The sequence below is a fragment of the Mustela erminea genome, chromosome 20 (assembly GCF_009829155.1).
Source record: "Mustela erminea isolate mMusErm1 chromosome 20, mMusErm1.Pri, whole genome shotgun sequence".
Lineage (NCBI taxonomy): Eukaryota > Metazoa > Chordata > Mammalia > Carnivora > Mustelidae > Mustela > Mustela erminea.
Window position 1 is genome coordinate 34,472,992 of NC_045633.1, and position 121,896 is coordinate 34,594,887.

General features: G+C 59.0%; 2 protein-coding genes and 1 long non-coding RNA gene across 7 annotated transcripts; 2 read left to right on the top strand and 1 right to left on the bottom strand.

The window, feature by feature from the left end:
* The first annotated feature begins 56,793 nt into the window (after positions 1-56,793).
* ELN (elastin) lies at positions 56,794-86,500 on the top strand. Of its 2 annotated transcripts, XM_032327407.1 has the most exons (37): positions 56,795-57,117; positions 63,107-63,157; positions 64,225-64,254; positions 64,714-64,746; positions 66,844-66,873; positions 68,051-68,086; positions 68,446-68,538; positions 68,784-68,870; positions 68,955-69,023; positions 69,717-69,764; positions 70,625-70,696; positions 71,013-71,042; positions 71,552-71,623; positions 72,146-72,187; positions 72,564-72,623; positions 72,906-72,953; positions 74,261-74,350; positions 74,435-74,488; positions 75,027-75,188; positions 76,238-76,291; positions 76,841-76,957; positions 77,204-77,254; positions 77,630-77,716; positions 78,567-78,623; positions 79,494-79,601; positions 79,695-79,754; positions 80,189-80,293; positions 80,972-81,010; positions 82,415-82,468; positions 82,564-82,623; positions 82,868-82,945; positions 83,531-83,569; positions 83,776-83,829; positions 84,221-84,265; positions 84,675-84,704; positions 85,270-85,320; positions 86,372-86,500. In XM_032327407.1, the coding sequence occupies exons 1-37, from the start codon at positions 57,036-57,038 to the stop codon at positions 86,413-86,415; spliced, it is 2,322 nt and encodes a 773-aa protein (XP_032183298.1). In that variant the 5' UTR covers positions 56,795-57,035; the 3' UTR covers positions 86,416-86,500. The 2 variants fall into 2 exon arrangements, with proteins under 2 accessions (XP_032183299.1, XP_032183298.1); XM_032327408.1 differs by lacking the exons at positions 78,567-78,623; positions 79,494-79,601 and having other exon boundaries at positions 56,794-57,117.
* A 5,078-nt stretch (positions 86,501-91,578) lies between these two features.
* Positions 91,579-95,783, bottom strand: LOC116581161. The gene is made up of 3 exons (XR_004281933.1): positions 95,447-95,783; positions 94,481-94,663; positions 91,579-91,691 (listed from the first exon to the last, which is right to left on the bottom strand). It is a non-coding gene; the product is annotated as an uncharacterized LOC116581161 (long non-coding RNA).
* Positions 95,784-96,027: 244 nt separating this feature from the next.
* On the top strand, positions 96,028-121,298 carry LIMK1 (LIM domain kinase 1). 4 transcript variants are annotated; one of them, XM_032326854.1, is made up of 16 exons: positions 96,028-96,158; positions 97,914-98,010; positions 104,516-104,654; positions 104,875-104,984; positions 106,052-106,258; positions 110,604-110,709; positions 110,807-110,973; positions 111,978-112,161; positions 112,916-113,002; positions 113,304-113,435; positions 114,798-114,857; positions 115,123-115,188; positions 117,899-118,088; positions 119,383-119,489; positions 119,731-119,888; positions 119,993-121,298. In XM_032326854.1, the coding sequence occupies exons 1-16, from the start codon at positions 96,104-96,106 to the stop codon at positions 120,153-120,155; spliced, it is 2,028 nt and encodes a 675-aa protein (XP_032182745.1). In that variant the 5' UTR covers positions 96,028-96,103; the 3' UTR covers positions 120,156-121,298. The 4 variants fall into 4 exon arrangements, with proteins under 4 accessions (XP_032182745.1, XP_032182746.1, XP_032182748.1 ...); XM_032326855.1 differs by having other exon boundaries at positions 117,899-118,055; positions 119,434-119,489; XM_032326857.1 differs by lacking the exon at positions 96,028-96,158 and adding an exon at positions 96,371-96,538.
* The last annotated feature ends 598 nt before the right edge of the window (positions 121,299-121,896 follow it).

Consider the following 121,896-nt stretch of genomic DNA (forward strand, 5'->3'; position numbering starts at 1 on the left):
TTATCAGATATATGATTTTCAAATATTTTCTCCCATTCTATATGTTTGCCTTTCGTTTTGTTGGTTGTTTCCTTTGCAGTGCAGAAACTTTAGTTTGATGTAGTTCCACTTATTTATTTTTGCTTTTGTTGCCTGTGCGTTTAGTGCCAAGACCAATGTCAAGAAGATTTTCCCCTGTGTTTTCTTCTTGAAGTTTCAGTTTCAGGTCCTATGTTTATTTTTTGTGTGATGTATAAGAGTCCAGTTTCATTCTTTTGCGTGTAGATAATCCAATTTCCCCAACACCATTTTTTTCAGGGACGACCCTTTCCCCTTTGTGTATTCTTGGCAACACTGTCTAAAATTAGTAGACAAATAAATAAATAAATAAAAATTTAAAAATAAATAAAATTAGTAGACCATATATGCATGGGTGTATTTCTGGGCTCGTATTCTGTTTCATTGGTTTATATGCCTGGGTTTTTTGGGGTTTTGTGTGTGGGGTTTTTTTGTTGTTGTTGTTTTTTGCCGGTATCATACTGTTTTGATTATCATGGATTTGTAATAGAATTTGAAGTCAGAAAGTATGATGCCTCCAGGGTCTTGCTCAAGATTACACTTGCTATTCAGTGTCTTTTGTGGTCCCACATGAATTCCAGTATTGTGTTTTATATTTCTATGAAAAATGTCACCAGCATTTTCAGAAGGATTGCACTGAATCTGTTGCTGTCTTTGGATAAGTTGTACATGTCAACAATGTTACGTTTTCTAGTCCATGAACATGGGATATCTTTCCATTATTTATGTCTTCTTTGATTTCTTTCATCATTGTTTTATGGATTTTTCTGTATTTATCTTTCACCTCCTTGGCTACCTTTATTCCCAAGTATTTCATTCTTTTTTGATGCTATTGTAAATGGAATTGTTTCCATGAACAAATTATTGTAGGTATAGTTATATTAAAGTCTTTTGTGTTTCAGCCTTTATGCTAGACTTAAAAGGAATTTATACACCACCATTAAATTATTAGAGTATCGTGAATCTGGCTATATTCAGTGGTCATGAGCCTGGACCCCAGAGTACTTTTAGCTCTAGTGGTGCTGGGCTATAGTGGGAGCCTGAGTATGTCTGTAGGAAACCAGCATGCAGGCAATTCCAGAAGAGGGGCTAAACACCTGGCCAGGATCCTGAATCACCCAGCACAGATGTTGCCCACAACAGCTGCTCAGCACTGCTGAATGACTACATGAGAGCTAGCCAGTCAGCAGGCATTTATTTAAATCTGCTGAATGTATGGAGTGGGGTCTCCCGCCTCCTGCCCTGCAGCTCTTTCCTTGTATGTCTAGCTTCTTGTTCTCTCACTTGTGGGCTCGGCTCCACCTCAGGCTTTAGGACCTGCTGGGCCTGCCCTGAGGCAGGGGGATTTAAGCACTTCTAGACAATCCTTCTGGGGCCTTTACCTCAAGGTCAGCCTGGCTCTGGATCTAATTGTGTGTTTGTTTTCTGAGTGATGGCGTCATTCCCACTGGGCAGGCCTCACCCCATTCCCTGACTGTGGGACTTGGACCTTATGCAACAGATGTAAGTTCCTATCTCAGCTGCGTACTCAGCTGATCCCACCTCCTTGGCGTCTGTATTTGACCCTGAGCTCCCTGGGCTACTCACCTGAGCGTCACGTGAGCACGATGTTGCTCTCTCACAGGCCACCTGTGAGAGGGCCACCTCTCTTGAGGGCCACCCTCAAGGCTGAGACCCGCCTCTGGGACCCTCTGCTCTCCTTTTCAAATCTGACCTTCCAGCATCAGTCACTCAACCACCCCCAGGCTAGATTTTGCCCAGAGCTGCTGGCCTCCAAGTCTGCACTTCTAACTCTATTCCTAGGCTCACATGTAGCCAAGTTCTTGTTCTCCTGATTAGGACTGAACTTGGGCCTCATGGCTTTGTGGGGTTTATGATCCTGATCAAATCAAGACAGTCATGGCATGGGGTGGGCACATTTCTCCTAGGACATATTTCTTTCTCAGCTACTGCATTGAGCTGGAGTTTGGGAGGAATGAGATCGGAGATGAGATGCAGGGAGGTGTTGGGTCTCTGTGGTTAGAAGCTCCGAATCTGGTTTACGGCCCCACTAGGCTCTCCACCTCTGCTTTGGTGGACAGCTCTGACCGACACCAACAGTCCTGCCTCACACACCTGTGCCTGGCTCAGTTTGGGTTTCCCAGACTTGGAGCCTGAGTTGGGGGTTAGGTGCCATGATTTCCTGAAAGAAGGAAGCAGAAGGTGGCCTCGGGGCAAGTTTGTTCTTGCCCTGACCACACAGAGATCTAGAACATAAACTGCACCCCAGTGTGTACCATAGACCTACTCACCTTCCAGGCTAATGGCTCCCATAAGCTGAGGACTGTTCTCTGGAGAAGGGCCAATGTCCACCCGTCACAGCTGTGTGGGTGCTAAGTCTGGCAAAGAGGATTTGGGTGGGGTGTTCTAACACCATTGACCACAGTGTCTTTCTCTGTCTGAGTCTTCTGTGTCTTTCTCTGTCTGAGTCTTCTGAGCTGGGGGCTCTTTAAGCTTGACAGCCAGGGCAGCCTGAAATGTGGGAATGAGGGTTAGCACCCCTGGCAGAAGCCCTTGACCAGTGAGGGATGGGAGCCATCAGAATATGCCCGTCTCCTGCCATGGGAACAGACCACTCTGGGAAGCATTCCAGGCAGTCCCTGGAGGTTCTGGCAGAATTGAGCCCCTGCTGCCTATAGTGGATCTGGAGAGCATCCTTAGGGCCTCCAGGCTTTCCCCTCTCCTCCCTCCTGTCTTCTGGAATCATCTCCCAAATGCACATCCTTGCTCAGGCACTGCATTTAGGATGACCCAGACTAGAACTCGTTGAAGGGGATTGCTGGGAGGCAGAAGGTTTGGTTCTACCCTGAGGGTAATGGAGACTCATGGAAAGGTTCGGTGCTGGGTCAGGGTGACTGAACTGGGTTTTTACTTTAGGACAGTTCTGCCATAGGAAGGAGGTAAGAAGTAGACAATGTCACTGGGAGAGGGGGTTGGCTGGCAAGTGTTAGGGGAGGAAAAGGAAAGGAGAGAGAGACGGGACTCAGGCTGGATGGAGTGGGCAGGGAGAGTTTGCGGCCCCAAGTCCTGGGAGTGCAGAGCCCAGGTCCAGGAGCAGGATGGGGCCTCAGAGAGGAACTGGTTTGGGGACAGCTGTTTGTCCAGTGCCCTCCCTCTCAGAAGGAGCAAAGATTCATGAAATGTCCCAAAGAGGCAAGTCTATAGAGAGAGAAAGTAGATTAGTAGCTGCTTAGGGCTGGTGGGGGTGGGGTTGGGGGGCCCCCGGAAGGATTGGGCATTGGGTGCTGGTGATCACGGAACGGGTGATGAAATGTTCTAGAATTAACTACGGAGATGGCTGGACGACTCTGTAAATATACGAAACACAGTTCAATTGCACACTTTCAATGAGTGATTTATATGGTACACCAATTATATCACAATAAGGCTATTATTAAAAAAAAAAAAAAAAAACACAACAATGAGTACAAAGTTGTGCAAGGGATATGGGGTTGGCCGTGGGAGGGAACTTTGCTGACTAACGGGAGGTGGGACGGATCTCAGAAGTCCTGTTACTCACTGACCTTATTTACCAGTGGCACGCCGGGCCCGTCTTGCCCACGGGACAGGGTGAGTCAGGGGCTTGAACCCCTTGTCTCTGGACTCCCCGGCCCTGCGTCCCCCCCCCCCCCGACTACCTCCATCCACGTTGCCTGCGGCCGCCCCCTCCCCGGCCCCTCCGCCCAGCAGCGTTGCCTCCCTCTTGGCCGGCAGCCTGGTAAGAGGTGGGTGACAAATGAGATGAGTGACCTTTCTGCGTTTTTCCCCCACCCTGCCCTGCTGGTGAGTCTGCCTGCCTCCCCCCCCCGCCCCCCGCCAGGGGTCTTCATGCTGCCAAGGAAGCGGCCTGGGAGGACCTGCCTTGGGTGGAGAGACGAGCCATTTGGTTCTCCAAACAAGAAGGGTCGGGAAATTGAGTCTGACACCTGGCACGGCCTGCCGCCCGGGCAGCGTGCTACGGACGCTGGCCCTCACCCCGGCAAGGCGCTCCCAGGCCGGGCCCTCGCCGGGGGTCCTGGCAGAGACCAGGAGTGGGTGCGCCGGGGGACTGCGGCAGGGGCGTGGGGGGGTGGCGGGGGCCAGACGCCTGTGGGGATGGAAAACTTGAGCACTGGTCATGGCGGGCCCGCAGGATTCGCGTGTTGACGATAACCACAGGAGGAGGCATTCGTGAGCTTTGACCAAAGATGCCGGGGTTCCCAGCGGCCACCCCGGAGCGCGTGCTTGACCCGCACCTGGAGCCTTCTGCTCACCGTCGTCCTGCTCTTGCTGCCAGCAAGACCCCCGAGCCCTTCCGCCTCCGATGCCTCCATCGGCTTTCTCGTTCCCACTCCCGGCGGCTCTCTCCAGGCCAAGAGCTTAGCCAGTCACTGGTTCTCCAGCTTTCCAGGGTCCGCAGACCCTCTGCTGAGCTTGGCCACCCTGCCTCGGTGGCCCCAGGGCCCAGGGCTGCACCACGACCACCCGGTAGAGCCTTTGCTCTCCTGCGTGACAGTGGCCCGGGCCTTGCCTCCTTCCTGGAACAGAGCGGCCTGTCCCCAGGGCACCTCCCAACTGTCTGGCACCCCAGGCCCCGGGCCTCTCTGGCTGAGTTGGGAACCCCCCACCTCGTCAGCTGCCCGAGTCGTGCCTGATGCTTCACTCACACTCGCGGAGGCCTGGGAGGCCCCTGGGGCCCCTTCCTGCCCGTTAGCTTACCGGGAGCCAAACACTTGGCGACACTGGTCAGAGGGGCTTCTGAGACCGAAATGAGATGTGTGGCTGGATGAGCGTCCATGTTCGGCGAAGGGACCTGGGTTGGGGGCTCCCCCAGAAATTTTCCTCAGGCTCTTAATTCTGTCACGGCCGCCTCCAGTCTCACTCGCTAGAACTCCAAGTCCTGGCTGCTTCTTGGCTCGTGTGTTTACAAGAAGGGACTCCTGCCTTGCGTGGCCGTGGCAGCCTGATGGTAGAGGTCTGGGCTGGCTGGCTTGGTGTCCGTGCAGCCGATTCCCAAGAACCTGGGGGCAGCTCATGGTCAGAGCCACCTGGGTTCACAGGCTGTGGGGCCAAGAAGCCTTTTCCTCACATGTGACTCAAGGAAATAGGGAATCCTGAGGTGGGAGGAAGGCCTGAAGTGGGAGCTGAAGTGGGGCTCAGCGCTCTGGCCGTACTGTGGACTTGCTGTGGCCTCCGAATGTTACCGCTTCCCTCTTGCACAAGCAACAAGGCAAGAACAACCCTCCTGATCTTGACAGGGTGCAGAGTATGTCCCCGGTCTTTTCTACTCTCAGGGAGTGTGGCACGGCAGGGCGCCCTGGTCTGCTGGCCTGCGTGCACGTCCCAGGCCAGAGAACTTGAGGAAGTCACTCGCTATTTCTGCTGAGCTGGTTTCCTCATCTATAAATAGGATAAGCAATAGACCATCTCTTACGACCATAGCGAGGATTAACTGAGATCATCCACGGGCAGAACTCAGTTCAAATTCTTAACCTGGGCACCAGGCATGGGGTTGGGGGGACAGCATCACCCCACATTACAGAGGGGGACACAGAGCTGGAGAATCAGTGGGGAGAATTGAATGAGGTCACCCAGTCAGAAGGGACAGAGCGGGGATTAGGAGCCCCCCGGTCCCTTTTTTGAGTTCGCATTGACTTGGGAGTGTACGCCCCAGCTGTAAGGGGCACTTGGGGACACCGAGGCCACTTCCTGCCCAGGAGCCTATGGCCTGGGCCAGGGAGGGGAGAAGATTGGGCTCCTGGCCATGGAGCTGGGCTGAGAGGGAGTATACAGTCTCGAGCCTGGCTGTGAGACTCGGCAAGACGTACTCGGGCGGCTCTGGGGCAAGGATCCCAGGACTGGGAGGGTGTTGGGGCTCCAGGAGGGCTTGGCACACCAGAGAAGAGCAAGATGGCATCCCGCGGAGGAGAATCGGAGCACTCAGTGTTGGAGACTGAAGGGGCGCGGCTTGTGTGGGGTCAAAGTGGCCGGATGCTTGGCCAGTGGGTACAAAGGACCCTGGATCCTGAAAGCCAAGCTCTGAAAGAGTCCTTGAAGGCCAGCGATTCATCCACCAGATTCAAAGGACAACTCATGCCAGAGAAAGGCGAGGGAACCAGAGCTGTCCTGGGCTCCCCTCCTTCTAGTGCCCTCGGGCTGCTGATGTCTTTCTGACCACTGACAAAACCAGTGCCATGAAGACCGGTGGCCAAGGGGTGGCTGGAGACCAGACCTCCCTCCCTTCCTGTCCTCTCCAGGCTGGTGCCAGAGGCCCACGGCCCTTGTCCAGAGGCAATCATCAGGACAGCGAGACAACAGTGTTAGGATCTCTCGCAAGAGATCTCTGACCCTCCGTCCTGTGCCGCCGGGCCTCTCGGCCGGCTGGATCATCATCTCCAGCCGCCCCTCCGCGAGTCCCTGCTGGAGACCAGTCCCTGGGCCAAGTTCCTATCTTCATTCCAGAGTGGAGGACAGGCTCCGAGAACTCAAGGAAGCTGCCCAAGGTACCAAGCCAGGGCTGGGCTGGGGCTAGAAGCCAGGCCCGCCTGAAGCCCCCTCACAGGACACACACGAAAGCTCCCCCTGTCCATGCATTTGACTGGGCCCGCAGGGGAAAGTGGCGAGCTGGATGGTGGTCTGGGGAGAAGACAGCCAGCTGCCTGCGGCCCAGGGCTCCCTGCCACCCACAGTCCGGCCTGCTCGCTGCCAGGGCCTGCTGCCCGTTGCTCCGTGGGCGGCTGGAACGCCCAAGCTCCCGGGTCCACCACCCACTTTCCCCATGGCCCTGGCACCGCTCCCCACACCAGTAGGCCCGCGTGCCCCTCCAAAGCAGGCCCAGCCCCAGGGCCTGAGGAGGTGGGCTGGGTTCGGCCCATGGACACACAGACACGTTGAACCAGAGGCATGAGGCCTGTGAGCCTGCCTCTGGCCAAGGCCCGGCTCAGGCCTGTCATCTCAGCTCAGCTCCTGGCTGCCTTGAGGGGAGGGGGTGAGAGCCCCCTGCTGTGCACCACTACCCCCTCCCCTGGAGATAAGCTATCTGAGGGGGGAGAGGGGGCCTGGGGCACAGGCAGCGATGGCATTTTGGGAGGGAATTTCCAGATACAAGGAGAAAAGCCGAGACCCGTGCACCCAGCCACCTCCACTGGGAAGGCCTCCAGTCACTCCCTCCCAGCACGCTCGCTCCTCTGGGTGTCTTCTCTCAGTGAGTAAAGCTGCCAGCCCCTCGCTCCCCACCAGGGTCCTAGCAGCCCAGTAATGACTGGCCACACAGACGCCTCCCTCCCTCGCTGGAACCATTCACCTGCCCCTGCCGGAGCCCCCACAGCCCTCTGCCCCCAGGCCCGCCCTGCAAGCCCAGCCCCAGCGCCCATCACTGTGGGCATGCACAAGTGACAAAGTAAGCGTGTCACCCTGAGCCTCACATCTCCCCTGGCTCCCTGGTGACCCCAGAGAAAGTTCTAGCTCTTCAGCCAGCTGTCAAGGTCCCTGGCTTCCATGATCCCTGGGGCTCAGTCTCGCTATGTGAGACCCATGTGACTATGTGAGACCCGGAAAGACTGGGTTCTTCAGCAGTACCCCCTCTGCCCGGGACCTGGAAAATCCTTCTGGAAAGATCTGACCAGCCATCCCGCACCCATGAAGCTAGCAGCTGATTCTCCTCCTCTGGCTTGGGGGGGTTGGGCTGCTCCCTCCTGCTGCCCCACAGCTGTGACCCCATGTGGCATATGGACAGTCACCCTCAGGGGCACTCATTTGGGTCTTAGCCTGTCTTCCCTGCTCATATCAAGACTCAACCCTGTTTCCTTCTCTCTGTGGTCCCGGTGACCTGCCTGGGGTCTGGCCAGGAGAAGAGACACAGGGAATGCCTTTATGCATCCGCCCATCCAACACTACTGGGGTGATCTTTGAAGACTGGACAGCATCTTCGAGCAGGACGGCTGTGGACAGCCACGCTCAAAACCATGGGGTTGGGGCCAGCTGATGGGACCCAGGATGGGCAGAGATTGTTGGTGTCTGATGGGGGAGACCCGGCCTCTGCCTCCAGGGAGCCCGGTTCTGAGGCAGCCTGGTACGTGGGAGAGCTTGGGTTTGAACTTAAGCCCTCCCTCTTCCTAGCTGTGCATTTGGGCTAAGTCACTTAACCTCTCTGAGCCTACAATGGCATATGCGCCTTTGTAGGCCGTTGAGGCAGTGCTGGTAAAGCACATGGTGGATGCTTGGGGGATGGTTACTCTCCACCCCTACATTCCTTAAGGACCTTCTGGTTCAATGTGGGCCCCTTGGGACCTATCTTCGCAGAATTAGGGAGCTGTGGCCCTTCTTCTGGTAGACATCAGCCTGTGTGGCCCTCTGGGAGTCATGGCCCTGCACCAGGTCTAGCTTTTCTGGTGGGCTCTGCCCTGGGAGGCGCCTGCCTGCCCCTCCACCCAGCGCCCCTGCCCTCTGCACCCCTTGGCAGGCTCTGAGGGCCAAGATGGGATGTGCCCAGCATTGGCCCTACAGCCACTGGCAGGACCAAACCTGTCATCGGGCCTGGCCCTGCGTCTGGCATCTCTCTGGCGCCGCCTGGGTCCTGGCTTCCTGCAGGCGGATGTGGGCTCTTACCCTGCACTGACAGGCCCTCCCCAGAGCTGAAGGTGCCTTGGAGCCAGGCCCACGCCCAGGGGACCTTCCCAGGATGAATGCACACTTGTCGGAGAAAGGCCACATCAGCCCTCCAGTCATGGCTCCTAGGGCAGGGTGACGCCTCCCCCCTCTGACTAGGGCTTCTCAGAGAAGGGCCCTCTGTGCCCAGCTCCGATGAGACTCTGTGAGCCAAAGCTGCGTCTTCCCCCTTGGACCCGCTGGCGAGTATGGCTGGGTCCCCCGCTTCAGACTCACTCACTTCCCAGGGCAGGTCCAGATCTCCTCCCTCATACCAGCTTCCTGGGGCAGGGCCATGACTTCTGCTCACACTGGGACAGGGGTAGGTTGCCAGACCATTCCAGAAGCACCTGGTGGTGGGTGGAGCATGGCGAAACTCAAGGCCCTACGGACGGTCGGTCGCATGGGTGGGGATCACCTGGACGCAGAGAACAGAGGAAGAGTGACGGGCCAGGTGGGCCCTCTGGCACCTCAGAATGGACTTTTGTCCTGAGGAAAGTGGGGCGCTTGTGAGGGGAGCAGAGTTGTTCTCACAGATCCTTCTGGAGGGCCACAGGGAGTGGAAACCAGGGCTGCCTGCTGGTGGGGGGCAAATGGCGGGGAACAGGTCGAGGGAGGAGGAGTTGACAGGCCAGGCGGAGGCGAGAGAAGGGGAGGGCAGGCCCAGCACGATGGCTTCTGGCAGGGGCAGCCAAGGTGGGGTCCACAGCAGGCGACCCACGACGCAGGCCCTTTGGGGCCTGTAGCCGCACGGAGCCCAAGGGTCAGGCAAGCGGAAGGATCCAGAATGCAGCCCCAGGAGGTGGTCTACAGTGGAGGCAGAGTCTGCCCCCTGGGACAGCACGTGGAGTCGTGTGCATGAGGCTCCGTGGGGCGAGGGGGAGATTCTGGGATGCAATCTGGGGGTGTGGGGGCTCCGAGAAGGGCCGGGAAGCGGTCTGGAAGAGAAAGACCTCTTCTCCATTTCCTGTTCTAGAGCAGGGGCCGCCCTTGCTGCGGGGCCCTCACCCCTGACGGGGGTCGAGGGAGAGCGAAACAGGTGATACCCCACAGGCTCCGAGCACCTCCCGCCCCCCTGGGCCCGCACTCCAGGCCTTCCCCTGGACGCCAAGCCCTTGCCCTCCTGCGGAATTTTCCAGGTGGAAATTCACCTCGAAGGCCCTCTCTGGCTCCACATACTACATCCTGTCTCCGGTCCCGGCACCCCCGACCCCCAGCAGCTCGGTGGGATCCAGGACTGAGGCCCCCCCCCACCTCCCCCCACCTCCCCGGAGCGCCGGGCCCTCCTCCTCCCGGGGGGCCGCCGCCGAGGAAGGAGAGAGGCCCTCCGGTGACCCCCGCGCACCTCTCCCCGGTTCCAGACACATTGGCGATTTATCTTTCTCTGTTGTTTATTGTGCGGAGGCCAGACCTCCCCGCCAAATCGGAGCTGGACCGGCCAGCCGCGGCCCGAGACGGCCGTCCCGGCCAAGCCCGGAGCAGCCCCCCGCCCACCGTCCCCTCAGCCGCCCCCGGGCCCAGCAGGCCCCGAGCTCTGGCGGGCCGGACACTCTTTATGGAGCCCCAGGGCCCGTCTCCCCCATCGTCTGGTCTGCCCGTGTTTACAGCCTCGCTCGTGTTTGCCTCATGATTTTATTCCGGGTGACGCCCCAGTCTGGACGGGCCCCGCATGCCGTCCTGCTGAGGCCTCGCTCAGCGCCCGGGCCCTGGGCCCCCCCTCCGGGTTCCTCATCCATCACCTCCCCGGGGCCTCGCCCGCCTGCGGGGGTGCCGGGCGGGCTGGGAGCCGGCGGGGGGGGGGGGCACAGCTGGCGAGCCGGGTGGGAACCTGCCTCGGAGCTGTGCCTCCGGGTGTGTCCCCAGATGTGCGAGCACACGCGAGCGTGTGTGCTGGCGTTTGCGTTCATGGGTATGCGTGCATGTGTGCACACGCGTCGAGGGTTTGGGGGGGCTGGTGTGCAAGCAGGTGTACACACACACACACACACGCAGAGCCCATCCAGAGCCTGTCAACTCAGGCCCATGGAAGACCGTGGACCTCTAGGCCGGGCTTCCAGGCCAGCGGTCTCCTTCACAGGTGTGTGACCTTGGCCTCATTGGCCCCGAACTTTTCTCTGGGGGCCCAAGGCTGTGTTGATACCAGCCTCACGGCATGCCTCTGGGCATCTAGAAGGACTGTGCCCAGCTCTCCCTGCAGCCCCACGGCCTGTCTGTCCCTCTGTCCCTCCGTCCCTCAGCTACATCATTAATCTCTGGGTCCCTCCCAGAGAAATGCACCCGTACCCATACAGGTAAAACTTGGCAAGCCCCCTGAAGTCCCTCTGTGGAATCTTCTTCTTCTTTTTTTTTTTTTTTTTAAGATGTTATTTATTTATTTGACAGAGATCACAAGTAGGCAGAGAGGCAGGCAGAGAGAGAAGGGAAAGCAGGCTCCCCGCTGAGCAGAGAACCCGATGTGGGGCTCGATCCCAGGACCCTGAGATCATGACCTGAGCTGAAGGCAGAGGCTTTAACCCACTGAGCCAACCAGGCGCCCCTCCGTGGTATCTTCTGATTAAAAACCTCTGTGGGGGGAGGGCTGCCTGAGCGGCTGGGTCGGGGCTCAGGTCATGCATGATCTCAGGGTCCTGGGATCGAGCCCCGCCTTGGGCTCCCTGCTCAGCGGGGAGTCTGCTTCTCCCTCTCCCTCTGCTTGTGCTCTCTCTCTTTCAAATAAATAAGCAAAATCTTTTAAAGAAATAAGAAAATAAGTAAAAACCTTTGTGGGGCTGGATAGAAAAATCCTCAGGGGCCTAGAGTTTTCCATAGTAAATATGAGAGCGGTGGCAGTCACCATGATGTCCCTAGAGGCAATCAAGGACTCAAAGCTGCCAGTCAGGCCTGTCTCTTCTGTCTGCCCAGAACCAAATCCTGGGGCTGTTCTCAGACACCCTGGTACGGCAGGTAACCTGAGATCACACCTTGACTCTGGATTGTTTGGTGACCCAAGCTGGTGTCCCAACTCTAGACATCGGGGGGCCGGAGGGCTCATGCCGCAGAGTGGCCCTGGGCTGAGGTCCTCCACCGGGCCCCCCAGCAGGCTGAGGTGGCTGGGGAAGACCCCAGCTGGAGGGGACCGCAAATCCCCGGGCCAGGGAGAGGGAGTGTGGAGGAGGAGGTGGGCCGTTGGTGGAGGCGGGTGCTGCTCAAGATGGCGGGGGCTTTCTTGATCTGGCTCCTTCTTTATGGTGTGCTGACAGCCGGGCTGTGCCGTATGACACTTCCCAAACAGTCTCATCCATCGGGGCTAGACCTCCAGAGGCCCACAGGGGAGCTCCGATGACCACCGTCTGATTCTCCAAACAACGGACCTAGATAGTCCTTGAAGACATCTGTCTGCCGGCCACCTGCCTAGGCCTCCTGTCCCCAGCGTTTCGGCCTCTGATTCCCCTGGGGCTTCCCTTGGCACCAGGCCCAGGGTTCTGGAGACTGGGACTGGGAACCACCCGGGAACCTCTGGGGCTGGCCGAGGAGCTGATGGGTGGGGTGGTTGTGACGGAGGAATGGGTGGCTCGGGATGCCCGGGGGAGGGAAAGGTTCATCCCACAGAGATGGAACTCCAAGGAAGCTGTCCTCTCCTGGGCCTTTTGACCCTGGTAACCCGTCTCCTCTAACCTGGGTGGGTTACCCCCACCCCCAGGACCCTCAGGCTGCCTTGGCTTTCTCCTGTCGCATGCCAGCCAACGGCATCTAAGCAACTGAGCCAGCGTCTTCCCCAGACTATTCTGGGAGATCCAGGGAGGCTCGGAGGCTCCTGAGAGTATCAGGAAACCATCCCCCTCTTCGAAGCAGCTGATCCCCAAGAGACAGGCTGGGGGGCTGGGGTGGGGGGGTTGGTTGCAGACAGCCAAGCTCCTCGCTCCTCCCTGCGGCAAAGTCTGGGCCTCAGGGAATCTCCATCTAGCGTGCACACACGTGTGTGCCCGCGTACTTACAGCCTCACGGACCGTCCGGAGTCTACAGCGGGGGCGAGACGCGCTCCATGACCTCAAAGCAGGTCAGGCAACTACATTTGGGAGTCCACGGTCTCTGCCAAGGACGGGCCTGCAGCCCACCATCCGCACACAGAGGCCAATATTCCTCTGTGATTGTGTGTCTTTCGGAGAACAGAGCACTGGGTGGGGATCTGGAGGCCTTGGGAGAGCCCACAGAAGTGCCCAGAGATGCATTTATGTTCCTCCAAATGACGCTGTAACAAAGCACCCTGAAGAACGAGGCAGAGTTTCGCGGGTATTAAATCACGGTCCTGGGAACTGTGCAATGAATCCTCATTTATCATCTTTCCCGTGCACTAGAAACTTCCGTGTCTCAGACCGGCACCCACCCCAACCCCCACCGCTCGGGCTCAACCAGACACTCATAAATCTGTTTTGCTGTTCCCCACGAGCTGCCTGGGAAAAGGCCCCATTTGCTGCGTCTGCTCCTCTGTCCAAACTTTCAACGCCTTCGACATTTTATGGTTTCACGTTATTGACTTGGCCTCCTGGGTCCCCTGTGGTAGGCGGCTGTCAGAGAGAGCTTCGAGAGGCTCGGGGTGACCTCAGGTTCACTCCCTCGCCTGGCCGGAGCAGGGAGGACCGCATGAAAGCCTTGCAGTTGCCTACGGCCCGAGCTCCTGGGGGAACACAGACCCTCGCCAGGCCTTCCCCTCTGTGCCCTGACTCGGGTCCCGAACCCTGCCTCTAACTGAGGTCCTGGACCCAGCTTCCTCCAGAAGCTGCCTTGCCCAAACCTGAGCTTCTGCTTCCTTCTCCTCCTCCCCTCTCCAACCCCATCTCTACCTTTTCCCAAGGGCCTCCTTCCCATCCCCAAGGGAACAGACACAAGGTCACTGTGCCAAGAAGCAAAATGTCTGGGTGGAGGGGAGGGTGTGTAGATGTAATGCCTGTGGCCGTTCCTTCCTCAGGCCCCGTTGGTGCCACTGAGGACACAGAGAAAGGCCAGGCTGATTTTCAGCTGGTACGTTCTGGGGAGGTGGTACAGGTTGTTAAATATTTTGACTGATGTCTTGAATGAATGTCTTTAACCTCAAGGAACCCAACAAGGAGGAAACGGGTAACTAGATAATTGTGATTCCAGTGGCCAGCAGTATTCAGCATGATGTGGGGGCTCAGAAGCATCATCTGCCCCTGTCCAAGGCTCCTGGGGGATGGGGCAATGTCAAAGTTAGTCCCTGAAAGTCCCACAAGAAACACCAGGAGTTTATGGTGACAGAGGGTCTGGGGTGAGGGGGTAGGGGGCTGGTGTGCTTCCAGGCAGAAGGAACAGCATGTGCAAGACCCAGGAGCAAGAGAGAAACATTTGATGTTGGAGAAATGGCTTTTGGTGCTCATGGAATAAGGAGATAGGGGCTGGAAGGGTCGGCTAGGGCCAGCTGTGAGCCAAGGCACCTACAAAGCTGGGATAGAAAAGTTGGTTTGCCTTGCAGGAGACAGTTCAGGCAAGGGAGTGACACGGTAAGGTTTAAATATTGGCCAAACCATCCTACGATGAGGAGAGTAGATTGGAGGACTAAGACCCCTACCTCACACCATACACAAAATGAACTCAAAATCACAGACCTACCTGTAATTGCTAAAACCACAAAACTTCTGGAAGAAAACATAGGGGGAAAAAATCCTAATTACTTTAGGTTGGCAACTATTTCTGAAATACAGTATAAAAAGCACAAATAATAAAAGAAAAAATCAATAAACTAGACTTTGCTTAAAAACTTTAACTTTTCTACTTTTCTAGCTTTTCTACACTACTAAGAAAATGATAAAGGCAAGGCACAGACTGGAATGCTTATAAAACCTATCCAACAAAGGACTTGAATCCAGAATGTCTGAAGACATTTTACAATTCAGTATTAAGAAGACAAACAACCGAACTTAAAAATGGGCAAAAACTGGGGCCCACAATCATGACTGGTGGAACGTAAGATGAAACAACTTTGGGAATCAATGTGGCAGTTCCATAAAATGCTAGACGTAACACGCATCACATGACCCAACCATCCCGCCACTAGGTATTTCCCAAGAGAAATGAAAGCATCTATCCACATACACAAAAATGATACATGAATATTCAGTGTCCCAAATGTCCATCAATAGGTGAATGTATAAATGAATAGAGGTATAATCCTGTGGTAGGATATGGCCTGGCAATAAAAGGAATGGATTATTGACACATGCTACAATAGGGATACATCTCAAAATAATCATTCTGAATGAAAGTAGTCAGATCAAAAAAAGAGTATATTAAATTCTAGAAAATGCAAACGAATCTATAGTGAGTTGTTTGGAGATGTGGTGGAGGCTGGAGGGCAGGAGGAAGCTTTTGGGGGTGATGGATGTGTTCATTATCTTAAATATGATGCTGATTCCATTCATGTATATATAAATCAAAACATCAAATTATGCAGATTTGTATACATGCTGTTAATGTCTGTCAATTGAACCTTAATAAGGCCGTAAAAAATAAACATGAAAATTACAGCAAGTGACCAAGGAGACATGGGCAATGTTCAAACCATGTCAGGGAGATTAAATACATGATTATTGATTCAGTCACTCATTCCCATTCCCACTCACCCTTTGCTAAATTGTAAGTCCTATATAGGCAGAAATGAAGATATCCCTGCTCACCCCCATGTTCAGCTCGTTGTAGGCACAGGGGCAGAAAAAGGTAGATTGTCTCAGGAGGAATGCAGACAGTACTTGGCCAGCCCTGAGGATGTCAGAGGTGAGGGAAGTTGAGGGACCAAAAATAATGCCTGTGTTTCTAGCTCAAGTAAATGCTGCTGGTGTGTGAGTTTGGAGAGGAGAGAAAGGTGACCTCAGACTTGTGAATGCTGAGTTTGTGGTGCCCAATCGTGTAGAGACAGACACACTGGGGTGAAGGATTTGGATATTACCAGTGGATCTCAATGTTTCTTTCTTTCTTTTTTTTTTTAAGAATTTATTTATTTTCCAGAGAGAGAAAGAGCACAAGCAGGGAGAGCTGAAGGCAGAGGGAGAGGGAGAAGCAGACTCCCCGCTGAGCAGGGATCCCAAAATGGGAATCGATCCCTGGACCCTGGGATCATGACCCAAGCTGAAGGCAGACACTCAACCAACTGAGCCAACCAGGCATCCTGATCTCAATGATTCTTAATGGTTTAGAATGAAAACTGGAAAGTTTCAAAAGATACTCAATCCTGGGTCCCACCTGTAGACCAATAAACTCTCTGAGGATTTTGCCCGGCACTGGAATTTTCCCAAAGTTCTGAGGGGATTCTACTCTGCAGTCTGAGTGGATAACTCTGACCATGGATGGTGGTTAAAGTCATGGGAGGAGACAAACTCCCCAGATGAGGATGTGGGGGAATGAGACAGAAGAGGACCTGGGGCTGAACCTCAAGGATCCCTGACTTCAAGGGATAGAAGAGGGAGAGTAGCAAGAGATGGGAGTAGCTGGAGAAGGAGCAACTGGAGAAGGAACTGCTGGAAAGATAAGAAAATCAAGAGTGCAAGTCACAGAACAGGGAAAAGGGGTTCATGGAATGGGAGATTGAAACTTGTATCAGATATTGTGGCAACATGGAGCAAAAGGCAGGAAGAAAAGGTCTATTATTTATCAACAAAAAGGTCATTGGTGAACCGGGAAAGAGCTATGTTGGTGGAAGGTGTGTGACAGAGCCAAACTGGAGAAGGGGATTACAGAAGACAGCAGGTGGAAAGAGTGAACTCTAAAATAGATTTACTTTGAGGTAGAGAGCTGGAAGGAGAATATGGAGTTAAGGGAAGGTCAGAGCGGAATAGGCAGGGTGGGACACTTGAGTATATTCAATTGCTGGTAAAAAGGTATCAAATGGAATGGAATCGAATCTAGAAATACACCTTGACTATATACTCACTAGATTTATGACAGAAGCACAGAGGCAATTCAATGATAAAAGGAAGATCTCACCAATAAATTCTGCTGGAACACCCAGATATAAGTATGGGGGTAGAGAGAAGAACCTTGAGCCCTACCTCACACCACACACACAGATTAGTTAAAGATGGATTATAGACTTAAATATGAAAGTAAAAACAGTAAAGAAGTTGTAGGAGAATATCTTTATGATTCTGGGGCAGGCAAAAATGTATTAAACATGATGTAAAAAGTGCTGGTCATAAAAATTATATGTTGGCCTTCTTAAAATTTTAAAACTTCTATTCATCAAAAATCACCAGTAAAGGCAAAATCAATCCATGATGATGGAAAATAGATCAGGGGTTGCTGACTTACTGGGAAAGGGCATGAGGGAACTTTCTGGAATAATGGAAATATTCTGTATCCTGATGGAGTGGAGGTTATATGAGGGGGTTACATTTTTCCTTTTTTTATTTTAGATTATTTCTTTTCTATTGAAATATATTTGATATAACATTGTGTAAATTTAAGATACACAGCATGCTGATTTGCTACACTTATATAGTGTAATACGATTGCCTTTATATTGATAGTTAACGCCTTTATCATACCACATAATTAGCATTTCTTTTGTGGCTGGAATAATTAAATCGAGTCTTAGGAAGTTTGATGATTATAATACAAAATTGCTGCCTATATTCACTATACAGCACATTAAACTTCCAGGACTTGCCTACTAGCTGCAAGTTCATAATGCATGCATTTTTCAAAACAAAGATTAAATTGTAGGGCGCCTGGGTGGCTCAGTGGGTTAAGCCGCTGCCTTCGGCTCAGGTCATGATCTCAGAGTCCTGAGATCGAGTCCCACATCGGGCTCTCTGCTCAGCAGAGAGCCTGCTTCCCTCTCTCTCTCTCTCTGGCTGCCTCTCCGTCTACTTGTGATTTCTCTCTGTCAAATTAATAAATAAAATATTTAAAAAAAAAAAAAAAAAAAAAAAAGATTAAATTGTATACTTAAGTTCTGTACATTTAATTGTCCTTAAGTTATATCTTAATATAAGAAGATAGAAAAGAAGGAAAGTGAAAAGGCACGCTATAGACCAAGAGAAGATATTTATTATATATATATATATGATTAAGAACTTGTATCCAAATATATAAAGTATTCTCACAAATCAAAAAGGAGGAAAAGACCCTATTTCTAAAATGGGCAAAAAACTTGAACAGGCACTTCACAAAAATATCCCAGTGATTCATAAATACATGGGAAGGTGCTCAACATCATTACTTAGCCCAGAAATGCAAAGTAAAACCACAAGAAGACACTGTGCCCCCCACACACACCCAGAATGGCTAAAATGTGAAAGACTGACAATTCCAAGTGTTGGCAGGATGTGAAGAAATTTTGTACTTTCAGACACTACTGGAGGTAGACTTCCTATAACAGGTGTGGGGAGTGGGGGGGTGGTCAGGATTGACAAGGAGTCACTGAGTATGTCACTGCTGCTCTCCTAGGCCTGGGTATCCTCAGTTTCCCACAAGACGTAACTGGGGAATGGCTGCCTGAAACCACACAAATGTAAGCCCCATTTGGCTTACATCCCTCCTGCCCACCCCCCTCTCTTTCCATTTCCACCCCATGCGCCCCTGGCACCTGAGACCACAGCACACTGCCCTGGGCCATCTTTATCAAAACCCTGGCTCGCAGGGCAGAGAGCAGAGGCTCACCCCTCCTCTGACAGCGTGGGTGGCTTTCTCTCCTGCAGCCTGGGTCTCCTCTCCACTAGCCCATCTCCTCTCTGATGCTTGGTGCCGGCAAACTCCTCACCGCCTTCTGGCCCACCTCCACCCCTCTGCTAGTCATCTGCGGTTTCGCCAGTCACCGCTGGTACCCTTCAGTAGCCCACTGCCTACAGGCTAAAACTTGAGCTGCTGGGCTCGGCGTTCAAGACCTCTGTGGCCCACTCCATTTTACAGCCCGTTAGACCAGATGTGAACATAGGGGACCTTTCAGGCAGGCCAGAGCAAGGCTACGGAAGGCCCACAGCCCTGTCCAGGGAGAAGATAGATCGGGCAAGGCTTGGACACAGTAGGGAGGGGAGGGGAGGTAGCTGCAGGGATGCCCCATCTGGCCCAAACGGTGACACACGTGACCAGCAGCAGGTGGGGAGGGGGCAGGCCTGGCCAACCGCCGGTAGGCACATCTGACTTCCCTGAGGAAGGCGGAGCCGACACGGGTAGTTCCCGGGCCAGGGAAGTGGGAGTTCAGCATAGACTTTTGTCCTGGTAGGGCAGGTGAGTCAGAAGCTTGGATCTGCAGACCAGGGTGTGCAGCGGGTGAAGGGAGAGGCAAAGCCTGGGCCCCTGGGAGACATCAGCCAACTTGGTGTGGGAGGGGGACATGTCAGGGCTAAAGGGCCAAGTTCCCAGCTCTGAGGGCAGGGTGAGGGAGATGTTGGGGGCAAACCTCATTCGTTAAGCAACTGCCGAGCACCAGGGACCTGCACGGCGCTGCGTATTAGGAGGGGCTTGGAAGGGGTTGGGACTGCACCCGAAGGCGTTAAAGGGGTGCAGAAAGGGGTGGGGATGGGGGCAAGGAACCAAGGAGGGGTGCTGAGGCCCAGCATGGCAGATGTGGGGAGCCGTGCTCTGCCCGCCCCAGGCCTGGAGGGGCCCCAGAAGGGGAGGTGTTACTGGAGTGCAGAGAGGGCTGGGATCAGGCGGTGGGACCTTCACTCCAGGACCCAAGAGCCGAGAGACACGAGTGCTAGCAGAGCTGCCACCAGGCCTGAAGAGAGCCTGGGGATGAGCACCCCAACTTCCCTTCCCCGCCCCCCGAGTACCTCATATGCATTGCTGGTCTCATCAACCTTCACGTGGCGATTTTTTTTTTTGTCTATTTTATGGAGGAGGAAAGTGGGGGTCAACAGCGGGGGGCCTGCCCCCCAGCCACTGCACAGTTAGTACGTGGCCAGGGCAGAGGCCTGGCACCTTGACCTTAGCGCTCGGGGCAGGCTGCCTCTGTCCTGAGACAGAGGACAGAAAAGGCAGCCCGGGGTCGTGGGAACCTGGGGCTCGCCACCAACCAAGGTGGCTCCCATAGGATGGTGAGTTTAACGCCCTCCTGCCTCCGAGCCGGGGCCCTCGGCCACGTCCGGCCCCCTTCTGGTGGCTCCCCTCGAGGCCGGGCCCAGACGCTGGCCCGTCCCGTGGCCCGCGGGGACGGACCGGGTGTCTCCCATGTGCCCACAGCTGTAGCTAAGTGGCTTCCTGGCACGGACTTAGGGCAGGCCCCTCGAGCAACACTGGCCTCTTCGAGGTGCCTGCCACGTCCGCCTGCCGAGATCGGGTGTGTTTAGCATCAAATCTGAGACGCGGCCCCTGCTCGGTGACTTTTGGGGTAGCCCCAGGGCCCCTCAGGGCAGACGCAGTGCCAGCCGGGGGTGGGAGGGGGGTGCTCTGCCCTGGTGGAGGGAGCTGACGGGTCTCACCCCGTGTGTTCCCGGCGTGCCACACATGCGGGACCTTTCAGTGTCCCAGGCACCTGTGCTCCAGCTTCTCTGGCTGGCTGGTGGCATCGGGTCCCCCCCATCTCTGGCTCCAGGACTCGGCTCCGGACAAGTCCCAGATCTCAGAATGTTTCTGCTTCTCCTTGCAGTGTGTTCCACCGATGCCTGTATTCTCAACCACCGTCCAAGCCTCCGGTCCTGGTTACCATGGCCACCAGCGCGGGGAACGATCGCACGGGTCCGACCAGTACAGTTCCAGGATCAGCGCCACCTCCCAAGCTGAGTGATTCTGGGCAAGTCACTCTACCCTGCCCGGGGTTCAGTCTTCTTTGAGGAGAGCTAAGTACACGCTAGGGCCTCCTGCGGGACCCCCTAAGATGTGTGGGCCGTCGCGAGCCTGGTCTGCTCTTCCCCAGCTGTCCTTGGCTGGCCCCATGTTTCCCGCAGTTTTGTCAGAACGAAAGGCAAATACAGACAAGGTGGAGATCAGGAAAGTCTCCTTGGAGCGACATTGGAGCTGGCAGTGAGGCCCGATCGGGGCGCCGCGTGTCGAAGGAGGTCGAGGAACGAGCGTTCCAGACGGAGGGACCCGCGTGCGGAAGAGGGGAGGTGTGTAAGCAAACAGACATCGTGGCTCTTAGTGGTCAGAGCAGAAGGGGCATGGAGAGGGGTGGCGGGAAGTCAGCTAGGAAAGTAGGGACCTGAGGACCAGGGGGTCAGAGGCTGGGTGAGACTCAGCAGGCTGGGCAGATCACTCTGGAAGCCGGGAGTGGGCGGCTAGGCACGGAAGGGCTGGAAGCAGGGTCTCTCTGCATGTGGCCGGGGACCACCTGCCTCGGGTCGCCTGGGTCCCGGCCTATACCTGGGCAACTCCAGCTGCGTGGCTGGTAGAGAAGTCTGAGGAAAGAGAGGGATGGGCCTGTCTCAGCCTGGTCAGGGCCTGGGGCTGCTCGGGGGCCATCTGCAGAGGTTCTCTGAGGCCCAGGGTGAGCCTGGGGGGCGGGCCCTTGTGGGGGATCACCCCGTGTCCCGTCCGCGTCGGTCTCCAAGCTCAGGGTGGCAGTGGGCCCTCGGCCCGTTTCCCTCCACATCGCCTCTCCGAGGCAAGGAGAGGCCGGGGCTAAGTCTTGGGGGTCGCTGGTCAGGGCGGCAAAGCTCAGGGTCCGTGCAGCAGGAAGCTGGGCCCCAGAGCCAGCGGGCGGGAGCCCCGTCCAGCGGACACTGGCTCTTTGTCTCCATCTCGGCAGGGGAAGGTGCCCAAGTTGGTGTCCAGCTTGGTTGGAGACCACGCTGAGTCAGCAAGCGCCAGGCTCCCATCTGGTCCTGGGGATGCCCCCAGAGTTCCAGCAAGAGGGGGCAGGATGGCTGCAGGGACAAGGGCCCGGCCCCGGGGCGTGGGGGAAGCCTGAGGAATAAACAGTTTCTCCACCACGCGGGGGCAGAGGCCCAGCGCGTACCCAGCGACATGGGGTGGGGGGTCTCGGGCCAAAGCTTAGACACGGCAGAGCCAAGGTGGCCAGCCCCCTGCTGCTCCAGACAGCTCGAGGGCCTTGGTCTGTTTGCACATGGGAGGGAGGCGTTCCCCAGCTCGCTGAGCCTCCAGATTTGAAATAATCCCAGCTCAGTGAGGGCTGGGGGCTGAGGCGGCCCCGGGAGGAGGGTGGGGCCCAGGGACAGGGCCCGAGGAGGGTCCAGGAGCTCTGAGAGGGGCTTGTGTCCTGAGCCTGGGGATCCGCCGAGGCTTGGCCCAGCCTCAGCTCCCTTGGTGCCTGGCACCGGCCGAGGCTGGGGGTGCCTGGCTTCCTCCAAAGCCCTCCTTGTCGGGCAGCAGGCAGGGCGGGCCGGGGGCTGGGCGCGGCCGCTCATATCTGCCCCGTTACTTCATTCATTTTGCTCCCACTGATCCCTTGTTTATCTCACTGGGAATGCAGCCGCGGTGGAAATTGGGGCCAAGGGAAAGGCCAGAGCCCGGGGCCGCCTGCAGAGGAGCCCCAGCCTCGCTGGCCTGCCTGCCTCCCTCACCTGGGCCCCCCGGGCTGAACCGTACAGGAAGGGACCATCTCCGAGAAGCCAACCCAGAGGCCAGTGCCACCGACGGGCTGTGTGACCCGGCCGACAACGGCCGGTCTCTGGGCCTTGCTTTCCTTGTCTGAGCAGAAGGTTACTCAAAATGACCTTTGAGAACGCCCGGGTGTCATGAGTAAACCTGCCGTTTCATAAGCACCAAGCGTGTGCCCAGCCTGTCCCTGCTCTCACCCGGGGCTCACGCATTCCCAGGGATCACCGTGAACCCACTTTAGAGAGGAGGTGGGGGACAGGCGCTCGTCCCAGGTGGAGACAGGGGCGGAGACCAGGCTAGGAGAAGACACCCCCCTCCCAGGGCAGGGCTGCGGACTACCAGTATCAGAAGTCGGGGCTGCCATGGGCAGGGACATGTGCTCCCCTGGGGGCTTGGGCTAAGTAGGTCTTAATCCCCACCCCCAAGCAAACCTGTCTGTGCTGGGAAATCACCCCCTTGGGTAGGGGGCAGGCTCTATGGCTTTAAGCAGATGGGTCTGAGTCTTTGTCCTTAGTCAGGGATGTCCAAGGACACCCCAACCCTGCCAGGATGAGGCTCCCAGGCGGAAACCGAGGCCCAGAGAAGCTGATGGCGTGGCCCAGGGCACACAGCGGGGCGTGGCGCAGCTGGGATCCGACCCCAGCCTGTCTGACCTAGAAGCTTGCCCACTCTCTGTCCAGCCCGTGGCTGCTCGGGGTCCCCAGCGGGGCTCCGAACCCGAGAGAGCAGGCGTTCGGGCCTGGTACGAGGGCCAGAGCCTCTGCGGCCTCTTGTCTTCTTCTCTCCAGTGACTCGGTGTTCCCGTCTGTAAAGTGGGATGGGTCGGTCCGACTCTGGGCTGGTGTCTGCCCTCATCCTGGAGCCTTCAGGCGGAATGAGGTCATATTTGTCTGGGGGCTGGAGCGTCTTGGAAGCAGAAAGCTCGGCAAAGACAAGGGCCCATTGTCCCCCCTTCCGCGGTCCCTGCCAGCTCCCGCCCTAGTCACCAGACAAGGCCAGCCCTGCCTGCAGGCCCCAGAGACCACCACGTGCCAACAGGGGCTGACTCAGTGCCCCCTCCTTTCCCATTAACTGGCATTGCCTGGAATCCCACCATCAAAACCGTGCTGGGGTGCCCCAGAAGGGAAGGCAAGAGAGGAAGGGACGGCCCTGGGGTCCCCGCTTGGGGATGTCACAGTCGGGGCTTCACGAGTGGGCTTAGGTGAGGGGTCCCGCGATAATCACTAATAAAAACAGCAAACGTATGTGTTTGCTTTTCAGCAGCCATGGTTTGAAGCTCTCGCAAGCTTCAGTGAAGGTTGTGAGCGTCCCTGAGGGGAGGCACTGATGTCACTGCCCCCTCGCACAGAGGTGGACCACTGGCCCTCGGCCACCCAGCTCATGACTGGTAGACGTAGATGGAAGAGGTGGAATTCGGATTCGAGTCTGAGTGGTTCTCGAGAATTCCGCAGAGACGCTCCGGGACGCGCAGGTGAGGGCCAGACCCGGGGGGGGGGGGTGGTTACAGAGAAGGGGCAAGTCCAGATCCTGGAGTTCACAGTAGACGGGGCATCCCGACAGAGGTGTGGGTGCCTCGCCCCTGAGCCCACAGACCAGCCCTCGGTCCTTCAGGGCTGCGGAATGGAGAGTCCTTTGCTGCTAGGGACCCCCAGCCTCTATCACTGCCAAGGGGGGCGGTGATGAGAGGTGCTCCAGCAATTATAGCGTTTTGAGACACTTAATGGGGCCACACATAGGCAGGGCTGTTTCTGGGCAGAAGACATCCCTCTTCCTGGCCTCCCTGCTGCTCCGAGGCCCACGGAGCCCGGTCAGCAAGGAGCCAGGCAAAGACAGATCACAGCTCAAGTTGAACGCGTCTGAAAGTAAACTCTCGATTTCCTCCCCAACCTGCTCCTCCTCATGTCTTCCCCGTCTCGGGAAGTGGCACCATCGTCCGCCCCGTTGCCAGGGCCAGAAAACTGGGAGGCATCCTTGCATTTTCTGGCTTCTCACCACCCACATGGCCCCATTGCCAAGACCTGTCCATTCTACCTCCAAAATAAATCCCAAATCCACTTCCCTCTGGTCCCATCACCACCAGTGTGCCCAAGGCACTGCCCGCTCTCCCCGGACAACTCTGCCAGCCTCCTGTCTGTCCCCTCCAGCCCGCCGCCCCCTAGGAACCAGGGAAAGGGTTCTTTCCTATTGTGTTTGGATCCAAACTGACCCCTCTCGATGACTGCGCGGTCCCTTGAGACCTGGCATGACCTTGTCATCTCTCCTCTGTCTTTCTTTGCCAACCCCCTAAGGTCTCCCCAAGTCCGTTCCCTCACAGCCCCTTTGTAGGAATTTTCCCTGACTTCTAAGTTTGTGGTTACGCTCTGTCTATCCAACCAGCTAAGACCCGTGAGAGCAGCGCCCTGCCGGCCTTGCCCACCGCCATCCCCACCCCACTGCATACAGTGCTCAGATCTCGGGTGGGTGAGTTAGAAATTGGAATAGTAGCAGGGCCGCCCTGTTCGAGAACACTCCTCTCTCGTAATGAATGCAATCGCATCACCTTCCAAAGACGACTCAACGCTCAAGGCTCCCCATTTTTCAGCTGCAGAAACGGGGGCTCAGAAGCTAGGATCAGTCCCCCGGCATCTCACAACCAGAGTAGGGCAGGGCCGGGTTCGGAGCCCAGGTCGGTCAGATCTGAGGTCGGACCTAAGCAGTCTGCTGTCTCCGTCCCGCACTGTAATCTATGTCGTTCCTCTAGTCCCCTCCAGTCTGAGAAGTCCTCCGTGGAAAGATCCGCCACTGTTTGATGGCCCCTTAAGACAGGTCAAAACTGACAATTAAACCATCCCAGTTTCAAAGATGCAAAACCAAGACCACAGGGGCTTTGGGGGGGATAAATCTGAAAATACGGTGTTTTAGGGAACAAAACCCGTTCTGCCCTTAGCACCCAAGGGAAAATTACTAGACGGATTTCTCAGCGGTGCTGAGGATTGTTCTCTGCCCACCGGGGAGCACAAAGGAGCCCTGCCTTTGGCCCCCGGAGACTTCAAGGTCAAGCAAGGACAATTCACTAACAAATGTGCTGGACGGTGTGGCGGTGGGGGCAGGGGGGAGGCCCCGGTGGGACAGCCGGTCCCCACCGAATGGAGGAGGGGGCATCTAAGGCAGACACCGGAGGAGGGGCAGAGGGTCAGCGAGGCGAGAGGGGGTGGGCAGCGGCGTCCCCCACGAAGGGCTGGAGGACACCTTCCCTTGTGGGAGGCGGCACGTGGCTTTGCGTGGCTGGAGTCGCCCCCGGGGTGAATGGTCGGAGATGGTCCTCCCTGGGGCTGCTGGAAATGAGGCTTCAAATCCTGCAGGACAGGGAGCCCGTGAAGTCAGCCGACCGCGGGTGGACAACGGCACGTTGGGGTGAGGCGATGGGGAGCTTGAAGGCAGCGGGGAGGCCTGGGAACGGCCGGGGACGCGCTGTCCGCTCGCTCTCGGGTGGGACGGTGCCAAGGGCCCGACTCACACGTTCGCTCTGGGGCCCCCCTTAGCGTGGCCGGGCTCGCTGGTGAGCGCCACGGAGAGAACTGGAAGGAGTGAGGGCATGGGGGGGGGCTGCCCTCCCCGTGGGCCTGGGAATGTCGGGGCCGGCTGAGAGCCCGTCGGGGGCCGGTGAAAGGCCTACTTACCATGACAGATGGGGGCCCGTCGGCCACGCCAGTTAGGCCGGATGGAGAGCCAGGGACGCACTATAAATATCTTGGCCGCTGACCAGCCCAAGAATGTAAATGGTGGCGTTGAACAAGCGGGAGAAAATGTTCGGTTCAGACAGGATGGGGTTTCTGTGTGTTTTAAAAACACGCTCTCCCCTCCCCAAAGACCTCAGGTCGGGCAGCCATCGGGCCGGGTGCCCGAGAACCGGCTACTTGTCCAGTGGGGGGCTGGAGCGAGCGAGGGCTCGCGAAATCCCAGTCTCGGGGCAACTCCCTGGAGAAGTCAGTGCGTGTGAAGCCCAGAAAAAACCTGAACCCCTCTTGCAGCTTTGTCTCTGGCCAGAGGGGTCTCCCTGGGGGAGGGAGTGTGCTAACCCAGCGAGGGGACACACAGCCCAGACAGGTGGCGGGGGTGCCATGGGCGATCAGAGCCATCTCGCCAACACCGGGCTACTCCCAGAGTCCTCTGTCCTCTTGCGGGCATGCTGGACAGGTTGTCATGTGCTGGGGGACCCTCAGAGGTGCCCAGGGAGCCTTGGGTCCTCCCTACCTGAACACCATTTGTTAATCTCGAGCCACGATGACACTTCCCTCCATTCCCTTTTCCATGGGGCAGCACGAGTTTGCAGGACGGCAAGCCCTTGGAGCAGCCCAGAAACCCTCCAGCCAGTCCTGGGGGTGATGTGCACACATTGAGGGTCCGGATGGGAGACCGGGGCTGGCAGGTGGGACCGAGTGACTACAGGGGAGCCAGGCCTGCAGGAAACCTCGGACAGCAGGAAGGGCACCTTTCTGAGGCCCTGCTCTGTGCGCCTGGGAGGTGTACTGAATTGGGAAGGAGGCACTGTCCCTGGGGAAGGGAGAGGCAAACCGCATACACATGGAGTAGGGGGAGAAAGGGGGCCCAGACAGAGTCGAGTCAAGCACATTCTCGGCTCCTGGCCCAAAGCAGCCCATCTGAAGGGGCCAGGCTAAGGGGATAGGTCAGGGAGCACGCTGGGCTATTCAAGGGAGTTGGGGAGGGTTGACTCATTTGGGAAATATTTGTTGAGGGCCTACTAGGTGCCAGGCACTGCCAGGTGCTGTCCTCAGTTCTATCTGGAGTCACCAGGCACCGAGACATGGGGGTCTGTCTGGCCTGCCGGAGAAGGGGGTCACACGGGCATGGAGACGGGACCGCAGTCTAGAACTCAAGAGCCCTAGCTCTAGAACTCAAGTTCTAGGGGGCCAGTTCTGGGGCAGGGAGGCAAGCCCGGGCAGATGTTGGGAGTTGGGGCTGGACCAACTGGAGGGGAGGGAGGGGCAGTGCAGGGCTTGGTGGGTAAGCAGACCCCGGAAGTGCAAAGTGGAGGCATGATAGGACCCTGGGCCCTTGCCTGGAACCTGTCACTCATTCTTCAGGGCTCCTGGATGGGGCTCAGAGCAGGTACAGATGCCCTATACTGCTTGGGCTGGAGAGGAGTCCAGGCTTGGGGAACGGGAGTGGGGAAGAAGAAGCTGGAGCAGAGTCGTGGGGTAAGCAGTCTCCCACTCTGGGCCAGTGGACTGGTCAGTGGGGTCTGGCAGGGCCCACAGCTGCCAACTATGGAGTGAGGTGACCACCCAGAGGGTCCCCGACAGATGGAGCCCTGGCTCGTGCCCCGGGATGGGCTCCATCTTCCCATTGGGTCTCCAAGGGCCTATGTGTATGAAGACATCTCAAAGCAGTTCCCCAAGGGTGCACTTTTGTGGGAGATCAATGGGGTGGCAAAGCCAAGAGAAGATACGTCTATGGAAGGAAGTCCAAGGGTATATGATTGCAAACCGGGGCTCTGGTATAGAACCAAGGGTGCAAGCGTGCCTTGACATTGGGACCTCTGTGGGCATTCAAGGGCTGCCCGGGGATTCCAGACCCCTTCAACTTGGCAGTAGCGTGTTGGTGTATATTTCTAGGTCTTCAAAGATGATTTATACCGCTAGTCCCTGCAGCTCTGTCCCCTGTGATCACGCCGGGGGGACGGCCCCTTCCCTCCACACCGCCCATCCCTGAGCCAAGAAGATTCATCTTTTTCCTCGTGATTTCTTCTATTGCTTGGAAACGTATAAACCACTTGGGAAGTTTAAGAAAAGTGAAGGAAGTTAAGAAAAATTTATAAATGCTTTTCCAGAAGGTAAGAAAGACTGCAATGTTTCCTACCAGCTACTGTAGAATTTTATTACTTACTTATGTAAGTTTTAACTCTGTCATCTGCCTGGAGATCATTTTAGTGTTGAATATATAACGTGTTAGCTAATTTCCTCGGACCCCAAATTGCTGTCCCTCCAATTCATTTTATAATTCAGTTTATAAATGCTTTACCAAGTCTTGAATTTTATATATAACCGGTTCTTATATAAAATTGCTGCTTTGTATTTTGTTCCAATGGTGCATATTTCTGACCTTACTCCAGTACCACACTGTTAAATTATTGTTCTTTTAGAACATGTTTTATGGAAGGCTTTATAGCATAGTAGCTAAGACCACAGTCTTTGAAGTTGAACTCACTGGGATATATATACAGGAGCTTTGCCACTTAAGGAATGTGTAACCTTGGGCAAGCTACCTCACGCTTCCTCATCTGGAAAATGGGGTATTAGGAGTTCTATAAAGAACGTCTCCCTCACACATTCAGAACAAACCAAGAGATAGCTACAGGAATCCATCAGACAGAGATTAAACATTAACCTAATTACTGAGGATAGCTGTCCACTGCCACCACTTAACTCCCCTCTGTATTAGAGAGCCTAGCCATTGCAACAAGGCAAGAAAAAGATATAAAAAGAATAATGATTAGAAAATCAAGCCAAGGGCACCTGGGTGGCTCAGTTGGTTGAGTATCTGACTCTTGATTGCAGCTTGGGTCTTGATCTTGGGGTTGTGAGTTCAAGCCCTGTGTTGGGCTCCATGCTGGGTAGGGAGCCTACTTTAAAAAAAGGGGGGGATCAGGCCCAAAAGCAAAGTCTCAGTGGACATCCTTGCCCTTTATCCCTGACTTAGATACACTTGGACCCCACTCATTGGTAGCACTGGACCCCCCCCCCAAGTCCTCCCTCTACCCGCCAGACAGAACTTTCCCCTATAAAATTACTACAGAGCACAGTAGAAAGGACCAGGCCTGGAGGAGGAGAAACAAGGGAGAAGAGAGAGAACAGAAACTCTTCTAGCTGCGGTCCCTTCACGTAGGAATTTGAGGTGGGGAAGGTAGTGGAGAGAGGCCCCCAGGGGCTGTGGTCACACAGTGACCACTGTGGACACACAGTGGACGGTAAGAGCTGTTCTTATTCCCAACATGCATAGGATCCTGTTCTGTTTCATTTCTCTTCCTGTCTTAGACTTCTTAAAATTTAAAAAAAATTCACTTGTATTTTTCCAGATGAAAATAGGATCCTTTGGTGGTGGTGTAAGATCAAAGGCTTCTTCTTAACGTTAGCCTGGCCCACCCCCACCATTTCAATACGTGCTACATCCATGTGTAAGTGATCCTGGGTGGGAGGATTGGTTCAGGTACAGCACTGAGGTGGGCAGTAGGAAGAGGAAGGGGTGGGGAGGTTAGTGGGTTTGGGGAATGTGAGTCCAATGGAAGAATCCGGTCGAGAGAGTCCAAAGTGGGGGTTGTGAGCACGTGGTGGAGGAGGCTCTGAAGAGCCAGGTGGGCTCCCAGGTGCGGAGGGCCAGGTGGGCTCCCAGGTGCGGAGGGCCAGGTGGGCTCCCAGGTGGGGAGGGCCAAGTGGGCTACCAGGGGTGGGCTACCAGGGGTGAAGATGGGAGCCCAGGAAGTGAAGGTCAAAGCCAAGGGACTTGTAACCTTCTGGGAGCTGAGAACATATCCCAAGTTCAGAGTCCTGGTCCAGGATTCAGCTCTGCCACTGACCACTGTAGGTCTCAGATCCCCTTTATCAAACAAAGTCCGTCTCCATGTCATGGTGCTGCAAATGTCTCCCCTGATTAAGGGGCATCCCCACAGCCCCCCAACCTATTCTTTCTCTCCCCAGACATCCAGCCCTGCTTCCCCATTTCCCATTACCCTACTTGAGCCTTGATGTCTTCTTGGTCTCTGAGGGTCCTCTGTCCCTCTCTTTAACTCATTTATTCTAAAAATGGTTTGGAGGGACCACCATATGCCTGGGCTCAGGAAAACCAGTTGGGGGGGGGCGTCACCCAGACATGGTCTCTGCTCCTGGTGGGTAGGGGGGACTTCCAAATTTGAAGTCAGAGAGCCAGGAAATGATAACTAACATGACCTGTGCTCCTCTGGTCCCCATGGCAGCCCAGCAGGGAACCCCAGACCAGCCCTGGGAAGGAGGGGAAGGCTTCCTGGTGGAGGTGAGGTCTGCGCTGAGCTGACGGTTGAGCAGACATGAACCAGTCATGCTGCCGGCTGCAGGGGGACGAGGCAGAGAGGACTCCAGGGAGAGAAACACAAGGTACTCCCATGTGGGTCCGGGATGGCTGGCACTGAGTTGGAACAAGAGAGCCTAAGGAGATCGCTGCAGGGGAGCGGAAAGTTAGTGGTGGGTGTAGGCAAGTGACATGATAAGACTGGCATTTTTAACAGGTCGGGCTGGATTAGAAGAGGCAGGCGTGAATGAGGGTAGAGTCAGAAAGCTGTCCTTGGAGATCGGATGGAAATCAGACGGCAGCTCGGAGGGGGAGAGTGCAGGGGTAATGGGCAAGGGGTGCAATGCGGGTGGGGAGGGGTGGGTGAGGTGCGGGCATGGGTGGAGTTAGCTGGGGCGCCAATGGAGTAGAAATCCAGATGTGGCGAGAGGTCCTGCGGGTGCGGGTGGGCCGGGCCTGGGACGGTGAGGAAGAGGGACATGTGGAAATGACTCGGGTTTGAGCAACAGGGGTCGCTGAGCCAGAGCACTGCAGAGGGAGTAGTTTGGGGGGAAGAAAAGGCATCTGGGTTTGGACAGTGGAGACCAAGGGGTTAGAGGTGGTCATCCAGGCAGAGACGACCCCGTCCATCTGGACCAAGGAGGGAAGAGTTGGGGTCCTAGAAGCCTGGTAGGACAGGGTGTCGCCAGTGCCGCTGGGCTCCGTGGGGTCTCCCCTGACCTGGGTGGGGACCACTTGGGCGCCTGGTGGGAATGGGAAGCCGATGACGTGGGCTGGTCAGTCAGGGAGGTGAGGAGCGGAGACCATTGTGCTGACAGCTTTCTGGAGAGTGGCCGGCGCAGGGAGGCGAGAGATGAGACGGCCAGAGGTGTGAGCGGGGCTCTGGGAGGGTGCCCTTCTTTTGACGGCGAGACTTTTAAATGCCAGTGATAGTTGGTGGTCGGAGGAGGAGAGGGCTGGCCGGCCAGACGCTTGGAGAGGTGAGGCTGATGACAGTCCCATAGAGTTAGTCCCAGGCTAGTTCTGAGGACGAAGGCTCTGAGTCTGGGGCCAGACAGGGAGGCATGAAAGGTTTCTGTGGGAGGGCTCAGTGACAGAAGAAAGGCCAGTAGGGGCTCCGGTCAGAGGTCACTGGGCCAGGTCTAAGTCTGGAGTTAGGATCAAGATTCAGTCTGGGGACAGAGAGGGCTCTGTCCAGAGTGGAGAGCTGATGGTTAAAACAAGGTCAGAACCTCGCACCCCGAGCTCAGGGTTCAGGCTGAGAATAGCTGAGGTCACAGGTGAGCTCTCCTAGGTGCTCAGATCCAGGTGTCTGACCCGGCCTGGCTCCCATTCAAGAGCCCTCCACCCTTAAGGACAACCCCAGCTCAGACCCCATACTTCCTCTGGGCCAGACGGGCCCCCAGCCCAACCCACCCTCCCCACAGCTGGGCACGAGCCGAGTCGTGCCCCGCCCAGTCCAGGGTGAGAATTCCGGCCACACGTCTCTGTGATGTGGTCACGTTGGAAAAATGTTAATCAAATATTCTCCTCCGTGTTTCCTTTCTTTCCCAGGCTGGATTCCTAGAAGACAGGAATTTATGGTGTGAGAGCTCCAGCCCCCGCAAACCCACAGCCAAGGTCAACAGCACGAGGCGGGCAGCCCTGCCAAGCGAGGAGGGGAGCAAGGGCTTTGAGAGCTGGTTGCACAGAAAACCAAAGTACATGCATTGAAAAAAAAAAAAAAAATCCCTTCTCTCCCTCATGTTCCCAAACCAGGGGCTTAAACAAAAGTCCCCCAGACTGGCCCGGACAAGGCCCCTTGTCTGGAAAGAGCGAACGTTCTTGGAGACAAACTTCTAAAGCTACCGGTGGGGGGGTGGGGGAGTGTTCCCCAAGGGTCCATGGAGGGCCTGAAAGGGGTCCTGTTGCTAGACCCAGCCACAGCAGCCCCCTTGTGGCTTTGGGAGGGTGGTGAGCAGGCTACCCATGGTGCCCCATCCTTCTAGCTAACCAAAGACAGCTGAAATGGACAGAGGAGCCCTGGGCCCTTCGCAAAGCACCCCCCCCAACATGGGAGCCTGATTTGCGCAGTGTTCCCTCTGCCTTCTGGAGGCGGGGGTCTTGATGACCGAGGCACAGTGAATGCCCAGCAGCCCAGGGGCCAGGGCTTCCTGTCACAAGCCTAGAGCATTGAGTCTCTGGCAGGGGAGAATAAGCTTATCCCAGCCTCCTCGGGAGGAGAGCAGGGGCCTGGAGACCATCTTGAGTCAAACCCCAGTGACCTGGTGCTGGGATGACAGCCTCCACCTTCATCGTGAACCGGGGCAGGTGCAACAGAACGTCCGCCAGTTATCCGCGCTTCTGACGTTTCTAGCCCCATGGAGTGTCGGGCACCTGGGAAAGTAAAACAAGGCAGCCTCCTGCCCGGAGAAGCACCTCCAAGTGGGGAGCACTGACATGGAGACAGATGATGACCATCATTTGAGGGGCTGTGGGTCCCCCCAAGAGGGACGGAGCGCCCCAGGATACAGGGAAGGACATGGGTCAGAGAAAGTTCCTGAAGGAGGTGCCCCCAGGGGTGGCTGGAGTTCATCAGACAGACACCCAGTGGGAGGGGGGCTTGGAGGGAACATTCCAGCTAAGTCCACAGCATGTGCAAAGGCCCAGAATGTTTATACCTTGGTAAGACTTTTCATATAAATAAATTCTCAAATCCAGAAAAACAAAAAGGCTTTTGGCAAGCCTCGTGTCTCGGTTTCTTGCTCAGAAAACGAAGCCCTGCTCTGCTCAGTCCAGGGACCAGCATAGAGTGTCCACTAACACAGCCCGCAGGTCCCCACCCTGTGCTTCCCGCAAGGGGTCAACCTATCAGTCCCCACCTGACCCTGCCTGCTTCCTCCGCACCGTCCCCTTCCCAGGGGAATTACCAATTAATTACCAATTAATTACCACTTCACCCTGTGTGCCCCCCGTGTGCCATGAGTCAAGACAGGATGGGAGATGCTCCTTGGGGGCCCAGGGTCTTGCCAGAGCCTCTGATCCCTGGGTGCCTGGAGCAGAGGGAGTCCAAAGCTCCAGCATCTGTGCTATTTTTAAATCTCTTTTTGGCCTTCAAGCACAGAGGATGGATGGATTGGTCGATTGATTGATTTTTTTTAATTGAAGAATAATAGGCAAAAGGATATTGCATTAGTTCAGGTGTACAATGCCATCATTGGTACATGCATTACGGAACGGTCACCATGGTGAGTCAGCACTCAACGTCATCACCCTTCTAGCAACCATATTCCCTGTGCCCCAGGGGCTTCACGGACCTGTTCCTTTCAGCCCTGCTTATTTATTGGAGTGGAATTGGGCTAGGGGCTACCTGTTTCTTTCTTATTTTTTTCCAGCCATGCTCTGGTTTTAGGTTCCGACGACCTAGTCTTATCCCCCACCGAGCTTGTGACTTCGCATGTGACCTTCACATGGCACCCCAGGGTGGGTGTGGCCACGCTTTGCACCCACGCCCCAGCGATGGACACCTGGAGAGGTGTTCCTGCCCACATCCTGCCTGCGCTGGCCAGTTCCTACCTCAGCACAGCCAGGCGGCCTGATGGGGGATCAGCAGTATCTTATTATCGTTTTTTAATTTGCATTTCTCTGATTTTAAGTGAGTTTGAGTCACTCCTTCTGTACTCTGGTTGTTTCCATTTGCTCTTCTGCAAATCGCCAGTTCATACCCTTAGCCCATTTTTCTATAGGGGGTGACGTCTTTCTCTCCTCGCTCTGCGGGCAACCATGTATATGCTAGGACCGCAGTCCCTTGTTGCTTAAGAGGCACAGATCTCCTCCTGCTCTCATCTGTCCTTCGCTGAACCAAGATCCTGAATTCCAGCTGGATATTTTTGAGGCACTTGATGAGCTTCTCTACAATATATGGAAGAATATAGCCGACTTCGAAAAATAGAACCAAGAGGGGAAGCCTCGCCCGGCCTGCTGTGAACACAGACCACGAAGCCGTGGGAAGGCAGGAAAGCAATGGGGTCTGGGCTCAAGAACATCCAGATGGGCGGCAGAGCAGATCAGCAAGTTCAAAGAGAGTCAAACGCCGCACCACGGGTCCATGGAGAAAGATTGGAGCAGTTAGCGGGACTGAAGGAATGGGCTCGCTCCGTGGAGAAAAGTTACCACTGGATCCCTGCCTACTGTCTCCCAAAAAGATGTCTCCAAAGGGAGTCAAGCCAGACCAAAATATGAAAAGCAAGACTCTGATTTGCTAGAATAAACTGTTGGAGAATATCTTTGTTACGCAGGAGTGGAAGGACTTCTTGAAACAAAACCCCACATGCATACACCATCAGGCAAATCTGGAGGGCCTGCGGCCTTATCCAGAGGAAGTGGCATTTCCTCCCGGATGCCAGCCTCGGCCCTGCCCACCTGGTGAGTCATGGGCGCTCTCGAGGCTGGCAGCCCGGCCCGCCCTTCCCGTCGGTCCCCAGGAGGGAGCAGCGTGCGACACCCGCCTTATCTCGCCCCCGCCCGCAGCCCTGCAGACGTGAGGTCAGGGCTGGGATGCAAAGAGGGTGGGAAGCAGGAGACAGTGGAGGGGTCGTGGAGGGGTCAGAGAGAGGTCAGGGGTCGCTGGCAAAGCCTCCGCCACCCAGGCAACGCAGACCCCTTGAAGGACGCCGGCCAGCCACCAGGCCTGGGGGACGTGAAAGGCTCAGGTCTCCAGGAGGTGGCAGGGGCTAGGGGACGGGGACACGTGTGACATCTTAATGGTCCTCACTTGAGATCTCCAGTGTGGGAATCTATCTGTACCCACCACCCTGCTGCTCCTCCCAGAGTCCTCTGGTTTTTTCCAAAGGTCCTTTGCAGCCAGACCTTCCAGCCAAGACACAGCCAGCCTGAGACGCCATTGAGAGAACCGGCTGGGATGGGTCTGCTCTCCCCGGGCCACTGGTCTCCCTGGGGTGCGCTGGGTATCTGTGCCTCACCCCTTTGACCCAAGGGTTGACCCTTTGACCAACCACAGGCCACCCAACACCGGCACCAGCCCTTGTCCTTAAGCCGCCCGAGTCTAGAGTGGGACGAGTGTCCCTCAACGGCAGGACAAGTGTGTGTGGATGCCTGAGGCCAAGCTGTGCACGTGTGCCCACATGTATCTGTGACCGTGCATGTGCAAATGTCCAACCACCTGTCCCCCTTGCCTTGTCTTTGAGTCTATGCCAGCTGAGCCAAATGCTCTTTCCCAGAAGGTCCCCAATAACTGGGACAACCGTCCTCAGCCCGCCTTTGGGCATCCCAACCAGCGCTGGGCAACGTTCTGCCAGTCAGTCCGCTAGCTGATAATAATTATGTGTCTGGGGGTGCACAGGGGGGCCCTGAGGGGCTTACAGCCTGGTCTGCCTCTTTCACCCGCTGGCCGCGATGGGAGGGGACGCCCATCTGGGGGTCTCTGTCCAGGCTGAGCAGGGCAAGGGGCACCCGCGGTGTCGTCCAGACGCCCTCCACCCCACCCGCAGCACTGAACCCGACAGCACGGGAGAGAAAACATTCTTCAGATTGTCCCAAACACACTGCTGCTTCCGTCAGAACAATCTGTAGACACACACATACACATTCATACTTAAACACACGTGTATTGTAAAACACTACGACTCCTTTCGAACAAATGTGTTCCATTTGTGAAAATTCACGTTTGTGTCGGGGGCGCCCCGGCAGCCTACGGAACTTGGCCAGGCTCCTCCCGCGCCCCTCAAAAGCTGCGGCTACCCCCTTCCCAGTTTCTGCTTTCCCTCTCTGACTTCTCCCACCAGAGACAACTCTGGCTGTTTCTGAACTGGATGGAAATAGAATCTTCTAGAACGCACGCTTTGATGTCTGAGATCCGGCAAAGCTGCCGCACGGAGCGGTCCACACACGGGTCTTTGACGTCCTCGTCTGAGGCGGGCACCAGCCTGCCCCAACCTCCTTCCGCCCTCACCCCAGCCGCCTCCTCCGGAGCCCACCGCTGGGAAGAACAACCTAGAAGGAGATCATTTCAGAAAACAAATGCCTCGGGTCCACTACAGCTGTGGTCCTCCCAGAGACTGTGGCGGCCTCAGGAGCATCTGCCAGGCTCCCAGACGGAGGCCTTTGATGCTGGGTCACTGGGAAACAGAGACCAGAGAGATGGGCCCCAAGCTGTGCTTGGCTCTTTCTAGAAACGGCCGGTAGGAAAGCAACGTAGGTGCAGGTGCCGGGGACAAGCCACCAAGTTCGGACCCGGTCAAGAGGAGCCTTCTGAGCCACGGTCCTGTCGGAGGCGGCCCTTCAGGCCTTGGGCCAGCCGAGCTGGTGTGTGTGGGGACCGCCTGGCATGGCAGGAGACCCAAACCATCCCGCTTTCCAAGAAGGGACACCTCTTCCTCTGCCCGCTCCCTTCTCAAGCCCTGAGTCCGTGTGGCGACACAGAGGTGAGCCAGATACCCCGTGCAGATGTCCTGCTTCTCCTTCAAGGCCCAGATCAACTGACGTCTCCTTGGTGAAACCATCTGGACCCTCTTTCCAGACCCCTCCTGGACCCTCAAGCCCCTTTCTCAGTATCGCTGGTGTGACGTTCTGCACATAGCGGGCAACGATCCGAGGGTCAATTCGGGATGCAAATCTGATCGTGCCGCACCCCCCTCCCCTGCTGTGACCCTTCCATGGCTCCCCACTGACCTCGGTGGAGATGGTCGAACTCCTCCATCTGGTGGTCCATGCCTGGCAGGACCCGGTCCCCCCTGCTCACAAGGTCCCCACCCCAAACCGAGCCTAGCCTGCTATGTCTTGCTTCTCTGCTTTCTGAACTGTGGTCATCCCAATGGCACTGCCCCCTCTCTCCCTTTGAACTAGCAAACTTCTCTTTGTCCTTGAAATCAGGGCTAGAAGGTCCTCTCCCCCAGGAAGCCTTCTCGGACTGCCCAGGCAGGGTCAGTGCCTCCTCAGGGCTCCCATAGCCCCCTGCTCACCCTGGAGGATCCCCATTCCTCCATGACAAGAGTCTGCTTGCTGGACTCTGACTCAGGCTCTGCTTGGTTCATCTCCATACCTGGGGCCCGACACACAGTCGGTGTTTGTTGAATTCATGCGCGAATGTACCCAGTTTACGGAAGGCCGTGAGGCCTCGAAGAGCAGTAAACCCGGCTCTACTTCACGTTGGAGTCTAGACATAGTCCTGTGAGTTTCTAAGAGGGCTGGGTTCCAGCCTCCTGAAACGGGCAAGTAGGACCCCACCCTAGGTCAGGCCCCCTGCAGGAAGCGACAGGCTTGACCACCGCACCCCCTGGAAGCCGGGAAACAGGGCGGCCATGGGACCAGTCTTTGGTGATCTCTGGGGATGCTTCCAGAAAACCAGGTCACCCAGGACATCCTCCCTGCAAAGCCAGAGCTCCTGCGTAGGGCCGCTCGCCTCCGGGCCCCTCTCTGTTTCCCCGGCTGGGTGGAACTCAGGGCGGGGCAGGTAGCACCAGGAGGGTGTGGTGGGAGCAGGGAGGCGTCGGAGAGACAGGCCTGATTTACGAGGCAGGCAGAGATGGGGCCACTTGGCAAGGTGGGCCTGCACGACAGACCCTTGTAGATAAGAGCCCAGAAGTATGTGAGCGATGTAAACCGTAGTGGGGGGGCTCCCCGGTTGCCCCGTACCAGCCAGAGATGCCTAGACCAGGGCAGGACGGGGCAGCCATCTTGGATGGAAGGAAGCATCAGGACCTTCCCCACGCGACGGCCTGAACCCCTCCTTCCCCACTGCCACCTCCACGCCACAGCTCAGAACTTCCCCATCCCTCACACTCAGACTCTATCATCACCGAACCCTGCCCACCTCTGCATCCTCTCTCAAAGCAAACCTGCTCCAGAATTTTCCCTGACTTCAGGCTCTTCTTCCTCACTGCTCCCAGACCAGGTTAGTCTCTGGTCTCCCCTCCCCCGTGGCCCTGCATAGCCCTTCTCAAGCTCTGCCTTCCCGACCTTCCACACTTCTCGGGGTGTGCCCACACTTCCTGATGCCTTGGGGGCCTTGGCACCCACGATGACTTAGCTCTACAATCTTGCTCCATGCTCAGCTGCTGGCAAACTCCTATTCAACCTTCAAAGCCCATCTTGTAAGGTCCTTTCTTACAGAGTCATCACCGCCACTCAAAAGTAGAGGAATGGTGGCCTTCGGCTCCCACAGACCCCCAGCGTCATCCCAGCTCTCTTACCAGAGTGCATCTTCATTGACTAGTCTTCTCTAGGGTAGGTGCCTCCCGTGTGCCCTCTCTGGCCCCCCAACTCCTACCTTGGGCTGTCCAGGACTCAGAATCTCCAAGGTCAAGGCCAGAGGCTCCCTCCTTTTGTGAAGAAGCCCTGCCATGGGCCCTCCACCACAAGCCCCTCCCCTGCCCACTCTCCATCAGCACCCCCCCAACCCAGCCCTGGCCCATTGGCCTCCATCCTGCACACAGTGGTCATGTGAAGGGAACCCCAGGGACCGCTGAGACAGGGGGAGCCTGAGGCTAGAGGCGGGGGCGGGGGTGCATAATATCCAAGCCCAACTCCAACAGTGGTCGAGCCCAAGCTGGTTGACTCCCTTAAATGGCTCTGTGTCCAGAACAGATTGGAGGACATGCCCGGCCCTCATATAGGGCACGGGACCTACCACTGGGGGCCTGGGCAGGACACAGGAACAAGGGAAAGTCACTGTGGGCAAGGTCAAGGGCTGCACCTGTTACCTGCTCAGAGCTGAAGGTACACACAGGCAGGGGTATACCAGGTGTCCACAAGGGCCAGGGAGGGGTACCAGCTGTGCGCCCTTGGAGGGGGGGAAGAGAAGCAGCCCGTCAGCCGTATGCACGAGACTGGTGTCTGCCGACTGCACGCACAGCCGCTGCACCCGTGTGCCAATGGCACGGCTGCCCGCCAGCACATCCAACCCAGATTTCCTTGGCCGTGGGCACAACCAGGGGACCCATGTCTGCAGACAGGACTGCACTGTGCCGAGGCAGCCCCCACCCCTGCCGCTGCCCCTGCAGACAGCCACGACCCCTCCTCACTGCCCTCCCACAGGAATGCATGATTTTGGATGGAGACTGTGTCATCCAAGAAACATTCCTTGTTTTCCTTGGTGCGTGCTCTGGGAACGTGGCGGGAATGCTGTCCACACTGCCGTCCACATACTTGGGCGGCTGCCGGAACGCTGGGCCGCCTGGGCCAGCCGTGTCCTCAGTCCAAAGGGGCCCCAGGCCCTGGAAGGTCACCCTTCTCCATCACCTGCCCGGAGGCCTGGTGGGAATATCTCTGGGGTTGGGATCAGGCTCCAGGAGGGGGCATTTTGCACCTTCCCACACCTAGGAGCGGCTTGGCCAAGCACTGCCTTTGAGTCTGGGAGACAGAGACAAGGACTAGGCTCGCACATTGACTCTGGGCAAGCCATGCACCTCTGAGAGCCTCAGTTTTACCCTCCACACAATGGGCTCCCTTGGGGCCTTCCAACACCAAAGCGCCTAGAGTTAGAAACTTTGGGTCTTGACCTGGACGGCTCATACCAACAGCATAGGAAGGGCCCCCCCGGTATCCCCACGCCCACACCGCATGGCGGGGTCACAGCCTGTGTTCCTGCCGACTCCTTGCTTGCAAGAGCTTCCTCCTTCCTCCTGCTTTGAGCCCAGAAGCTAGCTACGGGGCCTGGGACGCCCCCCTGTCCGCTCCCCAGCTGCTTCTTCCTCTTCAACCCTCACCTTGGTCCCTGGCCGGGTGCTGCAGGTGACCGAAAGAGGTGGGGGTTGGGGGGAGTGCTGTCTGCATTCTTCCCCTCTCCTGTGGGGAACCCAGGTCTGGCCCTCCAGTGGTTCTGGAACATTCCGGGGGAGGGGGGGCGGTGTGCTTCCCTGGTCCCCCAGAGCGGCTGGGGAGTCAGTGACCCAGCAGATGGGCTGCAGCCGACCCTCCCTCTGCAAGGCCTCCCGCCAAGGCAGCAGGGATTTTTGTCCCTGGGTCCAGGCACGAGGTTGGCCTACCCTGAGCCCCCAGTCTTGAACGTGCGGGCCACGGAGTCCCCAGAGGGGGCAGCACCTGAGGGCCACCTGGGCCCCACGGCCGCACCGCCAGGCTGGTCACCTGCTTTGTGGGAGTTAACAACAGAGCTTCAACTTCTGCTTTCAATTTGGACGTGGCGGACAGAGCTTGAGGATTTTCATGTTTCCTTAGACGTTTCTGGGCTAGGGCCCGCGGCCGGGGCTGAGGACCCATTGATGACTTCAGGGAAAGAGGCACCAGCCGCCCCGTCTGGAAGGCCACATCAGAACAGCAGACCTGGGGTTGTCCCTGACCACGGTTTAACCGGGTGCCAGCGTCCAAAATGTGGTGAAACCAAACCCCTCTTTCCACCAGCAGAACAGCTGAGGCCCGCTGGGGGAAGGTGCTTGCCCAGGGCCCGCAGGGCACCTGCCTCTCGGCTCTTGGCTTTCGTCCAGGCGGCTTCTGAGATGACAACTCTCAAGTGGAGCAGCGGGGAGGGGCCCCGTCGGACACCCGGGTTGCAATGGGCACCCCGCCCCTGTGCCCCACGGGGGCACAGGCATATGTCTGTGTGAGGGTCATCGAGGCTATGCCTTCGGAGGCCTCGCCCCTCTGACTGGAATCCCAGTTTGGGGGATTTCGAGACCATGAATCTGCGAGACAAGGACCTCTGAAGGCCTAGCGCACCTGTCCCCCAGCCCAGGGCCTCGGCTGGGACCCCCGGAGCTAAGAACAAAGCTGGAGGTGAGCAGGGCCTCCGTGAGCCTTTGGAGCCCTTGACCTGCCAGGCCCGTCCTTCCTGACTGCCCCCGGCCCCGCCAGCATTTGCCTTGGCCTGCCTCTCCCCCAGCCCTGTGCAGAACCGAGTGCCTGGAGTTGGTCACATCCGGCCCAGCCGTCTAAACAGGCCTGAGGCCCCAGAGCTTGCCGGGCCCAAGGGGAGCCCAAAATAACATCTGAGTCAGCGTCCATGCAGACATCCCCCCGCCCCGGCCTGAGCCTACAGGGAGGGGCCGAGAGGAGGCCCAGACAGAGGACCAGGCCAGGTCGGGCGGCCACCTGCTCTGGTGGGGCCCGGCCAGGGACAGGCACAGCCCAGAGGGCAATGAGAGCACGAAGGTCAAGAGAGAGGGGCTGGGGAGTGGAGACGGGAGGGCTGGCCTCGAAGGGGCTCCTAAGGGAGACACAGGGGTCTGCAGATGGGGGCCGTCCAGGGCATCGATGTCACACCACTAGGGCCCTGGGGGGTGGGCAGGAGGAAGACGTCAACCCAGCCCAAGGTCAAAGAAGGGCCTTTCCCAGAGGCAGTAAGTCCTGAAGGGTGGACTGCATCTGGGCAGGACAGGAAAGGGAGAAACGCACTGTAACTGGGAGGGAGAGGCAGGCACAGGAGCCCGGGCGAGGAGGAAAGCCCGAATCCTTAGACTCAGGCCTGAGCAAGGTGGGCACCTCAGAGGCCCATGGCAGCTGCTGGAATCCGCCCCTCACCTCAGGGTCCGTAGCATGGCCAGGCTGTTCGCCCTGTATTACCCAGGCTAGGCACAGAGGTGGCCCCACAAAAGGGACTCTCTGCCCAGAGCCATCCATAACCTCCTCCCCAATACTTCGGGTGGCCCCCACCCCAGGAAACTCAGAGGAGCTGAGATACTTAGTCTGGGGCAGGGCTCAACCGGCAGCAGGGAGAGGAGCTAGGCAGCTGTCACCCAGGGTCCAGTCTGGCCCTGGGCTGGGGGAGAGAGCGCTCCAGGCCCTGGGACCTAGGACTGTTGGAGCCCGCAGGCAGGAGGCACATGGCCATGGCTGATTCCCGAAGATTGTCCTCAAGCAAGCTGGCCCAGGCAGTGCTGTGTCCCCACGTCCCCGGGTGGGTGGCTCGCACCCGTCCCCTCACATCACAGCCCTGGGCAGCTGGGAGGTCGCGGCGCCCCTGATCTCCAGGCTGGGGCGGGAGGCGGATACCTGAGTCCCCGCTGGCCTGCGGCTTAATCCCCAGCTTTCCTGAGGACGGCTCTGCTGTTCTTGGCCAAGGGCCTCCACTGAGCCTGGCACGGCCCTGGCTTGGCCCTCACCAGCGAGTGAGGGCTTGGCCGGGGCCCAGCCGGGGCCGTGGACATGATGGAAACACAGAACATGGGGCCCAGGAGGGCAGCGGAGACCCAGCCGGGCTCCGGTCAGCGGCCCCACAGCAGGTTGGGGCTCGCCTCCTGGGGCCCCTCTGGTCCAACGGAGGCCACTGTGGCTTTCTCCCAGCTTAGCTGGTCCAGAAACAGCAGAATTTTGTGCCCCTTTATGCCTCTGAAACAAATTAAGGCTTTCCCAGAGGGAAAACCACCAGAAGATTGAGAGTGAAATCCGGGCCCTTCTCCCGCCTTCCCTCCCGTGACAGGCCTTGTCTCCACTATGTTCCCGGCTCCGTGCCGAGCTCTGAGCAGGGGGCACTGAGATGAAGCTCCAGAGGAAACCCAGAGACCCCGGCTTCTTGTACTGAGCCAGTGATCCTCGGGGAGGGGGGGTAGCTACAGAGCAAGCGTGGCCCCTGGCTCCTCACCCCAGGCCCCTCTGATGGGTGGGAAGCCTGAGGCTCGGGATGGGCGGCTCACCCAGGGGCAAACAGCTCGAAGTGGGACAGTGGGGACTTGAACCTGAAACCCACAAGCCCAGAACCTCGGCTATTGACTACCCTGTGAGTGAGGAAGAGAATTGACTACTCTATGAGTGGGGAAAAGAGAGAGAATATTTGTGCCTGTCTATGTTCACATCCCCGTGTGTGTGTGTGTGTGTGTGTGTGTGTGTGTGTGTGTGTGTGTGTGTGTGTGTGTGTGACAGCTGGAGAAGGGTGGAAAATCCTGGGGCCCTCTCAGGGTGAGAACGGCAGGACAACAGGGCAGGACCAGCAGGCTTGCCACGGAACAGTGCTCAAGTAGTCCCCAAGGGCTCTTCTAGACACCCCGGAGCCCCCCTGGTCTGTTTAAAGGGTTTTCACACCCTTTGGCTCATAGGTGTGAGCTCATAGGTCTTGCCTGCAGATCTACTTCCTGAAAGTCACCTGCAGAGACATAGTTCAACGGGGGGGAACCCCAGTTAGCTGCCAAGTTCCATTCTTGAGAAGTTGTGCTGTGATCCCACCCCAAGGACCGGGGCTGGAGGAGGAGGAGGTAAGCACACAGCCGTCACGCAAAGTCCCCGACGGGCTTGTTCTCAGTACTGAATACTGGCATGGAGAAAAACGTAGGGAACTCAGCCCACCCCAGGGTAGGCAGGCCATCGTGCTCTCCATGCCCAGCGCGGGGTCTGGAACACAGCATGTGCTCTATCACTATTTGCTGATGGAAGAATCAGGGCCCCTCTGTTGAGCGGATTGGGCCAGCGCTTCCAACCTGGACCTCCGAATTAACCGCTGAGTGCCCTCGAAGGCATCCTTGAAACTCTACTTTGGATTCATCCTCATGGGGACTCAGACTAGATCAGAGACTTTCAAGGCACGACCCCCCACCCCCACCCCCAGTGCTTCCTTCCGGGCGGATGTTTCCAAGCAACTGGATGGTTCCCATTAGCTAAACCAGGATCCTTCTTAATTTTCAGGCCACCGCCGCCAGGCAGTTGTCATGATTACTGATGGAACCTATTTGCCATCCTGGGGGCAGGGGGGAGACACAAGCTCCTCTAGCTTTGAATTTATGGACAAGGGAAGAGAAGTGACCTGGAAGTTTCCAGATGGTGGGGTGGGTTTACAGAGGAGTGAGGAAAGATCTAGATCTTAGAGAGGAGTGGGGAAAGATCTAGTGAGAAGGTTCCCTGGAGATTCCATCTGGGGACCCCCGGAACTGTGTAAATGGATAAGCTTGTCCCACACCCAATGGGAAAAGCAGTACATATGGAGAGGGGATGGGGGACCCCACTTGCTGCCTGAATCCTGACAGAAGTTGGAACAAGCTCTCATTCCAAAAACCACAGGCAGCTCAGAGTTTTTATTAATTCCAGGACCTGGAGGAAGAGCTAGGGCCAGGGAAAGAGGCAGGGCATCTGGTGACCCAGGAGGGAAGGAGTTTTCCCAGATGCCTGGGCCACCAAGCTTGGGGAGGGGGTGAACGGGCAGGCTGAAGCCTTGGTTCTCTGAGATTTAAAATGCTCTTGGGTAACATTAAAAGTTAAAGGTAATACTATAAAGCTTCTAAAAGACAACCTAGGAGAATAGCTTCATGACCTTCAGGTAGGCAAAGATTTCCTAAACAAGATAGAAAAAAGCACTAACCACTAGAGAAAGGGTTGATAAATTTGACTTCACCAAAATTTAAGAACTTCTGTTCACCAAAAGACCACATTAAAAGAAAGGCAAGCCACAGAGTGGGAGAAGGTCTTTCAAATACATATAACCAACCATGGACTCGTATCAGCATATATAAAGAACATCTAAAACTCAATAGGAAAATAGTAAAAAACACAATTTTCAAAAATGGACAAGACTCGAACAGGCACTTCAGAAAAAAGGACGCTCAAATGTCCAAAAGGCAAATGAGAAAGCATTCACCATTATTACTCATCAGGGAAGTGAAAGTTAAGATCACAATGAGATAGCCTTATATACCCAACAAAATGGCTAAAATGTAAAGACTCGACAGTTCTAAGTGTTGACAGGATAAAGGCCAATTGGAACTCAGACACTGCTGGTGGGAATACAAAAAGGTACAACCACTTTTTCTTCCCTTTTTTTTAGGTTTTTTTTTTTTTTGGATTTTATTTTTAAGTAATCTTTATACCTTATATGAGGCTCAAACTCACAACCCTAAGATCAAGAGTCACATGCTCCTCTGACTGAGTTAGCCAGACACCCCCGCACAACCACTGTTTGGCTTTCTGGAAGTTCTAAAAAATTACCCATATAATTACCATGAAACTCAGCAATTACACTCCTAGCTCTAGACCCATGAGAAATGAGGACATACACCCACAAAATACAGGAATAGCTTTAGCAACATTATTCATAATAGCAAAAAAGAAAAAAAAAAAAGGAAAAGGAAAAAGAAAAGAAACAACCCAAGTGTTCATTAACATTAGAACGGGTAAATAAATTGTGGTATATTCATAAGATGAAACACTACCAGCAATGAAAAAGAATGCACTATGTCTACACAGAGCAAAACGGGTAAATCTGACAGACATTATAGGAGCAAAGGAAACCAGACATCAAAGCACAGGCCGTGGCATTCCATTCGTTTGAAGTTTGTATGAGTTTCCTGGGGTTGTTATAACAAATGGCCACCAATGGGGAGTCTTCCAACAGAAGTGCATTCTCTCACAGTGCTGGAGCCAGAAGGCCAAGATCAAGGTGGTAGAAGGCTTGCAGCCCTCCTGAAGGCTCCAGGGAAGAATGCTTGCTTGCCTCTCCCTAGCTTCTGAGGGTCGCTGGCCATCCTTGCTGTTCCTTGGCTCGTGGGTGATCCACTCTGATCTCTGCCTCTGTCTTCACGCCTGTGCTCCTCCCTGTGTGTCCGCGCGTCCCCGTGTCTTCACGTGGCCATCTCCTCCCTGTGTCTCTATGCCCCTCTGTCTTCAGATGGCCTTCTTCTGAAGACACCACCACACTAATCCAATATGACCTCATCTAGATTATATCTGCAAAGGCTATATTTCCAAATAAGGTTGCATTCACAGGCACCAGGGATTAGGACATGAACATATCTTTTGGGGGACACGACTCAACCCACTGCCAAGTCCAAGAACAGGCAAAGCTAGTCTGTGGTGACAGACATTATCTGAGCGGTGTTCTCCAGCAGGTACCATCTGGAAGGGGCACAGAGTCCCCGCTGGGCTGGAAATGTTCTAGATGTGGATGAGGGGGTTGTTGGTCTGTTATGTAGATAGGTGAAAACCCATCAAGTTGCCCCCTTAAGCTTTGTGTACTTCTCGTGTGCAGTTCTCACTTGGAAATTCTCTTGTGGAGGGGCACCTGGGTGTCTCTGTTGGTTGAGCGTCTGCTTCAGCTCCGGTCATAATCCCGGGGTCCTAGAGTCAAGCCCCGCTCGGGCTCTCTGCACAGGATACACTACTTAATGCAAACCTGGGGACTTTAAAGTCTTGGGCCCCGCACAGGTGATGTCCCCGGAGGCAGAGAAAGACACAGGCAGGAACATGCAGAGACTGGCAGGAGAAACAGAGACACACACAGAGAGACACAGACTGAGAGACAGAAAGAGACAGACAGCAGGAGGCATCATCCATTTACTTACCCTCCTGCTCTAAAGTATGTGTTCTCGTTCGGGTCACAATGGGTCCTGGGGACACAGCGGAGTCGGGACATAGCCCCATCCCCCAAGGAGTTCCTGGCTGTGACAAGAAATTCTAGACATCCAGAGGGAGTGGGGCCAGGCTTTAAGGCAGGTCAGCCCCCTCTTCCCCAAGGAGCTGGTGTTCGACCGCCCCTCTCTCCCCACCTCCCTCAAGAATCCAGAGATGGGATGCAATGGGCCAGCCTGGAGAAAGCACGGACTGGGCAGTGGGTGGGAGCGACCCCAGTGCAAAGGGCCGACTCCAGGACAGGTGCACTGGCTCCTCTCCAACCCCACGCTTCCTCCCCCTCCCTCCCTGGCCTCGCTCTGTCTGAGGACAGGGGCTGCGGAGAGATGCTGAGCTTGGAACGAGGTTCAAATCCCATCTGCGGGACCCTGGGCAACTCGCTTAACCTCTCTGGGCCTCCGTTTGCCCTTTCGAACGTGGGAGGAGGGTGTTCCAAAATATAGGTCAGGTATGGTGAGGCCCACAGATCGGGAGATGATCGCCATTGAAAAGGTAGGTCTCCCCCGATCCCAGGAGAAAGGGGCATGCCTTACAGGGAGCCAGCGGGGCTGGCCAGCAGGCAGTGGGGAACGAACGGGGGCCAGAGGCTTTGCTGTGGTTGCCCTGGGAAGGAGCAGGTGAGGCTAGATCAGCAGGCCTAGGATTGGCTACTTTGAATAACTTCAGTGGGCTTTTGGGTGTAGAGAGTGTCCCTAACGGTCTGATGCCTGGCCAAGGGGTGATTAGGGCAGTGAATAAGGGCCTGAAGCGGAAGAGCCCCCTAAAGCTGGTAGTTGAGGTGTGGGCTCCGGACTGGTTGGTTTTATCCATGAAAGCAGCCCCTGGAGAAGATATATATATATATATGATTAATACTAGGGAATTACAGCACCTCCTCCATTTATCTGGAGATTAAGCCAGTTAGGGCACGGAACTCCCACCAGGGTTCCTGATAGTTGTGCAGGAGCTCAGTATAGGCTAGACTCCCAAGCCATGGCTCACCTCCTCCAGGAAGTCTTCCTAGACTGGCACCACTTCCGCCTGACCTCCTCCTGCTGGGCCTCCCCTAATCGCGCTCAGATGCCTTTTTCCTTTGTCACGAGCCCTCCCACACACGGTTCTGGGTGGCCAGAGGTCTCACCAGTCTGGGCTGGCAGATGTTGAATCCACTGAGCCCCCACAGGTGCCCCCAAAAAAAGATTTTTAAAGAAGTGAATGGAGGGCGCCTGGGTGGCTCAGTGGGTTAAGCCTCTGCCTTCAGCTCAGGTCATGGTCTCAGGGTCCTGGGATCAAGCCCCGCATCGGGCTCTCTGCTCAGTGGAGAGCCTGTTTCCCCCCCTCCTCTCTCTGCCTGCCTCTCTGCCTGCTTGTGATCTCTGTCAAATAAATAAATGAAATTTAAAAAAAGAGGAAGAAGAAGAAGAAAAAGTGAATGGAAACAATCCTACTGGCCTCCTGGATACTCAGCCCATCCGGTGGCACACTGTGACTCGGACAGATCCTCCAGAGAAAGAAGTCACAGAAGGTAAGGGTATTGGGTCCTTATAGGGCGTTTCAAGAGGACCCAGAGCTCCTCAAGCCCAGGCAAGAATCAGAACCGGAGGGTCTGCTTGTGGGAGTGAGGGAAGGAATCGGAGCGTCCAGAGGGCTTATGTTCCAGAATGTTCCCTCGCTGGAAAGAAGGAGAGTACAGTCTTGACAGAGGCGGTCAGGTCAACACGAAGTCATCAAGGGGAGCTGGTGCCCTTCAAAGAGGTGGAGATGAGGACGCAGACATACACAGAGCGGAGACCACGAGAGCACGCAGGGAGAAGGCAGCCATCCCGTCTGCAAGCCAAGGGGAAGGGGGGAGGGGCCTTGGGCGAACCCAACCATTTAAGACACAAGGCTGATGGGGCCGCACAGGGACACTGAAGGCATTCACCTCAGACTGGAAGCTTCCAGAACAACGACACAATGAATTCCTATGGTTGGGCACCCCCGCCACCCCGATCTGCGGTCCTTTTGCTGTGGCCACCCGTGGCTGACTAGTACGCCCCCTGGAAACCTTCTTTCCAGAACCAGAAGCTGTGGTTGGAAGACACAGGTGAGCTTCACACAGAGGGGCCTGATGGTCAAGGTCCGGTCAGCGGCTCTCACGCTGGAAGGTGCTTACCCATCCGCTGACGGGCTCGGGGTAGCAGGAATCGCGGGGTCCCACGCCAGTGTCCCCAGTCAGCCGATTTGGGGCGGGGCCTGGAATCTGCTCACAGGTCTGTTCTCCTGCGGTGTTGGCGGCGCTGGCAGGGACCACCCCTGGACAACCAGTGGTTTTCACGCTCATTAAACTCGGAGGACCACTGGCCCGACAGCTGGGGCCCCTGTGGGAGAGTCACCAGCAGCGATGGGGTGGGGGGGTCTGGTTCAGTGTTTCTTAAGCAATTCGGTGCATCAGCAGCTCCTGGGAAGACCCCCTTCTTGTTCTACACCAGGGACTCTGGTCTGGAATATGGCCCCGGGCAGTGAGACTTGTTTCAAGACACCCCCATGGCTTCTAACGCACAGCCAGAGCGGACCAGAAGGCATGACAATGGCGGGCGCACGCGCCATCGCGTAACTCAGAGCGAAGTTGTTAAGACTTAGGGCTGATCGCGTGGCAAGTGGGGCATCGGCTTCTTTTCCATTCCACTCTCTTCCCTCCATTTTCAAATGCTGTCCCTGCCCCCAACTAAACCAATTTCACACCGATAGGTCACAGCCTACAACTTGAAAAGCGCTAGGAGAGCGTGAAGGCTGAGCTGGAAGGGCCACCATGCTCCCAGGGGCAGTTCCTGGCGGGCTTCACGCAGGGCGGGACAGCTGGGACTGTGTTTCCGGAAGCTCCCCGCCGGCCAGGCAGGCAAGCAGGCAGCCCGTGGGGGGGCCGAAGGGCAGAGGCCAGGGCCTTCAGCCTTCCTGCTTTTGCAACCACCACCCAGAACGCCTCTCCCTTGGAGAGAAGGGAACAGGTTCAAGTCTGGTATCACCTCCTCCAGGAAGTCTTCCTGATTACATCCCCTTTTCCCAGGATAGCAGGTGCTGATGCCCTGCCCGCTCCCAAGCAAGGCCAAGGCCCGGCCAAAGCCGGCAGCTCAGGAATGTGGACACCAGAAGCAACGAGGGAGTAGATAACCCAGGCCCGGCGGGAGCCCCTGGCCCGGCCTCACATGCCTCCCACCCTGCATCCTGGCAGCTGCCCTGCCCGCCCCGTGGGACCCGCCTGGCGCCACAGAGATCAGGCCCGCTGAGGGTTCCGGGCATGGGTGGAGGGGGTCTGCCCAAGGCAGGGAGTGGCCAGCCGTGGCGTAGGGATGGAGACCAGCAAAACCCAGGAGGAAGAGAGCTTCCCACCCAGCAGCGTTCCTAGCTCAGGCTCTTGGAAGGGCTCCTGGGCACTATGGGCTGGAGGAGGTGAGGCGATCAGGGCGTGTAGGAGAGAGCACGGCCATGAGCCAGGCAGAGGGAGCACGGACGGGGCAGGGGGAGCATGGATAGCTCTGCCCACCAGCTCCCAGAGCCAGCGTGGGAACAACTGGGGTGCCCAGCCCCAGGAAGGGAGGACCAGGGAGCGTACTTTGGGGAGCTTTGCTTTGGGGAGCGTACCTCCCAGCTCGGGCCATCACCCTATCAGAGAGTGACTGGAAGGGTGAAATGCCCCAGAGGCCTCCACTCCAGGCCATAATGCTGGCGGGTGAGCTCGCGTACCCCCAAAACACTCACTTGGCTCCCCTGGGTAGCAGGATAATGAACGGAGCCATGAACACCTGTGTGGGTCCCTCCTGTATCCCGACCCTCCCATGGCTCCCCAGGCTACAAGCCAAACCAGGCAGAAAGCTGCCTTCTCTTTGAGTGCATATGCAAGACGGGAAAGGTTTCCCCACCCTGGGGGATGGGAGAGCTCCCCGTGGGTCCGGAAGGAGATCACCGCTCGCCAGCATCCCCAGAGAGGGCCTGGCCCTGGGGTCCCCAGCCTCATCACAGACCCAGGGTACAGAAAGGCACAGAGGCTCCAATAAAAGTAGGCGAGGCCAGGGGCCCCCCAGGGTTTTGGTTAGGGACGGGACAGAGAGAGCCGGTGACTGGGCTGGAATGGGCTGCCGCCCCTGACAGGGGCTCCGCAGTCCAGTTACACAGATCGACATCAGATACAAAGAGTGCTCTTTCTGGCGGTCCGAGTCTGTAGACAGGGGTCCTAACCCCTGTGTTTATACTTGGGATAATAATATCCCCAATCATAAATGGAGATGTGCTTTGTAAACTGTCAAGTGTCAAACAAACGAAAGGCGTATTCTGGGTCCCTGGGGAGAGGGGGGCCTGCCGAGTCTGCCCGGCTAGCCATGTTCCCCCCCACCCGCCCCCCAGACGGCAGCAGACAGTTCGGGAGGAGATATGGAAACAGCACGGAGCAGAACAGCACGGCCTGTCCGGGACACCTACCCCCCGGCTCGCACCGGCCAAGGACCCAGACTGACAAATGACTCAGACGCAAAAAAACACCCAGGCCTGGGCAGAGGCGAGGCGTTGCACAGAGACTGCAGGACCAGAGACCAGGAGCTGGAGAATTGGGGCATGCGGGGGCCGGTGCTCATGAGAAGGGGGCTTCCCCTGGCCCTCCCCTCTCTCCCTCTAGCCTCGGTCCTCTGCTTTGGTCACCGAAACGGTGTCACGGACCCCATCTTGCATCGGCACACGGGCTGTCTACCTGGTGCGGACAGACAGGAGTTTTCAATCTTAAAGGCTTAGGGGAAGCACCCTGGCTCCGTATTTCTGGGGCTTAATGACCCGTTGATGTCACCGTTATTGGGTATTGCTAGATGATCTGCCCAAGGTCATGATGACCGCCGCCACCCCCCTCCACCCCGGCACCCCCAAACTCCTCCTGGGATCCCAGCTGTCGCCCCAGCTCCCCCAAAACTGCCTCCAAGTACCGCCTGTTCCTCCCTCGGGCCGGTCCCGCGTGACCAAGCAGCCCAGACCCGCAGCCTCCCATTGAGCGGCTTTTCACGGCGGACCCTTTACCTCCAGCGAAGTCTGACATCTGTCCGCTTGGCAAGTTCCTCCCCTCTCCTGGCCCGGGCTCAGAGAGGTCCCCAGCTGCCTCTGGGCAGGGACGAGCCCCAGAAGGCCTCTCTCATTTTCCGGCCAAAGCGTTGGCTCTGGGTGACCCGCGGTACGCCCCCACCCTACCCCCCGGCCCCACCACCCCCCCCCCACTGCCGCGGGCAGTCAGTCACCTGCTCTGGTTGGGTCACCAGCATGAGGTAGGGCCTCTCCCCTGGGGCCGCCTGTCCTTGTTGTGCTTCAGACCTCCCCCGACCCCACGTCTGGCCCCACCGGCCCTCCAGGACGTCCCTTCCTCCCGGCCCCTCTCCCTCACCTCCCGCTGTCCCGCCTATAATCTTATTAGTGGGAGCTCCTCCTCACCAGTCCCCTCATGACCTTCCCCTACGCTGTCCACTCCGGGGGCCACTGGCCACAAGGGTCTACTGAGCACACCAAAGGCCACCAGCTGAAATCGCGATGTGCTCAGTTGGTGGTCTTTATTTATGGGGTTTTGTGTGTGTGTGTGTGTGTTTTTTAATGTAACCAACATATATCCACAGTATTAGCTTCAGGACCGCAACATGATAACTCGATATTGGCATATATTGTGATCAGATTAACATCCGCCCCCAGATACGCTGACAACCTTTTCTGTCCTGATGAGAACTTTCAAGATCGGCCCTCTTAGCCGCTTCCAAGTCCGCCATCCGGCGTGGTTCACGGCCGTGACCGAGCCGTACGTGACGTCACCAGGGCTCGTCTGTCTTAGGGCTGGAAGTTTGTACCTTCTGACCCCTTCCCCCACATTACCCCGCCTCTGGCAACTACCCATCCGTCCGCCCCACACCGTAATCTGTGAGTTTGGGTTTTTTTATTGATTTGGATTTCACATGGAAGTGAGATTGTACCGTATTTGTCTTTCTCTGTGTGACTTAGTTCACTGGGCATAATGAGGATTCCTTTCCTTTTTATGGGTGAGTAACACTCCATTATGACGTTTCCTTTGTCCGTTCCCCGTTGGTGGCTACTTAACATGGCTTCTCTGTCTAGCAATTGTAAATCATCCTGCAATGAACACGGGGTGCGGATGTCTTTTTCAAAGTAGAATTTTTGTTTCCTTCAGACCGGATACCCAGAGGCAGAATTACTGGATCCTACGGTATTTGTTTCCTAGGCCAGTTTTAAGACTCAGTACCAAAAAAAAGGAACGTAGAACATCTCCATATCTTTTATATCAATTCCCTGTTCAAATGATAATATTTTAGGTGCTCCTGGGTGGCTCGGTGGGTTAAGCCTCTGCTTTCAGCTCAGGTCATGATCTCAGGGTCCTGGGATCCAGCCCCGCATCGGGCTCTCTGCTCAGCAGGAAGCCTGCTTCCTCCTCTCTCTCTGTCTGCTTCTCTGCCTACTTGTGATCTCTCTCTCTCTCTGTCAAATAAATAAATAAAATCTTTTAAAAAAAAACAAATGATAATATTTTAGATATAATCAGTTAAATATAACGTATGATTAGGATTCATTTTACTTACATTTTCTTTATTTTACGGGGCTATTGGAAAATTTTTTAAATCAGAGGAAGGGCAGGGTCTGGCTTTATGTCTGCAGCTGGGTCTCTCCGATGAGGGAATGGGCACGTCGCTCGGCCTTGCTGCTGATTCTCTCTACAAGCGTTGACACTCGGACCCACGCCCGCAACCAGCGTTCTGTTCCTTCCGAAACCTCAGTTGGGGCCATCTGAAAAACTCATGCTCTTGCTACCAGTGTAACCTTGACTTTATTTCCTACAGGACTGTCCCTTACTCACACGGAGGGGGAGGTGACTGACAGCAGAGGGCCCCATACGCTGGGACGGAGCCCAGCACGGATCCCGGGTCCGATGGACAGCAGGCTCTTCCCAGTCTAGCCCTGAAGCAAGTGTTTGTCTCTCTCCCACTCTCTCTGGTTCCAGACCCCACGCAGAGAGCGCATCCTGTACTCAACCAATAAAAGGACCATGTGTAGACAGGGGGAAAGCAGAAACCGCACCCAGACTCCGGGGGTCCACTCACACCAGCAGCCCCTACCCCCCCATCTCCCAGAAGGCATAAGTGTGCTATTATCGCATATCATCCAATGATGACACGAGAGACAGAACTGGGTCTATCCTCAAACTACCTACAGCGATGGCCAGGGCAGAGGGTCTAAGATAAAATGCCAAGCCCAGCCACAAAGGTTCCCACCAACGCCCCTCAGAGAGGGTCTGGGGACAGGGATGCCAAGGGCACAGGAATGCAGGGACAGAAGCTGAGACTAGGGACCCTTGCCAACGTCCAGCCCTCCTGGAGGCTCCCAAGTCTGGGAGCCGGGGAGGAGCTCCACCAGCCAGAAGGGAGACCAGCCAAAAGGAGGAGAGCGTCAGAGCCCCTGCGCTGGCTCATACAGGGCCTTGAAGGCCGTGCTCAGAAGCCTGGACTTTATCTGGAAGGCAAGGGAGGGCTTCCAGGCAAAGCAATAAGGCGCTCAGAGCCGTGCAAGGAGGCAGCGCTGTCCTTTCTAAACAGGTGCACCTGGAGGACTTGGGGGGACGGAGACGGCCTGTCAGTGGCGCACCTGGATGCCCAGCAGCGAGGAGGCAGGGAGGCTCGTGGGTGATAACAGAGAAGCCAGGCTCGCCCAGCCCGAGATGCGCCCCGCGGCCATCCGTGGGCGGTTCCACCTTCCCGGCCTCGTTTAACCTACGCAGCTATGCAGGGAGGTGGGTGTAGAGCAACTGAGGACGGCCGGGTTTCTGGAATGTACGAGGGAATGAATGATCGAGTGTTGGCTAATAACTGCAACGCCCGGTCCTTAACTCTGTACTGAGGGCGCTGGGCTAAATTGTACTGAAGAATCAGCTCAGTGGGTGAGTTCTGAACTAAAGCCCCTCCCGCCGTGTGCAGACTCTAGGCTGAGTGTCCCTGGAGCTGCTGCCGTGAGCTCGGGGCGCTAAGAAGAAGGGAGTCCTGGGTGGGGGTGGGACACAGGGCCCCAGCCGTGCGGGGAGAGGTCTGGCCCAGCAGCCCCGAGTCTCTCCCTGCCAGCGCCCCCTCCACACCTCTCCCAGGTCCCCGGGTAGCAAGAAAACTCTCCTTCTGGCTCCGGCCTCTCTCCCGGTCCTGGAATTAATAAAGACTCTGAGCAGACTGCGGTTTGCATTTCTGAAAGCCGGTTCCTGCCCACGTCACTGCCCCGAGAGAAGTGGGGCCCAGCTCCTCCCCAGCACCCCCTCCGCTCCCCCTTCCCAGGAGGGGGCAGGCGCACAGATGCACCCCTACCCCGCGGCCTCCCCTCCCCACACGCAGGCTCGCCCTAGGCGCTGAGCCGCCGGACCCCGTCCCTGAGCAGCCCCAAGCCCCTACCAACAAAGACCATCTTGGGCTCATAACCTCTATCTGCTGCCCCAAAGTCCCCCCAAAGAACACACACTGGAAACAAGAGCTGTGCATGTCCTGGACGCCTGTTTCAAGCCTGTTCTCTTCACGTGCCCACCCCCCTTCCAAACTGCCGCTGCTGCCTGCAACCAGAGGAAGAGGCAGGGATGGCCCCGGGGTCCCAGGGTGGTCCCGCAGAGAGCTGGCCTTACAGTTACCCCAAACACGGGAGCAGCCCTTGCAGGACGAGCGGAAGCCACAGCGTGACTGCTGGTACTGAGACCCAACAAGGACGGAGCACTTTGGGTCCGGCAGGTGCGGTGCAGGAATATAGGACCATATTTTATTTATCTCCGCAGTCACCCTCCTAGGCAGGGATATTTATCGGCCCCTGACGTGGGATGAAACGGAAGCTCTGTGAGGAGCTTACCCCAGTAGAAAGCACTAGAGCTAGAATTTAATGCTAGGTTCGCCGGAGCCCAATGCATGGCCTTGCCGCTAGACCTCCAGGTGGCCACGGGGCTCCCGGCTGCAGGAGGGGTGCTTTAGCCCCCTTGCTCAGACCTGCGGTGGTGTCTCCCCCGCGCTCTCTCCATCTGGAGGCAGGGAAAAGCTCACAGAGCTTGTGGCCTCGACTTTTTCCCTGTGGGAGGCTCTGACGAAGGCAAGTATCCATCTCCCTCCCCAGTCCTCTGGCTCCCGAATTTCTTCTCCCACTTTCGGGGTCTGGGGAGGCATGACCCTCTCCTATCCTATCCGACCCCAGAAAAATCCCCAGGGTCCTCATCGTGTCTCAGGCAGGCTGGGACCTCCGGAGTCCTTCTGGAGATGCGGGTCCCCGCTGTTTCAGCGCAGGGCCGCCCCCTCCTGGCCACCAGCGGAATGTCAGGCCCCTGGGGCGTTCTCCTGGGCCGGAGTCTGGTCCGGGTGCTAGCGGTGCTCGGCCCCGTGAGACAGATGGGGGCTGGGTGATAAAGGTGGCTGAGCCACTTCTCAGTCCAGGTGAGGTCCCCAACCCCTGGGTCCCCCGTAGAGTACCTGGGGATCCGGCCTGAACTTCACCAGACACTGTGGTCTGCACGGGCCTGCATGTGGGACTGTGACCTTGATCCATGACAGATGGAATCTCTGTGGTGTGTCAGGGTATCCCACATGTCCCCCAGATGCCCCAGGGGACAACGCCAACATGGCCTTAATTCCCAGGCCATTCCCCTGGTGCAGCCCCTCTGCCTTTGCCCTTAAGGATCCCGGACCTGCCCCGCACTCCCTCCTCAACATCAGACAGGAGACTGTGACCTAAGCCTATAAAGAATGGAGCCCTATAGTGTGTCAGGGTCTCCCTTCCTTTCCCCAGATGCCCCACGGGGCAGCGCCAACATGACCTCCCCTTCCAGGCCATTCTGCTCACAGGCCCTCAGTCTCAGCAGACATTGGCCCCAGGCCCTGGACCCCAGACCTGCCCGACACCCCACCTCCCCAGCTTCGGGCAGGGACCGTCTCGGGCCAGACCCGGGGGTGTTGGGGGAGTCTGGAGGGCCGGGTGGGGGCAGAGGCTCGGGACAGCTGGCTCGTGTCCCCACGCTGGGCCCGGGGCCCAGCCGGAGGGGCGGGGGCCTGGCCACTCGGGCCTTGGCTGGGGCCGGATTTTTGGCCGGGCTGCAGGGCCCTGCCTCCTGCTTCCTCTCCCGAGGGCTGTCCTGGCAGAGGCCCCCCTCGCACTTTCTGGCGGGAACAGGGCCAACAGTGAGAGAACAGCAGGAGAGAGATGGGGGGGACTGTGTGTGTGTGTGTGTGTGTGTGTGTGTGCGCGCGCGCGTGCGCCCGTGAGTGTGTTTTAAGGAAAAAAGCCCACAGTCCAGTCCCGTCAGACCCAGCCTGGGAGGCTTGTGAGCCGGGCCTTTCGTAATTGCCCCCTCCCCGCGGCCCCCTCCCCCAGGCCCCCTCCCCGCGGCCCCTCCCCCAGGCCGCCCCCTTCCCCCGCCCGCTCGCTCTCCCTCCCTCCTTCCGTCTCTGAGGCAGCAATTACGCTTTGGGGATAAAACGAGGCGCAGAGAGCGGGCTGGGGCATTCCTCCCCGAGATGGCGGGTCTGAGAGCTGCAACCCTGCGGCCCGGAGTCCTCCTGCTCCTGCTGGCCATCGCCCACCCCTCGAAGCCTGGAGGTAGGCCTCACCCTGCTCCCGGGGATGCCGGCAGCCCTGGGGGGGGGGCCGCCCAGCCAGGTGGTCGTGCTGACAGACCAGAGGGCGCCCTTCACCCCGCCGTCCTCCAGGGGTTCCCAGGCGGGAGCCCCCTCGGCCACTGGATCCTTGGAACCGCCCCTCCCGAGAGCCAGCCCGTGCTGAGGAGGAACCTGTCACAAGACTCGGGATGGTCCCAACCGAGTCCTGGTTCTGATGCCCCAACGGGGCTGAGGACCCCTGCTCTGTCCGGGGTGCTGTCCCAGTGGGGGGAGGGGGGACTCCTGAGCACGCCGGGGAGGGGCCAGTGGGGGTCCCGTTGGGTCGTTGGGCACCGGCAGTTTGCACACCTGTGGATCCAGTAGGTGCGCACATGTGCCCCGGGGAGGCGGGGGACCTGGGCTGGAGGCCAGCTCTGCCGCTGTGAGCTGTGTGACCTCAACAGGTTCCTTGACCCCCAGGGAAGTCAGGACACCTGTCTGAGGAAGGTCAGAGTTCAGTGGATTACGGGGCTGTGGGTTGGAAAGCCGCTGCCGTGGTCTGTCCCTGGCGAGGAGGTGGGGGGCATCCCAGCATGTGTGTGAGTGTGTGCACGTGCACAGGAACGAGTGTGTGGCACGCGATCGCACAGGTGAGCATGTATGTGTATGCCCAGGTGTGTCGTCAGACAGGAGAGGGGGAATGTCTGTTCACAGGTTTATCCCTGAGCAGGTGTAAGTGTGCGTGTGTGCGTGCGTGTGTTGGGGCAGGAGTTGTAAGGTATGCTATAGTGTTGTTAGCGTGTGCACAAGTCTGCCACCCGACAGGCATGTGCACCTGGGAAACGCGCTCTCCAGGTGCGGATGGTCACTGTGCCCGCGAGTGCATGTGTGCGCATGTGCACGGTCCAGAGCACGAATGAGGATCGGGGAAACCGGGGAAGGTATTCATCCTCTGGCAGAGAGAGAGGGTGGCCAGTGGCAGAGGCTCGGGGCAGTCCCGGACCATCTGGCATGCTCTCTGCCACAGGGGACAAGGGTACCCCGCCATGGGGCTGCTACACACCTCAAGGGCCCCCAGGAGTGGCCACCCCGGGGCCCCCGAAGGTGTTCGTGGCCATGGAAAGAGAGGGGCGCAGATACCTGAGCCATTTGGTGGGGTAGCCTGGGTGGGGTCAGCTTTCTGGGGGCGTCCCCCTTGCCGTAAGAACCAGACCTTCGGTGCGGGGGACAGCATGGGGGGCCCAGTGGGGACAGAGCCACGCCGTGGGGGGCTGGAGTTAGGGGCTGGGCAGCTGCAAGGTTTCCGTGCGATGGCCTAGCTGGGCAGGACTGCTGGGAGCAGAGGGTTCCAGCACGGGGGGGGTGGGGGTCAGCTCCCGGACCTGGAGGGGGGCAGGGGGACTCGCACACCATCAGGTGGGTCCAGCAGGGGGATCGAGGCAAGCCCCAGAGGACAAGCCACCCCAGGGCCCCCCGTAAAAGCAGCAGCTCTAGGCCTTCCTGAACCTCCTCTCCGCTCCCCGAGGTGTGACCCCTGAGCACCTGCCTCCCCAGAGCATGGCAATTCAACCCCTTCAAAAATCCCAGGAGTCGAGAATATTATCCTCTTTTGCAAATAGGGAAATAGAGGCTGAAACGGGCTAAGGCAGCGGGGGGGTGGGAGGCGAGCCCCAGCCAGTTCTCTGCCAAAAAATGAGGGGCGGGGGCCGGGTACCAGGCTGCCTCCGGGGAGGAGCACACCCAGGGATGAGTCTTCCAGAGTGGGCACGCCCTTGAGCAGAACGCACCCCTTCCTTGTGTCCTCGGTGACACTGCTAACCTTCCCCTGTCCTTGTTTGGTTTTTTTTTGTAAGCGTAAGTCTCAGCTCGGTCCCTGGTGGTAGAGCAACTGGGTCCCAGTATGGGGTGTGGGAATCCATGACATCTGTTGGGGTTTTTGCCCAGAGCCTCCGAGAGAAGTTAGGGTTAGATCAGGGGGGCGGAGTGGGAGGGGCCGTCTACCTACACACACACACACACACACAGCCTCCTGCCCAGCTCTCCTGGGGAGCCAGCTCCCCCCATGCCTGCCCCCACCCACCAAGAGGCTCCCATGGGTTCCCCACCTACAAAATATTCTATTTCCTAGGGGGCTCCCTAGGAAAACTGTGATAGAAAGGGTTGTCTACACCCATTCAGGGTGGGTCCAAAGCAGCTTTGAGGACCAGCCGCCCCCTAACCCCCATGCCATCTAAAAAAGAGACAGAAAACAATGACATCGGGGAGAATTCTTTCCCCCGTGCCCCAGAAATGTTATCAGCCTTTTCTTTTCCTGATTCCGGAACTAAGGATGATTTGGAACTGGGATTGCGGACCCTGGCTGCCGGCTGGAGTTAACCGGGGGGGCTTTAAACAGCGCTGATACCAGGGTCCCACCCAAGAATTCCTGCTTTATTTGGTCCGAGGAGGGCACTGGATTGTAGAGGTTTTGTAAACACTGCCCAGGTAACTCAGATGAGCCTCTGGGCGGATGGCCTGCGGTTTGGGGGTGCTAATCTCGCTCTCCAAGTTGGCTGGGGCCGGAGGCAGAAAGGCAGACGTGCCCAGGGGGAGGGAGAGGACAAAGTCACCCACTCGAGGACAGATTGTTTTCGAAAAGCCCTTGGCAGCCTTTCCCCAGGCAAACAATAAACAGCTTCGTGAGGTCTTATCTGCTCCCCCCGCCAGGCCCCTGGACTGAGGCTTGGCAGAGTCCCTTGCCAAGGCCTCCTGGTCCTATGCTCATTCCCAAACGGCCTTCTCCACGTCTTTGAACCTGAAGCCCAGGGCCCAGGCGGAAGGCCCTGCGTCCCTGCGTGGGACCGGGGTCCGCTGTGGGTCCCGGGCCAGGCGCCTCATCTCAGCAGCCGTAAAATGAGGAGAAACATCCCTGCCCTACTTATCTCCTAGGCCCAGGGGGAGACTCCTGCCAAAGTCACATCAAATAAGGGGACTGTGGGAATGTGAATTTCTGAGACGATTCATCTTCTGATTCAGAATGTGTTTACTTGGACCGACTGACTCTTACAATTGGTGCATGTTTTTATGGTTTAACTTTCCCTCTCGCTACTCACGCCATGTTTTGTCTCCTGGGTGGAGCGTGCATGGGTGATGGAGGAAGCAGATAGGACTGCGGGTCCCCGGGGGTGTCCGGAAGGGTTCTGGGAAATCCAGGAAGGCTTCATAGCAGAAGCGGCATTCGAGTCAGACCTTGAAAGAAAGGGCCATGAGAGGCCGTCTGTGGATAAAACATGAGGCTGGGTCTCTGCGGCTCTGGAGAGACGGAGGGGCTGCTTCTATCTCAGCAGAAAGAAGACGTCTCCGCAGGTGGAGATGGGAGGGGGTGACTTCCCCGTCACCAGAGGCGTGCAAGCAGGAGCCCAGGGCGATGTTTGCGGAAGGAGTTTCTGCCCGGGCCAGAAGACTGTTGTGATCTCTGAGAGTCTAGGAGGCGAGAGAGACGAGTCCCACCATGGGCTAGCCTGCAACACAAGCCAAACCCACATAAAACAAGACAAGCGTGCTCCAAGCCAACGGCTTTGGGCCCGCCGAGCGGTGAGAACCACAGGCTCAGAGAAGGCAGGAGGGGAAGAATCTGAGATCAGTCTCGGAGGAAGGGCAGGGCTTGGGTCGCAGAGAGGCGCTCCTGGCGGGAGGCACGGCTCTGGCCAAGGAGGGGAGGAGGGAGATGACCAGCTGGGGTGTGGAGTCTGCCCTTCTGGAGGCCCTTGACGGACGACAGCCTTAATCTGTTCTCACCTCTCCTGCACTTGGCGAGGAGCGGGGACTGGGATCCTTCGGCCCTGCCCCCCCTTCTCCCTTAGCTCCGTGTGGAACAGGGTGTAAAATATCTCTAGCTCCCCCAGGCCGGCATGGTTCAGGCTCAGAGTTTAGCAATCGCTGTTGGGATCTGAATCATGGGGGGGCCGGGGGGGGGGGGGAGGGCCCGGGGCAGGCCAGGACGGCTGCAGAGAGAGAGGCAGGTCTGGGGAGAGAGCAGGTGGACCAGCAGCCGCCAATGGGCGTGGGGAGCAGAACCTCGACGGAGGAAGTCGGGGTTCAGCCAAGCCCAAGGTGGGGGGCCCCCAGGCTGGTTGGGGACAGAACAGGTTGGACCCCGACCCATAGGCATTCACCGGCTGGTTTATTGACTATCTGCGGGACACCTCCCCCAGGCCGTGCACTGCTTAGCAAAGCACGGACAGAGACTCACCTCCTTTTTGGGGGGAGGGGCGGTGATCACGGTATTCTAGAGCGAGGGCAGGAGGTCCCTCCCTTGAACCCTTTGACAACTTGCGACAGCCTTGCAAAGCCGAGGTTATCAGTCCCCCATTGCTTACAAGGAAACTGGGGCTCTGAGGGGTTAAGTGACTTGTGCAAGGTCCCGCAGATGCTAAGAAGTGGCACGGCCAGGATTAGAGGCCAGACGGGCGTGTCCCGAGCCCCTGGCTCCGAGCCCCCCCCCACAGCTCCTGCGGCAGCCTGCCAGGAGCCAGAGAGCAGAGAGAAGTGGGGAGAGGGTGCTGTTGTCCTCGGGAGGGAGAGGGGAGGAGGGTGAGGGCCGAAGCAGAGAGAGACCCGGACTACAATGGGACAAGGCACGAGACACACTCAGAGCTGGAGGCCCGGGGCCAAGGGAGGCATCAAAGGCCCAAGACAGGCTGTGCGCGAGGTCGGCAGCAGAGGACAGCGTCCAAGCGCTCCTCCCCAGCGGGCCCAGCCTCCGGAGGCTGCCCTGCCACTCTGCGTCCCCCAAGGCTCAGACCTGATTGCTTGCACAGTCCAGGTCTGGGTGACAGGCCCCGGGGGGCCTGTGGCGCCGGAGTGACAAAGCACTGGGCTTTGGCACGGGGTAACCATGACCACTTGGCACTCCTTGCCCTGCTGGGCTGTTTCTGCGGTTAACAGGGCCATGGGGCCAGCAGGCCCAGCTGTGGCAGGCCACGGAGACCAGACATCTGTCATAAGGTCTCCAGACACACCGCAGGGCTGCCCGACCCTGTCCCCCAACCCCACCCACGCCCCTGTCGGCAGGGTGGTCCCGGGGCCCTGGCCGGAGCACTGGCAGGGCTGCGGGTCAAGGCTGGGGCCGCTCTTGCGGGGGGAAGGGGGGGAGTGGGGAGGGGGGAAGCCAGGGCCTGGTCTGCCCTGGGATTGTCTGTTGCCATGACCATGCGCAGGCCTGGGCCGGGGCCCAGCAGCACGGCGTTCCCCCGCGAGAGCCGTGCGGGTCCATGGGGAATGAACTCGTGATCTCGGCCGGGCAGACCGCCCCCGGCCTGGCCAGTGAATTAGATTTTCCTTAGGAAACTACTCACTTTGGTCATTCATGGTGTTCCCCTCTGGGCCCCGGCACGTCCTAAGACAGCGCTGCGTCCGACAGCCAGAACCCCACCCAGCCGTCGCTGCCCAGTGGCCGAGGACGCTGACCTCACGCCATCCTATCAGTGTGGGAATGGCTGTGTTTGTGTTCCCTGAAGCCACACTTCCTTACTGCTCGCTGTCACAGCCCCGCCAGCCCTCCCACAGCGATGGGCCGGGCCGGGCTCACGCCGCTCGGGGCTGCAGAGAACGGGCCACCCAGCAGAAGGTTCCCGGCCCCAGTCCCCTGCCCGGCCCTCTCCGGGGAACAGGGAGAGAAGCAGGTAACAGAGTGCCCACCATCCCGCTCAGAGCGGTGGTCTGGGTTTGAATCCAGACTCCGTCTCTTCCCACCTGTGTGTCCCCGGGCACCCCTCTTCACCTCTCTGAGCCCGATTTTACAGCCATTGAAACAAAGGTAGTAGTAATCTCTGCCCTTCCAACCTCATGGGGCCATCTTGAGGAGCGTGAATGAGAAAAGGCTTTATGATCATCAGTTGCTTGGCCGACATTCTTTGCAGAGACACAGCGGTCTACAGTCCTCTGCCCTCGGCTTCATTAGGGTTCCCCTAAGTTCTGGCTGATGGAGGACTCTACTTACTTACTTCCAGGGGTTCCGGGGGCTGTTCCTGGTGGAGTTCCTGGAGGCGTGTTTTACCCAGGTAAGGTACACAAAAGTTCCACGCACCCAGGTAAGGTAGATCGTGACCAGATCATAAGAGCTGCGCCCCGTGGCAACGCAGACGCCACAGACCCGTGAGCCACTCTAAAAGCCATCTGCGTGACACTTCTACAAGGACTCGAGCATAAATTCTCTGAGATGAAAGACAGCATTTGCTTGCAAGGCTGTACGGATGTGGACATCTTTATCCTGCCCCCCTCAAACCATGAACCCCACTCTTGAGAATCCGTTCAAAGAAAATAATTCAGAGGTAGAGAAAAAGAGAGATCCTGTACAAGGTTTATCAGAGGGTTATTTACAAAGGCATAAACCAAAAATCCCCCCCTGACTGGAAGGTGTGATTGAGTCAAATCTGTCCTAATTAATATATGGCTACTGAAAAATATAGCAGTGCCCTACCTGCTCAACCGGACAGCACAGTGCTTTTCCGGCTGCTAACAATATAAAGGCAGGGACCACGTGCAACTGGAGACTGGGAACACCCCGGAAAGATAAGGGGGAGAATGGTGCGGCTCTGGCATGGGGGTGGAGGGGCGGCACGTTTTCTTTTAAGAAAGAAAAAAAAGCATCATGCTTTGAAGTAGACTAAAAAATCAAAAATAATATTTTCAATACTTAGAAAGTATTGGAGGGGCACTTCCGGAGAAGGGGACCCCCGGAACGAGCAGGAGGAGGTGCCCGGAGAGGGCGTGGAAGCCCCGCCCCATCCTCCAAACCTTGCCCCCGCCCCCCGCGCCCCACCCCACCCCTCTTCCGTCTGGCCTTTTCCTGGGTTACATCCTTTCATAATAAACAGATGATCTAGGGAGGAAAAAGAAAGAAAAAAGCATCTGAGGGTTCAGGACTGAGGGCAGCTGCCAGTTCAGTCCCAGACACAAAGAGGCACCGGGCTGTTGGCCCAATGGGGAAACTGAGGCTCACGGAGGTTACGGGTGGCCCAAAGCCACGCAGCTAAGCAGTGAGGAACTTGACCGTGGATCCGTGGGCAGCTTTCCGGCAGAGACACTGATGGTTCTATCTCCCCTCACCCCCCCTCTCTCAACACAGGTGCTGGTCTCGGAGGTCTGGGAGGAGGAGGTAAGCTCAGAATCCGAACTTGGTTCCTCGCCCATGGGGTCCAGCTGTCACTCGGGCTCAGAACCCCAGAAAGCCTAGACATCCCTCAGTCTATGGACAGTGTCCAGTTGGGAGAGACTTGCCAGAACCCACTGGCCTCCCAAATCGCTCTCCCAGCCTCTTTCCCTGGTGGCCTCCTTTGCCCCGGGTTTGGACCCTCCACAACACCCCTGCAAGGTCTTCCGGGGCTGGGAAACGGAGTCTGAGACAGTAGAAACCGTAAGTCAGGGCTGAGACTTCCCGCCCACACATCCAGACCCCGGGCTCCCGGCAGCTCCCTGGCTGAACAGGAGGACCATCCCCATGAGCTCTTCTAGGACCTGGGGACCCTCCCCTGCCCCTGCATTGCCCCAGAGAGAGAAATAGCAGAAAAATCTCGGCCTGGGTCTCCTCATTCACTCCCATCTCTCCGCTTTGCAGCTCTGGGGGCTGGAGGCAAACCACCCAAGACTGGTAAGACCTGAGGCCCCAGGGGAAGGGGAGGGGAGGGCAGGGCAGGGCCTCCAAAGTTGTGAATCTAGGGAGGAAAGCAACAGGCCAGAGGAGGGAGGGGGGTGTTGAGCAGCAGCTATACTCTGGCTGGGGCTGGGCCCCAGGACCTCTAGGAGTGGGAGGCTGGATGTCTTCCATCCAGGGTGGGGAGGGCCTGGGGTCTACCCTGCAAATACCCATGAGCCCAGCTTCCTGGAGAGCCCCCTTGGCACAGGGTTGTAGAAACAGCCCCCAGTGCCGGGGGTGGGGGGGTAGGGGGGTAGGGGAGGCAGGGCCAGACCTTCCAGTGACCGCCAAGCCCATAAATGTCACTCTGGTGCTGCCCCCGATGGTGGGCTCCAGACCCCGCCTGGATGGTCCCCTGATCCCAGACCAAGCTTTCTCCAACTTCCAGACATCTCTGACCTCAGTGACCATCGGAGCCCTTATCCCAGCCCCGGGCTGAACCCTGACCCAAAACCGAGGCCTGGACTTAACCCCAGCCCAAACCCAGATGCTGGGCCCAGATGAGCTCCCCTGCCGACCAGGCAGGCCTCTTCCAGCTGTGTCTAGACCTTGGAGGTTTCCAGTAAGAAGATCTGGCTCCATCTGTCCAGGCTTCTGCCCATGGGGCCCGGATCTGCCACTGAGGTCCCCCATCAGCTCCAAAAAACACACCCCCCAGGAAAGGGGGAGGGTAGGTCCCTCTGGGAAACACTGGCAGATAAGGAGCAGGTGGAGGAAATGGTCCAGATTGATGGACCCATCGGCGTGAGATGCTGCACATGTAGGCTTGGCCAGCCCCTCCACCCCACCCCCTGCTCCGCGTCTTCCCGGCTCTGAAGCCAGAGGCTCCAGGACACTTTGGAAATGCGACGGCTCTTACGAAATCTCAGCATCCGATGGTCCAAGTCCAGATGAGTCCACAAGACCCAGATCCCACTTCTCCACAAGCCCATCTGGGTTGTGCAACTCCAGGGCTGGGCCAGGCGAGCGCGAGAGAAAAGACAGCAAGAGTCCTGGGCCAGGGCTCTTCTCGGGTCTGTAGGGGTCTGCGAGGCCAGGAGCCTTGGGGCCTCACTGCTGGGTCTGCCAACACCTGCACCCCATCTTCCTGGAGGGGCGAGCCGTCCTCACAGGGTCCCCGAGGGCAGGGAGGCGACGGAGGCGCAGAAGTAGGCCTCTGCTTAGCCGGGAGAGCCCGCTAAGGACTTTACTTCGTGGGGGTCAAGACTGCAAAGCAGGGGGGTGCGGTGAGTGGATCCCGCCGGCAGCAGGAGAACCCGTGGCAGGTGGCGATAAAGCACCAGAGGGGAGACCGGGACCGGGACACAGGCCCACAGAGGACAATCAGGGATGAGAGCTAAATGGAGGTGTTCACGGGTAAAAGACTTAGTGTAGACATCCAAAAATACTGCAGGCTCGGGGTGAGGGAGTAGACCACAAGGGAAGTCAGAACATAGAACATGACCTTCTGACGGCGAGGGCCCGAGATCGTCTCCTGTCAGCCTCAGCACCCTGGGCCATACAGGCCCAGCGCTGGTCACAGCGCCCGCCTCCCTGCCCCGCCCCGAGCAGCTGCACAGGGCCTGGCCTCAGGGACGTCCGGGCCTGCCCAGGCAGGATGAAACGGGGCACAGACGGCGCGTGTCGTGCTTGGGAACAATTCATCCCTTGACAAGTCGAGGGTGGGTGGGCTGGCAGCCGCTCCACGCGGGCGTCCGTGGGCCGGGCCTGCCTGGACTCTCGGTGGCAGGGGGGGGCCCAGGCAGCTGGGAGCGGCACCACCCACACCCGCCGGCACCAGCTGGGGGCCAGCTGCCGGCCCGGCAGGACCAGGGGGAGCTGGGTGGACACCCACTGGGTGCCCTGGCAGGTGGCACGCACTATGTGGTTTCTGCTCCCCAGCCCACGGGTCCCGGGGAGGTCGGGGACCTGCTGGCCATTCTGCAGGTGGGGATACTGTGAGGTGACTCTTCCCTGGGCTCTGTGACTCCGGGAAGAGAGGGGGTTCCGGGGGCCGGGCCCCTGGGCTCCCCCCGGCTAGAGTGAGCTCCTCACCTCTCTTCTCCTTTCCAGGGGCTGGACTCCTGGGGGCGTTCGGGCCAGGTGAGTCCCCGGGGAGGAGGGCGAGCAGGGGCGGGTCTGGTCATGCGGGAGGTGACCCTGGGAGCAGACAGCTGGCGGGGGAGCATGGGAAAAGGGCAGAGCAGAAGGGTGGCCTGCCCACCCCACCAGCCCCAGCTTCTTCCCACTTCCTGTTGGGCCCCTAGCTTCTCTTCCCAGCCCTTCTGTGGGCAGGAAAGGCCTGAGCCTGTTGCCTGCCCTCTTGGAGCTCAGGAAATGGGCTTGGCTTGAGAGCCTCTGGCAGCACCGAGGAAGGGCAGGGCCTTCGGTGTTAAGGAAACACAGACCCAGCTGGGCACATACTGCACCTGCCTGATAGGGAGAGGGGCGGCGCTTAGAGACCCACCTTTCAGAGGGGCCGGCTGAGTTCCAGACCCGCTCAGACAGGGGAGAGACAGGATGGGAAGGGGAACCACACCCAGGGAAAGCTAGGTAGACCCTCTGGGGCTCAGCCTTCCCCCGTGCCTGGGGCCTGTCCCCAGGGAAGCCTGCCCCTGGGCTGCGGACTGGAGCTCGCAGGAAGGGATTCTCACAGAATTGGAAACCAACCTGGCTCGGTGGTGAACTCCAACCTGATTGCCCCCTCGGTCCCGGCCAAAGCCGTGGAAGGAATGTCTTCTGGAGGGGGAGAAGGAGCAATTGGGCCCAGATGTGGGAAGGAGAGAGCCAGAGGGACCCGTCCGGCTTCTCATAAACATTTTAGCGTCCGTCTGCAAGCGAGGAGGCTCCTGGACAGCAGGACAGGCTGGACAGACATGCAGATGGTGGGAGAGGGAAGGGGGTTCCAGATAGAGGGGAGGAGGGGCGAGCTGAGCCTGGGGACCCCTATGAGGAAGTAGCCCAGGCCTGGGGGGAGGGGTGTTGATGGTAAGACCCCTGCTGGGTACCCCCTTTTGCTGACAGGCCTAGGGGAAGCAAGGTTTGGCTTGGGGGGTGTGAAGGGGCGTGGGTCAATGCTCTACATGGCAACTAGTGGCGGGTCCCTATTTTATCAGGATCGAACCCTCAGTACCACCTGCTGGAGTCCAGCTTGGCTGTGGGCACCGCACACGATCCTGCTTGGTTCCTAATCCCGCCCCCCCCCCCAAGACCCTTCCCAGGCCCAAGAGCGACGCCAGCCTCTCCTCTCCTCACCGGCTTGGTCTCCTTCTTCCCACAGGTGCTGGTGGGCTCGCAGGCGCTGGCCTGGGGGCAGGTTAGTGCGGACATCCGGGCAGCATACCCGTCGAGGGGCCAGAGGCCAAGCCCAGGGCATCTGTTCGGTGGGGAGGGCAGCTGGGGTTCAGGGATGGGGGGGGCCGGGCCTGTCCTGGGCGCTAGCGTGGGCGTGATGTTGGAGCAGCTGTCCAGGGTCTGAGCAGGTCACAGCTGGGTCCGGGGCCGAGAGCTGGAGAGAAGCCCCAGGGGCCATCTCATTGCTCTCCATCCCCAAACCTGGCCCGGGGAAGCGGGGGTCGCTGCTGGGCCTGGAAGCCACCTGAAAGGCGCCTCCAGGGAGGGACAGGGCCCAGCGGGGCTGGGGCTCAGAGCCTCACCTGGTCCTCTGCTCGGCAGGACTCGGGGCCTTTCCCGCAGGCACCTTCCCGGGGGCTCTGGTGCCCGGAGGAGCGGCGGGAGCTGCTGCGGCCTATAAGGCAGCCAAGGCTGGTGAGTGTCATCCCCGGGGACAGGCCGTAAGCCCGATGGCCTCTGTGAGCTCCCAGCTTTGCCGAGACCCTTTCCTGGGAGGCAGGCGGGCGGGCAGAATCCTCAGCCCCAATCCACCGGTCCTCGGGGAGGCCACCAGCTGGGGCCAGACCTTAGTATGGGGCCTTCAGCTGGCGGCCCAGGGCCCTCCTGCCTCCCGCCGTTCCTTGCGTGACCCCTGGCCTCTCCCACTCCCCACTCTGCAGGGGCTGGGCTGGGCGGTGTCGGCGGCCTCGGTGGTGTCGGTGGTGTCGGTGGCGTGGGTGGCGTCGGCGGCTTAGGAGTGTCTACAGGTATGGTGGGTAGAGCGGGCTTGCCCAGGGGAAGGCCGTAAGCCCGGGCGAACCCCACTCTGATGTGCCCCCATCCCATGCCAGGCGCAGTGGTGCCCGGGGCTGGAGCCGGGGTCGGAGTCGGAGCTGGAGCGAAGCCCGGGAAAGTGCCTGGTCAGTGCGCAGTCCCCGGGGGACTGGAGGGAGCCGGGTGGGGCGGGGAGGGGAGAGGTCCCCCCTCTGCAACAGACCAACGGGAAGGGAGAGGTCAGGCAGCAGCGGGCAGGGAAGCCAGCCAGGTCCCATGCATGGTAACCTGGCAGAAATGCCGGAGAGGGGCCCTGGCCTACCCTCCGGGCCCTTCTTCCAGATCTTGGACCAGAAAGGGACCTCAGAGGCTCGCTCTGTGGCAGGCACTCAAGCACCAGATGGGCGCGGGGTGGGGGACAGGCAGGGCGGAAAGGCCCGTGGCCGTCCCGGCAGAGCTGGGCTGAGCCCAGGCCACGCTGACCCCCCCATCTGGTGCTTGCTCCCCTGCACCCAAGCCCTTGAGGAAGTGACTTCAGGTTGAACAAAAGGCTGCCTGAGTCCACACAGCAGGGAGGAACATCTGGAAGCTGTTAGCCCCGAGGTGGGCCGAGCCAGCCGTGTAAACAGGCTCCAGGAGACAAGATAAATCCACACAAGAGAGAAGGGCTTGCAGATGACTTCCGAAACGCGTCAGAGACCTGCGGCCACTGCGCTTGGGTCTCTGGCGACATTCCCTGGGCCCCAGGGCAGCTGGGGTCTGGGAGCCCCGGAGCCGCTCCGGAGAGATGGGCCCGGGAAACCTCTGCTTGCAGCTCAGACCTCTTCTCTCGGCCACAGGTGTGGGGCTGCCCGGTGTCTACCCAGGCGGAGTGCTCCCAGGCACAGGTGAGGGCCTGAAGAAGGAGCGGACCCTAGGGCAAGGAAAGAAGCCCCCGGCGGCCTCCTGGGTGGCCCGTGACCTCCCCAGCCGGGTCCTGACCGGCATTGTCCCCCTAAGCATCAAAGCTCAGACCAAAGGACAGAATGACCAGAGTTGTCTTTCCCCGCAGAGGCTAGCCAGCTTCACCCCTGTCCCCAGCCCTGATCTGAAGCCCAAACCCAGACCGTAGTCACAGCCCAGTAAGGGCCCCCTTCCCCCGCCCTGCCCGGGGACACAGCAAGTCCCAGGGTAGCCAGCTCTTTCCTAAAAGCTCTGAGTCACCAGGGGGCCCGCCCAGCACATCCGCCCTGCAGGAGACCCCCTCTGAGCTGCCCTCTAGTCCTCCTCCCCCTGCCAGGGCCTGGCCACCCCACCCGGCATGTGACCTCCTGAATTCCCCCAAAAGCCCAGAATCGGCCCGCTCTGAGGGATTTCCTGACAAGAGTGTCTGTCCCCACCCCCCACCCCACTGTCCCCCTGGCTGAGGTAGCCCAGCCCCAGTGGAGACAGGATGGGGGGGAAGTAGCGACCTTCCCGCCTTCTCCGGGGACGGTGGGCAGCGTGGTTACAAATTACCTCCAGTTTAGCGAGAAGGCCAACTGAGGCACAGGCTCGAGTGGTGAGGACGTGGGATTAAAACTCAGGGCTTCTGACCTTGGGTCAGACAGGGACCCACGGCCACACGGCCCCCCACCCCCACCCCGTGAGCCGTGCCCCCGGCTGATAGTCAGTACAGAAGCTCAGCTCTGTGACCCCGGGGCAGGTTGGGGGCCCGCAAGGCCTGTCTTCCCACACGTCACTGCCAGTTCCCCGCTTTGCCCCACAGGAGCTCGGTTCCCGGGTGTCGGGGTGCTCCCTGGGGTTCCCACTGGAACTGGAGTCAAGGCCAAGGCCCCAGGTACGCGGCCGGCGGGCTGGGAGCCCAGGGTGGGAATCTTCACCCTCCTGCAGGCTCCCCTGTGGCCCTGGGTGGGGGTGGGGATGGGGACTCGGGGCTCAGGGCCCTCCGGGTGTGTGCCTCTGGGGCTCCAGCCCGGGTGTAGCCGGCCCAGATGGGCAGCACCCCTCTCAGAAACCCCCAGTGTAAGCCGGGAGGTCCAGGCAGATGGGGCCATGCTCCCGTCGGCCTGCCCCCCAACAGCTGCCGTGTCTGGGTCCCTCGGCGCCCGGGGCCCGTGGGGGTGGGGCTGAGCTGATGGTTCCTGTCCTTGCAGGTGGAGGCGGAGCTTTCGCTGGAATCCCAGGTGAGGCAGAGTGCGGTGTCCCCCCCCATACAACCCCTCCCACCTCCGGCGGGTGGGCAGGCCAACAGAGTAGCCAGCCAGGCAGGGAGGGGCCCTTGCCCTGGGAGGGGCTGGGCACCCGACATCCCAGCAAGGCCTCCCGGCTTCCCTCACGCCTACCCGCCCCAGGCCTTGGACTGGCTTCAGCTCGATGTGGCCTCCATCACAGGCCGCTTCCCCAACCCCAACCCCTCCGTCTGTGCCGCAGCCAAATGAGCCCAGAAATCCCACCCGTCTGTGCCAGATGCCGTGAGAGCTGCAGGCCCGGACGGTGGCCGAGCCCCAGGGCGGGGGGAGAGAGTGACCTAGGGCACTGAGGAGGGCCAGGCTGACCGGTGACAAAGAGGCAGGAAGACGGGCTAGGTTCCGGAGCTCCCTCCGCGCGGGATGTGGAGCATGAGGCCGGCGAGCCCCGCGGGGCTGCTGGCCCCCTCGGCTGGGACCTGAGCTCGCTTTCCTTGTTCCCACAGGAGTCGGACCCTTTGGGGGCCAGCAGCCTGGCGTCCCACTGGGGTACCCCATCAAGGCACCCAAGCTGCCAGGTGAGTCAGAAGGAGGACTCGGGACACACCACTCCCCGGGCTTCCCTGCTGAGAATCCAACGTGTGGGGGGACATCTTGGTCACCCACTCGTGTCTCTGTGAGGCGGTGGGGAAGGGGGGTGGGTAAGACACCTGAGTATGGACGCCCACATCCGGTCGCCAGCAAGGGAGGCCATCCTGCAGGAGCCGGCCTCCTCCGCTTGCACAATTGCAGAGAGCCGTAGCCCCAGATGTTGATGGAAAGACCCCTCTGATGTCAGCCCCCTGCCCCCGCCACCAGTTCCCGTCCGTCGGGAGGCTGCTAAGAAAGAGACTCGGATTCTAGGGCCATGGCAGGTCCTGGATTTGTAGGGAGAGGGGCGTGCCCTCAGCCAGGGCCTCTGCCCTCCTGAGAGCCTCTGAGAGCGGCTCGGGAAGGTTCTCAGGCCTCAGTACCTGGGAGGCAGGGCCGCCTACCCAGAATAGGGCTGTCTCTTGCCAAGGAGCTGAGCAGCCCCTGAGGCCGCCCTGCCCTCTCTTCAGGTGGCTATGGACTGCCCTACAGCACTGGGAAACTGCCCTTTGGTGAGTGAGCACCCCACGAAGGGATGGGCTTTTCTAGCTCTTTCCAGCGGCAGTGGCCTGGCAACGGGAGCACCCAGCCGGGGATGGGGTGGAGGCTGGAAAGGGGATCCCATAGAACTTGGATTCAGACAGCCTGGTTCTCGACCCTGGCCCTCACATTTAGTCCCAGGCCTTGGGCAAACCAGTTTCTTCATCTGTAAACTGGGAACAAGTACCCCACACCCATTTGTGTTTGTTTTCACGCTGGCTGGAGTGAAAGGGTAGAGACTCTGGCAGCCTGACCCCTGAAGGGCAGGGCCGGGGGACCGGGGGGCTGGGGGTGGACAGCCACAGTGAGATTGGCCCAGCGGCCCACTGAGACTCTTCTATTTCACAGGCTATGGGCCGGGAGGAGTGGCTGGTGCTGCAGGCAAGGCTGGGTACCCGACGGGGACAGGTAAGGACACCCTCAGCCAACTCTCAGCCCAAGGGGCACCAATCTCCCAGGCTCCAGAGCCCCGGGGGGTTGGCCAGGGTCTCTTCAGGATGCAGGCCAGCCCACCTTGCATCCAGACCCCAGTCTGGAGGACGATCTTGGGCGAGGGCAGCTCCCTCAGCTCTGTTGCTAGGAAGCCCCTCACCCAGCATCTTTTGGGTCGGCTCTCGTGGGGCTGGAGCAGGTGGGCCCTGGAAGTGCATGAACACAGTTTTCAGCATCTCTCTCCTTCCCCTGCCCTAGGAGTTGGCTCCCAGGCTGCAGCGGCAGCAGCTAAAGCAGCAAAGTTCGGTGAGTGAGTGAGTGAGTGAGTGCACCTGCCAGCCCCGCCCCCAGCCCCCAACCTCTCCTTCCCGGTTATCACTGAGAGCCTGCCCTGTGGAGAACTAACCAAGGCAGCCCTTTGCCACCCCCATTTATCTAATGTTTTCAATACCACCCACTCCTCCATCTGTCCATCTACTCATTCTTTCTTCCATCCTTCTCTCCAACCATCCCTATCCATCCTCAACCATCTGCCCGTCCATCATCCGTCCGTCCGTCCATCCGTCCATCCATCCATCCATCCGTCCGTCCATCCATCCATCCATCCATCCAACCATCCATTTCAGAGACCAGGGTCAAATAAGAGCTCTGCTAGAAAAGGCAGGCACTGTGGTGAGAGTCGAGAAAAGGGAGACATTATTTCTACATGGGGGAAAGAAATCAAGACGGTTTCTCAGAGAAGATGACATTTGATTCTAGGAAGAAGTCCAGGCAGAGGGGAATGGGTACTGTGGTGGTTAGAAGGATAATTCTAGGTGGTACCTACATGAGTATTTAAACCATGTCATTGTTCAGTATCAATGTCACGTGTATTACAAAACTTTTATCCCGCTCCTCAAGCCCACGATCCCTTGGCAGACATGGCGTGGCCTTCCCCATGCCTGTGTGGTGGGCAGAGTGAGCATCCATGCCCCCCCAGCTCACCCCCTAGTTCAGAATCACATTACTGGGTTTGAGAGCCTTGCCTTCCCCTCCAGGAGAGCCCCTCCTGTACCCTGATGGGACAAAGGACGTCTCCCCACCAGCCCAAGGGGGCAAAAGTGAAGGGAGACCAGCAAGCTGGAGGCCCGCTCCATGCAGGCCCCGCAGGCCCTCCCTCTAGGCCCCCAGGGCTGGAGGGGATGGCTGGAATGTGGGAGCAGGAGAGTGGGGTGACAAGGGGCTGCCAGAGCCAGGCAGCCAGGCGCTGCCTGGCGGATTACAAACTTGGCCGAGTGTTCGGAACACAGGGAGGGGAAGCCTTGAACATTCCTACAGGGGCCCCTCTGGCCCGGGGAGCGGCCGCTTGTGGTTTCTCAGTATGTGGCAGTGATTAGAATGGGATTTGTCTGAAAACATACAAGTCCCTTAATGAGCGTGTTGAAATGGACACTTTGGGGGGGAGTCAAGGAACAGTGGGGTGGGGGCCTCCTCAAGCAGGCCCAGCCGGAGATGCCTGGGCCGCATTCCCAGAGGAGATTGTGCTGGTTAAAATCCCAGCATCCAAGCCGCCTTCCTGCACGGCCTCCGGAAGGGCCCTGGGAGCCACATGTTCACGGCCCCCTTCCTACCAGGTGCCGGAGGAGCCGGGGTTCTCCCTGGTGTTGGAGGCGGCGGCATTCCTGGTGGGCCCGGCGCAATTCCTGGGATCGGAGGCATCGCAGGTGGGCATCTGTCCAGCAGGGGCTGGGGGCATTCTGGAGAGGGCCCCAGGGAAAGGGTCTCACCCTCTGCGCCTGTCTCTCCAGGGGTGGGGACTCCAGCTGCTGCAGCCAAGGCCGCCGCAAAAGCAGCTAAGTACGGTGAGTGCCCCGTGGCGTGGCCAGCCCAGACCCCGGTGCCCTCAGCCGCCAACCACAGGGGCCTTGGACAGCCCAGTGGACTACAAGGCTGGGTGGACTTGGCCACCGTCCATCTCTGGCAGCCTCTATCCCCATCTCCCCAAACATGCAATGTTCCTACCTCCCTGCCTTTGCCCATACTGGCCACTCTTTCTGGAAGACCATTGTTCTCCATGGATTGGCCCAGCTCGGGGGTGGGGATGTCCCATGGAGCACCTGGCTTCTCCCCTCCTACCCTAACCTCACTGCCGCTGCACCCACTGCCTGGGGGCCCAGCGGAGAGACTAGGCTTTGCTTTAGACCTAGATAGTGGTCTTCCCATGCTCAGATCCAAACCCTCAGAGCTCTGGGCTGGTTCCAGCAGACCTCCCTGCCTCTCGGATGGGTGGGATCCTTCCCTGGGACCTGCCACTCCCACAGCTCCCAGAGCTGTGCCCTTGGAGGCCCTCTGAGGTTCTCCCAGGGTCCAGACCAGGAGAATAACCCTCTCCTTCTACAGGAGCTGCTGGAGGCGTGGTGCCCGGTGGGCCAGGCTTTGGCCAAGTAGGCGTCCCAGGAGTCGGAGTCCCAGGTGTTGGCGTCCCTGGTGTTGGGGTCCCTGGTGTTGGAGTTCCAGGTGTTGGAGTCCCAGGTGTTGGAGTCCCAGGTGTGGGTGTACCAGGTGAGCTGGGCTGCGCGTGTGCACGCGTGGGCACACACATGTAAGAGAGAACTATTGAAACCATTGATATGACTTTTGGACTGCCCCTAATACCTCATCCAACTATCCTCTTCACACCCTCAGCCACGCCTCGTCTTCTCTTCCTTGGGCTATTATGATCTCCTGACTACTCCCCGCCAGTGTCAAGTTTTCTAATTCATCTTTTGGCTATCAGTGTGTAGTCCCAGCTCTTAGCTGAATAGGTGCTCTGTAATGGTGGGTGGATGGATGGATGGATGGATGATGATGAGATGGATGGATGGATGGATGGATGGTTGGGTGGATGGATGGACGGTTGGATGGATGGATGGTTGGATGGATGGATGGTTGGATGGATGGATGGTTGGGTGGATGGATGGTTGGGTGGATGGATGGATGGTTGGATGGGTGGATGGTTGGATGGATGGATGGATGGGTGGATGGATAGATGTTTGGATGGATGGATGGATGGATGCTGGTGAGATGGACAACTGAGTATGTCTGAGAATGGCCATGTAGATGAGTAGACAAGCTGCTGGACGAGGGATGTGTAAATGAAAAGACAACTAGAAGGAGAGACGTTGAGAGATGAATGCGGAGATGGACAGACAGATGGAAAGGCAGGTAGGGCACTAGATAAGTGGTGAGAATGACAGATGGGTAGATGGATGCGTGGGTGGAGGGGTGGATGATGGAAGGAAAAGCCCAGGGGTAGATGAGTAAATGAGGAGATGGGTGTGCAGAAGGCAAATGCAAAATGAACCATTGGATATCTAGATGAATGGATAGGTAGGCAGAGGAGTGGCGAATTGGATGGGTGAGTGGGTGCGTGGATGGACAGACACTTACGTTGGTTGAGTGGGATCGAAGTCCAAGGATAGACAAACAAAGGGTCAGACCAAATAGGTAAATCAATGGGTAGATGAACGGATGGTTAAGTAGGCAGATGGACGGATGAGTCGAGGGGGATATGCGTTGGTGAATGGACAGGTAGGCCCTTGCGTCATTTGTGTCCCCCTTGGTCTCTCCAGGGGCTGTGTCACCAGCTGCAGCCGCTAAAGCAGCCGCCAAAGCAGCCAAATACGGTGAGTCCTGTGCTGATAGCTCTGCCCTGTCCTGTTCTGGCCAGAGAAGGGGAGTGACTTGGTCAGGGTCACACAGCAAGTCACTGGCTGAGCTGGGACCTGGAACTGGTGGGCCCCCATACAACATCTCCTCCAGGTGCCTCCTACCATGAGGCCACAGGGCTGAGTAATGGGAGAGTCCCAGTCCGGCATTCCCAGTGGAGACAGCGTCTCTGACCCTCCCTGCCCTAATTGGGGCCCTCTCAGAGGAGCCGAAGCCTGCTTAGGGATATGGGACCTCCCCACAGTCTCTCCAAGGCCAAAGATGGGGCCCTTCCCCAAGTGCTCAGAGAAGAGAGGGTTTGGAGAGCGCTGGGGTGGAGGGGGGTGTCAGTAAAGACTCCCTTCAGGGGCGCCTGCGTTCTATGGTTTCTGGTCCTTCACAAACCAGACTTGGGGGAGACCTGCCTCCTCTTTTCCAGCGGACCGGCATCCCCCCACGCCCCACCCCGACCCCTCCCCAGCCCCTCTTACTGAGATGCCTTTCCACCTGATTCTCTCCCCCTGCAGGGGCCAGAGCCGGAGTGGGAGTTGGAGGCATTCCCACTTTCGGGGTTGGTGCTGGGGGCTTTCCTGGTTACGGTGTAGGAGCTGGAGCCGGAGGGGTTCCTGGAGCCCCGCTTACCCGTAAGCCTGAATTCCCCATGGGGACACTGGGAGAAGGCTTTTCTTTTGTAGGGCTATGGGGGGGAAGGGTGCATGGGAGCACAGGCTGGGGTTCAGAGCGCTCAGGGAGGAGCTGGGGTGGGGGGCACAGCGAGGGGCTCCAGCACCTTTGGGTAAGAGCTCTGTAAGCACAGCCCTCCCCTCCCCAGAGATCCAGGGGGGTTTCTGAAGGGCTCTCTCTCTCTCTGCTCCCCCCAACATCTGCAGCTCAAGCAGCAGCAGCTGCCCAGGCAGCCGCGGCCAAGGCAGCCAAGTATGGTAAGTGTCCCAGCCCTGCCTGTCCCCACGCCAAGGCCAATGACCTCTGCTCCTCCCCAGCCCTGCTCCCCCAGGGGGCCCAGGCCCCAAGCTCAGAGCCCTCCCCCAGCGTGAGGACAAAGCCACCTTGCCCTCGGGCCTTTGCTTCCTCTCTGTCCGGGTCAAGGTCGGGGGTCCCTGGCTCCATCTTCCAAAGCCACTCTGAACCCTTCTGCTCTCTTCAGTGGCCCGGCACTGCGATTACTGGGGTCCTGCTCATCACCCCCAGCCCCAACCAGCAAGTCCTCGCCGCCCTTCTGTTCCCCGCACCGCCTCCGCCCTTCGCGGAGAAGCCCGCGATTCTAGGGACAGAACTGATGCCCCTCTTTCCTCCAGGTGCTGGAGGCGCCGGAGCCTTGGGAGGGCTGGTGCCGGGGGTCGGAGACGGAGTGGCAGGTGTCCCAGGCACGGGAGGGGTGCCAGGTGAGCAGCGTCGCCAACCCCGAGACGGGTTTGTCTCGTCTCGTGGAAGGATCCCTGGCCTTGCCCAGGTCAAGTGCATCCTTCTGCAGACTTGACAAGAGAATGGGGAGGAGAGCGGGCAAATTCCCCTACTGGGAACGAAGACCGTCCAAGGGAGCCTAGCTTGCTGGGGAGGCTCGGGAGCCAGCCGGCATCCAGCTCAGCCGTGAAACTCCTTTACTCCAGTGTGGCCTTTCTGGTCCCAGACCAGGTGGGAGGGCCTGCCTGGGCCACCCTTTGGCTCTCCTGGGTTCATTCTCCCCCACCAGTCAGAGGCCAAAGGGAAGAGATAAAGTCACGCAGAGATAAGTTGCAGACTTCCTTGTTTGTCCCCACCCGATGTCTCTTCAGCATGCCTTCTTCCTGGGAGAAAAATTTTCCTTTTGAGGTTCCCCACCACCACCAAAACGAACCATTTCCTCCAGTTTGGGATAAAGCCGTGTTAGGATTTTTTTTTTTTTTTTAAATGAACACAACCTTTCACAGAAAGCTGCACAAGACTTCTAGAGGCTGAGGGAGGGGGGGTCTGGGCTTCTCCCCATCAGCGCTGGGCTCCCCTCTGCCACAGCCAGAGCCCGAACGTCACAGTGCCCAGGTTGGCTAGGGGGCCAGCTTCAGGGCAGGCCTGGCCGCCAGGCTGGCTGTCTGTGCTTCCCTCTCTGTCTACAGTCGAAGGAGACAGCGTGGGGAGAATCTTCTAGGGGAGGGGACACTTCCCTACAGGGGATCTTTCCAGAATAGGGGACGGGGAAGGCGATGTGGAGCGGGGTGTCGGGGACTGCCCCCTGACCCCTACTCTTCATCTCTCTAGGAGCAGGGACACCAGCCGCGGCAGCTGCCAAAGCCGCCGCCAAAGCCGCCCAGTTTGGTAAGTGTCCCCCCAACCCCCCGATTCCACCCCCAGCCCCCATTCTGGAGCCTTGCCCCCAGCTCCAGCCCAGATCTGGCTGGGGCCTGCCTGCCTCTGGACCTCAGGCTGGGCTCCCCGGACTCCCAGCCTCCTGGAGGACCTCTTGCCCCCTGCTGAAGTTCTCTCCATCTCTTGCTACCTCCAAAACCCACCCTGGCAACTCCAGGCACCCACACCTTCCTGAATATAGCAAGCCACAGCAGCCCCACTTTACAGATTCCCACCATACGCCAGCCTCTGGGCCAGAAAGTGGCAGGTGGGGGGATCCCTGTGCCTTAGCCTTAGGAACCTGCAGACATCAAGGTTCTGATCACAAAGCCTAGCACTGTCTAGGCCAGAGAACACCTTGACTGCTGGTCTCCTGACCCGCAAACTCATGTATGACAAATGACCCCTTTTTGGCCAAGCTACTCTGTGCAGAGGCAACCCTTACACCCACGCTATGGGGCTGGTACCACCAGTCCCATTTTCCAGATGTGCAAACTGAGAGTCTGGGAGCTTGAGTCATGCCCCACATTTGCTCGGCTCAATGGCAGCTAAGCTGAGCTTTGAACACGGGTCTACCCATCTCGCCGAGCTCCCTTTACTGTGTAACTGCCTCCGCCACCCTCAGAAGCCCCCAAGGGGTCCTTGTCCCCCAGAGGTTAAGAGCTCCTGGTCCTGTATGTGCCTCCTTGCAGGTTTGAGGCCGCTGAGGCCCCCGGAGGGAAAGTAATGTGGCCGTCACACATCACTTGTCCGGGCTGGGACAAGAGCCCGCGGCTCTTTCTGTCGGTTTCCGTCCTTGGTCATGACCTGGTTATGAACGATCTCTTCTTACTCTTGCAGGGCTAGGCCCCGGGGTCGGCGTGGGTCCTGGTGTGGGTCCCGGCGTGGGTCCCGGCGTCGGTCCCGGCGTCGGTCCCGGCATTGGTATTGGCCCCGGCGGTGTTGCAGGTGAGCTGCCCGAGTGAGCGGGCCTGAGGGGCCTCCGAATCCTCCCTGGGTGCTGTCCCTGACCCTGAACTCCCTCCCTCCCTCTCCCTGCAGGAGCAGGGACCCCCGCTGCAGCCAAAGCCGCTGCTAAGGCAGCCGCCAAAGCCCAGTACCGTGAGTACCGAGCCTGAGGGGTGCCCTCCCCACCCTCCACGATACGCAGCTTCATCGGGTCCCAGACCAGCCACCAGAGGGCTCAGAAGCCCAGATGGGGCACGAGGGAGACCTGGGTTCAAGTCCTGGGTCCCACTCTAACCAGGCGACCTCCGAGTTCCGTCCCTGTCCTCCAGTGTGACACATGGGGTGTCCACAACCACCGTGTAGCCCAGAATGCCAGCCTGGGAGGGGCTGGACCTGGCAGTCAGTGGGCGTTTTAGGAAGACCATTCTTGGTGGCGCTATAGAGGGCAGGTTCAGCAGCAGGAGGCCCCTACTTGTGTCTGGGTCGCCCCGCGGGGGGCTGACTCAGCTCCCCAGGCAGGACTCGCCATGCTCCCTGCGCGTGCTCCCTGCCTGCTGTGCCCCTCCACCACTGCCCATGTCCCCCAGGGGCTGCAGCCGGACTTCCTGCCGGCGTTCCTGGCTTTGGGGTTGGTGCCGGCGTTCCCGGATTCGGAGTTGGTGCTGGTGTTCCTGGGTTTGGAGCTGGTGCAGGTGAGGAGCCTTTGAGCCTAGGCAGAAACTGCCCCCTGAGCTCAGAGGAGGGGGACCCCTGTTCCTGCCCACACAACCCAAGCAGCCTCACTCAGGGCCTTGTAGTGAATCCCCCACTAGGTTCTCCTGAGCCATCAGAGATGACCGAGAAACAGACGGGTGGCAGGCTGGGCAAAGGGGGCCCCAGGCCGCTAGATTTCAGAGTTTCAGTTAGACAAGTGACAAAGGTTCCAAACAGAAAAGTAACCCACTACCCCAGAAAGGAGGGTGGAGGTCCGTGGGGTCAGTGGGCCTGAGGGGGCCGGTCTGGCTGCCCTCCAGGAGCATGCTATGGTAAGGGGGCCACTAGGACCTCCGGGTCTCCACCTCCTGCCTGCTCTGCATCCAGCCTCAGGCAGATCACACTGTGCCTGGAGGAGAAGGAAAGGGCAGACAGAAGGACGAGACATGGTCCAGCCTTCAACCAGCCCCAGACCAGGCTGGCCACGGCACGGTTAGATACCGGAGCTCTCTACCTGGCAGGGTGAGCTCCTGGCTGGGGCACCACGGTTTCAGAGCCTTGAGAGGAGCAAGGAAGGCTGAGGAAGTCAGGGAGGGCTCCCTAGAGGAGGCAGAACGCCCAGGCACAGATCTCGGCTGCTGACCGGCTCCCTTTTCCTTTTTTCTCTTTTCCCCCAGTCCCTGGAACCCTGGCTGCAGCTAAAGCAGCCAAATATGGTGAGTGCACTCCCCAACGGCCCCCTGTGGTTAGTCTGCTTGCTGCCCGCCCTGGCCCTGACCAACCCATCTCCCCTCCGTGGGGCTGCGGCCCAGTGCCCAGAGCCCACAGCACAGGGCTAGGAGGGTCAGGGTAGGGAAAGGCAGTTTCTAGGACACATTAATGATGGTTTAGTAGACCTGGTTCCTGCCCGCTAAATACCTATCATGCCCCCAGCTCTGGGACAACTCAAAATGCCCCTCACATTTCCAACACCCATGGTGGCAGCTCCTTGAGGAGGACCATGGTCCCTAAGGCCCTCCTGGCCCCTGACAGTTTCATGGGACCCAAGACCAGGGGCCAGAGCCCAGGCCTGCCTCCCCAGCAGAGCCGGGACACCTCGCCTAGGCCCTCGGCCTCCCGCCCGCCTTGCTGTCAGCACAGCAGCAAGCCTCCGGCAGCTGGGACCTTCAGCAGTGAGCCCAGAGGACGTGGCAAGCCCCGCCTGGACAGCCAGACCCACGCTGTCTGTGGCCCCAGCATTCCTGGCCTCCGAGAAGCCGGCCCAGGACCCCTGCCAGGGAACCGCCAACCAGCCCTGGCCAGCCCGCTTGGGGCCAGTTTCCACCTCGGAAAATCCCGGCTTCCTCAGCCCCCACCCCCCACAGGCCTGGTGACCCACAGGCCCCTCTTCTGTTCCCAGCCGGCGGCTGGCTTGTCTGAGTCTAACAGACGTTGCCAGGGAAACAAAGCAGTTGAGAGCACCGGCTCCCAAGCCACATGTTGCCAGTGGAAACGCGAGGACATTGCTTAACCTCTGGTGTGCCTCAATTTTCTCATCTGCAAAATGGGGATGCTAAGGGTCCCTACCTTCCCTGCTGTAGCGAATGAGAAGCAGGCGACTCTGTGCAAAGCACAGAGACCGGTGAACGTTGCATCAGGTGTTAGCCGTGACCACACCCGGCAGCTCAGCCCTAGGAGGTGGTTCAGAACTCAGAGTGTGTGCACTGGGTGTGGGGGGTGTCCCTTGGCTCCCCTAGATTCCCGCAGCAGGAGCAGAGCAAGGATCTCCAGCTCTGCGGCTCAGAGAGGTGACAGCTAGGAGAGGAGAAAGCAGAATTCGAACACAGGGCTGTCAGAACCTGAGACTAGCTTCACCCCTCAGCAGCTCGTGGCCGCCAGTGGGTCCCAGCACTAACTGGCTGGGAAGGAGAAGAAATGGGCAGGCCAAGGCTCGGGGGGTGGGGGGGGCCTTGCCCAGTTGGGCAGGACAGAGCTGGGACTCAGACCCAAGTGTCTGTCCTATGCCCCTTCCCACTGGGTCACATGGCTTTGGCCACCTGTCTGCTTGCCTAGCGTCCCTGGGCCAGGGAGCCCCCATCCTAAAGAAATTGGGGTACCAACTTCCCACTTTCTCTCCGCAGGAGCTGGGGGGGCCGGGGCTCTCGGAGGAGCAGGTGTCCCAGGCGGTGTGGCAGGTGAGTCGAAAGCCCAGGACAGGCTGGACAGGGAGAAAGACAGACCAGTGGAGAGTCCCCTCCCCCCCAACCCTGAGCTCCTTCTGTGTCCCCAGGAGTCGGACCTGCAGCCTCAGCCGCTGCTGCCAAAGCCGCCGCCAAAGCCGCCCAGTATGGTGAGCACTGGTTGGGGTGCGGCCGCCCAGCCCCTCGGGCTTCGTTGGGGAGGGGGGCTTCTGACCGTGCCTGGGGCCCTCAGGGGCGTCATCTCCCCAGAGCCCAGGCCACACCCTGGCCCCACTAAGGCCTGCGAGGCCCTGGGAGCTCAGGTTCTACCTGGGTCCCGGGAGGAGCCCCCCACCGTCTGGCAGGCAGACCTGCCATTCCCACCCCTAGTTTAACACACAGCTCTCTCCACAGGCCTCGGGGGAGCCGGAGCCCTGGGAGCCGGGGGGCTCGGAGCCGGAGGAGCCATCCCAGGGGTTGGGGGCTTTGGAGGTGAGGAACTGCTGTGGAATCAGAGGGTGCAGGGGGCACATGTGTGTGTGTGTGTGTGTGTGTGTGTGAGAGAGAGAGAGAGAGACTGAGATTTCTTCCTACCTGCCACACTGGCCCCAGCCTTTGAAGGACTTTCCGCAAGCAGCCGCTGGGGCCACCTGGTGCAGCCGGGCGCCCCCTCCTGTCTGTCTCCTGCCTCAGCCCACCCACCCGCTTTAAGCGGGAGCTCATCGGGATGATGGTGGCTGTGCCCATTTTCCGGAGGAGAACAGCAAATCCAGCAGGGAAATGTGTTTCCCCCAAGTCTCTGCCACCGCCTGGGGGGGGGGGGCTCGTGCTGACATGTCACTCTTTGGTGGGTTGTCATGGTGTCCCCCCTGCCTAAATTGGCCCAAATCTCGTCCCCGTGCTCCAGACTGGACACGGGGGAAGAACTCACTAAAGTGTGCACTGGGTGGGGGGGGGGGGGGCGGTGATGGTAGATGAGGGACAGTGGCAGGTGACGAGTGGGTGAGCAGGCCAGGAGGGGACGTGGCTCTGGGAGCCGGGAGCAGTTCCTGAGCCCTCTGCCCCATGTCTCCCCAGGTGTGTCCCCAGCCGCAGCTGCTAAAGCAGCCAAATATGGTGAGTTTCCTCCGAGGCCTCCCTCTGCCCAGGCAGCTGCTTCTGCCGCACCCCCGTTGCCTCGTCCGCGCCCCAGGTCCCACTCAGTCCTGCTCACAGGAGCCCTGAAGGCCTGTGCAGGACGTCCCTGTCCCCAGAACCGGAGGGGGATGCTCAGGGCCCCTTCAGCTGTGCCTCGTCCGAGCCCCCGTCCACCCTCTTCTCAGGTGCCGCTGGCCTTGGAGGTGTCCTGGGAGCCACCAGGCCATTCCAAGTTGGAGGTAGGGGCCACCTCTCTTCGAGAACCTCTGCTCTGCCCGGGTCTGGAGGAGGCCCGTCTGGCTAGCAGGGGGGATGGGCTCCTGGAACCGTAGCCAGCACAAGGACACGAGCGAGAGGGCGGAAGGGACAGTCCAGGAAAGGGACCATTGTGCCCCAGGAAAGGCGCAGCAGACCTCAGGCCAGCGGGCACACCGTGGGCGACAGACACCTGGCTGATGAGCTGGGGATATGGGCGCCCCCCCCCCACCAGGATGCCTGGCAGACACAAGGCTTGTAAGGAAAGCTGATCTGCCAGCCAGGGGCACGTGGCAGGGAGGAGGTGGCCCTGGGCAGGAGGCCAGGGGAGGGAAGCAGGGCCTGCCCCACGCCAACCCCGAGCTCCTCCCACAGGAGTTGCAGCAAGACCCGGCTTCGGACTGTCCCCTATTTTCCCAGGTACACCCGGGCTCCCTGTCTACCCCCCCCCACCCCCGTGCTGCAGCCCCGTCCTCCCCAACCCCTGCTTCATCTGAGATCAGAGTCAGGCCCCGGGGGGCGGGGGGGGGGGTGGTGTTGGCCCATGACCTCCCTTACACGAAGCTGGGTCTCCCCTCCTTCCCCTCCCCCTCCCCTGCAAAGCCAGGGAGCATCAGCTTTTCCAAAGATCCACGTTCCAGATGCGGCAGCCTGAGACTCAGTGCCAGGGGCTCGCCCAGGGTCATGCAAGGAGTGAGGCCGAGCCCAGGGCTCCTGACACCCAGGCCCAGAACTCGGCTGCCCCCAGGGTGGGGAGGGGGGCCCCCTGGGGAGGCTGGGCCGGCTCCCCAGAGCAGACTCACTCACAGCCCCTCTCCTTGTCCCGCAGGTGGCGCAGCTGGGGGCCTGGGCATTGGTGGTGAGTCAGGGCACGGAGCTATTTTCATGGGGGGATGGGAGGGGTTAGGGGCTACCGTGGCAGCTGTGACCGTGGCCACAGCCCCCCGGGGCTGGCTCTCTGATGTCAAGGAAATGCAGCCATGGGATATAGGGCTGGGGGCAAGGAGCCCATTCCTGGGGCTCCCTGCCCAGCATGTGATGGGACACCAGGAGACAGACACCTGGGCCGGCCAGGTCTCTGGTGTAACTGGAGAGCCTGATGGCCCCACAGAAAAGGAAAGGAAATGCGTAAGGTGACCAGGGAGGGCAAAGCCTCAGGCATATTAGGTGGGGCAGTTTGCAGTGGTCCAGGGTCTGGCTGGGGGGCGGGGGGGGAGCCCTCCTAGCTGCTCAGACCTCCACGGGCAGGATACCCTCCACAAGGAGCACAGCATTGTTCCAGCTGGGTGAGACCGAAGGCCAGGCTGCGGGCAGGAAGGTGTTCAGAACCTTCTGTGATGGCTGGAGGCCTGGTACATGGTGGGGGTTCGGGGAGACGCAGCAAAGCCCGGCCCCCTTCCCAACCCCTACCCTTACCTCCACAGGCAAACCTCCCAAGCCCTATGGAGGGGCCCTGGGAGCCCTGGGATACCAAGGTGAGTAGAGACCCAGCCCCTGGGAGAAGGCAGTGAAGGGAGGGGGCCAGACAGAGACAGAGGGCTGGGGGGGGTCCATCAGCCTGGGAGAGAGGAGCGACATTTGGACTAGGCCTAGCGGGGAGGGAGTGGGGAGGTCGGGGAGCAGCCAGAGGCCTCATTCCCATTCCTGTGTCTACCTCTGACACAGACACCCAGAGCTACTAGTGGGCCTGGGACCCTCCTGGCTCGCCCTATGCCAGCCCTGGCAGTTTCTCCGTCCGGGCAGCTCACCCCACCCCCACCAGGAGGAGCCAAGGGAAAGAGAAGGGAGGAACAGAAGAGAGAGAGGGTTCATGGGACAACGGACCCCTACAGTCAGGGAATTTCAGGGATGGATGGGGACCCAAGGTGCCCCCAGCCAGGCAGTGTGGGCAGAAGCCACCCCGGGCCCAGACAGAGCCCCACCCTGGCTCCAAGATGCAGACGTGCCTCTGGGAATTGGTGGGGGGCAGGTAATGGTCACCACCCCCCAAGGAACCTCCCCACAGTGCTCAAAGGAGACTCAAAGAGGCCCAGCTCCCTCCTGGTCTGCTCAGGAGAGGCAGAGGCAAGGGCAGCCTGACCCTCTCCGGGATATGCACCTCTCCGTCGGGCATGGCTTGTTGCCTCTGGCCCAATCCCACCGGTTTCCAGCCCCCCCTCCTACAGCGGTGCCCTGACGGTTTAGAACAAGGCTTGCCAATCAGGGTGCTTGCTGAAGGCTTCCCAAACGCAGTGGACTCAGAATATAGAGACCTTGTCCGAGCCAGGCCCCTTCCCCTCCCTGAGCCTTGATTACCACCATCCCGTGGGCCCTGCTCCCACCCCCCTGCCTGATTAGGAATTAGGGCAGCGCGATGGCTCAGAGCTCAGCAGGAGGTGGTGGCCAGGCTTCTCATGGCTTCGGAGCCTTTGTTCCCCACCGCGTTGATGTGGGTCCAAGAAGAGTCTGGAGCTGGTCTGAGTTGGGCAGGGGCTTGAGCAGACCCTGGGAGGGGTCAGACCGTCATGGGTGCCTCTTCTCGCCCAGCTGGGGCCTGCCTGGGGAAGTCCTGTGGCCGGAAGAGAAAGTGAGCGTCCCAGGACCCCTGACTCACGACCTCATCAACGTTGGTGCTACTGCTTGGTGGAGAATGTAAACCCCTTATGACCCCTTCCCCCTGCCCCCCGTCGCCCCTCCCCAGCCCCCACCCCAGGAGGGGGACAGGCCAGGCTGGGTGGCCTTGGAAATCCACAAAGCGAGGAAACAAGAGTGGTGGCCAAGCGGGACCCAGGAGCCCCCCCTCCCCCGACTTCAGAGGCCAGGGGTGGGTGGGCTTAGCCCCCTGCCCCCACCCCTCCCCACCCAGGAGCTCCCTCTCCATACACTCTCCATCTCCGGGGGAACTTGGTGCTACGCGCTGGTGCTCTCATCTTCCTGGGGGGAGGAGGAGGGAAGGGCGGCCCCATGGGAACCCCCTCCCTGGGGCTCCTCTGAAGATGGTGCAGACACTCCCTGGGCAGTCCCACCTCCCCCCTGCCCATCAGGAACCCCCACCCCCCACCCCGGCTGTGGTCCAGTTGGTACCCAAGCACCTAAAGGCTCAAGCTGGATTCGGTCATACCACCTCTCAGCCCCCAGTCCCTGACTTACTCCCCAAGTCTGGGACACCTGCGGATGAAAAGACGCTCCCCTCCCCCAACATTGGGAACAGCCCTCTTGCTCTTGTGTAATTCATCCAGCCATCTGTCCATCCGTCCATCCGTCCTGGTCCCCAGCTGACCGCCCAGCACCGCTGCCTGGCTGGGGGGCCCCCACCATCAGCCTGTTTAACCAGTCCAGACGGCCTGTGCCCCTCCTCCACCCCCCTCCACACACCCCTACGATGGGGCCTGAGTACCCAGGGTTCGAGGAGCATGCCAGTTGGGGCGGCAGGAATCTCCTCCCCGACCTGGGTCCCCCCCATGCAGTACTGTATCCCCCGTCCCTCCCTCGGACCCTTGTTTTGGGAGCATTTCCCACCCGTACCCCGCCCGTCTCTTTGTGTCTCGCTGTGATAGATCAATAAATATTTTATTTTTTGTCCTGGATACTTGGGGATGATTTTTGATTGTTGATGTTCTCCTGGTTTTATTTTCATGGTTAATTGAAAAAAAAAAAATTTTTTTTCTTCTGATCTGCGGAACTATATTCCCCAGTAGAAGATTAATTTTAATCACTTTGGTATAACTCTGGATGAAATACATATTTTTTTTTCTTTGAAATACGAAAAGAGAATTAACTGCTTGAGAAAAGACTAATAAACGAAAACCTTCGGAAGGAAACTGTTGTGGCCTACTTTGTCCTCTCTCATCTGCCCCGGGGTGGGAATGGGAACTTCTGTTCGTCAAGGTGTATTTGCAGGGGCGGGGAGGGGGGGCGGAGCTATTTACCAAAATCACCTGCCCTCCGATTCCGGCCCCTGGGTGTACCAACCCCTCCCCCAAGTTCTGCTTGCCCTTTACCAAGGAAAGCCCCTTGGCAGGGCCAGACCCATCCAAGTGGGTCTCCCAGCCAGCCACGCCTTCCCCAGACCTAGCCCTTGGGCCCTAGACCTTGAGCATAGAGCCTGGCAGGTGGTCTCCAGATGCTGACCGCAGAGCTGAAGGGGTGGACCAGACCAAACCCTTGGCCTTGGTGCACAGCCATGTGGAGAGAGGAGAAATGGCCCCACTGAAGCGAACCAGAAGATCTCCCTGTGAGACATCCCCGGGAAGGAAGCACTGTTCACCCACCCGGCCCTGCTTCGGTTCTTCTGGGAGCCTCAGAGGCCCTCATTCCCAAGGCCCTTCCCCTCCCCTCGGGGCCAGAAATCCACGGGGCCTGAGCCCAGGCTCACCTGGAGCCCACGACTCCCCTTTATTTTTATTTTTTAAAGATTTTATTTATTCATTTGACAGAGAGAGAAATCACAAGTAGGCAGAGAGGCAGAGAGAGAGAGGGGCAAGCAGGCTCCCAGCTGAGCAGAGAGCCGGATGCGGGGCTGGATCCCAGGACTCTGGGATCAGGACCTGAGCTGAAGACAGAGGCTTTAACCCACTGAGCCACCCAGGCACCCCCACGACTCCCCCTTCAGACGGCGCCCTGGGGGCCAGATTCTAGACTCCCCTCCCCCAACCACCAATTCCACTTCCAGGGCCCATGTGGCATTACGCCTGCATCCGACCGACCTCTGGAGAGCCAACCCGATGGCCCCCGTGGGAGCCCCCCTAACGCAGCAGGATGCAGAGGGAGCTGTTTGTTGGGAGTGTGGGTATCTGTGCCTTTGCCTGCAAAGACCCACGCGGTGCCAGGAGGAGCTGGGATGGAAAGAGGAGCGGGCGGGCTGATGCTCTGGGAGCAAATCCCACAGCACAGCGGAGTAAAAAAAGCCATTTCTCCCCGGGGCTCCTCCTTAGCCATCTCTCCACGTAGCAGCCAAAACAAATCCTTCCAAACCCAAGTCAACTCAAGTCAAGGCATCAGGGCCAGAGCCAGAGACCTTCCCGCAGCCTCGGAGCCCCCACCTGAGTCGGACCAGCTGTTCTGAGCACGCCTCCGGCTCCCCAGCCCTCTGCCAGGCCAGGCCCTCTCGCTTTGCCTGGCAGGGAGGAGGCCTCCCCACTACCGGTCAGCATCTGCCGTCTCCCCCTGCCTGGAGGGCCCTTCCCTCTGCCTAGCAACGTGCTTGGCTCCCCGGCTGCCTCCAGTGACTCCAATGTCACCTTCTCAGCCTCCCTGTCTCAGATGACAAACTGTCCCCTCCTCCCTCACCTGTCCCCGCCTGCTTTCTCTCCAGAGCGCCCACCACCACGTGACACGGGACAGTTTCCCCTCTTTGTCCCTCATCCATCCATGCTCCATCCCAGACTATAAATTCCCCTGAGGCTTAAACACTCTCTGAAGAACAAAAATCCTTAAACGCCTCGGCTTTCCTCGGTTATACGCTCTGGTAGAAAGACGGTCCGTGACTGTGTTGGGCTGATGAGAGCCTCAAAGATACCGGCTCCCCTACCCTGTGAATATTACTGTGTTCATCTGCTCAGGGGGCCACAGCCAAGCACCCCAGACCAGTGGGGGGGGGGGGGGGCCTTCAACAACGGAAATCCATTTTCTCACAGTTCTGGAGACCAGAACTCCAAGATCAAGGTGTGGACGAGCTTGGTTTCTTCGGAGACCCCCCTCCTCGGCATGTTCCCCCTGTGTCTCCCCACGGTGGCCTCCGATCTGTATCTGTTCCTAATCTCCTCGGTTCTTTTAAGTCAGGCTGGACCAGAGCCCATTCCGATGACCTCATTTTAACCTAATTGTCTCGTTAAAGGCTCTCTCTCCAAACGCAGTCACGATCGGAGGTACTGGGGGGGAGGACTTCAACATGCGAAGTTTGCAGAGCTGTAAGTCGACTAGCCCTGACAGTACCTTACGTGGGAAAGCAGTCTTCGCAGGTGTGATTCAGCGAAGGCTCGTGGGATGCGGGAGATTTTCCCGGTTGGCCCTAAATGCCATCGCAAGTATCCTCGTAACCATCGGGACAGACTGTATGCCAACAAATTGGGACAACCCAGAAGAAATGGATACACTCCTAGAAACACGCAACAGAGCGAGACTGAATCGTGAAGAAACAGAAAATCTGAAAAGATGACTAACAAGGAGATTGAATCAATAACCAAAATTCTCCCAACCAAAAAAAAAAAAAATCTCCCAACAAAGAAAAGCCCAGGACCAGATGGCTTCTCTGGTAAATTTTTTTTTTTTTTTTAAGATTTTATTTACTTATTTTTGCGAGAGACAATGAGTGCACAAGCAGGGGGAGCGGTAGAGGCAGAGGGAGAAGCAGACTCCCTGCTGAGCAGGGAACCTGATGAGGGGCTCGATCCCGGGACCCTGGGATCATGACCCAAGCTGAAGGTAGACCATGATTCTGGCTCCCGCCGCCTCCGCCACCGGCCACCACTACGAGATCCAGGAGCAGCAGGTCCTATCCGGCCCCCAGTAAACAGCCCTGCTGGCCTCAGACCTGACTACAGTCCCTAAAATGGCCCCAACTTGGCTCCAGCCCCACTGTACCATGGCCTGGAAGCAGGCCTGCCCACCCAAGGACCAGCCAGCATCACAACGGAAGCACATTCAGGGACCAGCAGAAGCCACGCCCACCCACTTGGTGCCCGGCCAGCCAACCTTGGACCCCTCTGTGGGCCCAACAGATGAGCCCAGCTCCAGCCCCACTATAACATGATCCCCAAGACAGGCCCATAAATCCAGGGAATGGGCAGGGGAAGGTCTTGAGCTATTAAAATGAGTCTGCAAAGCCTGTAAATAAAAAATTTTTTTTTAAGATTTTATTTATTTATTTGACAGACAGAAATCGCAAGGAGGCAGAGAGGCAGGCAGAGAGAGAGGAGGCGGGAAGCAGGCTCCCTGCTGAGCAGAGAGCCCGATGCGGGGCTCAATCTCAGGACCCTGAGATCATGACCTGAGCCGAAGGCAGAGGCTCTAACCCACTGAGCCACCCAGGCGCCCCTAAATAAAATCTTAAAAAAAAAAAAATTGGGGCACCTGGGTGGCTCAGTGGGTTAAAGCCTCTGCCTTCGGCTCGGGTCATGGTCTCAGGGTCCTGGGATCAAGCCCCACATCGGGCTCTCTGCTCAGCCAGGAGCCTGCTTCCTCCTCTCTCTCTCTCTGCCTGCCTCTCTGCCTCCTTGTGATCTCTCTGTCAAATAAATAAATAAAATATTAAAAAAAAAAATTTGAGTCTGAAGGTGCGTCCTTCAGGGCCCGCACACCCACGCAAGGCTCCACACATCACCAAGAATCAGGTAAACACGACAGTGCCAAAGGGAACTAATGAAACTCCAGTGACCAGCTCCGAAGAAATGTAGAGCCATGAGCGCCCTGGCAGAGAATGCAAAGTAATTGTCTCCGAGAAGCCCGGGGAACCATGAGAGGACACCGATACGCAACTCAACAAAATCAGGAACAGAACAAAATTCGAAGCTTAACAAACAGGGACACCCCGGGGAGAGGGGACCCAGTCGGTGAAGCACCTGACTCTTGATTTCAGCTCAGGTCACCATCTTGGGGTCCTGGGATCGAGCCCCACATCGGCCTCCACACTGGGCGTGGAGCCTGTTTAAGTTTCTCTCTCTCTCTTCCCCTCTCCCCTGGTCACATGCACGTGTGAGCTAGCACACTCTCTTGATCTGTCTCAAAAACAAAAAAAGGGGGTTTAAGGTGGGGGTTCCTGGGTGGCTCTCTTGGTTGGATGTCCGGTTCTTGATCTTGGCTCAGGTCGTGATCTCAGGGTCATGAGTTCGGGTCCCGTGCTGGAGCTCTGTGCTAGGCGTGGAGCCTACTTAATAGAAAAAATGATTAAGATGGTAAATTTATATTATGTGCTTTTAAGTGCAGTTTTAAAAAGGAGAAGCTTGGGGCGCCTGGGTGGCTCAGTGGGTTAAAGCCTCTGTCTTTGGCTCAGGTCAGGATCCCTGGGTCCTGGGATCGAGCCCCATGTCGGGCTCTCTGCTCTGTGGGGAGCCTGCTTCCTCCTCTCTCTCTCTGCCTGCCTCTCTGCCTACATGTGATTTCTCTGTCAAATAAATAAAATCTTTAAAAAAAAAAAAAAAAAAGGAGAAGCTTAGGGGTACCTGGGTGGCTCAGAGGATTGGGCCTCTGCCTTCGGCTCAGGTCGTGGTCTCGGGGTCCTGAGATCAAGTCCCGCATCAGGCTCTCTGCTCAGTGGGGAACCTGCTTCCCCCTCTCTCTTTCTGCCTACCTCTCTGTCTACTTGTGATCATCTCTTCCTCTGTGTCAAATAAATAAATAAAATCTTTGAAATAAGAAAAAGAAAAAAAAAAAAAAAGAAGAAGCTTGAAGAGGAAAGGCACTGATTCTCCTCTAGAGTTTCCAGAAGGCGCTTTCCTTTGACTTGGGCTCAAACTGATTTCAGACTTCTGGTCTCCAGAACAGGGAGCAAATTAATTTCTGTAGTTTCTTGATTTGCCCCCCACCCCACACACACACTCACTTACACCGAGTCTGTGGTAATTTTCTAGAGCAGCCCCGAGGAAACAGTCGATAAAGGATTCCCTCCAATGTCAGGGAAATCAGCTCCACCAGGATTAAAAGCCAGGATAGGGGCACCTGGTTGGCTTAGTGGGAAGAGTTGTGAGTTCACGCTCAAGCTGGGGGTAAAGATTACTAAAAAAAAAATAAATAAATAGACTTCGGGGGACGCCTGGGTGGCTCACTCAGTTAAGCATTTGCCTTCGGCTCGGGTCGTGATCTCAGGGTCCTGGGATCAAGGCCCACAGCGGGCTGCCTGCTCAGCAGGGAGTCTGGTTCTCCCTCTGCCTTTCACTCCTGCTCTCTCTGTCTCTCTCTCTCTCAAATAAATAAAATCTTTAAAAAATTTTTTTTAATTAGAAAGAAATAAAAGCCGGGGAAGGACATAGGGAGTGACGGAGAATGTTAAGTCATTGGGATGGGTGAGGACACCCGACCTCCCCTCAAAGAGCCAGTGATGAGCACAGGCTTGGGGCGTTGGAACCGCAGAGGAGGCCCACGATGGTTAACAAAAGTGAGCAAAGAGAGAAGAAATAAAAGCAAAGAACTAGCCAGGGGCTAAGTCCTGTAAAGATCGAAGTAGGGCTTTGGGTTTAAAAGCAAGAAAATGTCACGCTTTGACCCATGTGTTCAGAAGCTCCGAAGGGCATTAGGAGGACGTGACCCGGGATTACTGCCCGGTGCACCCGGCTAGACCAGGGACGAGGGAGAAGTGGTGGAATTTTGGATATATGCTGTGCAGAAAGGCAGCAGAATGTGCCCACGGAACAGACACAAGGGGCAGAGGCAGAGAATGAGAGAAGTCAAGGCCACCGGCAAGTTTGGGCCTGAACCACGAGAGGATGGTATGTCATCGACAGAAATGAGGAACCGCTGCGAACGGCAGCCCCGGGCACCCATGAAGAGCTCTGGCCTGGACACATTAAGCATGAGGTGCCCATGTGCCATCCAAGTGGAGGCGCCGAGGAGACATTTGGGTGCTCAGGTCTCGCAGTTCAAAGACGGGGCAGGCGAGTCACCAAGCGACGTGTCTGGGTGAGGTCACCCAGAGTGGGTGAGAAGGGGACAGACTGCGTCTGACCACAGGGATCCTGTGGTGCCAACTCTTTTTGTCCCGAGGCTAGGACAGCTCAGGCGTAGGCCCCTGCCTGGGTGACAGTCTTGGGCTCATCCTGTGACAGCATCCTTATCCCCCATGGAGCTTCTTGCTTGTCACGAGCTTGTGTTTCTCGCCAGGCACCAACTTAGCAAGTTCGGACAAATCCTAATCAGTGACCTGGAGTAAACGAGCCTTTCCCCTGGGGCTCTTGACCCATCACGAAAATTTTTATTGTGAACTCCATCAGTAAAATATTTTTTTTTTTAGTTTTTAAAAAGATTTTTATTTATGTATTTGACAGAGACAGAGATCACAAGTAGGCAGAGGCGGGGGGGGGGTGGGGGGAGGGCGGTGGCGGGGAGCAGGCTCACTGCTGAGCAGAGGGCCTGATGCGGGGCTCGATCCCAGGACCCTGAGATCATGACCTGAGCCAAAGGCAGAGGCTTTAACCCACTGAGCCACGCAGGTGGTGCCCCTTCCATCAGTAAGATTTTTTTTTTTTTTTTAAAGATTTTATTTATTCGACAGAGAGAGATCACAAGTAGGCAGAGAGGCAGGCAGAGAGAGAGGAGGAAGCAGGCTCACCGCCGAGCAGAGAGCCCGATGCGGGGCTCGATCCCAGGACCCTGGGATCATGACCCGAGCCCAAAGCAGAGGCTTTAACCCACTGAGCCACCCAGGTGCCCCTCCCATCAGTAAGATATTTTTGAGCAAACGTCATATATATGGCAAACAGACTCCTAAAACTTAATGGACCCAAGCCGGGGCTCTCAATTTGCTCCCCACCCCACACACGTACTCTTTCTCACTTGTAAGTCACAGACGTACTCGACCACACGAATAAAACACGGTCATCCCATCACCGCGCAAAAGCGGAGTTCACAAAGAGTCCTCCAAAGATGAAAAACAGTACTTGAACGATAGTATTATTTAAAAATACAAAACTCATTTTTTTTGTCCTAAAAAAAAAGACGTAATACCTTATACGAGCGACTGAACATGTCCGATCTGATGATCCAGTCCCTGGTTCTGCCGGGAGCCGGGGCTGACAAGCAGGTCCTACCAGGGACAGACGCTCCGTCTTTTTTGTTCGTCTTACAGGACCAGCACTGTCTTCCATTTCGGATTTCTTTTCAGGAATCTTTGGCAGCCACAGGTCCGTTCTGTGAAGGTTAGTTTTGTTAAAACTTGACAAAATCGCCCAGCTAAGTCGGCACAGGCGCAGGGTCCCTCCAGGTCCGCTCTGTGCCCCCCTCCAGCCCGCACGATGGCCCGCTCGGGGAAGCCATCTGACCAAGACAGAGCAAGGGCACCGACACCAATATAAATATTAAGTATTTTTAAAGCCCAGCTTCTTTCTTATCAGAAATTAAAATTCTAATGTTCTCTTCCCTCCCCCAGGTAACTGTTTTTTGCATCCAGGGCTGAGGGCCCCTGCCTAGCCAGCACTGGCTGCTGGCCCTGGCTAGAGGAGCCTACACACTTGTGATTATGTAGAACCCAAGTGCGGGCAGATCTAGATAACTCTTGTTCACTGGGCGCCCCTGGGCACGGTGCTCAGCCTCTCTGCTCACCACTTCTCTGCAAGGGAAAGAAGTGGGGGGGGGTGTCTAAAGGGAGAAAGGGTCACCCCTCCCCAGGTCCAGCATTCTAGGAGTCTTCACTTCCAGGCAGAATGGTTCATCTCTTCAGTGCTAGACCGGGGACCCGTGCTTTGGGGACAGCGCAATTCCTCTGGCCATTTCAAAGCTGTGCCTCCTCCTGCACCCTGGGCAGGGCTGGAGCTCCAAGTCTGCAACACTGGGGAGAGCAGACCCCTGAGCACATCTGTCACTGCCCCCCAGGGGTCCACTCCTCCCCAGAGCGTCCTCCTTCAGCTCCCTGCCTAGCCGGTGAGGGCCTGAGACGTGGGCCATGGCCTTCCCCCCGCCGGGGCCTGACCTCACTGCAGGGGTCAGAGAGGGAGAGGACCTGAGAGGCGCCCCTCCTCAAGGCGGCCACCACGGTCCTTCCTCAGGGTCCACACCGCCTCCTCCAGCGCCGGTCTGGGCTCTTGGTCATCAGCTGACTTAGGTCACAGGGACCCCCGCGGGGAAACTGAGGCCCCCGCGTCCGGGCCTCCGCATCCTCCTAGGCTGCCGCACCCGCACCCGAGCACGCTTCCCCTCCGATCCGGCAGTTTTGCGCTTACGAGGCCCCGCCTCGCGGCGCCCAGCGGGGACTTGGCGCTCCCGCGGAGATGAATGAAAGGGCGGGGCGGGGCGCCGCCGGGGGCGCGGGGCGGGGCCGCGCAGGGCAGTTCGGCCGCTCGCCCGCGCCCCGCCCCGCCCCCGTGCCGCAGCTCCAGGCCCCGCCCCGGCCCGCCCCTCCGCTCCGTCCCCAGGCCGCCGCGGCGCGGAGCCGGTGCCCGAGCCGGTGTCCGAGAGGCGGCGGCGGCGGCGCCGGGAGCCCCGAGCCCACCCCGGCCCGGCCCGCGCTTTCCGCCTCCGCCTCCCGGGCCGGCGGCGGCGGCGGCGGCGGCTGCGGCTGCGGCTGCGGGCGAGCTCGCGGGGCCCGGGCCGCCCCCAGCCCCAGCCCGCCGGGCCCCGCCCCCCGCCGAGTGCATGAGGTTGACGCTACTTTGTTGCACCTGGAGGGAAGAACGTATGGGAGAGGAAGGTGCGCGGGCCGCGGGGCGCGGGGCGCGGGCCGGGAGGGGCGCCCACCGGGGCCGAGCGGGCGGGGGCGTCGCGCCGGGGCAGCCGGGGCCCGGGGGGTGGGGGGAGCGGGCGGCCGGGAGGGGGCCGGGGCCGGCGGCCGCGGAGGCCGGGTCTGCCGCGAGGCCGCGCCCCTGCCTTCTCTGGGCTGAGCTCGTCCTTCCCGAGCCCTCCGGCCCCTCCCTGACTCGCTCCCACCCGGTTTCCCCCCGCTCGGCCCGGGCTGGGCCCCTCCTCCCTTTCATCCCCACCTCCCCCTCCCCCGACCGACGACCACCCGGGAGGAGTCCCAGGCGCTGCCGGGCCGGCCCCGGCCTCCCTCCGCGTGCTCTGCCCACCCGGGTACTCGCACTGGGGCCACCCCCTTATCCTGTCTCTAAGCCGGCGGGGAAGAAAGGGGCTGGGAAAGCCGCAGCCCTGGGTCCGTGCCGCCCGCCCAGCTCCTTGACCTTGAGACGGGGGTGGGGGCTACGTGCCAGGCCTCAGTTTCCCCGTCTTTACGATTGGGGGCTGGGTACTTGGCCCCCGGTACTGGTGGTTGGGGCGGGGTTGAGAAGCCTCCTCCAGGGAGCCGTCGGCGGCGGTATCCCGGGGCCTCCGCCCCCTCTCCCTGCACCAAACCCAGTGCCTGCCATCCGTGGCTGGGAAAATGACTCTCATCCTAGTCTCCTCTTCAGCCCCTTTCCCCTTCCTGGGGCCCAGGGATTGGCTTGCCAGACAGTTAGGGAATGAAGACCTCCGAGACTCCCTCCCTGATGTCCCCTGGGGGTTTCCCCAGCAGCCATCACAGAGGCTCACCTGGTCCAGTCCAGGTCCCATTGATGCCAACTCCTCCAGCCCTGCCCTTCCCTAGGGCTCCTGCCAGCCGTCCCCAGGCCCTTGAAGGCCTGCTTGGAGCAAGAGCCCTTCTCACTGTCACCCCTCCCTACCTTTTGGTCCCTGCATCCTCACGGAGGGTCAGGCTGTGGCCTGGGAGCCTGGCTGTATGACAGGCCTGCCCCCTCCAGGACTCAGTCTCCCCATCTGTACAATGGGGACGAGTAGGTTTGGGGGGGGGTCCTCCAGGACCCACCCAGCTCCAAGGATACCAGGCCCTAGAATGACTAAGCACGCCTAATGGCCGGCTTGAAGAGGCACCAGGCATCATCCCCAAAGCAGGTGTCTGCGAGTGCCCAGCTCTAAAGCCCCAGGCCCTCAGAGGCCAAGGCACAGCTGAAACTCAGATGAGGCCAGCACCTCTGGGCTTCCTGCCTTTCTCCTCTTATAGGGGCTTCAGCTCTGGATACACCGTCCCAGCCCTGTCCAGTCCCTGCCCTTTTGAAGCTTCCTCTTTCTGGACAGCCAGGGGAGGAAAGAGGCCATGACAGGAGTGTCGCCTGCTGCCTTATCTCTAAATGCTGCCTCTTGCTTTCTCCGCTTTGACCTTGCTAAACAGGAGTCGCGGCAGGAGAATGCTGTTGCTGGAGAGTGGACATCCTGTCCTCCTCTTCAGTTGACAAATAGGGAAACTGAGGCCCGCAGAGGCCTAGCAAGTTAGCCAAGGTCTCAGCGAGACTCTCGGACCCACGTCCTTTCTCCTTCTGCTAGGCACAGCATCTGGGTGCTCTGGGTACGTGCAGGAGAAGGTGCCGGGTCCCCGTGGGGTGGGCCGGGCAGGCTGGACCTGCACCAGACCATGCCTCCCAAGAGGGGCTGCTGACTGCCTGTGTCCTTACAGGAAGTGAGCTGCCCGTGTGTGCGAGCTGCGGCCAAAGGATCTATGACGGCCAGTACCTCCAGGCCCTGAGTGCTGACTGGCACGCAGACTGCTTCAGGTAAGCCAGGCTGACGGGGGTGGGGGTGCCCCGAGCAAGGCCTGCCAGCGACCAGAGGCCGGCTCAGCGGTCCGGGAGTCCTGGCTAGTCCCTCTGGCACCGTCTCCACCTGTGACTTTCAGCAAGTCTGTGGCCTCAGTTTCCCCACCTGTAAAATGAGGCATGGGGTCCCCAGGGGCCTTTCTGTTTTGTCATCCTAGATCTCTTAGGAGAGGAGAAGGGAGGCCTGCATATCCCCCCCGTATTACTGAGGCCTTCTGGCACCTAGGCAGGGGGAGGCCATGGAGGGCCGTGTGCCCCTGCCTACGGGGTGTTCACACTCCAGAGAAGGAGGGACGATACAGCCCAGGCCCCAGGCTGGTTGTGAACAGGCACAGCCCAATAAGGCCAGCCCCTTCCTCCAGGAAGCAGCTCCAAGCGTCCGAGAGCAAGGTCAGGGCTGTGGCCAAGCACGGGGGACCCAAACATGGCCCCGCCCCCCAGCAGGACCATCCTGAGAGGCAGGTGCAGGGGATGGCCTTAGGGTTAGCCGCGCGGCCGGACCCGGGGCTCGGAGACGGGAGACATGCCGCGCGGGGAAGTATGGCAGGAAGCAGTTCCAGGCGGCACGGCTCCTGGCAGGCGGCAGGGGTGGAGGGTGACAGGACCGGGCCAGTCGGTGAAGAGCAGGGTTGGGGTGGGAAGGCATCCACCGCCCGCTACAGGGGTTTATTTCCACCGGCAGGAACCTCAGACAAGTTTGGTCTATTTGTTTTTTCTTTAAGAACAACGTCCAACATTTTCTGCAACTTAGCAAGGGCCTGGCATCCTTCTAAGGACTTTGTCTAATCAGATACTGTGTTGTCTCCGTTACTGGGGACACAGACGTTAATTCTCTCGACCAGTCACACAGCCAGCGATGATTCTGGCTGATGAGGCCAGAGGAGAGGCAGGCACGGGGCCCAGGGCTCCCGATCAGGGGTTCACAAAGGGGCCTTTGGGGACAAAGAGGGCTCTGGATAGCTGGAGAAAGCCACACGCACAGAGACAGAAATGGGAAGAGCTCATCTGGTTTGGAAAAGAGCGAGCGGGGGAGGAAGGTTGGGATCAGCCTGTGGCAGGACCTCAAGGCCAAGATAAGGCCCTTCCAAGGGCACTAGGGCGTCAGCCGAGGGTTTGCAGAAAGCAGGGGAGGGACGTGGGCGGAAGTGCTAGTGAAAAATGCCATCCCAGTGGGCAGATGGCGGTGACTTGGCAGGGAAGGGACTTCACAGTAGTTCAGGGATCTCAGCTCATAAGGCCTGACCTAGGACCGTGACGACAAATGAAGAGAGGGGACAGTTCCCGCTAGCGATCGTATTAGCCACTGTTTATCGGGCGTTTTTGACTTTACCCTTGACCCTGAACACCCCAGGTTTGAACTGCGCCGGTCTGCTTTCACGCAGATTTCTTTACCGTTTGATACCATAGATGTCTTCTTTCTGTGATTTTCTTAGTAACGTTTTCTCTAGCTTGCTTTGCTGTAAGAATACGGTAGGTGCTCCGTATAACACAGGAAACCCGTGTTAATTGACTGTTGATGTTACGGGGCAGGCTTCCGGGCACCAGCAGGCCAGGAGCAGTGAAGTTTGGGGGAGTTGAAAGTTACTCATGGGTTTGTGGCTCTGCGGGCATTGGTGCCCCTAACTCTGGCACCGTTCGAGGGCCAGCTGGATGGCTTGAAGCCCTCACCATCCCCCTGTGAGGTACCGTGATTTGTGCATTTACACACGACCACAGGGCCCCAAGTCACTGCAGAGGTGAAGAGGGGAGGGGCGCGGCAGTGGGGACTGGGAATAGCAGGGGAGCATCTGAAGCCGCCTGGGCTTTTGCCCTGGGCGCTGGGGAGCGTGGCGCTCCTTCAGTTCCCTGGGAACCACGCAGCGGGCTGATTCCGAACTGTGCCCAGCCACGTCGAATTGAGATGCAGCAGGCCGTCCGGGGTGGCAGGGCCCGGCCCAGAGCTGGTGAGGTGCTTTGAGACCCCTCAGAGGCGGGAAGGCTGGAGAGGCAGCTCCTGCGGGGCCAGAATGCTGCGATGGTGGGCTGGATTCAGGATGGGGCCGAGGAATCCGGAGGAACTTCGGGGACCCCTGTCCTGAGGGTGGGGGCGGGAGGTGGAATTTGGGGAGACACAGGGGAGGGCCGGGAATGCGGCCATGGAAGCCACAACAGGGAAGCCGGGTGGGGGGCAAGGGACAGGATCTGGCTTTGGAGGGGTCCCTGCCCTGTGACCAGGAGGAGTCAGGCCCGTGTCAGGGAGGAGGAGGAAGGATGTGCCGCCGTCCCTGGTGTGGTGGGGGTACAGGCTCCCACCACGGAAGCAGCCCCACAGGCGGTAAGAACCACGGCATCAGCCTTCTGGCCTCCACACGTGCTCCTGGCCCAGTGGTCTGCGCTTCTCCCAACGGCTCCCAGACCTGTGCCAGGCCAGTGGTGTCCTCACCACCGTGACAGTTAGGAAGCTCTGTCCGAGAGGAGTCACCACGTGCCCAAGTCCCAAGGCCACCCAGCGGCTGGGCTCTGGACTCTTCTTACTTTGTCCCTAGGAGCCTCTCGGGACCATGACGTGGGGCTGCCACCAGCTCCCAGGCCCCGAGTTCCTTGCCATGGGAGAGTTGCACAGGCCCATCGCCTGCCTCTGGCATTAGCACAGCGGGTCACTGTCACCACAGGGCCCACTCCTTTCTCCGTTCTAGCTGTCCCACCTCCTGTGGGCCCCACCTCCCAGGAGGTCACGACCAGATGGAATGGTCCAAGCGTTGCTCAGGTCCAGCTGCTGGCCGGAAAGAGTCCGTCCCAGAAGCCAGCAGCCCTCCGGCCCTGGGGCCCCGCCGTAGCTCCGGTGACACCTTGGAGGCTGGGTGGGCTGCGCCCCCAGCGAGTAGGGGTGAGCACGCAGCGGGCACGCAGTTCAGAGCCCGGGCCAGGGTGCGGTCTCCCCCTCTCCGGGGGACCTTTCAGGCAGGGAGGACAGACCATCTGTGGAAGTCAACCTCTGTCCCCTTGGGAGCAACACCGGAAGAAGCAGCTGCTTTGGGGCTTGTCCCTGTCCCCAGGGAGTCCCAAGCATCCCTTGGTCCAGCCAGAGGCTAAGGGGCCTAAAGGGCGCGCTCGGAGGTGCACAGGGCTGAGGGCGGAGTGGGGGGCCCCGCCTCCCTGCCTGCACCAGCAGAAGGCCCCCCAACGTCTTCCTGTTGTGGGCCTGGACCAAGTCCTCCTCAGCCTCCTCAGCCGCAGCCCTGCAGCCTCCTCCCCCACCATGTGGCCGCTCTGGCCCCACCCTCTGACCCTCTGCGGCCTCCAATCCTGAGGGCCTGGAGTAGGATGGGGAAGCAGCTGGCTGGGCCCACCCCCCCACGCTGCACCCCTGCGGCAAGGGATGCTGGCCCTGAGAAGAAGCCGCTTCCTCAGAGGAGCCAAGTAAGTGCAAATCCCCCTGCCCAACCGAGCCCACACCTCAGGCTGGGTGCCTGGTCTGAGGGCCCCCTGGGGCCAGAGGCCGCCCTGTGGGGCAGACCTACCTGGGAGCGGGCAGCTCCGGGGGCAGGAGAACTGAAACTCCTTGGTCACTGTTGGCTGCCTGTTGGGGGAGGCAGGCTGGCAGCTGCTGAGCCTTCCTCTGGCCCTTTGGTCCGGTCTCCCCGTGAGGCTGGTCCTTGGACTGTTTTTTTCTTCACCCCTGGTGTCCCGGGATGTGGCCCTGGCTGGAGGGCATCCCTGGGAGGAATGGACCTGTGCCTGCCTGCCCTCCAGCAGTTCCTCTGTCCGGCCCAGGGCCTTCTCTGCCGCCCGCAGTGCCTGGTGCTCCCCCCTTGACATCCCTGCTGGAGGCAGCAGCAGGGGTGGGGTGCCCTTAAGAGCCCCCCCCCCTTTCCTGCTCTGGCTGGTGGCCAGATACTGGTCTGAGAGGTGAAGAGGTGGACAGGGCCAGGGGCTCCTCTGTGCCTTCCACATGCAGAGGTCCACTGAGACCCTGAGTGCCAGCCCCAAGCTGCTCCCCTGTCCGAGGTGGAGACCCCCTCCGCAGGGGCGGTCTGGGATGCTCGGGGCGGACCCTCTCCAGGTTCAGTGTTATGCAGGAACCACTTCCGTTCTCTCTGGGTCCAGCATTCGTGGACTTCTGGCATGGGATCTCAGAGAGCCCTTGGGGTGATGGCAGAGAGTGGGGGTGCCGGCCAGGGCTGGCGATGGAGGCTGCATGGGGGGGCACTCCAGCCAGGTGACTGAGTGGGCTTCAAGGAAGTGGTGACCGGGGAGCTGAATGGGCTCCCAGTCCTTGGGGGAGTCAGCGTCCCATCTTCCGGGGCGACTGCAGTGAGGAATGTCAGTGCAGGAGTGTAGGAGCTGGCCGGCTGGAGAGGAACATTCTCCTCCCCCAGAGGAAGGCAGCTGCCGGGAGCCCCCACCAGGCCACCCACCAGAGGCAGGCGGGGCCCTGCTTCCTGCAGCCCGGCAGCCCGCAGTGAGGGGGAGACTAATGTGGTGACATTGCTGTGACGCGCCGAGTGTCTAGCCGGTGGAAGGGCAAAGTGAATCACTCGCGGATGGCACAGGGCGCGCGGGCGGTGGGGGAGCCTCGCCAAGGTCACGGTGCGGGGCGCGCGCCCGCCTCTTCGCGGAGCCGGCTCCTCGGCTGCGCACCTTCTCGCCTGGCTGGGGGCCCCTGAGGGCGTGCACTGGGGATCCCCCTCCTCCTGGGTAGCCTCCTTCCAGGACCCGAGGCTTCCGTGCCCCTTCGCCCATGAGATGCGCCCCCTAAGGGCACCGGGGTCCCGGGGCAGGGGCCGGGTGTGCGGGGGCAGGAAGGGCTGGGGATGACGTCATGGCTCCCGGCTAGCGTTGCTTCCGCTGCCTCCTCTCTCGTCCCAGGGCGGTCTCCGGAGGCCTTCCCTCCCCCACCCCCACCTTTCCTAGGGGAGCTCATTGGACCCCCCTTCCTGGGTGCACCCCCACCCGGGTGCATCTGCACCCAGGCGCTTTGTGCCTTCTCCTCCCCGACCCTCAGGCCCCCGGCTGTGGTCCCCCAGCCCCTCCCCTCAGGCTCCCAGACAATGGGGAACTGGCTGGATCCTCTTAAAGGGACAGTGTCCCACCAGCACTCTGGGTTGCCGCCCTCTCCCGCCTCTTCATCTGCCATTGCTAAAGAGCATCAGTGAGTGAGGTCACGCCATCAGGGGGCTGGCCGCAGAGACTGACGGTTCCCTGCCCCGCCGGGCGGTCTCACTCAGGTCCCCGTCTTCCTCCCCTCCTCTCTCCTGGATTGTTCCCTTACTGGGACTGAGCTCTGAGCCTGGTCCCCTGTCCCTGCATGACCTTGGCACATGACCCAGCATGCTTAGAGGGCAGTGGAGGAGCCTGGCAGATTCTCTACTCACTGCAGACTCTGGCCCAGACGTACCTGTGCAGCCAGGACCCTCCGTCAGGCTCTCCAAAACCCAGCGTGGCTCCTGGCTCTTGGGACATCGTGTATTTCTGCGGTTGCTTGTCCTGACTTAGCTGAGCTCCTGGTCCCCATCCAGTTCACTTGGGTGGAAAGAAGCCAGGCATGTAGGTCCAGTTCCTGGCCTGTGGGATAACACAGGGAAGGAAGCAGAAAGCTTTCTCATTTCTCCCCAGGTCCTTTAAGGAGCCCCAACTGGGCCTGTCCTGTATCCCCTCCTGGCAAAGCAGGAGGTCCCAGCCTTGATGACTACACATCTGGGTGTCATACCTACGGTGTGACTGCTCCTCTGAGGGTGGGGGCGGGCGCTGGGGTCCTGGTCGAGCAGGGTTGAGCCGGCCCAGGCTGTGCCCCCTTCTTGGGACCTCAGCACCCGAGTGCTGGATGAGGTCTAGGAATCAGGGAGCTCCTCTGTCTTCAGTGATGCTGGCTGGGGTCTGCCAAGCTACATTCTTGCCTTATATCATAGTGGAACAGGGAGGAGCTTTGCTTGGGGTTGTGGCACCCATCCCATGACCTTCAGCCGTCTCGAGCCTCCAGAATTCATCTGCCTCATGGTGGCCAGTCTGGATTAAGTACATTGAGCCCAGGCAGTGGGCAGGTGCCGGCTTTTGGTAGTTCTCCACAGCTCCCCCCAGGTCACGGCCATCCGCATTAGCCCCACCCGAGTCCCAGGTGCCCAGGTTCCATTTCCCCCTCCACTGGACTGGTGAGCACAAGAGCAAGTCGTTTGCCTTCCCTGGGCCATCTCCTTTGCATGATGAGGGACAGGGGCTCAGAAGTGAAGAGCACTTCTCACCCTGGGGCTGGCAGGTTGGCCAGGTGATCTGGTGCTCTGGAGGCAGAATGGCCATGGGTGGTTGTGCAGGCTGTGCACTGCACCGAGGCTTCCGGCTGAAGCCATCCCAGACTCCACCTGCTGAGCCCTGGGCCCCAGCACACGCTGCTTCTGCCCAAGGAAGGTGGCCCTTTTTCTCATTCTTACAGGGGCACCTGCTGTTGGGGAAAGGGGCCAGACTGAGTCCCTGTGCCTCTTCCCCCCAGGTGTTGTGAGTGCAGTGCCCCTCTTTCACACCAGTACTATGAGAAGGATGGGCAGCTCTTCTGCAAGAGAGACTACTGGGCCCGCTATGGAGAGTCCTGCCATGGGTGCTCAGAGCACATCACCAAGGGACTGGTCATGGTAAGCGCCCTCTCTGGTTCTCCTTTTCGCTGGTTCGGACTCTGCCCCCTACCCCCTGGCCCTCTGAGCCTCTTGGTTTGCCTGTGCGTCTCTGGAACCAGCATCCTAGAGCCAGCCAGCCGGGCCCCCAAAGTTGGCTCGGGGCTGTCCTTCCAAGGGGAGGAGCCGGAGGGGCGGAAGGGGCTGCTGAGCTGGGTTGTCTCCGCCACCCCCCCGCCAGGTGGCCGGGGAGCTGAAATACCACCCCGAGTGCTTCATCTGCCTCACGTGCGGGACCTTCATCGGTGACGGGGACACCTACACGCTCGTGGAGCACTCCAAGCTGTACTGGTGAGTGCCCAGGCCCCCTCCAAGCCCGGGGTGCCCGCCCCGTTCTGAGCCTCCTGCGCCGGCATCCTTTCCCTCCCCGCGTGGGGCAGGTGTGAGGACAAGGTTGGTGTAGAAGTCACGGAGTGGACGCGGGAGTCACAGGGAGGACGCGCCCCCCCCCCCATACCCGCTCTCCCATGTCACGGGGGTGCAGTTCTGGTACGCACCCCACAAGCTCGGCCCAGCCCGCAACTGACCCCGAGTTCAGGGGTTTTGATCAAGGCTGCAGATCCTCCTGTATGAGGACCAGCCAGCAGAAGCGACGCAAATAGCGGAGTTGGGGGGGTCCCCAAATGTGGAGTTCCCATGCGTCCCCTGCACCTCGGAATCAGGACGTGTGACGCCCCCACCTGCCTTGACATCACCAGAGTTTTTATTGGGGTCTCATTATGTAGGCACCATTGGTTGAGTCATTGGGCACGTGATCGAGCTTTACTCTTCCACTGCCCACCCTCGCTGCCGCCTCCAAGGTCGGGCTGGGTCACAGGCCCCCCCTCTCCCCCCACCATCTAGTCACGTGGTTGGTTTTTTCCTGGTGACTGCCCCCCACCCTGAGTCATCTGTTAACACAAGCTCAGGTATGGGCTGAGGGACACTTATATTCCAAAGATTCAGAGCCTCTTTCCCAGGAACCAGGACAGAGACCAGACCAATTCTTTATTCGACGGTGCTGATCAAGCTGGATTCCCTGGGCAGCATGGCTCAGTCCCAAATGGGCTTTTAATGACTTCCTCCTGAACTGGATTCATCCCCTGGCCTTTTCCTGGCCGGCTCACAAGCATGACAGTGGTAGACGAGCCCAGAATGACCGAGGGGGCAGGGGCTGGGCTGGACATCTCAGTTCCTGCTCTGGGCCTATGGGGCAGTTACAACCCTCCGGCCCCTCCTGCCCTGGGGAGCCGGAGGTGGGCAGGAGAGAAGAGCCTGGGGCGGGGGTAGAGCCTGGGGAGGCAGCGGTGATGCTGGTAGCTGTCCTCACACCCTTTTCTTCCCCCTCCTTGGGTCCCTGCCATCCGTGGCCCTCACAGTGGGCACTGCTACTACCAGACCGTGGTGACCCCCGTCATCGAGCAGATCCTGCCCGACTCCCCCGGCTCCCGCCTGCCCCACACGGTTACCCTCGTGTCCATCCCAGCCTCGGCTCATGGCAGACGTGGCCTTTCCGTCTCCATCGACCCCCCCCACGGCCCGCCGGGCTGCAGCACGGAGCACTCCCACACCGTCCGGGTCCAGGGGTGAGTCCGGCTTTGCCCGTGGGTGCTCTGGGTGAAGGGGGGCTGGCAGGCTCCAGGGCTGGGACGCATTTGGGCACACACAGAACCCAGCTCTGACAACCTGGTATGCCACATCCTTGGTCCTCTCATTCCTTTAAAAACCACGACCAGCATTAGATAAAATATTTTAAAACTTCTTTAGTCCATGTGTCACCCAACAAGAAAGGGGAGTAACCAAGTCAAGGATATTGGATGCAGGGAGTCCGGGACAGACAGCAGAACCCCCGAAGACGGCCATGCCCTGAGGCCCAATTGAAATTGAGGCAACTTAAGCTTCAGTTTTTAAGTCCTTTCATGGCTGGGCCTTTGGAAGCCCTGACCGGCTCCAGAAAGCCAGTCCCATTAGACAACTCCTCCTCCATTAAGCTGAGATCCCAGAGGGCTCTCCGGGTAGGGATGAGTGAGAGACAGACCACACCTTCCATCAGTCCCCCACTCCCAGAACCGAAAGATAAACTGATTGGCCTGAATGGAAGGGGAGGGGGAAATCTCCTCCCAGAATTCATGAACTTGGGTTTGCAAACCAAATTCGTAGGCCTGGATGGCTCAGAAACTCCCAAGTCGCCACGGTACAAGTTTCAAGTGCTTCCCCGCTAGCAGTGTTTCCAGTTCCTGAAAGAATCAGATGCAGGTCCTTTGACTGAGTTTCCTGAGCTAAGTGTCCCAAGGAAGATGAGCAGTTCCGCGAAGAATCACTGAACGCATACGGAGGCGGGGCGTGTAAGGAAGAGCCAGCCGAAACACAGGAAGGAGAACCAGACCTACAGAACCTCCAGGGACCGGGACGATGGGACACAATACAACGTCATTACGTTCCGTGTGGTGTAATCAGTAAGAGAAATTTGGAAGAAATGAGCAAAGAGCGAATAAATTCCAAGTAAATGGAAAAGAATCAAACAGAACCCCTAGGAACGAAATAACGGAAACCTCAATGCAAGGTTTTTAACGGTGGGGTAGGGCTTTAAGCTACTGAAGGGAGAGGCAGAGACCAACAGGATGAAAGCTGCGAAAGAGAGGTTAGGACCCGTGGAGGACAGAGGTTAGGACATAGGGAAGCCATTTGGGGTTCCAGGAGAAGCACGAGACGGTGGGAGGGAGGTGGTGTTTGAAGATACAGTGGCTGAGAACATCCTAGAACTATACCAATCCACCAACCTCCAGCCCAGTAAATCCCAAGCAGAACAAAAAGAAATCCAGCCATGGGTCACGCCATCCAGTGGAACTACTGCGCCCGAGGTGAAAGAGAAGTCCTTAAAAGTGGCCACAGAGCCTGGGTGGCTCAGTCGGTTGAGCATCTGAGTCTGGATTTCCACTCAGGTCATGATTTCAGGGTCGTGAGACGGAGCCGCGCGGCGGGCTCCGTGCTGAATGCGGAGGTTTCCTGAGTCTCTCCCTCCCTCTCGCCCTGCTCACCAGCACTCTCTCTCTCAAAAAACATAAAAATAAAAAATGTCGCCATAGAAAATAGACATCTTCGAAGAGGGGCCACTGATTTCTCCACAGAAACTGGGGAAGCGGAAAGAAGCAGAATGATGTGTTCGGTGCCCTGAGCCAAGAATAACCATCAGCCCAAGATTCTGTCCTTGGTGAAAGTAGTCTTCAAGAAGGGGGAGAAAAAAACGTATTCGGGCCGACAGGATTCAGGGAACCAAGATCAGTGATGGGCAGGTTGTCCCTAACCAGGGTTCTAAAGGATGTGGAAAAAGTGTGAAATGCAAGAAGGCAGATAAAGGAGCCAGCAGAGTTGGCCAGCCCGCTGTGTGACGCCAAGCAGCCCCCTGCCCTCTCTGGGCTTTGTACAGAGAGGCAGTTGGACACCTTGGAGCCTTCTAAGATGTCTCCTGGGCATTGATGGACTCCTTGAGAAGTAACCAGTGGGCCTGGGAGCCAAGTGCCAGCTTCTGTAGCACCACCGCGAGGCATGGGTCAGGAGGGGGGAGGTGCTGGGTGCAGGATGCATCCGGTCTTAACCTTGCCTCTGCCTGCCCCCCGCCTCACGCCCCGTGAACGCCAGCCAGGCCAGCAGCTGCCTCGTCTACAGCAGCGGGCAGACAGACTGGTGAGAGAGCTGGGGGAACCCCCAGACCAGCTGGTCTCTGGAAGCCAGGCAGGATTTTAGGAACAGAAAGCCAAGGAACGGCACTCCTCCTGCCTGCCTCTCGCCGGCGGAGCCTCCGCCAGCTCAGCCGGCAGCTGCTTTCCTGGCAGTCTCGGCCCAGACCACCACGCCCCTCGGAGGAGCCGCCCTGCCTGCCCAGAGGCTGCTGACCGGATTTACGTGTTTGTTTTAAGCCCGCCCCTGTGGACCACTTCGCTTTTTGTCCGGCAGCATCGGAAGGAGAGTTCTGCATCTGTGCCGCAGCCCCCTGCCGCCGTAGCAGGAGATCGGGGAGGCAGGGAGGCTGAGGGATACACTTCGAAGACCGCATCCACGAGAAGACTGTATCGACGAAATAGACTCACTTCCAAGTTTTTATCTGGAAATTTTCAAATTTACGGGATGTTCACTAATGGAACTTTTTGGCAGGGGGGCACATTTAGGGTATGCGTTTCTTTCTGCATATGCGTATGTGTACATTGGAATGATTTATATTTACACATACACATACGTACGCGTTACTGTTAGTAAATTTACTAAGTGGCTCAAGATTCCGTTCCAAGCTCTACTGGCCCTTCTGCCCCCACCAGACACCTGACACTGTTCTACAAACAAGGGCGCTCTCCTGCCTAATTACCGATCGTGTCTCATCGCACAGTTACGACGCTAAAGAAATTGAGCACCGACGTGATACTTGGATCCACTGGCCAGCCCACGTTCACGTTTTACCGGTTTTCTCAACACCACCCTTAGGGCCACTTTCCTCCCCCCAGCCTCCAGCCCAAGACCATACATGGCGCTGAACCCGCGTGTCCCTTTCCATCTCTGAATCTGTGACAGTCCTTAGCTTTTCGTCGTCCTCCGTGAGCTGGACGTTTACAAAGAGGACGGGCCAGCGGTTAAGCAGAACTCCCTCCATCCGGGTCTGGCTGACTTGCTCTGACCACTTCGTCAGACTCAGGTTATGGGTTTTGACCTGATGCGGCGTCGTGATGCCGTGTCCTTCCTGCGACTGCCGACCTGACCCACGAAGTCAGTAAAGCCTGCCGTTGATTCCTCGGTCAGAAGTACAGTCCTCTGCTATCTAGGATATTTTTTTTCCCTTTGAAACATCATCAATAAATCATTTGTGAGATTTGAGTCTGTAAACCTCCTGCCCCCAGCAGCCTTTCCCCAGATGGTCTGGGCACCCGTGCAGGATTCTTGGCTGTCTCGCTTACTCCTGCAATGGCTACACCGTGGTGGTCCCCAAGCTTCTTCTTCCTCTCGCACGAATGACTTGGCTTGCCAGGGTAAGGGACAGCTTCTCCCCCGTGTGAGACTATACCCTTGATGATGGAGAACTTGAACGAACCTTTTTCTTTTTCTTTTTTTTTTTTTTTTGAGAGAGCGAGCACATGCATGTGCACGAGGAGGGGGCAGGGGCCGAGGCAGGGAGAGAATCCCAAGCAGGCTCCACGCTCAGCACGGAGCCGACGCAGGACTCGATCTCACGACCCTGAGATGATCCGTGACCCGCGCGGAAACCGAGTCGGACGCTTAACCAAGCGCTCCACCCAGCCGCCCCCTTAGGAACCTTTTTCCCTAAAGTCCCTGGTCTCCTTTCCGTCCCACTGCCGGCCGGCCCCTTCCCCATCTCAGCGCAAAGACAAAGTGAACATTCCTTAAAAAAGCTTGCGTGAAGACAAGGTAGCCGAGGGGTTCAGAGAAGCAGATAAATGTGGCAAACTGGCCGTTCCCCGGGTCCAAGCGTGGGTGCCAGTCCTGCCTCCAGCCCGCGGCTGTGGCTCAGGGTGGGCTCCCGGCCCCTCCCTCTGAGTCTGCGGGAGGAGAAGCCTCTGCTTCATCTCGAGGGGCCGGTTTGGGACTCAGGAAGCCGATGGTTCCAGACCCGCAGGGGACTCCTCCTGGGGCACTCGTCTGCCTGAAACACACCAGACAGTTGGAAGGATCCGTCTGAGCCTCCAGGACTAGAGCAGCAAATCCCACTTCCTCCGCTTTTACAGCCACAGCCGACAACCGGCGTCGGTGACAGAATTCTTTCCCCCAAACCAGAACTGCCGATCTAGACCGCTGCCATAGGTCAGGCATGCCACAGAGAAAGTCGCTTCCTCCTCACCCCAGTCTGATCCCCTCGGCCTTGGTTTCCCATCAGGGCTCTGGGGGACAGGCAGGCAGGGGTCTGACCACTCCTCTCTCTACCCCTAGGGTGGACCCAGGCTGCATGAGCCCGGACGTAAAGAATTCCATCCACGTCGGAGACCGGATCCTGGAAATCAATGGCACACCCATCCGGAATGTGCCCCTGGATGAGGTACGGGTCCTGGGTCCTGGGTCCCGGGTCCGGTGAGCAGGGTCGGGGCTCCTCCCCCGCCTCGGACTCAACCCATCTGCCCACCCGCTCTCCCCAGATTGACCTGCTGATTCAGGAAACCAGCCGCCTGCTGCAGCTCACCCTCGAGCACGACCCCCACGACACACTGGGCCATGGGCCGGGGCCTGAGCCCAGCCCCCTGAGCTCCCCAACTCCCACTCCCAGTGGGGAGGTGGGCAGCTCTACTCGGCAGAAGCCTGTCCTGTAAGTCAGCCCTGCGCCTTGTAACTGGAAACCAGGTCTTGGGGGGTGGGGCCTGGTCCCTGCTCTCGAGGCTCCCCTAGTCTGGTGGCCGAGTGTGCCTTGCAGAAAAGCAGGCCAGTGGGGGGTGCAGAGGGGGCTAAGACAGGAGAAGGGTCATGAGAGGTGGGAGAGGGGCACAGCTGCCCCGGCTGGGGGTTACGGAGTGCTCCGGGGGGGACAGGCACCCTGGCTTCAGGGAGGATAGACAGGTAGCTCAGGACAGTGGGAGCATCGAATGTCTTTGGGCAGGGGTGGGCCCCCTGAAGGGAGTGTTCTAGAGATCGCGCTGGTTCCCTGTGCACCAGGTGCCCGAGCCCAGAGATGGCTCACAGGGCCATGGCAGGGGCCCAGGCAGGCGCTGCCACGAGCCCCAAACTCTCGAAGGGAGAGGGAGCACGAGTAAGAAACCCAAAGGCAGCCTGGGTCCTCACAGCGCACACCGTGAGGCCTGCTCAGGACTCTGGGCAGAGATTTTGGGGGAAGGGGCACCTCCTGGGGAAATCGCGTGTACTCTGAGACGTGGTGGTGGGAAAGGGCTGTGGTTCCTGCTTGTCTGAGTTTGCCTGGAGGCCTCGCTGGCCCGGGGAGCCGCTCACACGGCAGGGCTACAGCACCCGGCCAGGCTATCTGGCTCCACACCCCAGGGCCTGGCGCCCGAATGCTGGGAGATGAAGCCCCTGACCTCGGGTCCCCCGGCAGAGAAGGCCGAGGGCAGACGGTGCTGCGGAGGCACCTGCAGGAGAGCAGGCCTAGGACAGGGCCCTGGGTGCCGGGTCAGGATGGGGCGAGGGCCGTACGACCACCCAGGGGGGCCGCCCCGTGCCACGCTCGCCCGCGCTGGGGGCGGGGGGGGTGCCGACTGCGTGCACGGGCGTGGATGGGAGCGTGGCAGGCAGGAGGGGTCAGGGCTGAGGCCTGGTGCCCGCGTGCCCCAGGGACACTGAGCCCCACATGCACCTTCCCAGGAGGAGCTACAGCATCGACAGGTCTCCCGGAGCCGGCTCCCTGAGCTCCCCGGCCTCCCAGCGCAAGGACCTGGGGCGCTCCGAGTCCCTGCGCGTGGTCTGCCGGCCACACCGCATCTTCCGGCCGTCGGACCTCATCCACGGGGAGGTGCTGGGCAAGGGCTGCTTTGGCCAGGCCATCAAGGTACGGGGTGCACCTGTGCAGGGATGGGGGCAGTCCCGGTGAGACCTGTCCGTCCTTCTGCCTCCCTGCACTGCCTCCAGGAACGCACAGTGGAAGGGGCACCCAGCTTCCAGACTCCCTGGCCCATACTCTCATCCGGCCGGGCTTCCCTGAGCTGGTTATAGCAGGAGGGGTGGACCCACTTCACGGAGACCCAGAACTTTATGTGGAGGACGTGGTTGGAAGATGGGGGGAGGGATCCAGAAGGGTCCTTCCCTGGGGCCCTGCACTGAGCCTGAGGCCAGCCCCAACTGCTTATCCCTTCCCACACTCCCTCAGTAGAAACCCTTGGCTCTGATGTCCCCTGACTATGACAGGGCTGGAAGGTTCAGGATCATGCAGAAGGTGCCCTGTGCCTGGTCCCCCTCCCAGGGGAGGGGAGTCCCTGGTAGAGCCGCCAGTTGACCTCCCAGCGGAGCCGAGGAAAGAGGGCTGGGCTCTGGGTCGGGCAGTGCTGGACCTGAACCCCAGCCACCCGCCTTCCCTCCTGCTGGGTGACCTCGGGCTCTCAGGAAGCCTCATCTGTGAGGCGGTCGATAAGTCCCGCCCCTCGGGGGTCGGGGACATCCCCTGAAATGCCCATGAAAAGCTTCAAGCCAGGTGTGTCCGTCTCCCCTGCAGTTTTGGGGAGCAGCTGGGCCTCCTGCACGGCGGGCAGAGAGCAGAGCCTCTGTCTGTCGGTGCTGAGTCTCTGTGCCTCGGTGTCCCCACACAGGTGACGCACCGGGAGACGGGCGAGGTGATGGTGATGAAGGAGCTGATCAGGTTCGACGAAGAGACCCAGAGGACATTCCTCAAGGAGGTCGGCAAGTGGACCCGCCCCGCCCTTCCCCAGACTTCTCTGTCGAGGGGGCGGCACGGGGTTCCGGGAGGACGGGACACTCAAGCCACAGGCTGGAAGAAGAGAAAGTGTCTCCCCGGGAGAGCGAGGCGGGCAGGGGCATGGCCGGGGGGTGGGTGCGGCCCTCGCAGACCTCACAGGGACCGGACGGGTGGGGACTCTTCCACCTCCGGGACCGGTGGGGGCCTCTGGAGGGGCAGCGGGGGGAGAGGGGCCGGGGCAGAGCCCCAGGCCTAGCCTGTCCGCCCCCCCCCCCCGCCAGGTGAAGGTCATGAGATGCTTGGAACACCCCAACGTGCTCAGGTTCATCGGGGTGCTCTATAAGGACAAGAGGCTCAACTTCATCACTGAGTACATCAAGGGCGGCACCCTCCGGGGCATCATCAAGAGCATGGTGAGCGTCCAGATCCCGCCTGCTCCCCGCCCCACCCCCGCCACCAGCACCGCGGGCCCTGGGCGGGCGGCTGCTCTCTGGGCCCCCCCAGCCCCTTCAGTGATTCTGAATCAGACAGGGGGACAGGGAGCCGCCCACGCCCACCTAAAGCGGAGGTCCGGAGTGGGCGGCAGCTCCTCCCAGCGGACACACGGGCTGTTCGGGGTGGCCATCCTGTGGACCCCCGGCCTGACCCCACCCGGGCCCTGGGTAGCTGGACCCAGCCTTACCTGTCCGGGCTGGGGGCGGAACCCCTCAGGAGAGGCACCTTTGTGCTGTCCCCATGGGGGGGCTTTTTTACTGTTTACTCTGTTTTGCGAAATCGGAACTTACTTTAAGGGCTTGAAGAAAAACTGCAAATCCAAACTGAAAACAGATTTGGGGAGGAGCCGGTAGCACCCCGGTGCTCGCGGATGGCGCCCCGCCTTGGCGTCCCCCCCCCCCCCGAGACCGAGCGGTCCTGCTCCCCGGATGCCTCCCCCTCCTCAGGCTGGGTCCCTGCAGGCCAGGCCCCTAACAGGTGCACCTTCCTGGAAAGGGTGCTCTGGTCAAGTTCAGTTTGGAAATGCCGAGCTACACCCTCTGGGGCTTCCTCACTGCACACCCGTCTTTGATATGCTTCAGTGTCCTCACCCCACAATGCAAGGTCCCCGGCAGTGGGGAGAACCAAGCATTTCCCCGGAGGATCTGAGCCCAGAGCCCTGTTCGCTGGTGCCCTGTAGGCATTCTCATTGGGCACGTCTGTCTGCCCTTACAGGAAAGCAGGTTCGGATTTTCGAAAAACCTGAAAGAACAGGATTGTGTTGAAGATAGAAGATGGTGTTTTTTTTTTTTCCTCCAAAGAGCGGGGTCAGGAGTCATAGAGGAATATTCCCCGCTTTGTGTTTGAAATCCCATAGTGGAGAATGATGTGGGTTTTTTTGTTGTTGTTTGTTTTGTTTTGTTTTGTTTTTTTAAAGATTTTATTTATGTATTTGACAGAGAGACATCACAAGTAGGCAGAGAGGCAGGCAGGGTGGTGGGAAGCAGGCTCCCTGCTGAGCAGAGAGCCCGATGTGGGGCTCCATCCCAGGACCCCGAGATCATGACCTGAGCTGAAAGCAGAGGTTTCATCCTCTGAGCCACCCAGGCGCCCCGAGAATGATGTTTTCGAGTTATCCAGACACACCCCTTCGATGCGGACAGACGTGGGTGCCAGAGAGAGTGGGGAGGGGGCGGTCACGGGACTCACCGGGACGCTCGCTGCCCTGGCTGATCTCTCTCACCCGACCGTCCGCCGCCGTGGCCCCGTTGGCCCATCCTGGCCCTTCTCCCCCCACACAGGACAGCCAGTACCCGTGGAGTCAGAGGGTGAGCTTTGCCAAGGACATCGCTTCAGGGATGGTGAGTAGGCTCGGGGGGGTTGTGGGCTGGGTGAGCTAACCCCACTTGTACCAAAACTCTGTCCCACTAACCTAACTCTGACTCTGGAAAGTCAGAGGCAGAAGCTGTCAGAAAGCTCTGAGAGCAAGCAGAGGGCATCAGCGGGGGGGCAGGAGGAGCACCCCTCCCTTGTCTGAGTGGGGGGAGCCTCTGGGGAGCCAGGGCCGGGCTGGGCTGGGCTCCCTGGGCACAGCGGCCCCCTGACCTCCGTGCCCCCTGCCCCCAGGCCTACCTTCACTCCATGAATATCATCCACCGGGACCTCAACTCCCACAACTGCCTGGTCCGAGAGGTGAGCAGCCTGGGCCCCGGGGAGGGAGACCCCCCCACCCCCGCACACTCCTGGCCTCGGGAGGCCTTGCAGGGACGGCGATCCTGGCTTGCCTCCTCCACGCCTCCTCGGGCTCACGGGGAAGCAGTGCCAGGCCGCCGCCAGACCCGGCGCGGCCATCTGCTTGGACCGTGGCTCCCGGTTGTTGGGAGGCTCTGATAAACGGATAAAGGAAAAAGTGATGGGTAACCCGTGACGGCTCATGAGCACGGCTGTCGCCAAAACAGCCCACGGCACAGCGACTGGGCCGACTGGGCCTGCTGCACGCAGCGCCAACAACCCCGGATCTGGAGGGAGGCCTGGGCGTGTGGGTGGGCGTGGTCGAGGCCGGCTTCCCAGAGGCTGGGGGGCGGGGGGCACACACTGAAGTCAGGAAGTGGGGGTTGTGGAGGGGCTGCGAGCCCAGGGTCTGAGAGGTGGGGATGGAGGGGACCATAGGCCCCATAGTGGGGGGTGACCGACCATGCCCAGCTAGAGACGGGGCTCCCTCGTTTCCCGGGGGAACCATAGCCTGGATGTGGCCGAAACGCACTCGCAGGGTTCAGGAAGCAAAAAGTCCCAAAACCAGGTGCTGACAAGGTGGGCTCCTCCTGGAGACTCTGGGGGAGGATCTGTCCCGTGCTTCTCTCCCGGCTCCGGAGGCTGCTGCCACTCCTTGGCCGGCAGCCACATCATTGCAGCCTCTGCCAGAGACTGACGGCCCACGGTGTGTCCGCTTCGTACAAAGACAGCAGGCCCTGGATTTAGGGACCCCTCCCCACCGATCTAGTATAATCTCATCTGAACTGGTAGCGTCTGCAGAAGTCCCGTGTCCAAACACAGTCGGTCTGAGGTTCTAAGTGGGCATAAATTTGGAGAAGGAAACTCCTCATCCCACTAGGCAGGTTGAGATCCAGGCGTGGAGGAGGCAGTTTCTCCAGGCAGGTGTTTGCTGAATGAACTCAGCACAAGAAGGGTTTCAGGCACTGGCATATGACATTGGGGAAGCAATGAGCTGGTCGCTGTAGAGTCCGCGCGGTTGGGGGGCAGGGGCGGGTGTCTCAGCCCACGGGGAATTTCCCGGAGGCTCTGGGGCCACCTGGACTCGGAAAGCGGCAGAAAGCAGAGCACTGAGGTGGGCGGGGCTGTATCCACGGGACTCACACTGCCCCTGCTGGTGATGAGCGTCACTGCAGGGCTGAGCCCGTGTGACCTGCAGGGCCTGGAGAGGGTGACCTGTCACAGCCACCACCCGCAGCAGGGGCCATCCCTTGAGGATGAGGATCTGATGCGAGTTGTGAGCTCCCCGCCCGCCATCCCCAGAATCCATCTCTGCACAAAGCAGAACTTCTGCCCACCATCTGGGGCCTCTGAGAATCCACTGGTCACCCTTGGCTGGTTTTCCTGGAGCTGTTTCCCACTGCAGGGTCTGGGCGCTGCTGTATCATTAGTCCCTGGGGGGACCCTCAAAAGTGGAGGCCTGCACAGAGGGATGGGGCTGGAAGGAGCCCTTGAACGATCCTGGCCGACCCTGCCTGTGCTCAGCCCCTCCCTTGCTTGCTGTCTTTGTACAGTGTCCTCTAGGCAGCTGTCCGCATTCGTGTCACTCCTAGAGGCGACACAGAGTCCTTCTCTTAAGAGTTAGCCTGGTCCTGGGGCACCTGGGTGGCTCAGTAGGTTAAAGCCTCTGCCTTCGGCTCAGGTCACAGTCCCTGGGTTCTGGGATCGAGCCCCGCATCGGTCTCTCTGCTCAGTGGGGAGCCTGCTTCCCCCTCTCTCTCTGCCTGCCTCTCTGCCTGCTTGTGATCTCTGTCTGTCAAATAAATAAATAGAATCTTTAAAAAAAAAAAAAAAAGAGTTAGCCTGGTCCTAAGCCCCCCTGGCCGGGGTCCTGCAGCCTCCCACTCTGGGCCCACTCCTCAGCGTCCAGGCACCATGGCCAATCCTGGTGCTGGCACAGAGGGTCCATTAGAGGACCTCCCCAGCCCCCTGACTTGTCACCGGTGCCCTGGGGTGCTCCCCAGCCCTTCAGGGGGGCCCTTCCCTGGTTTTCCATCTTTTTTTTTTTTAAGATTTTATTTATTTGACAAAGAGATCACAAGCAGGTAAAGAGGCAGGCGGTGGGGGGCAGGGGGAAGCACTCTCCCCCCTGAGCAGGGAGCCCAGTGCCGGGCTCAGTCCCAGGACCCTGGGATCATTACCCGAGCGGAAGGCAGAGGCCCAACAACTGAGCCACCCAGGCGCCCCCTGATTTTCCATCCTGCGGGGTAGACACAGCAGTCAGCATCTCCACTCCGCAGGGTTCTGGGTGTACAGGGGCTCCTGCAAACCTGAAACAGTGGAGCTGACCGGCTGGATGGCCTCGGGCAGCTTTCTTAACCTCTCTGGGCCTGAGTAATAGCCTGTGTGAAGTGGGTATGAAAATAACCTCCCCAGATTGCTGGAGGGAGGAGTAAGAGACAAAGCCATCCCTGGCAGAGCAGAGGGCCTGGGTCTTGAAGGGGAGCCACCACCGTCCCCATGCAGCCCGGCGGCCCTGGCACCCTGACGGGGCGGGCACAGTACTCCCAGGCCCCCAGGAGTCCGGGGCACGTCCTCGGAGCCAGCTGCGGACCAGTCCCGACAGGGCGTGGGGTGGGCTGGTGGTGCCGGGAGCCTGTCCCAGCGTGGCCCCGCTTCCTCATCACCCTAGAACAAGAACGTGGTGGTGGCCGACTTCGGGCTGGCCCGGCTCATGGTGGAAGAGAAGACCCAGCCCGCGGACCTGCGAAGCCTCAAGAAGCCAGACCGCAAGAAGCGATACACGGTGGTGGGTAACCCATACTGGATGGCGCCCGAGATGATCAACGGTGAGTGGGCGGCCCCCCCGGTCCCCGGTCTCCGCTTCCTCCCCTCGGCTCCCTCCTCGCCTCCCGCCACCCGTTCCCTGTCCCGCTGTAACAGATCGCCCCCCCCCCCCCGCGTGGCTTGGAGACCAAGTTACCATCTAGTCCTGGGAGTGGGAAGTCCGCGTCGGTCTCGGGTGTCAGCTGGGCCGGGTTCCTTCTGGAGGCTCGAGGGGAGAACCCCTTTCCCTTCTGGCCTCTACAGGCTGCCTCCGTCCCTTGGCCCGAGAGGCCCCTTCGCCGACGAAGGCTAGGACCCTGGCCCCTTCTCTGACCTCTGTCCGTTGTCAGGTCTCCTTCCTTGCCTGCGTCCCTCATAAGGAACGTGGTTGTACCGTCCTCTGTCTACGCCCAGATCCTGAGCTTAATCAAACGAGCATGTCCCACGCAAGGTGACATCTCCACGGGGCCCAGGGAGTAGGTGGTGGGGCCCCTCTCCTGCTCCATTTCTTTTTGGTCAGGCCCGTCACCCAGTGCCCCACGTGTGGCCACACGGCGTGCTATAAAGCCCCCGCGCGGGCAGGTGCACACACGGGGTCGGGACGGCCAGGGGATGGGGCCCCCTCGGCGCCAGCACCGCCCACGTCCCGGCCCGCTGGCAGCCTGCAAGACGGGGCTCGCTCCCTGCTTTTAAGGGGGTCTGTGAGCATCCGCTGAGGAGCTGAGGCTTGTAAACTAGTCAGAATCGGACACGGGGGAGCGGCCGTACGGGTTGTTAATGTCGCGCGGTAGACAGTCGCACGCCGCACGTCACAGCTGAAGAACCCAAGCCTCAGAGAGCCTGTGCCCGTCCCCGGAGCTGCCGTCAACAGACTTCCACCAGCTGGCCGGCTTAAACAACAGAAATGAATTCTCTCATAGTTCTGGAAACCCAAAGTCAGAAATTCAGGAGAGCCGTGGGCCCTCCAGGGATCTGAGGGGAGAACCCACTCCCGGCTGCCGGGGGCTGTCTCGGGCTTGTGGCCCCCGCCGCCTCTCCTGTCTCCTCTTCCTCCTAAGACCCTCATAATGGTGCTTAGAGCCCACCCAGATAACCCAGGATTCTCTCGTTTCCTGGTCCTTAGCAATCATATGGTCAAAGACCTTATTTCTAAGAGAGCAGGGGTCACCCGTCCCGGGGGTGTGACATGGATATATTTCAAGCCCACCATGTGGTCCGTGATTTTCCTAAAGTCACAGCTGGTCAGTGGTCGAGCTGGGTCTGGAACCCCCTGCCCAGGGCTCTCATTCTCATCCCCCAAAGGTTTGTGCAGACCTGGTAGGGTCCGGGGGTAAAGGGGCAGAGCCTAAGCCCTGGTCCCTGAGCCAGCCTCTCCTGCTGACAGCCGGTCTCTCCACCCAGGCCGCAGCTACGACGAGAAGGTGGACGTGTTTTCCTTTGGAATCGTCCTGTGCGAGGTAGGTCTGGGGGGTGGGCGGCGGTCGGCATCAGGCTTGGTGGCTCCGATCCACCTCCGACACTCCCGGGCCGCGGGCTGGAAGTCTGCAGGGGCCGCCCACAGCAGCTGCACCCCTGGGGGAGTGTGGTGGCCTGGCACCTGCTCCCAGCCACTGGGGCACCCCCTCCACCCCCACCCCCACCCCCGCCCCGGCCAAGCCCTCACCACCCTGGGTAACTGCTGGGCCTTGCGCTGGACAGATCATTGGGCGGGTGAACGCAGACCCCGACTACCTGCCCCGCACCATGGACTTCGGCCTCAATGTGCGAGGCTTCCTGGACCGTTACTGCCCCCCGAACTGCCCGCCCAGCTTCTTCCCCATCACCGTGCGCTGCTGCGATCTGGACCCTGAGAAGAGGTCAGTGTAGCCTGGGCTCCCCAGGGAGGGGCAGCCCTAGGGGTGGGCCCCGTCCCCTCCAGGGCAGAACCCAACACCCCCTGCCCCCGCCTGTGCCCCCCCAGGCCTTCCTTCGGGAAGCTGGAGCAGTGGCTGGAGACCCTCCGCATGCACCTGGCCGGCCACCTGCCGCTCGGCCCGCAGCTGGAGCAGCTGGACAAGGGCTTCTGGGAGACCTACCGGCGCGGCGAGAGCGGACTGCCTGCGCACCCCGAGGTCCCCGACTGAGCCCGGCCCACCCAGCCGCCCCCATCCCCACCGCCGGCACCGCGCTCCTCTGCGTGTCCTGGCGGGGTGCGGAGCCCCCAGACTCCTCCCTGACGCCGGGCCCTGCCTTGCCTTCTCCTCCCCTGCGGGCCGAGGCCCCGGAGCTGGCCTGGCCGCGCACACACAGTCACCTCGCCCTGCCTTACCTCCGCCGCGGCGGGGCCGCCCCCTCTCGCTTCTCCTTGCATGAGCCGGAGGGCCCGCGTGAGTCCAGCCCCATCCTGCACCCTTCCGCGCCCCCCCCAAGCCGTCCTGTGCACCCCCCACCCATCTGCAGCGCCTCTGAGGCTGGACTGGTAGACGCCTCCACCGCCTGGGTAGGCAGGGGAGGGCGCGGAGTGAGGGAGAGGCCCCGCTGCTGGGGTGCGTCGCCCCCGGGGGGTGTCTCGTAGCCGGAGGTGTCGGTATTTACCCAAACCCCCGAACGCGGAGAGGTCTGCCCCTGCAGGATGGAAACCCCCGGTCGCTCAGCCGCAGGCCTCTCTTGGCTTTGGGTCTCTTCGTTTCTTTCTTGAAGCCACTTTAGTGAGAAGCAGGTACCAGGCCTCAGGGTGAAGGGAGGGTCCGCTGGGGGACAGGGGAGTCGGCGCCCCGGGTCAGAGCTGCCGGGCGGAGCCACAGAGGGACGCTGGGCAGAGCGGACGAGGCAGGTGTCCACCAGCATCCCCGCCCCCGCAGTTCATCTCAGTACCCCCCCCCGGGGGGGGCTTCTCCCCAGGTGTCTCCCTCCCCCCATCCCCCTCCCCCACTGTGGCCCTCTGTCCTCTGGGTTCTTTCTGTGTAATCTATTTTTTAAGAAGAATTTGTATTATTTTTTCATACGGCCGTAGCAGCTGCTGTCGGGGGGGGGCTTGGGGTTTTATTTTTCTGGCGGGCGGGGGTGGGGGGGCCATTTTGTCACTTCGCCTCGGTTGAGCATCTAGGAAGTATTAAAACTGTGAAGCCTTCTCAGTGCACTTTGAACCTGGAAAACAATCCCAACAGGCCCATGGCATTACGAGGCCAGGACGGGGGACACGTCCCCTCCGTCCGGGAACCGTGATGTCTAAGGAACACACATCCAGACTCAGAACAATAAAATAAATTCCATACTCCCCACGCGGATTCCCCGTCGCCGTGTGTGTCTGGGGCCCCGAGGAACCGGGAATGGGAGTGGCGCTTTGTGACAGAAGCCCCGTGGGAAGACCAGAGAGGAACGCGGGTGGGGACAGCTGGCAGGGCGGGAGTGGGGGGCAGGGGCGGCCCACCCCCCAAACGGGAAGTTCTCCAAAGCTGGGTTTGGGAGCCGGGAGGACGAGGTACCAGGGAATGTATCGCTTTCACAGATTAAGAAATGTTCTTCCTACGACGTTAAGGGGTCCAGTCAGGAAAGGCCACCGGCTCTTTCACATGGAGAGGCTTTCGATAGAAGGCTGCCGTGGCCCTGGCGGGGGCATTTAGGAAAAGAAGGGGTTACTTTAGCTATCTGCTGTTGCTGTATCAAATCACCCCTTAAACTCAGCAGCTCCAAAAAATTGGGGAGCAGCTTGGGTCGGTGGTTTAGGCCTGGGGTCTCTTCCTGAGGTTGTGCTCGCATACTGTCTTGGCTGCAGCCCTCTAAGGACGTGATGGGAGCTGGAGGGTCCCCACTCAAGGACCCTTGGGGCTTCCTCATGTGGCGGCAAGCTGATGCCGGCTGCTGACCCGAGGCCTCGGTGCCCGT

What these genes read in the sequence shown, in the direction of transcription:
- ELN (XM_032327407.1), top strand. Translation starts at nt 57,036, where the DNA reads ATGGCGGGTCTGAGAGCTGCAACCCTGCGGCCCGGAGTCCTCCTGCTC. An exon ending in CGGAGTGCTCCCAGGCACAG is followed by an intron (nt 69,765 to 70,624) that starts GTGAGGGCCTGA and finishes TTTGCCCCACAG; the next exon opens with GAGCTCGGTTCCCGGGTGTC. An exon ending in TGTCCCAGGCGGTGTGGCAG is followed by an intron (nt 82,469 to 82,563) that starts GTGAGTCGAAAG and finishes CTGTGTCCCCAG; the next exon opens with GAGTCGGACCTGCAGCCTCA.
- LIMK1 (XM_032326854.1), top strand. Translation starts at nt 96,104, where the DNA reads ATGAGGTTGACGCTACTTTGTTGCACCTGGAGGGAAGAACGTATGGGA. An exon ending in AGAACGTATGGGAGAGGAAG is followed by an intron (nt 96,159 to 97,913) that starts GTGCGCGGGCCG and finishes GTGTCCTTACAG; the next exon opens with GAAGTGAGCTGCCCGTGTGT. An exon ending in AGAGGACATTCCTCAAGGAG is followed by an intron (nt 113,003 to 113,303) that starts GTCGGCAAGTGG and finishes CCCCCCCGCCAG; the next exon opens with GTGAAGGTCATGAGATGCTT.